This window comes from Muscardinus avellanarius (genome assembly GCF_963383645.1).
Source record: "Muscardinus avellanarius genome assembly, chromosome: 4".
NCBI lineage: Eukaryota > Metazoa > Chordata > Mammalia > Rodentia > Gliridae > Muscardinus > Muscardinus avellanarius.
This window is the reverse complement of record NC_137789.1, coordinates 1933693-2073443: the sequence shown is the minus strand read 5'-3', so window position 1 is coordinate 2073443 and position 139751 is coordinate 1933693. Positions and strand designations below refer to the sequence as shown.

The window sequence follows — 139751 nt, the reverse complement described above, 5'->3', positions numbered from 1 at the left end:
CGGAATTAGGATCACTCGCCGATGCAGCTAACTGGGAGGTGGGCAGCAGAGCGTAAGAGGCAGGAAGCTTGGTGGTGCAGAGTGGGGGGGGGGGCGGCTAACGCAGGGACATCTGGGCACCCACCTGAGGAGCCGTCCCACCAAGGGAGGCACAATCTGAGCCAGAAAACAGCCCAAAGCAGCGGAAAGCATAACTCACTGCTCCATCATTCAGACCACAAGCCACAGAAGGGAGAAAGCGCGCTCTCCCTCCCTTCAAGTAAGGGCCAGCTGACCACTGTGGCGGGAGGGGAGTCAGCACCACCACAGAAGTGACTGACCCGGGTGGGAACGACCGCAAGGGTTAAGCAGCAGGAGAGAGTATAATGAACAACGGGATATTTACACGGTCTCAAACTATCCTCCCCAAGACACTTATTAGTTAAAAATGAAAAAATGTCAGTTGGGCATGGTGGCACACCTTTGTAATCCCAGTACTCGGGAGGCTGAGAAAGGAGGATCTCAGGTTCGCATCCAACCTCAGCAACTTAATGGGACCCTGTTAGAAAATTAAAAAATCAAATAGGTCTGAGGGTGTAGCTCAGAGGTAAAATGCCCCTGGATTCAGTCTCCAATACCACAGGAGGAAAAAAATGAAAAAGCAACTTTTCATAGGAGAAACCAGGTAGACACCGCCTTTATGAGGTGAGTTGGCAGCACCTGTCACAGCACAACCAGCGCCACGAGCCTCCAGGTGCCGGCACCGAGAAGACCACACCACTTTGCCATGCTCCTGCCTAAAGTGCATGCCCGCGGAGACACCAGGAACACCCAAGAGCGGGCGTGGGGGCTCACACTTGCAATCTCAGCACTGGGAGGCTGAGACAGGAGGATCGTGGTTCGCAGTCAGCCTCAGCTACTTAGCGAGGCCATTTGCAGCTCAGTGAGACCCTGTTTCAAAATAAAGAATAAAAAATGGGGCTGGGGGTGTAGCTCAAGCAGAATGACCCTGGGTTCCATCCCCAGTACCAAAAAAGAAAAACACCACAAGAGAAAACAGGACCAGCCAACGGCCTTCAAAGAGCTCAATGTCATGAAACCACTCCAGACAGAGAGCTACTAGGAGGATAGATCCTGAAACGAACACACCTTAGGTATCTCCATGCTCAAAGGACAGGCCCGTGCCTGGAACGGGAGCATGGCCTCAAGAGCAAAAGCCATGGTGGCACTGAGATCAGCACAGACACACATTTAAAATGCTCTCAGACAGGTGTGGTGGTACACGCTTTTAATCCCAATACTGGGAGGCTGAGACAGGAGGATCACAGGTTTGAGGACAGCCTCAGCAACTTAGCAAAATTCTCAGCAACCAAACAAGATCCCATTTCAAACTAAAAAATAAAATAGAGCCAGGAGCATGGGCCAGAGTAAATATGGCCCTGGGCTCAAATTCCAGTACCATAAATACATGTATACATACATATATACAAACATACATACATACATTCATACATACATACATACATACATGTATACATACATATATACATACATACATACATACATACATTCATACATACATAAATACATATATACATACATACTTCTAAAACCAAGAGGCCCTTCCATTTAAAATAATCTATTAAGCCAGGCATGGTGGCGCACGCTTGTAATCCCAGCATTCAGGAGGCTGAGATCGGAGGATCGCTGTTCATGGACAGCCTCAGCTACTTAGTGAGGCTCTCCACAACTTAGTGAGACCCGGTTTCAAGATAAAGAATAAAAAATAGGGCAGGGAGTGCAGCTCAAAGGTAGAATGCCCCTGGGTTCCATCCCTAGTACTACAAAAATATAAATAAAATAATCTATTAAACAAGTCTCAGAGTTTAAGGAAAAATACAAACTAAAATAAAGGAATTTTTAAAAAATATTAACAAAGAAAATAGATATGAAAATTAGCATGATAAATTTAAAACAGTAATCGGAAAATTTGTAGCTAAATATTTTCATGAAAAAAGTGAAATAAATGAACCAAATTTTTAGCTTAAAAGGTTAGAAAATGAACAACAAAATTATTCAAAAATAGCTACAAGGAAGAAAATCATACAGATAAAAGCAAAAACCAATGAGGTAGAAAATAGAAAAACAACTGACCTAATTAATAAATCTAAATGCTGTTTTCTTAAAGAATACTAACAAAAAAGACAATAGCTAACTTAATCAAGAAAAGGGGGAGAAGGGAGAAGCACAGACATACAGGACGAGAAGCTAAGAGAGAGGAATAACCCCTGAGAGAAAATACGCTGAGGGGTCAGAGGACTCTGCACAGAAACCCCACAAAGTGAGTATGAGCCCAGACGACAGGCACCCTCGCAGGCAGGCGAAGGTTACAGCAAGTGGCCTGCGAAGACAGAAACCTGTCCCAACAAAAGCACTCCCGGACCACGTGCTTCTGCCAAAGAATTTGGCCAAGTATTTCCACAGAAAACAAGAGAAAATTTTCTGATTCTTCTAATGACTGTTCATAAGACACACATACAACACTAATTCCCCACACTGAATACGTTCCAAGAAAATAAGGTTCACAGCACCGCTTGTCAATGTCTTCAGGAATGCAAGGCTGGTTCAACCCTAGGAATTCTTAATGAAATAGACCTTGCAATGGACCACTCCCCAAGGCTCTCCATGGAGGCTACCGCCACATCCACAAAACTCAACACATCCCTAAGGAAAATACTCTGCTGCCTTAAAAAAATAAAATAGACACCTTTCATCCTGAAATGCGCATCTCATTTAAGAGGAAAACGTCATGAGCCATTCCCAAAGACCTGGAAGATGAGGAACCACTGTCTCTGGCACCACTTGCCCTCCTACCTCCAGGCTGCCGAATTATAACACTGACCAACACAGGGAGCCAACAGGAAGCTGCCCTCCACAGGTCAGGGCGCAGCAGGCGTGGACAACGCTACAGACTCTGTGTTAGAATCAAACCGCAGAAGACTTTGTGAAGTATCAGGATGCAAAACTGACACACAGCAACCAACGGCGTCATGCACACAGAGAGCCCGGTGGAGGACAGACAGCAGAGGAGACTCCAGTTATGAAAGCAGCAAGTAGGGCAGTGGGCCGCGGGTAAGCAAGACACGAAATGGGAAAATACTCAGAGAACTCGGAGACACTCGATCACATAGAAAACACCCCCTGTTCTGGGATGAAACAACACTCTCATAAAGACGCCCATTTTCTGTCCCACTAAAATAGCAACAAGCATTCTTACGGAGCTAGACCAGTGGATGGGAAGTCCACATGGAAAAACAAACGTATAAGAATACTGCAAACCACCAAGCAGAAAGAAAGGACTGGACAACCAGCCTTGGAACGAGCCCACAAAAAGAGGTGCCGACACGCTGCAACACGGGTGAATCCCAAAAGCATGCAAGCAGGCGGAAGCCAGACAATGACGCACGTCACACGACCCCACTTCCAAGAAGTGTCCAGAATACCCAAACCCAAGAGAAGACACGGACGCTGCCACGGGCTGGGCTGGGCTGGGGCAAGAAGCCACTGCTCACAGCAAGGGGCTTCTCTTCTGGGTGATGAGAATTTTCTGGACTTTGACAATGGCAATGGGTATGCAACTCCATAAATAGATTGAAATAACAGGAGCATACACTTGAAAGGGGTGACCTTTAGGTATGTAGATTACATTGCACTAAGGCTATTACTTAAAATGCTAGAAAGCCTCTATAACTAAGACGCTATGCATGAAAACACAAACAGACCAGTGGAGTGAGGAAGAGAGCCTAAAAATAGACCCTACGGATATGGAAATCCTGTATATGGTAAACGCTGCATCACACATCAAAGAAGGACTTTTCCTAAGTGTGTTGGGACATCTGGTTAGCCATGTGGAAAAATTAAAATTGGTCCATGCCTCACATAATAGAAGAATACACTCCAATGGACCGGAGCCATCGAAAGATGAAACATGGAACACACGGGAAAAGCCCGCGAGTCCGTGTGCAGGGAAGCTTCCTGGTAGGGTTCAAAGGCAGAGGTGGCAAAGGGACAGGGAGACACCAGAAACAAGCAAAAGGCACACACCCAGCGCTGTGAGCCGCGAACACAACCGCAGGCAGAGGAGCATCTCAGCTGCTCCCCAGGACAGGAGGCGCTCACAAGGGCTGCGGGGAAGTGGGGGGAAGGTTCGAAAATGGGCAAAAGACACGACATTTCCACGCCCACGGTGTAAAACCGGAGCTTAATCACGTGAAAAGAAGTTCAAACCCTTTCCAAACTAAAAAAAAAAAAAAAAAAAAAAAAAAAAAAAAAAAAAACAGTTCAGGGAGCAGGTGGCACTGCCGCCGCCCCCGGGAAGCAGGGATAGTCGCCTGGAATGGCACTAAGAAGACGCCGCGCAACCACAATGCATTGTTCTCTTGGACGCATCAGAGCTGATGTCTCAGGACACCCCTAAAACCTACAGGCAGACGGATAGCCCAGGCGAGATGAGGTGGGAGCCCTGGCAGTGCAGCCACACACAGGCCAGCACGCCTCAAGGTGGGCAGCGGACCTGGGTGGCACCCAGTGGGTCACAGCAGCCACACCCCCACCCAGCCGCACCCCACCAGAGGACTCCACCCCCCGGGGTGGCCCAGCACAGGGGCCGTGCCCACTGCCCAGCACAAAGGCCATTTACCTCCACCTGGGCCCCACACGTGAAGTCAAAAGCAAGTAAAGCAATCCAGAAGTGTGAGACACACAGAACAAGGAAAAGTACCAAACAGCCAGCGCAGCCAGACTCCAGACAGGCCTTTCGGGGATCAGAGTAACTACCACTGATACACCAAAGGCCCAGTGGAAACTGCAGCCCCAACACGTGGACAGTGGAGAATTTCAGCAAATTAATGGAACGATCAGAAAGAACCAAACGGAGACGCCAAAGGCGGGAAACGTGGCAAGAGAAATGAGCAGCACTGTTAAGGCGCTCGCCCGGCCGCCAGCCCACAGCAGGGTCCAGCGAGCCTGAAGATGAGCTACAGAAACCCCAAACCAAAGCACAGAGGAGGAGTGAACAGGAACAGCAAGGACCCACCGACAGCACCCAGAGTCCCCACAAAGCTGTCACCACGGGGGCGACAAGAAAGAACTCAGTAGGGCCCTCCCGAGACACAGAGGCCCTTCCACAAGCAATAAAAGACCAGGCTGCAGGCCAAATATTTGTGTTCCCAAAATCCAGGTGCTGGGTCCTCACCCCAGGATGAGGGTGTTAAGAGGTGGGCCTTTGGGAGGTGCCCAGGTCATGGGTGGCCCTGTGTCCATGAACCAGGACACGGGCCCTGGGCAAGCACCAGCCCCCTGCCATTGGTCTTGGGCTCCCAGCCTCAGATTGGGGAGAAATGGCTATCTTGTTCACAAGCCCCTCGTGGCAGCCTGGATGGACTGAGGCCATATTGTGCTACAGCCCTAAAGGAAAACAAAAAAGGAAACCCGTGTAGAAAAGTTACATTAGCCTGATGGAAAAGAGAGGTTAAAACTTTGAACCCGACACAGAAAGAGTGCAAACCACACGCCAAGAACGCCAGGGAGGAGGTGACAGCATCCACTGGCTTCCCAGGACCTGCGCCAGACAGAAGACAGCAGTGACCTCTTCCACCAGCCAGAGAATAGCGGGCCAGAGCCACGCCCAAACCGGCACTCAGGCTGGGGCAGTGTGGCGGGGAATCGCTGGCGGGGGCTCGGGAAGCAGCCGCTGACCAGAGTGACTGGTGGAAGACAGAGGGGCCTCACGGAAACACCGCACCCAGTGGGTGACCCAGGAAGGGCCGCACAGAAACACCACACCCAGTGGGTGACACCGATTCCTGCAGGCAGAGATGTCACTACCAGGAAGCTCCTACAGGCGTCCAAAGGGGAGCAGGACTAGCAGTCGTTTGCAATATAAATCATATACTTATGCCTGTAAATTCAACCACTTAGACAAAAACAACAAATTTCTTCTAAGAAACAATAAAACCAATAAAGCTCCTCCAAGAAGAAAGAGAAGACGTGGACAGTCCTATCTGGCGCACAGACACCAAACTGGCAGCTGAGCACCTTCCACTCCAGAGCAGGCCATGCCAGAGGCAGCACAGCAAGTCCTATCGCACGTGAGAAGGGGTGACGCTGGTCCTACGCCGGAGCCCTGGGTGGGGGCTGCCGGAGCAAAAATGAGATCAGAGATGGGAGTAGGGACAGGGCAGTGAGGGGGAGACGGGGCAGCGCTCCAGGTCTCGGCTGAGTCTGCCAACTAACTGGACACTACGAGTGGCTTTACCCTATGTCTGGTACCTGTTGGTAAAGCTGGTATCTCAAGGAGCAGGCAAAACGTACTGTGATGGCAGACGCCCTGGCGGGCGGGACCTGACCGAGGAGCAGGAAGGTGCCTGCTGGGCTGGCAAAGTCCGCTTCCTGGCAAAGAGGCTCCCTGGGCGTATCAGCTCTGAAAACACATCAAGCTGTATGCTTAACGGGCCATTGTCTTTACTCAAACCACGTACAAAGACAAGATGTTGAGTCTGAGCCCAGGGCCGGTGCCTGGCCTGAAATACAACAGGAGCCGCCCCTGCCCGCTCACCTAACACCCGCTATGAGCTGTTTCTGCACCACACAGGCACTGCGGACTCCGCTGGCTCTTTCCAGGCAGACAGCTGCCCCTGGTGTGTGCAGGTGGAAAATGGGCTGCCATTGGGACGGAGTTGCCAGGATGACGGGGCAACAGGAGGAAGGGGTGGGCTCAGGTGCGGCCTGGCATTGGGGATGCTAAACCACCTGCTGGAAACATGGCACCAGCCACAGGACAGGGAGCGGAGCTCAAGGGGGCCCAGGCCCGATGACACACCGGGGAGGATGCTGCTGGCCCTCGCGGCAGCCCCCACGCTGGCCTCAACGCCCAGGACCACAACAGGGCAGCTCCTCCACAACCACTGTCTGAAAGGATGAAAAGCAGAGATGGAGGAAGAAGGAGACGGCTGGGCACACGGGCACCCGCGATGCCAGCCCCAGAGCCCTGCAGCAGGTGGCCTGGAAGCAGAGTGAGGCTAAGGTGGCTTCAGAGGGTGAGAACAGAGTAGGACCCTGGGTTTGCAGAAGGCTGAGGGCCGGGCCCTGCCGCCCTCCTTTCCCAAGACGGAGCTGCTTTTCTCACAAGCCACGTGCCAGCCTGGCACCCTCCCTGCCCCACACCATGTCTCCTCCTGCAGGCAACGGCCTCCTCAGCAGTTCCTCACGGGACAGCTGGAGGCAGAGTTGACCTCACCACACCAAAGTCCTGGGACACTGCCAGGTACTCAACGCCCTGGCTGCTCGAGTGCTCCTGCTAGGCTGCCGCACCTGCTCAGCCTAGTTACCCCCTGCAGGCTGTTCCCACCCTGCTGTCCCCCAGCCCCTTTCCTGCTGGGAGCCCCTTCCTTGGTCCACAGGCTGCCTTCTCACCCTGCCCCCATGCGTCTCCCTCAGGAAGCAGGAGGGCAGGAAGCCTCCAGGTCTGGGCAGCCAGCATGTGATCCTGGCCCCAAGCTGACCACAGCTCCCTTGGGAAGCAGACCATCTGGCCTTTGAAGGTGCCACGGGGTCCAGACCTGGGCCAGGGCCATGGGAGTTGGCTCAGGCCCGACCACCTTCAAAGCACAGCTGAGTGCCCTTACAGGCCCCGTGAGGCCAGGCTCTGGCCAGCCCTGCTTCGCCAGACTGGTGGCTGGAAAAACACCCACCCGGAAGAGAGACAGCAGGCCGGCCATGACAGCTAGACTCTCCAGTGCTCCACCCACACTGCCTGAGAAACCAAGACACAGACACCAAGGACCTCTGGGCAGGGTCAGGAGGGACCCAGCAGACTACAGGTCCCTGTCGCTGTCCACCACAGAGATGGACAGAGGCCCTCACCTTCCCCAGACCATGGCTAGAGCCAGAGCTGGCCATATGGAGGCCTGAGAGCAGGAGCCAGATACAGCTACCCTCCCAGCCATGACCCGACATCTGATACGGCCACTGGGCTCCCACAGCAAAGGCACACCGGCCCGTCCACTCAGCGTTCCTCATCACTGCTGCCAAGTGCTCAGCACGACAACTTGGAAAAGCCAGGCGTGGTGGGTGTGCTTGTAACCCCAGCACCGGGAGGCTGGGACAGGAGGACCGGAGGCCACGGCTTTGGGGCAAGGCAGAGGAAACGCTGCCCCTGCCTCATGGTGGCAGGAAGCATAGAAGAAGAGAGCCGGCCGGGGGGCAGATGTGGTCCCCAAGGCCACGCCCAGCCGTCCACCTCCACCACTCCCCACCTCTGAACTCGGATGCCCTGGCAACGCATGACCTTGAGGGACATTTTGAGTTCAAACCCTAAGGGGCCCTGCTCTCTGAGAGGACCACACAGCCAGGCTCCCTCCCACATACCAGGAGGGCTCTGGCTGCGGGATGAGCTGGAGGAAGTGTGTCCCACCCAGATGTAAGCCAGCCGCCTGCAGGGCTGGGACCCAGGAAGAGGCCAGGCTGAGGCAGGGGACGGCCTGGCCAGGCTGTCAGGAGAACAGGGTGGACAGCCTCGGAGCCGGGGTGGCAGCGGTGCCCCTCGAGGTGGGAATGTGGGGAGGGAGGAAGAGGAGCAGGCCCCAAGGAGGATAGACTCATCCTATCCACAGAACACCCCGTGAGGCCAAAACCACGAAAAGAGAAGGTCTCGGTCTCCAGTTGGCACAGAGAGAAGGTCTCTGAGAGCTGCTAGTTATAAACCCTGGGAAAAAATGAAGATTAAGGTTCATTCACTGGGGCCTTGGCTTCCAAGCAAATCTCTTTAGAAGTGAATAACCGGTGAATTACAGGCCCCTGGAGAATTCTCTGCAATCTAGACAGGTCAAAACGGGGACAGATGCACCAGACAGAACTGGAAATGGCAAAGGGCGGGCAGGGAGTTCTCTGCCAAGCCTGGGGCCCTGGGCCCTTGGGCCTTGAGGAGGTGCCCTGCAAGACCCCACGCCTGTCCCCAACACACATACACGTACACACACTTCAGACTGCTGCTGCTCGACTTACCTATATTAGACAAGACCCATAGGGACCCAGGACTGGGCAGAGGCCCAAACACCAGCAGCTCCTGTCCCCTTTTCCCCGGGCAGGCCACAGTTCGGCTGGAAAGGAGATGCCCAAATTTAGGAGCACCATGGCTCAAGGACACCAGCACAGAGGGGGTTCTCCCACCTTCAGGCACTCACAGTAGACACTGTATCCCCACGGGTGACAAGAAAGGTGCATCCCCAGGGAAAGGCAGAAGGACACCACAGTACCAGGTGGGGCATGGCCCCAAGTCTCTGCAGAGAAGAGGAGGCGCGGCTGACCTGGCAGGACAGAGCTGGGGCCAGACACTATCTTCCTCGGCCTATAGGAACCTGGCAGGCTTGGCAGCAGCACCCAAGGGCCCAGCACACTGGGCAGTCTTCAGGAACTGCCTGGCTCCCCCATAGTGTGCACAGTGTGGTGTCTCAAGGCCTGACCCTTGACTCAGCAAATCAGGTCACACTCAATGAAAAAACTAAGTGACACTCGTGACTCCCTGTACCCTGGGCTGCCTGGCCAACCTTGATGCACAGAGACACCCAGACATGGCCGCAGAGATCCAAAGATGTGACTTCCTAAGAGCAGGGGCCTGCTTCCTCCCTGGGACCGCTAGATACTCACCAGGTGCCCATGTCTAACCCAGGCCCCAGCTACAACTAACAGAGATCTGTGGAGGAAGCCAGGCGAGGTCCACGCCTGCAATCCCAGTACTCGGGAAGCGGAGACAGGAGAATTACAGATTTGAGGTAAGGCTTGGAAATTTAGTAAGACCCTGTCTCAAAATTAAAAAAAAAAAAAATAGAGCTGGGGTTAGAGGTAGAATGCCCCTGGGTTCAATCCCTAGTACCAATAAAACAAACAAACAAACAAACAAACAAACAAATAAATAAATAAAGTCTCTGTGGAGGCAGGGAGGCTGGCTGGAGAGCGAGGCAAGACAACGGCCATGGAGAGCCTTGGCAGGAGGGCAGGAGCGGGAGGAGGCAGGGCCCACGGCTGCAGCCACCCTCCAGGCTGTGGGCATGCAGAGATGGCCGTGCAGACAGGCTCGCAGGAAGGCCATTACACACATGGGGAGGGCCAGTGCCAGCAGGATCAGGGCTGCCTAGGGCTGCAGAGGCAACCAGGTCTGAACCCCCACTCTGCTTTGGCCGGCATGTGACCTTAAGAAAGTCACCTCACCTCTACCAGTCTGTCCACTGGCAAACGCAGGAGGAGCAGCCTGTAGCTGCGGAGGTCTGGAAGAGACACAGGGAGAAAGGACATGCCTTCTGGCAGGGCCTGGTGCTCCAGCCTGCCTCGGAGGAGACAGGACCTGCAAGGGCAACCCCAGCGCCCACCAGCTCTGCCGTGCGCGTCCCAGAGTGTGCCCAAATTCACATGGGAGGGCTAGGCCAGGGTAAGCAGGCTGCGGCAGGGATTTGGAGGGCAACCAGGTCCAGAGGGGGCACCTTGTGGCCTTGGGGGTCCCAGGAGAGCCTGATTCTGCTTCTGCCAGAAGGACAGAGCAAGAAGGCACCATCTGCAATGTGGAGGTACCCTGCCCAGAACCAACCTGCAGGCCCGAATCCCAGACGCCCAGCCTACAGAACTGGGAGAAGTAAATGGCTCTGGTTCACAAGGCACCAAGACCGAAATGGACAACTACAGGCTGTGCCCTGGAGAAGGCATCGCATGCTGGCACGAGGTCAGCTGGAGGCCCACCCCGACCCAGGACTCCCGGGCCCAGCACAGGGTGACCAGCGAGCGTGAAGTCCAGGGCCTGGGGTGTGAAGACGAGGCAACCTGGACCACCTCTGACACCCAGGGCAGAAAGTCTGCCCGCCCCACCCAGACACACAGCTACCAGCAGATCCCAGCAGGCCCAGGCCAGTCATGGAGGGCCGAACAAGGAGCCTGGGCCCCAGGCACCCGGGAAGCAGAGGGCCGCTGCAGCAAGGCACCGAGCTCCACCCTTGCTAGCTGGGGTGGCAGGGTGGCCAGCACCCTCAGAGCCACTTCTCCAGAGCTCTCCTCGCCAGGCACCCCTCATTCAGACAAAGCAATGGCTGACGTGAAAAATGTCAGGTCGTTTCTTGCTTCACAATTTAAACCAAGATCAAGTCCACGTGCATTAAGGAGCTAAGTAGTTTAAAAATAAACACAAAATAAAGCTGGGCGTGGTGGCGCACGCTTGTAATCCCCACCCTTGGGAGGCGGAGACAGGAGGATCACGCAGGTTCGAAGCCAGCCGCGCGCGCTGGCTTAGGAGACCCTGTTTCCAAATTAAAAAAAAAAAAAAAGTAAAAAATAGGTCTGGGAGTGTAGCCTGGAGGTAGAAGGGCTTCCAGGAACCCCAGTACCACCAATAAATAAATAAATAAATAAACCCCACAAAATAAACTGTTAATGAAAAAAAATCTACCAAATGTGTAAACACACGCACACATGCACACATGTGCAAATGCATACAAACATATACATTCAAGAAAATAGATCTGGCAGCATTTTTAAAGAGTCTGTAAATCAAAACACAATATAAATCAAAATTAAAAGGCAAAAGATAAAAGTGAAAATCTATTGGCAACAGTTTATGACAAAGGTTACTATCCTGAATAGATAAAGCACTGCTATAATTTATTTTTAAAAATACCCAAACATGATATAAGCCAATGGCAGGACAAGGAACCTACCACGCAGAAGGAAGAGCTGGCAGAAGTCACGGGCAGGCCGGGCCCGGCAGGAACCCGCGTGTGCCCACCTGAAGTGGACCCCGGGGCACAGCAAGGAGGGCGGTGAGGTGGGCGACAAACTCACAACCCTACCAACAGCGTGGCAGGGGTGCCTCACCACCCCAAGACCTCCACTCTGAGGAGCCCAGACAGGAGGGAGAGAAGCTGGGAGCACTGCAGACAGATCAGGGACTACAAACCACCAGTACAGAACAAGTGGCTCACCATCCCCGTGCAGGCAGTGTGGCGGCTTCCCCTGGCATCACCGTCCCCGTGCAGGCAGTGTGGCGGCTTCACCTGGCGTCACCGTCCCTGTGCAGGCAGTGTGGCGGCTTCACCTGGCATCACATATATGGAGTCAGCATAGACACAGCACCTGCCTCTCAGCGACCCCAGGAAATTATGGGGAGCTCATGTCTGGCCCGTGGGGTGCACAGTGGAGCTGTCGTGCTGCAGAGCTGCTGGCCAGTTTCTGATAAAGATGCATCTACCTGGCCCAGCCCCCATCCCAGGCACGGGCCCAAAGAGCTGTAACACGCCTCCCCGGGAGCCCCACTCCCTGCACAGGGCAGCCTCGTCTCCACCACCACCCGAAATGCCCACAGAAGGACTGTGGCCCTTTACGTGCTTGAACACAAGCCAGCACCCAGAGCACGCTCACGTGCAGCCACAGTGGACTCACACGAGCATGGGCAGCGACGGAAGCCAGACCTCAGAGCTGGGCCGCAGGGACCGCGAGCTCCGCCCACAGGGGCGCTGGGGGGTCGCGCGACAGCCTGTGCTAGTGGACTGCTGTGTGGCCTGAGTTACAGGAAACTCTAGGGTGGGTCAAACAGCCATGCGATGACAGCGCTGGGACAGGAACAGGCATGAGGGACATCCCGGGGCGCCACGCGGAGCCCTGGAGATCTGTCCCTCGCCGAGTACTAAGGACACCCCCTCAGCACCGCAGGGGCACAGAGGCAGGGCAGAAGCACACCAGGGCGGGCATGAAGCTTCGCACACAAAGCTCCGTCTAAGAAGCCAGTCACAGGACCATGTGTTGCCAGACCCCTTTCATAAGACACGTTCAGAATTGGCAAAATCCAGAGCCAGAAAGTAGACCTGGGCTGCCGGGCACCTCAGCGGTAGGAATGGCGGACGTGCCGGCGGGTGTGGGTTTCCTGCCAGGGTGACAGAAATGTTCTGGAACTGGAGGTGGTGATGGTCACACAACGTTTCATTGTGCTAAAATTGGCACACTAAAGTGTGTACACTTGAATGGGGAGCTACGTGGCCTGTGAATTAGATCTCACAGCTGTGACACACCCAGAGGGCAGCAGCTGGTGGCACGGGGAGACTCAGCCACAGGAAGGCGGCAGCCCTGGCTCACACCCACCTGGCGCGCAGGTCCCTGCACCCAGGAGGCGCTGCGCAGGCCACCAGAGGCCTCCAAGCCCGGCCGGGTGCAACAGATCAGGAAAAATAAGGGCTAAGCGAGGCTGCTGGAGCTCTGGGGCCGAACCTGAACACGGGACAGAGCTCTTGGAGCGGGGCAGCGGCAGGGACGCCGGCACCAACCACTGCTGTGTACAAGAGCGCGGCACGGCCACACGACGTGCACCACAGCTCATTTGTTGGCAGATGGACCCAGCAGCCCAACCTGCACACAGGCCACCAGACGGCCAGGGCCAGGGCAGGGCAGATGGCCAGCAGCGGCCGCACATCCAGTTCCCACTCCCCACCTAGCCCTGTGGCATACCCCCAACAGAGAGGCCCCCACTTTGACTTAAGTCCATTTTAGGGGCAGAAGCTAACAGGTCCGATCCAGGCCACTGGGGGTCCCGTGCACCCCTCACCAGACCCCCAGGCCCAGGAGCAGCCAGTGCTGGCCCAGTCAGAGACCAGCCTGCACCCGGGGCCAGCCTGACTCCTGAAGTTCCCAGATTGCAGCCCCCTGCCTCCCCACGCCTGGAACGAGGAGCCCGCCCTCAGGCCTGTGTCTAGGGTGGCCGTGGACAGAACTGGGGCTGGGCAAGCGCTCCGTGGGATGCCCCATCTGGCCATCCAAGCTCCGCCCTAGGTGGCCACGTCTTCTCCCGCCTAAAGCCAAGGCTGGGCTGTCCGTTGGGATGTGGCTGTCAGGACACCACCACAGCCGGCCCTGACAGCTCCCTGCACACGGCTCTCAGGTCAGCCTCTCCAGGACAGGGCTGACAGTGTCCTGCACAGAAGGCCCTCACACAAGGGACGTCCTCCCAGCCACCACAGCACGTCAGGCAGAGCATCCCAGAGTCTCCTCATCTGTGCAGTGGGACAGCCACCCTACCTCAGAGGGCGGCTGGGCCAGCACAGAGGTGGCATGCCTCCGCCTCTGAGGGGTCCTGCAGTGGGTGCCCCCAGCCTGGGCCCACCCTCCTCACACACCCCAGGATATCCACACTGCTCACTCTCGCCTGCCACAGAGCGGGGAGAAGCTGACGTGGACTAATTAGCGAGTGTCTGCACTGAGTCCAGGGGAACACCTGTCTGAGGAAAGAGAAAATTGTTTCATAGCTTCTAAAATAAACACAGCCAGCAAGGCTCCCAGCAGGCGCACTGTGGGGAAGGTGGCAGGGTGGCCCACTGGTGCTTAGGCCCTAGGGACCAGTGTGAGGCAGGTCCTGGGCCCTGCAAGTCTTCTGTCCACCAGACCACACCAGAGAGAAGGGTGGCACTGTGGTCAGGCTCAGGCAGTGCCCAGCCGGCACCAGCCGGCTCCTACACCTCAGTGGGCAGCCCCAGGCCTCGTGCCTAAGGACCACGCCTGTGGCTGCAGCCAGCCCTCTGAGTGCCCAGCAGGGCCACCCATGCTGCCCCAGCTAGACTCCTGGGAAGGGAGCCCCCCAGGCACTGCAGCCCCAAGTGAGGCCTGAGACGCCTGGAAGGAGGGTACCCCCTCCTGCAGGTCTAAAGAGCCTGTAGGCCCAGCAGACCAGGAAACCAAACCCCCTGAGCTCCGTCCTGACCACTCTGCGCTGGACGCTCCGAAGTCACAGGACATTAAGGACGGGGTCGGGGCCTTTCAACCTTCGTGGTGCAATTACCTGGTACCAAGTGCAGACCTAAGCCCTTCAGACACTTTAAGTCACATCTACCCCCAACGTGACAGGTGAGAAGCAGGGTGCGGAGAGGAGACGGTGAGCCCAAGGCCAGTGGCCGACAGGAGAGGCCAGGCCTGGCTCGCAGGCAGCAACTGGAGATGCCGTGGGCTGGGACACAGGCACTGGAGGTGACAGAGCAGGGGGGCACCGCAGGCTAATCTCAGCGGGGCCTGGGATGGGCTCACGGCAAACGGCACCAGGGCAGCCAAGCAGAGCCCTAGGCAGCTGTGTCCCGTCCCAGTGCGTCTGTGCAAACACATGGCCTGACCCTGCTCCACACGCCTCCACCCCAAGGCCCCTCCCCGCCTCACCCAGCCGTGATAGACCCCACTTCTCCTGGTGGCCCCTTTGTGGGCTCACCAGACTGCGGCCCTGCCCAGCGGCCTGCCTCTCAGTAGCTCAGAAAGTGCGCAAACAAGCTCCCCAGCGAGGCCACACTTTCGTGAGATGCCCACAGTGGGGAAAGCCTGGAAAGAAAGTTCTGGAGGGGAGTTCGGGTTGTTATCCCCACATAATGGGCCCAGGGCCTTACTTCCTTTACTTTCTGGTGAGTTTTCTTTAATAAATGGGTTCTACTTCTTGGAAAGTGAGATAAGGCCCTTTAAAAAAAAAAAAAGGTGAAGGGGGTCAGGCGTGGTGCGCACGCTTGCAGTCCCAGAATTCAGGAGGCTGAGACAGAAGGATCTCAGTTTGTAGACAGCCTCAGCTGCTTGGTGAGGCCCTTCACAAGGCAGTGAGACCCTATTTCAAAAACAAAAAGACTAAAAAATGGGGCTGGGGATGTAGCTCGGAGGTAGAATGCCCCTGGGCTCCATCCCCAGTACCGAAAAAATAAATAAGATAAAATAAAAAGTGAAGGGTAAGAAATGGCCTCAAAGCCCTCTAACGCCCTCCCCTCCTCACCCTCCAGACACATGTGCACACACACGCACACACACTTTTGCACACCTCCATAGCAGCCCTGCAGCCTCTGGCACCCCCCCCCCAAGACCTGGCTCTGCCCCATGGCCCAGTGCTGCAGACCTCAAAACCCTGGCCCACCCGGGCAGGAGTGCCTTGCTCCAGCCCAGCATCGGGGCTCCTGATTGTCTTCAGAATCAGCACCAGAAGCTGCCCCCCCACCTGGGGAAGCCAGCCTGGCCCACGCTCCAGTCACTGAGAGATCTCTGCTTCCATAGACATCTTCCCCTCCCAGCCCCTGGAGGCCCAGACAGCCCGGGACCATACCTCAGGGCCTTCATCACACCTGCACCTGCCCTCTCAGTGCACCTCCCAGGACGGAGGGCTGAACCCCAGTCGGGCTCTGGTCAGCACTGACGCACGTGGCCAGGTCATCCCCATCCAGCACCCAGCGTGTCTTCCTCTGATAAAAACCTGCCGGTCCCCTGGGACAGGGGCAGGAGGGAGGGTCCTGGAGCCTATGCAGCCTTCACCGAGGGGCCTGGCCTGTCCCCTGGAGAGGAGCCCAGGGCAGAGTCCAGAACAACGCTTGGGGGTGAAGGTGAGCACACACGCAGGCAGCGGCACTTTCCGTGGGGCAGTGGGCAGGACGGTGGCCCTGGCTGCTGTCCCCTCTCACTGGTGTGCCAAATACCTAGCCACAATGGCGAGAAGACAGGCTTGCCTAGCCCAGGCGCCCACCGCTCATGTTGCATGTGGGTGACACTGAGTCAGAGCACGGCTCGTGCCCACACCCCCTCAGACGCAGCCCAGGCCTCCTCCCGGGGGCAGGCTGCTACCCACTGCTCTGACTGGGACCTGACACCCCACACACCGAGGCCACGCGCTCAGGGGCATGGTGCCAGAGTGGGGGCAGCCATGCCCAGCACCCTGCCCTCCGCACTCCCGCGTGTGCATGCACACGCATGAGCGTCTGTATGTGCGACACAGAGCCAGAGGAGGAGAAGGCCCGGCTGGGGGAGCTACAATTACATGAATCAGTGTTGTTATAGCAACTTCGACTCCACGTCAAACAGACTGCCAGCCGGGCACCCCCAGGCACCTCACAAAACGACGCTCAGAGTCAGCAGCCGAGAAGTGCCGTCGCTAACAGCACAGAAGGGCAGAGGGAAGCCGGCCACGCACAGCCTCCCTCCTCCTCCAGAGCCGCCTTTACCCTGGCCTCTGCCTTCCGGGAAGACAGGAGGCCGGGCATCTGGCCCTGCCGTGCCCACAGCCCCGCTGCCTGCATCTTCAGCCAGTCCGCCCCCTAGGAGCAGAGGGGGTGTCTGAATCATGAAGGCAGGGGACCCCTCCTCACAGCTGCCAGTACCCAGAAGCCACATGGAGCACGCAGAGCCCAAGCAGGCGAGGGCGTCTGGCTGTGGGAGGGCGTGGACAAGCGGGACACAGTGCCCGCTGGCCTGGCGCACCCTGCTCTGGAGGAGAGCCCTCACCAGGCAGCCAACTTCTCAGAAGGACGGGCACCAGGGCCTGAGCAGCGGCCATCCCTTTGTGGATCGCTCAGGCCCCAGGGAAAGAGCCCCTGCTGCCACCATTTCCCAGCCAGGATGCAGAGGCTCAGAGAGGTCAGAGCCTGCCCCCGCCGCCCAGCTGTCAGAGTCCAGGATGGGATCCAGACCCAGGGCCCTCTCCCACCAACACTGCCAAGAGTCAGCACCCGCGCTCACACACGGCCAGGAGGAAGCCCTCGGGGGCCTGCAGCCAGGCCATGCTGGAGAGAGCAGGGCCAGCCCGACAAGCCACTGCCCACGGCGACATGGGCTCTGCGCCAGGACTCCTCGGCGCTCAGCCAGCTCCTCGGTTCAGATCTGAAGCTTCACCCGGGAGGCGCTGGCACCAGCAGCCGGCCTGGCCGCGCAGCGAGCCTCCCAGCAAGGCTGCCCCGGTGGAGAAGCCCTGGCCCGCACCAGGGCCCCAGGACTGCGCTCACCCAGGGAGGTGGAAGCAACACCAAGGCTTTGCAAGAGTCTCAGAAGCTCCCCGACAACCTGGGCAACGCTGCTCCCCCCTCACGTTGGGGAAGGGGACTTCAGTGCAAAGACGGAAAGGCCAGCACATCTGCTGGGCAAACACGTGGGCTGGGGCTGTCCTGGGAGTGGGGCTTAGCACTAACAAAGCTGCCCCCCAGCAATATCTGAGCCAGCACAGTATCAGGACATCTGCCTGCGCCCTATCAGGGCCTGCGCTAACCCCGCACCTCCCAGGAACCCAAGTGTCCTCACCCTGGGAACAGCCCAGCCTGCTCTGTGCCGCCATGCCCGGGAGTGGACACTGCCAAGCAGCTTTACCCCCCAGGAGGCCCGCTCCTCTCCTGTGGCTCCTCCTAGGGGACCCAGCAACAACTTCTCTTTCCCAGACCTTGTCCCCAAGCCCATCCCGACTGCCCACCCACTGGCTGGTACTGAGTGGCAGGCAGGGCAGCGGCACAGAAACCAAGGCAGCCCTGTGCCTCTGGCCACTCACCAAAGGCCTGCAGGGAGGAGGCCCAGGTGGACGGCCCTGGCCCTCAGGCAGGATCAGAGGCACCCGGCTGGCACTGTCCACGGTGCTGAGAGCGGCGGCACTGGCTGGTCCTGCCTGGCCCTCCCCCTCCCTCGGAGCTGGCTCTAGGCTACCCACAGCCTCGAGCGCGGCCCCGCCCAGCTGGTGGCCTCCAGCATGGCAAAGACGATGGTGCGTCTCCACCGAGCGCTTCTGTGCGCAGGAACCAGGACAAGCATTTGAACCACATTAGTCTTTTTGAAATATTACGAGGCCCTGAAAGAGAGGGCACTGACAGCAAGTATAAACTGGCTCTGTGTGGCTTATGGTTTGGACGTGGGACGTGCCCAGGAACAGCCCCGGTGCTGGCAGTGTAAAAGCAGTCTGAGGGGAAGTCACGGAGTCATGAGGGCTCAATCCCATGAGTGGTGTGGCCTGGGGGCTATGTAGGTCATTCCTGCCTTCCCCGCTGTCCCCTGCAGGCCACGGGTGCCGTGGACCTTCACACACCCCGTGGATACTGCCGCCATTGCATTTTGCAGGGCCCGAGGCTCCTGCAGCCATGAGTTGATAAACCCTCTAAGACAGTCGTGTCCAGCACTTTGGTGACGGCAATGGGAAAGCTGACTGAAAATGGCAAATGAGCACACTTGTTTTCCTATTTCATCTAGAAGTCACACAAAGACAACAAGAAGGGCGCCCCAGACCAACAGAGACAAAACTAAGAACCCAAGCCAGGCTGGGTGGCACACACCTGCAATCCTAGTACTTGGGTACTTGGGAGGCAGAGACAGGAGGGTCATAGGTTCAAGGCCAGTTTCAGCAACTTAGCAAGAACCTGTTTCAATTTTTTTGTTTTTTTGGTTTTGTTTTTGTTTTTGTTTTAGAAAGGCCAGGAGTATAGCTTGGAAATAGAATGCCCCTGGGTTCAATTCCTAGGACCAAAACAAATAGCACAGACAACAATAGAAAAAAAGAAGACAAATGAGACATTATCAAAATTATAAACTTTTGTGCATCAAAGTAAAAAAACATCTCACAAAATGGGAGAAAATATTTGCAAGTCGTCTATCTTTTGAGGGCTTGATATTCAGAACATGTTTTTTTAATTCCTAAAATGCAGACAGGTGTGGTGGCGCATGCCTGCAATGCTAGTACTTGGAGGGGGCTGAGACAGGAAGATTGCAGGTTCAAGACCAGCCTCGGTAACTTAAGGAGACTCTAAGAAATCTAGTGGGAAGCTATTTCAAAACAAACAAACAAACAAAATGGCTGATGTGTAGCTAAGGTTCAATTTCCAGCACCATAAAAAAAATCCTAAAACATAAGCAAAAAAAAAAAAAATCCTATTTAAAAAGCATGGCAGCCAGGTGCCTATAAATCCCAGTCTTGAGAGGCTGAGATGGAGAATTACATGTTGGAGGCCAGCCTTAGCAACCTAGTGGGACTGTTTCAAAGGACTGGGGGTATAGCTCAGAGGTAGAAGGCCCCTGGGTCCAATCATCAGTAGAAAAAAAAAAAGTATAAAGGGAAGAAACACCAAGCAGGCCTCAGGTTTCTCCAAAGCAGCCCCGAAGTCAGAGGCGGGGGAGGAGAGGCGTCAACGAGACAACGGAAGGCCGCCAGACTGACCGCGGCTCCACACACACTCAGTGGCCCGGCCCACCATGCCCCATGGCTCCAGCGGGCCATGGATGGGCACCCAATGTGCGCACCTGGAGAGGAGGAACCTGAAGGCAGGTGGGACCCAGGAAGGAGCAGAATGCAGATAACGCAGGGCCCTGCTCGCGAGTGATGACTCAACCGATAAAAGGGGGAGGAACAGAGGAAGGGGGAGTGGGAGAATGGTTAGCTCATGGCCCCGCCAGGAAGAACTGAAGTTGGAGGATATAATTTAAGGCTGACAGTTCAATAACAGAATACAAGTAGACCCAACAGTACTGCGGCAAACACTGACAAAGGTACTATTGTTGACTAAAACTGGTAATGGGGGCAAGAACAGAAAACACATTAATTTTATAATTACTCATAGAGGTGTATTCGTTTCCTAGTGCAGCCGTATCAGATTATCACAAACTCAGCAGCTTGAGGCACACTCGGCTGCGTCGCGATCGCTGCGGGTCAGGGTTGCTGGGCTGAGCGCCTCTGGGAGGCTCTGGGAGAGCAGCTGGCATTATGGCATTGCTGGCAGAGCGCAGGGCCATGGCTGCAGGGCTGGGGTGCCTCCCTGCTGGGGGGAGGAGACCCCTTCGCGGTGCCGTGTCTCAGGGCCAGCAGTGGCTGGGCACGTCGTCCCCACTCCTGGCACCGCCTCCACTTCTCCCTGCAGGAAGTCCTTTGTGTCCAGGGCTCAAGGGATGATACTAAGCCCACATGGGCAATCCAGGATCGTCTGCCTATCTACCTCAAGGGCCATAACCGCAACCACACCCGCAACATCACGTTGCCACGTCGCAGATGCCACGGATTAGTGTGTCGTGGGGGACGGGACATATTCTGCCCATCACAAAAGATTCCTTAAGAATGGGCCCTGTGGACACGGACAGCTATAGGCGTTATAAAACGTACGTGAGATGCTACTATAGTGCCTCACGTAGACGGGGCAGACCCTCCTGAGCGTCACATGTACTAAAACAAAAACAACAAAGAAATGCAGGCCAAGAAAACAGGACCACTGAGTAAAAGATTTAAAAACTACAATCGCACAAAACAGAACAAAGATCTCTGGACTATCAAACATGCCTGAACTATTAATACAAATAAATTATTTGAACTTAACTAGAGAAAGAAAAGAAAGATTCTCAGGGTCAAACACAAAGCAAAATCCAACGTGTGTGACCCCTGAGAGACACACCTTGAGTTAAAACTGCAAGAGCTGGCAAGGTCAGGCAAGGTCAGGCAAGGTCAGGCAAGAGCAGGCAAGGTCAGGCAAGAGCAGGCAAGAGCAGGCAAGAGCAGGCAAGCACGGCCAACTGCAGCAAGCCATTGCTCGGCCTTCTAGCCAGGAGCAGGACCGAGGTGGACAGGCGCTCTGTGGTCTGAAGGGGCGCACTGCGGGAAAGCACAGCAGCCAGCACTCCCAGGAGCCCAGGGAGAAAGGCAGCGAGACCTCCACTCCTCCGGTCCACAGCAGAGCAAGAGGGTGGGGGCCATGTGAGGACCCTCATGGCCAAGACACACGACAGATGGAGAAGGCGGGTCAACTCTGCACCCTCTGCAAACCCCAAACAGAGACTCGGTGTTCTTTCCAAGCCTCAAGTGGAACAGCCAGGAAGCCTGGCTCCTCATTGGGCCATGAGAAAACCCCCAAACCCAGACCTGTGGGCAGAAACGGCCAACACTCTCCAGCCAAAGTGCAACCAAAACTCCTGTGCCTGGGAGTGTGAACCCGCTCACGAACGGCTCTCGGACCCAAAGCAAAATGCAAGTGGGACCTGCAGGACTTCTGGGCCGCAGCAACCATAAGGAGCCTGAGCTGCCTAAGCTCCGCCCTGAATTCTAAATGCCTAGGGAGAGGGATGTGAGCAAAGGGGTGGAGCACAGAGACCACACTAGAGAAGCACCTGTGCTGGGAAGGCGCACTTACCACAGGCCAAGACAGGGCCGGCGTGCTGCGCTCGCTGTGACCCCGGACTAGGAGGCCAGCGGGAGGATCGCGGTTCAAGGCCAGGCTCAGCGACTTGGTGAGGCCCTTGGCAACTCAGTGAGACCCTGTTTCAAAATAAAGAATAAAAAGTAGGGCTGGGGTATAGCTCGGAGGGAGAATGCCCTTGGGTTCCATCCCCAGACCCACAAAGAGAGAGACAGATAGACAGACAGACAGAGAGACACACACACAGAGAAAGAGAGACAGACAGACAGACAGAGAGAGACAGAGAGAGAGACAGACAGACAGAGACAGAGAAAGAGAGAGAGAGAGAGAGAGAGGGGGAGAGAGAAACAGAGAGAGACAGAGAGACAGAGACAGAGAGAGAGAGAGAGAGAGAGAGAGAGAGAGACAGAGAGAGACAGACAGATAGAGAGAGAGAGAGGGGAGAGGTACGAGGGCTTATCAGTGTTAGCTGCTACCAGAAAGTCAGCAATTGAAAAGCAGAAAACAGGATAAGTTAACTATTCAAGAAAGTGAAAAGCTGGCTCTCTGAAGAAAAATTAACACACACAAAATGTAAACCACTAGAGGACTCATCAAGAAAAGGGGAAAACCAGAGAGAAATAACCACAAATCTAAAGAAATTAAGAGTCATAAGACATCATTTACTCAAGCTGGCATGAATACCTTGACAAGCCAGATGAAAAGGTAATTTTCTAGGAAAATATAAGTTTACAAATTGATCCCAAAAAAGATTGATTGATTGATTGATTGATTTTAGTGGTACTGGGATTCCTGAAAGCCCTTTTACCTCCAGGCTACACTCCCAGACCTATTTTTATATTTTTATTTGGAAACAGGGTTTCTTAAGCTAGCGCGGCTGGCTTCGAACCTGCGTGATCCTCCTGTCTCCGCCTCCCAAGCACGGGGATTACAACCGTGTACCACCATGCCCAGCAAAAAAAAAAAAAAGGTTTAAACAAAACAATGCCCATAGGAGAAGTAATTTTAAAAAATCATAAAAGAATTTACTTCCTCAAAATGAAAACAAAACACAAAAAGCACCAGGCCCCAACAGGTTCACAGGTGATTCAATGTCATCCAATTATTCCAGAGCATGGCATAGGAATAAAAGTGTTAGATTATTATCATGAAACAAGTATAACATTGATATTTTAAAAAACTAATGAGCCGGGCGTGGTGAGCACGCTTGTAATCCTCGCACTTGGGAGTCAGAGACAGGAGGATCGCACAGGTTCAAAGCCAGCCTTGCTGGCTTAAGACACCCTGTTTCCAAATAAAAAAGTATAAAAATAGGTCTGGGAGCGTAGCCCAGAAGTAGAAGGGTTTCCAGGAACTCCAGTACCACCAAACAACAACAACAACAACAACAATGCAGTGGTATCGGCCTGTAATCCCAGTTCTTAGAAGGCTAAAACAGGAGGATTGCAGGTTGGAGGCCTGGCCCTTGGGTAGAAACTTAGTGAGATATGTTTCAAAAATACAAAGGGCTCAGGTATATCTCAGAGGTAACACCCTGGGCTCAATCCCCAATATCACACAAAGAGCAAGGCACACCTGCAACAGAATACCTCAGTCCAAGCTTCCTTATGAACAGTAAAAAAAAAAAAAAAAAAAAAAAAAAACAGGTAGACATTAGCAGAGCATCCAACAGCACCACGAAGATTACAGATCAGACCAAATGAAGTACTGACTCCATTAGGATAATTCTTCACATTAATATATCCAAGGAAAGTCATATGATCATCTCACAGTTGATCAGAAAAGTCGATGAAAAATTCAGTGATTCTTGACATTAAAAATGAGAAAAAGAGCCAGGCATGGTGGTGCACGCTTGTAATCCCAGCATTTGGGAGGCTGAGACAGGATTGAGGTTCACAGGCAGCCTCAGCTGCTACTTAGTGAGGCCCTTTGCAACTCAGTGAGGCCCTGTTTCAAAATAAAGAATAAAAAGTAGGGCTGGGGTATAGCTCGGAGGGAGAATGCCCTTGGGTTCCATTTCCAGTACTGTAAGAAAGAAAGGAAGGAAGGAAAAAAGGAAGGAAGGAAGACAAGACTCATAAAACAGAAAGTGCAGGTTATGTCTTACCATATTACCTCAACCCAAAGCCGCACTCTGTTAGCAGAGTAACACTAGAAAGAACTCTAGTAGATACTGAATTTAACCATGACAGTTTACCTCTATGCAGAAGGCTCTGGCTCACAAGATGAGACAACAGAAAGAAACTGGATACAAAATTCAGGGGAAAAAGCCGGGTGTGGTGGCGCACGCTTGTAATCCCCACACTTGGGAGGCGGAGACAGGAGGATCGCGCTGGCTTAAGAAACCCTGTTTCCAAGAATAAAGAAGTCTAAAAAAGAGGTCTGGGAGTGTAGCCCGGAGGTAGAAGGGCTTCCTGGAACCCTAGTACCACCAAAAATAAAAAGTAAAGAAACTGCCAGAAAGCGGCAGAGAGGGCACGGTGAGGAGGGCTGTGGCTGAGCTGAGCTGACGGATAGAGCCAGCGTGGGTCGGGCGTGGGCACGCGGGCTGCGCACGCTGCAGGCGGTGTCACGAACTCCTAAAGCCACTGTGGACGGCAGTTCTCCCAGAAATCAGAGCTAGTGCCGCATATGGCGCAGCAGTCCGGGACTGGGTAGAGGGCCGAGGGGACGAAGTCGGTGTGTCGGAGACCTCTGCACCCGAGTCCACGCTGGCGCCACTCACAGCAGCCAAGGCGTGGGGCGGCGTACCCACCGCGGAGGCATGGGTGGTGAACACGTGCCACCAGAATGCTATTTAGCTTTGGAAAAGGGGAAATTTTGCCATCTGTGACCACATGATGACCTTGGAAGACATCAGGTAAGTGAAATAAGCCAAGAACAGAAAGACAAATACACAGACAATATAAGTGAAAACAGGGACCGCATCCACATAGGAGTTTTTAAAAGCTGAGCTCACAGAAGCAGAGAATGGAATGGCCGCTACCATGGGGTGGGGAGCAGGGGAGGAGGGGTGTCATCCTTAAAGAAACAGGGGATATAAAACACCATGTCCCTGAATGTGCCTCCCCTGATCTCCAAAACCCAGTGATGGCCAGAATGTCCAGATACATGTTGTCTCGAAGGACACTGGCTTCCTCCTAGGCACGCTGGGAGCTGTGCACGCTTATGTTGCCGGTAGGAACTTCTTGCTCACATGTGTGCAGGGCGGGAGCTCCCTGGGATGCCGGTCATACCCGCACAAAAGCCAGCTGATGCCGAAGACGTCACGGCTTCCGCAGCCTGACATACAAGCCCTGCTCTCGGCAGCAACTTGGGCACTATGGACAGAATATGTTACCGGTCCAGCCTGCTGCCAGTAGACCAAGCTACGTAAGGGAGCGGAGGCACCGCGGAGCACCTCGAGGGACAGGCGAGCTATCTGTTCAGCCTGCAGCCCCCGGACCTTCCCCGCAAGCATCTCTCCACAAAGCCCACTGTCTCGTGAGCCGTCTCCAGGTATTTTCTTTGGTCTCTCGGAAACCTATCCCAGCTCCCTGGCACAACTGGGCTGTACGTGTAACGAGGAGAAATGCTGTCCCAGAAAAGGAGGAGTAAGTTCAGAGACCTATGGAAGGGTGCGGTGACTACATTAATGTACTGCGTTCTGCTAAATCACGAAGACGGCAGGTTCTAAGTTTTCTCTCCCTAAAAACTGGCAAGTCGGTAAGGTTCTGCATACATTATTTATCTCGATTTAGTGATTCCACAACATATACATATTAAAAACATGCTGTACACCATGAATACACATATAAGTTTTGTCAGTTAAAATATTTTTAAATGTCCTCGAACCTGTGATCCTGTCTCAGCCTCCCAAGTACTGGGATTACAGGCGTGGTCCGCCAGGCCCAGCTCCCTGAATTCATAGTATACATCCTCTTTTGGGCATAATAATAAATCATCTTCTTATTTGTAAAAAATATGTATTTTTAAAGAAAAAAACATTACTGAAGAACACAAATGAGACTACAATGTTGACAGACGCCATCACGAAGACGCCCTCCCCTACATGGGTTTATAAATGGAACCCCGTTCTACCAAGACTGGGCTTGTGTTGTTGTGTGGATGGGGGGGCCTGGGTACTAGATAGAGAAGCCAATTCAGAGTTCACACGTAAAAATAAACAACCCAGGATAGGCACAAAACTTTCTGACAAAAACGTAATGGATTCTCTGAGATACTGAAACAGCACGCACTAGAGCTACGTTATGATATGATTATAATGTACCAATAAAAGTATTAAAAATATACCACAAAGCCTTAGTAATTATAATACTAGAGGGCATAAGCAGCCAATAGAAAAGCTGACAAGAACCACACCTGGATAAAAATGGGAATTTAACACGCAAGTAAGCTAGAGGCTACAGTCAGTGAGGAAGACAGGGATTGCCCAATAATTCAGGTGGGACAACTGGGAAGTCATTCAGAAAAAGTTGAAGTCAGATCCATCCTCACTCTACACCATGACACAGACAAACTGTCAGAATGGTAGAAGTAAACCATGGAAACTAGAAGACAACACCAGTTCCTCTGCAAGCGTGAGGAAGCCCTTTCTAACTGTAACTCAAAACCGGGGGCCATGATAGAGAAAGTGATGGGTCTGACTACTTCGACCCCTTTGCCACGGTAGAGCAAGTTGGAAGGCGCAGCAGGGCTGGGAGACACCTAAGGGTGGACAATTCATAATCTCCAAAGCTCAACCACCCAGTGTTCACAAATGCACAAAGACAATGAAAGTTCAGAGAAGGAAACACAAGTGGTCTTCAGTATCTGTAATGACGCCAGACGCATTCAGATAAAGAAAACGCAGGTGTGTCCCCCGAGACCCAGACCCAGCTGTCGCGCTTGGAAACGCCCAGCGTCGGCCAGGCGGGCGTGTGGCCTCATCCTTGTCCTGGGGTGTACGTGCACGCTCCCGGGAGTGAGCTGACGGAGCACACCACACACAGAGATGTGCACCTGTGACCAGCACTTGTTCTCATACACCTAGGCCACACGGAAATGCGACCGAGGAGCAGGGTCGCCATTACGATCCAGGAAAAGACCGGAGGCACCTACGAGAGACAGCGAGCGCCGTGACGTGAGCCCCCCTGCACCAGAAAATAAGAGCACCGCACTGGGCACCCAAAGACCCTCCTTCAGGAGCAGCACCTGAGAGGGTGGGGCACGGGAAGCATGGTGCGGACACCCGTCACATGACTTGGAAAAGGAAAAGGGGGGTGTGCTGGGGAGGCTGAGACAAGAGGACCGCAAGGCCGAGGCTAGCAGTTGGTAACTTGGCGAGACCCTGCTTCAAAATAAAAAATAAAAAGGGCGAGGTGGGAGTGTAGGTCTGTGGCAGAGCACCCCTGCGTTAAATCCCCAGTACCAAAACAAAGAAAGCAAGAAAGAAACAGAGGAAATGCGAAAAGACGTATTAGCGTGCTCCTGGTGTGTACCACGAGGCTCTAGAAGGAGCTCTCAGAAGGCCAGCACGGCGTCACGGCCGGGAGCCGGGGCACGGTGACACCTGCTCCTCTTACATGGCTTTATTGCTGATCTGGATAAATATTTCAAAATACTAGAGTAGGAAGACACCGGGATAATTCAACGATGGAGCACCCGCCGGGTGGGACAGGACTCACACTAACAGAACAAATACAGACGCTCGCTCGCGGCCGCGAGGGCACTCCCCAGGGAACGACGTCCCCGGAGGTCACCTCTCCCCGGTCAGCTCTCCATCCTCTAACTCTCCTGGAAGGACAGCACAGGCAGGACACGGAGCGGACCGTGGCTGCGGCACCGAGGAGCCGGGAGGAAGCAGGCGAGGTGGCCTCGGGAGGGCCCTCGGGGGAGCCTTTTGGTGACACAGCAGGGTCCTGGTTGTCGCTGGGGGAGCCCGGAAGGATGTCCAGGAGCTTTGTTACTTCCTACAGTTAGATGTGAAGTTACAACCGCATCACAATCAAAGGTTTGATGTTTTGTTAATGACACTGCTGTTGAACTCACTACCACAGTTCTGGGCTAGCCAGGAGCAGGGCCATCTTCCACAGCCCTCTCCCGGTCAGTGAGCCACCAGAGGCCTCAACCTCTTCTTACGCAGAGGGGCTCCCAGGAAAAAAGGGAGGAAGGCCTAGGGAGGAGGCGTGGCCTGTCCAAACCCCAGTCCAGGTGGCTGGCGTGGGCACCGTGCAAGCTGGTCACCCAGGACTTCCCGTTCTCCCTCAGGGCACTGTGGCTTCCTGGCACTTACTGTCCTCTTGCGGGTGGAGTCCGTGGTTCCTTCTGGCTAGGGACTGTGAGTAGCTCTCCGCTGGAACCTTTGTTTCCAGGCTACTGACACTCGGGGGCTGTTACTGAACACAGCCTGGCCTCACAGTCATACCTCGCCCTCCAGCCACAGCCTGGCCCCATCTGGCCACCTGATCTCACTCCCTGCCCACGTGGGGGCCCTCCTGCCCAGCCAGGGCAGCACCCTCAGGCTTCCATGGGGCCACCCACTGACGCCTCTGTCCTTCACCACCTCCACACACAGGGGTCAAGGCAGCAGTCACAGGTGAGTTGGCACAGAAGTCCTGTTGGAACAGAGGAGACAGGACATGGCCGCTCCCTGCTGTGGACAGCTCTGGCCACCATCACCATCTGTAAGATGGGGTGGGGTAGACCAGTTACAGAGCTCTTCCTAGCTCCACAATCCTTTCCTCTAATACAACAGTACCCAGAAGGTGCTGGGCCTATTATGAGACATTTACCTAAACCTCCTGAACCCACAGGAGCCTGCCTCCTACAGGGACAGACCAGAGCTACTCGGGGTCAGAGGCGCTGGCAGGCAGCAGGAACAACGGGCCCGGCAATGCCAGGAGCAACTCAACCCATCCAGGGCCCAAGCTCTGGAGGGGTGACATGGGAGGGACAGGCTGTGGGGGTGTGTGTGACACAGCCGAGAGGCTTCTACTCCCAGCTCTGTTTTGCACCTGCTTTTTCTTTTTTTTTTTTTTTTTGGGGGGGGTGTATTTTTGTTTCTTGCTTTTACGGAAATAAAGATGAACCTTGTGGCACTCTACCACTGAGCTGTATCCCAGCCCTTTTGACTTCTGTACTCTGAGGCAGTCTTGCTAAGACTGGCCTTACACTTGCCGCCATTGCCCTGCCGCAGCTCCCAGCTAGCTGGGCTTACAGGTGCACGCCTTCCCACGGGTGTCTGCACCTGCTGTGAGGTCTTAGGGAAACACTGCATCTCAGGTCAAAGAGAAAATGCCCACCACTGCCCTGCTCTGAGAGGTGGCAATCAGCTGCTTAGCTCTGAAGCAAGGCACATTCCTGGGGGGGGCGGTCACTGAAGCACTGCCCACTCCCACCCACCAGCACTGCCCACTGTGTCCCTTACCAAATGCTTCTCTGTGATGCATCTGGCTGCATCCTAGCCCTGGGTACCAGACAATGGTCAGCAGGACCCTGAGGGCACACCCCCACGCCAGCTCAACCCTCTGCAAACTATACACCCCTTCTGCAAGATGGGGGAAGGGCGTTGTCCTGGGGCTGCTTCAGTCAGCATCTGCCTAAGTGAGGCACCCAGATATTGCTCCCCTCTATTTCCTGCCATGGGGGGGGGGACCGTTGGTGGGGTATCAGAAGCTAAGCAGCCAGAAGGTGAGGCTAAAAAGATGGTACTCTTCCTGTGAGCAGCCGCCTCAGACATGCTTACTGGGTGCCTGTGTATTTTCTCATGCCAGTCTGCAGACAGGACCCCTCCGGCTCTTCTGGAGAGCCGGGGAGCCTAACACAGAGACGGTGACCACAACCAGCACAAAGAGAGCCAGTCAGACATGCTATCAGCATCTTGAGCCTTCTTTCTGCTCACCCTTCCCAAGAGAGCCAGGTGCCGGAAGCCAGTACAGGTTCCAGGCCCTCAGGGCGGAGCAGGCTTCCTCAGCTCAGCGCTGAGCTGAGCCCTTTAGTAGGGCGGATGTCACCATCTGGGGCTGTTTCAGGCAGATGGCAGCCCCTCTGGACATCCAAGGACAGGCTGGGGCAGCCCTGTGAGGCCCGCAGGTCTCCGAGGCTGGAAGGACAGGGAAGGCTGAGATGCCAAGCCAGAGCCAGTCTCACATCCTGAGGACCAGGGTGACAGGCAGGACAGACACCGTGGCGCCCAGACTGGAGGCTGTGGACCAGCTGGCCACGCCTGCACAGGAAGGCTGTCCTGTACCAGAGGGAAAGAGAATGGCCACCCTCCCGGCCCCATGCCATGCTCATTAGCACCCTCATTGAGGGTGAAGCAGCAGGGGGAAGGAGGCCAGGGCCCCAGAAACAAATCCGGTGCTCATTAGCACCGCCACCAAAAGCCTGCCCTGAGAGAGCAGCCACGCCCAGGAAGGGGGCTGTTGTGCTGCGTGTTTTTAATGTTGGGGGAAATTGATTCCAGGCTTCTGCTTTAAAAATATGTCCCTTTCCAGAGACTTGGCTGGAAGGGATTGTGGATCTGGGTGGAGAGCAGCCAGAGGTGGCGGGGCAGGAGGGAGCGGCACTTTCTCCTCCTGCCAGCTCTGTGCAGCACAGACTCCTTGTGACCCTCAGTGCCCGTGACTCCATCCAGATCTCGATGCCCCACCCCCTGCAATGGCTGCCCCTCGAGCTCCACAGACCTCATCCCACCATCAGTGCTCAGCTTCCCTTGGGTTCAGCCTGTCTGCATCCCTCAGCCTGCGCCCAGGGTCAAGCTCCGGAGAGAGAAGGCAGACAGAGACAGACCCTGAGCATGGCTCCTATCCACAGCCTTGGAGGTGCCGACCTAAGGCCCAAACACGTTTCACTGGCCAGGGCCAGCCACAGCCGCCCATGTGCTCAGGCCATCCCACCTCAAGTCAAGCCTTACTGGGAAGAAACATCTTGAGACCTTTCCCCACCTCTCGTCTCCCATCAGAAATATCCACTTGCAGGCCTGGATTCCTAAGCCCTCAAACGCTGTCAGGCTCTCCTTGAGAATGTCACCTCCACGGGAAAGGGAAGGCCGGACCAAATCTCCTTAAGCATGATAACCACCATTACTGAGGATGTCCTCCAACCCACAGGGCGCCTTCGGTTTGTGAAGCTGCTTCCAGTCTGGTCCTCCCAGGACGCAGGCAGGAGTACGAGGCAGGCAGGCTGGCCTGGTCAGAGTGCCGGCCCTGGGGTCACAGCACTGGCTTCGGGTGGCGGCGGGTCCCTACCAGCCCTGTCACTTGGGGTGAGTCACTCGGCCCTAGGAAGTATGCCCATGGGTGGTTTATGAAGATCCTCCGAGACACCTGGTAGACAGCTGGCGGTCAACAGTGGAGGTACGTGCTAGCTACAGCAATGGTCCAGAGCAGGGACGATGGTCAGCCCCACTCCTAAAAGCAGGCCATGCCCTGGCTGCCAGTGCAGGGCAGACTCAGAGGCAGAGCACGGCGGCCCAGAGGGTGTCAGGGAAGAAGGGCAGCTCCCCTGCCCAGGCTGCACGACCTGACCTCCACACCCCTTCCTGTCCCATGGAAATTCTCCCCTGCACCCCTCGTAACATGTCCTCCAACGCAGAGATGGACACGATGCCGCCCATGCCCAGGGAGGTACTGATGGGCGATGGGCCGATGAGCAACGGGCCGAGGACCTCACCGCCACAGCGCCGCAAGTGCACTCACGCTGGAATGCTGCGCAAGTCGGCGCTGGGTTCCGGGCCTTCTCTCGGGGGAAATTAGAGGCAGAAAACAAGACAATCTCCCATCGATCCAGGGAAGAAAATAATAAAGGTTTATTGGGCAGGAGTACTTAGCCGGGGTCTCACAGGACCAGCATGACCGCCTGGCCCTGCTCGCTCGTTTCCAGTCTCCATGCCAGAGCCTGGGATAACGAGCAGCCCTAGAAGGCCCCGACTGCCCCAGCTGGCCCGTCGAGCCCCAAAGGGGCATACTGAGCCCGACCCAGGTGGGCTGGCCTCTGTGGGCTCTGGCCGCAGGCCCCGGGTACCAGCTGAACCAAAGCCCTGCCCCACAGGGGCACCTCTCCAGCCTTTCGGGAAGCGTCAGCATGGCTCAGCTAACCCTTCCCAGCTCAGCACCAACAACTACAGGTGCGCCAGTCCCCACGCCTGCCATAGCACTCCAGGCTGGCCCCGGTCAGCGCAGCTGCCAGGAGTCCCAACCACAGGCCCTCCCTCAGGCTCCCTCCAGTCCTGCTTGGCCACCTCAGGACTCTGTGTAGGCTCAGCAGCACCCAGAGCCTCTCCCAGGTAGCTCTCTGGCCCTACCCACAGCCACACAGGTACGGGGTCGGTGCCCTGTCTGTGCCCCTTGCTGCCCACTCTCACCGCCCACGTGTCTACCCTGTGAGGCGCACAGAGGAGTGCCCAGCAAAGCCAGGAGAGGCTGGAGGGAGCCTTCCTGCTGGCCACCAAATCTAGAGCCCACGCAAGGCCTGGCCTTAGAACATCCTCACCAGGTGCTCCTCTTCTCAGGTGAGGGCCAGGGCTGGGGCCCAGGCAGTGGCCCTGTCCAGGTGGGCAGCCCACCCCGGAAGAGAACCCACTTCTTGCTGTGGCCACAAAGCTGGTGCAAGACCTAACAGGGGACACCATGCCAGGACAAGTCCATCTCATGTGATCTGAGTTTGATGCCCAGCCAGAGCTGTCTTCACCCCAGCCTGGACTCAGCAAGTCTCAGGCAGAGAGGGGAGCCCCACGGCTGGGAGAAGGCCTAGCAGGAGGCCTCAGGGCTCTGCGGACAGCCCTGCGTGGCAGATGGGCATCAAACCAAGGCCCCAGGGCTCCCGTCCCAAGTCGGCACCCAGGCAGAGACAACCTGCCCATGAAGCCTCTGGAGAAGCCGCTCTGGGCACTTGATTTGTGCTTGTCATCAGGTCTCATCTTCTGTGCCGGAGGACTCAGCCAAGACAGCCTTCTGAGGAAGGTTCAGATGGCTCCAGTGCAGTGCTAACAGCAAGTATGATGGAGTCAGAAGAGCAAAGTTCAAAGTCAGCTCTGTCATGACCGCACACACACTTCAACAAACATCCACCAGAGGCCAGGGCTTCCCAGGCCTGGGCGGCAGCTCGCCGTGGGTGATAGCAGACAGGGAGGCTGGGAATGACTGCGGAGACTGCCCTGGGCGTCCTGGGCCAGGGCCTCAAGCTTCTCACCTAGAAACTTGAGAGAGCAAGGCTTCCCGCCTTCCCCAGTGCGCCCAGTGCAGCAGGATACAGAGCTCAAACCCCAAGGGCAATATTAACAGCAACGAACTGAAGGCCACCCGGCCCTCAGAAGCAGCACAGGCTGTGCCCTCCCACTCTGATCACTTTCTCCCCCAGTCTTCTCACCACCAGGCCCCAGTTCACACCAAATACCTAGGAGCCAGGCACGCTGGGCACGATGGCAAACGACTGTGAGGGAAGGCCTGCCTTCAGCCCACTGTGACAGCCGCTACACAGAATCACAGCTTGAGCAGCCTATGAATTACAGCTGGACTGAGCCACACAGGCCGAGTTTCACGCCTACACACAAACTCCACGGCACGGGCAGGCCCGAGTGTGTTAGAAAAGAAAGCCCGTGGCCTAGCCAGCTGTTAACGTTTGTCCCAAACACACTTCAGAACAATAAAATGCCCAACAGCCAGGCACAGTGGTGCATAACTAAGATTTAGGAATCTGAGACAGAAGGATCACAGGTTTGAGGTCATCCTGGGCAACGTAGCAAGACCTTGTTACAAAATTAAAAAAAAAAAAAAAAAGCTGCGTGTGGTGGTGTGCACTTGTAATCCCCACGCTTGGGAGGCTGAGACAGGAGGATCGCACCGGTTGGAAGCCAGCCTCAGCTACTGAGTGAAGCTCTCAGCAACTTCGTGAGACCGGTTTCCAAATACAGTATAAAAATAGGTCTGGGAGTATAGTCTGGAGGTAGAAAAGCCCCTGGGCTCTGCCCTCAGTACCACCAAAAAATAAAATAATAAAAGGGGCCGAAGGTGTGGTTCAATAGTAGAGTGCCTCAGTACCAAAAGTCAAATAAACAAAACACCCAACCACTTTGAAGGCAATCTGTGTGTCTGGGGTCCAAGTGGTGGCATCTTAGAATCTCATGGCTGAGGGATTCAGGCCAGTTTATCTCCCTGTGGCCACCCCTTCGTCTGTGAAATGGATCACAGCAGCCCCCTCCCTGCCAGGGTTCCCTAAAGCACGTCACACGACACAGAGCCTGGGCCCTGGCACGGCTGCGTGGGCTAGTATGGCTAAGGTTACCCTTGCAAAATGCCCTCCTTCCTCTCTGCCAGTCAGACTGAGCCCTGCCACCTGGCCGAGTGCAAATCTCACATCTGAGAAGACCCCCATCGCACAATAAGCCTCTCTTTGACTAGCCAGACGCGGCTATGGTCAGTCTGTGCGTCTTTTCCCCCCACCTGGAAAGCAAGTCCCTGCTCCTTGCTTGTCCCCCAAGCCCTGAACTTACTCCTGCACCTCCTCACTGCCTTCTCCTGTGCGGCTTACTCACTGGGGGTCCACTTGCTGTAGATGCTGAGCTGGCACGCAGGCACTAAGACAGCCAGAACAGGGTGTCTACGCCACAGCGGCTCATGTGCACGTGTGAGACAGACATGAAGTGCAAGGGCATTCCAAGCACACGCACACACACGAAAACCCAGAGTGAACCAGATTCAAGGACCTCTGCGGAGCTGGGGAATATGAACGAGGCCTGGAAGATGTGGCTGCAGCCCCAGGCAAAGGCCAGGTGGCCCATCTCCCCTTATCTTGATCTTCACCCACAGACAGTGGGGAGCTACAGCAGGGACCCAAGGATGGCTTGCCTTGCCCATGAGCCTGCCTGGGTCGAGGCTGTCACTCCAGTGTCTGCAGAGAACCAGACACAGGGAGTACCCGGGAAACACTGAGAGGGAGAAAGGTGACCCAGCGAGGTCAACCTCCTGCAGGAAGTCTTCGAGGACTGACCAGCCTCCTGCAGCCATCTGCCATCACAGCATGGCTCCAGATCCTGCAGTTCCCTGTGTCCATCAAGGCCCTACAGTGCGGCTTTAGTCACCAGGGGCTACCAACAAACCTCACCTGTACCTTTCCACCTATTACTATGTCCACACTGGGGGTACAGGAGGGAACAATCCTGCCTCATACACACTAACGATAACATGAAAAACAAGCAGAGAAGTGGCACTGGTCAGACACCAAGACGGACTGAGCAGGAAATAGGGAGACAGCCTTCCGGAAGGTGAGCCCGAGACAGTGAGCCCACACCTGCAGAGGGTTGGAAGCTGCCTGCAGGCCAGGGCTAAGGAGAACGAGGCCAGCCAGGTGAGGAAGAGCAGGCCAGGGATAGGGAGAACAAGGCCGGCCAGGCCAGGGCTAGGGAGGACAAGGCCGGCCAGGTGAGGAAGAGCAGGCCAGGGCTAGAGAGAACAAGGCCGGCCAGGCCAGGGCTAGGGAGAACGAGGCCGGCCAGGTGAGGAAGAGCAGGCCAGGGCTAGGGAGGACAAGGCCGGCCAGGCCAGGGCTAGGGAGAACAAGGCCGGCCAGGCCAGGGCTAGGGAGAACAAGGCCGGCCAGGTGAGGAACAGCAGGCCAGGGTTGGGAAGAACAAGGCGGGCCAGGTGAGGAAGGACAGGGTTCCTGCTGGCTGGAGTGACAGCTGGCTGGAGGAGGGGCAAGGCGAGTCCTGACCCACAAAACTTCATGGCGACTGCCAGAGACTGTCAGGGTCCCTAGCTGCATTCTGCAACCCACCAGCCACTGGTCAACTTACTAGCTACACATGGCTATCGGCTGCCATCCTGGACAGCAGAGAGCGTTTCCACAGCCGAGGGAGGAGCGAGACAGACTTGAGTCGGCCAACAACAGGTGGTCCGGGAGGACTTCTGCGGGATGGCCACCGGGAAGCCCCTGGGGGGTGTCCACTCCGGCAGCACCTAGCCGCACAACTAGGAGAAGGGGCTGCGGGGAAGTTCGAGGTCTCCAGCAGCGGCTTGGGGGCGGGGTCCGCTCCCGGAGCCGCGGGGACCAGCGCCTGCAGAGGCCAACAATTGGGCGCGGGGACGCACCGGCGCGACGAGTCCTGGAGAGTGAGCATGGGGCACAAAGCCATGCCCACCGATCGCCGGGACCGGGAGCCGCTCCAGGTCCCGCTGCCGCTCAGGGTGCCTCGCGACGTCCCGGGAGCCGGGCCCCTCCCCCTGGCACTGCAGCCCCGCCTCCGGGGACGCCTGACCTGGTCCCCCGGGCCGCCCCGCCCCGGAGCCCGCCCGGCCAGCGGGTGCCCGCCCGCCTCACCTGCCCGGCCCGGGCTCTGCGCGCTCCGCGGCCCGCGGCGGGAGGGAGGCGCGGGGCGGGCCCGGCACCCAAACATCACGTGACGACCCCGCCAGCCAATGACGCGCGGCCCACCGCCGGCCTGCGGACTGCGAGTCCCAGCGTGCCTCGCGCGGCCGGAAGCGGCGCGGACGGCAGCCGCTGCGGCCAAAAGACCTCGGCGTGAGCGCCGCCGCGGGCGCGGTCCGTGTCTCCGGGATGAGTGGACCCTGTGTGGGCGCAGGCCGCGGCTGGCAGAGCCTGCGGGGCTCGAACGAGGACATCAAGGCTGCAGGCAGTCGAAGGACCCTCGCCCCGGAGCAGCGTGCAGAGTGGGGACCCCCAGGGCCGCGCCCTCCTGCCCAGGCCGCCCTCTCCCTCCCGGGCCGCCGACCTGGGAGGAGTCAGGGCCAGGGAGTGTGTGACCCGGGGCCCGCCATGGTCACCTCTCAGCTGTTTCCCCACTGATGAAACTAGGCCTCACCCAGGGGGGAGCACGGCGCTGCTGGCCCCCTCCAACAATGAGGTTGTCCTCCTCACCTAAGCCCAGGCACGCCTGGTCATCTCCGCCTGGTCATCTCCGGGAGGGCTGTAACCCTGTAATCCCGCGTGTCACCACACGAGCAGCCTTGGGGGCTGGGCCGGGGGCCTCTGCAGCCCAGAGTGGACACAGCCCGGGCTTCCCGGAAGTTCTGGCTCCTGGCTCTTATAAGATCCTGAGCTCTTTCTGTGTGTGCAAGTGGTGTGTGCAGGTGAGTGAGCGTGTGCATGCCTGTGAGTGTGTGAATAGTGCTGTGCACAAGAACACAAACACAAGGATGTGCTTACTGACACCGTGGCACTAGTGTGCGTGCACCCCAAGAAGATAGGTGTGAACAAACTGAGCAGGAGTGGATGTGCCTCTGCCTGCACAGCATGTGAGCGTGTGTGCAAGTGTGTGACACTGACTGTGCCCAGGTGCACACATGGGGCCACTTGTGGGGGCAGGAGGGCTGAGGGGCCCCGGGGGAGGGGCGTGTACTCAGCTTCCCCTGTGCCGGGGCTGGCGCAGACCTGTACACCATGGTGTTACTCTGGCCCCCACAGACAGTGCCTGTGTCCATCTCATAGCCAGGCCACAGTTTGGGGCTTCTCCTCCCATAAAACAGCTGTAGTGCGAGGAAGGCAGGCCTGTTCCCATGGAGGCTGTGCAGGTGGGCCCTGATCTCTGTCTCAGGCCCTTGAGTAAAGGTTCACCAGGGCCAACACCTGTCTGTGCACCCGGTAGTCAGTCTTGTTAAAGGTTCACCAGGACCAACACCTCTCTGCACCGGGTGGTCAGTCTTGTTAAAGGTTCACCAGGGCCAACACCTGTCTGTGCACCAGGTGGTCAGTCTTGTTAAAGGTTCACCAGGGCCAACACCTGTCTGTGCACCAGGGCCAACACCTGTCTGTGCACCGGGTGGTCGGTCTTGTTAAAGGTTCACCAGGGCCAACACCTGTCTGTGCACCGGGTGGTCAGTCTTGTTAAAGGTTCACCAGGATCAACACCTGTCTGTGCACCGGGTGGTCAGTCTTGTTAAAGGTTCACCAGGATCAACACCTGTCTGTGCACCGGGTGGTCAGTCTTGTTAAAGGTTCACCAGGGCCAACACCTGTCTGTGCACCGGGTGGTCAGTCTTGTTAAAGGTTCACCAGGATCAACACCTGTCTGTGCACTGGGTGGCCGGTCTTGGCACAGCCAAAACTAACAGTGTGAGATGGCAACATCCACGGGTTCTTGTTCTTAACTAGTTTAGAAAAATTAGCCAGAACTATACTGCTGCAAGCTTAAGCAATTTTTATTATTACAAAGGTAGAAAAAAGGGACAGAATTTTAAAGCAGTACGTCAGAAGGATGCAGTGGAGTGCCTTGAAAATAAGACACTGGAGGCTTTGAACATAGAGCAGATTTTATAATTCATGGTCTCCTATCTTGCTTAACCAATAGTCTTTCTATCTGCTCCTGACCCTACTAGGTATGGGCCCACCCATTATCACCTGTGCAAGCCTTTTGATAAGATTATGAGGATTCACTACCTCCCATCCTGCTTGACCCAAAGCCCTTTTCCTGCCCTGATGCAGGTGTGGGCCCGCACATCATCTCCAGTGCAAGCCCAAGCCTTTGTTACCAACAAGATGTGTTAGTTAACAAAGTCAGGGGTCACATGGTATATGCCTTCTTTTAGGACCCCACTCCTTGGGGAGTTTTAGCCTATCTGCTAAAAGTTATTTATTTTGTAAACTTGTCTTTAAAATATAAAGGCCCTGGACTACAACTCTTTTGTGTAATTTTTTGTGGGGAGCGGGGGGGTCTGGGGATGGAACCCAGGGGCATTTGGCTTCTGAGCTACACCTCCTGCCCATTTTTTATTCTTTATTTTGAAACAGGGTCTCACTGAGTTACAGAGGGCCTCACGAAGTAGCTGAGGCTGTCTGCAAACCGCAATCCTCCGGTCTCAGCCTCCAAATGCTGGGATTACAAGCCTGCGACACTCCGCTCGGCTTGGTACTCACTTTTGATAACAGCAGCCTCCATTCCCTGCCTGAGTGCCTGTGCAGCACCCAGGCCCTGACTACTTTTTACATTTATAAATTAATACCAAAGCAATTTTCCAGTACCAGCACATTCCCCATCAAGCCTGGCCACCGCCTTGCTCATCCCCTGCAGGATAGGAAAGAAGGGAGGAGGTCTGGGGTGTAACTCGGGGAGAGTGCTTGCCTGGTGAGTGAAAGGACCAAGATCAGATCCCCAGCACTACAGAAGTAAAAAAGAAAGGAGAAAGAAAAAGAACCAGGGTGACTTCACAGCCTGTAATCCCAGCTGCTTCATAGGCCAAAGCAGGAGGGTGCAAGTTCAAGGCCAGCCTGGGCAACTAGCAAGACCCTGTCTCAAAATAACATTTAAATAAGATAAGATGTGCAAAGCAATGGTTTCAATCCCCAGTAACAAAAAGGGGGGGGATTAAAAAGAAGAAAGTGGGTGCTCCCCCAAGGGCACAGGCTTCCAGGAATGGGCTCTGGCCCCGCCAGGAGGAGGCACCTGGGGCCTGCAGAGGAGGGATCTTCCGTGGACAGGCTAGCAGAGGGCAGCTCAGTCTCGGCCAGAACCTTTTGGCTCCTCTCAGTTCTGAAATGAGCCCAGCTCATGCCTCAGGGGAAGGCAGGGATGATGGACCCCCCACTGGAGGCCAGGAGCTGGCTTCTGCAGACCAAGGGAGAGGTAGGAGGAGGCTGAGGCCCACAGCCTCCTTGGGGCCCAGGCTCCCCTCCACCTCTCCTCTCTGCCCCTCCGGGATGGGGTTGTCCTGTGACCTCAGTCTGGGCTCTGTCCTCTGAGGGGGAGCTTCCGGGGAGGAGCGTGGGCTGTCCTGGGCTGCTCTGGGGACTATCAGCCCCTGCAGAGGGCGCCTTGTCTGAGGGCAGAGTTGGCTTGTCCTTAGCCGACAGCCCCCTGGGTGGACCCGCCATCCCAAGCCTGGGGGCGCGGGTGGTTGTGGCCAATCAGGGTAGCTCAGAAGGAACCTGAGCATAGCACCATGAAGGCTGTCCTGAGAGGCTCGGTCAGCTCCAAGGAGCTGCGTCCCAGGCCCAGCAGCGTGGGGTTCCGGGCCCGCCAGCCTGCCCCGCCACCTGCACCCCCTCCTGCCCCTCACAGCCCACTTCGCTAACTCGTCCACAGGTTCATCTGCCAGATCTCACCGAATGTGTGACACCGCTGTGACCCCTTTGTCCCTCATGAACAGACCCCAATTCTGTTCAAGGCAGGAAGGCACCCAGTCCCAGCCAGGGCGCAAGGGAGGGGCACAGTGAGTCTCCAGGCCCTTGAGAAGGGATGGGTGTGGCCATCTCACACCCTTTCGCTTCCCTTCATGACAGCCTGGGATGTGGGCACAATGTCTGGAATACAGCAGCCATCCTGGCAGCCAGAGAGCAGTTCCAGGTGAGGGAGGGACTGCTGCCTAGCTTGTCCCCGCACACCCCTGCTGCCCACTGGGGGAGACAGGCCATGTGCTTCCTGTATGTACCTGTCTGGCTGGGTGTCACGGGTTTTCTGTACCTGAAGCAAACGACGTTCCTATGTGCATCTAAACGTTGGCCGTCACCCTGATGGGAATGTCTTCCCCTCGAGATGGCGGAATATCAAGGGCATGCCAACTCGGTGAGCATCAGCATGTGACAAGCATCTTGGTTGTGTGCTGCGTGAACACAGGAGCTGGCCCCCGGGCATGGGGCCTGCACATGACCCTCGTGTAACCGCGTCCCCACCTTTGTCTCCAGAACCGCCAGAACACCGCGATTTGCTGTTGGAGCAGAGCAGGCGGCGCTCTGGCTGCTCACGAGAGCAGGGTGGGTAGAAGGTGGACAGGTGCAGGGTGGGCTAGCAGGAGGCTGTGTTCATTATCAGGCAATGTGCTAGGACTTGGGATACTATATAATTTGATTTGCCTGCAAATAACAGAAAACCTCAAGTAACGGTGGCTTAAACATGACCAGCATTTACTTTTTTTTTTTTTTTTTTTTTTTTGCCATACTGGGATGGACCCGGGGACATTCTACCTCTAAGCTAAACCACCAGCCTGATTTTTATTCTTTCTTTTGAAACCAGGACTCACTGAGTTGCAAAGTGCCTCACTAAGAAGCTGAGGCTGTCTGCAAACCCAGATCCTCCTGTCTCAGCCTCCCAATGCTGGGATTACACGTGTGCACCACCACGCCCAGCTTCCAGCGTTTACCTTTAATGCTATGTATTCAAGTCCAGAGAAGGCAGGCTCAGTTGTGGGGACCCCGGCCCCCTTCAGCTGTCCCCATCAATCTCCACACAGGCCTCTGCCTCATGGAAGGCGCTGGCTACTGAAGATCCAGTCATCACGTCTGCTTCCCAGCCACGGGAGAGCTGAACAGTGGGGCGGCAGGCAGGCACACCAGGCAGGCACACTTCTCTGCCTTTTAAGGGTGCTCCTGGACTCTGCACACACCCCCAGTTTCCACCCCTGACAAGAACTGAGGCCCTTCTAGCTACAAGGAGGCTGAGGGTGCCTCCACCCGGCCCCCACCCAGTCACCCCTGGTGCCAGTCAGAAGGGGAGGGTGCCCAGCCAACATTAGACTGCCAGCAGCAAGCAGGGCAGCCAGGTTTGGAAGCTTACCTGTTGACCACCTTCAGGCAGGGCTCGTCAACACCCGCAGATCCCACACAAGTACACTGGAACCTAGCTGAGGCCTGTGGGAGAACTGGGGTCCAGGAGCCCCTAGCTGGCTCCCAGGTCCTGTGCTGGCTGGGTGGGACCCCTGGAGGGACTGTAGCTCCCAGATGTGGTCGTGAGCGTCATGTTGGTACTGCGACCCGACGAGCCTGCCACGTCCCTGTGGGGCCCTGCGACACCCTCATGAACACATCCTGCCTCTCCAGCTGCGGCAGGGGCCGGAGGGTCAGACGGGCCACCTGCTCCAGCCTCACTCCACCTGGCCGGATTGAGCCTGGGTCCCTGAGGAGCACGGGTGTCCTAGACGTGAGCCTGGCACCTGGCTCTTGGCTGGGGGGCTGGGAGACCTATGGGGGTCCTGTGATGGGGACAGAGAGGGTTTGGGGAGCACGGGCATGAAGGAAGGCAGGGTGGCCACACGGGGCTGCTGGGCACACTCCACAGTGAGCAGGGCACTGCTCGCCACATCCCCATCCCGTGCCAAGCAGGACAGGCCACCCTGACCAGGAGGGCATGCCGCTCGCTTCTCCTGGGTGCCGCCCGTGCCCAGAGCGGAGAAGCTCAGCGGCTGCCGGAGCCTCGGCTGAGCCGCAGGAGGGAGGAGCTGGCCAGCGCAGGTCTTGGGGACAGAGGACAGCAGGGGCAAGGCCAGGGCCCAAGGCACTGGCCACCTTGGCCTCTGAGCTCCAAATGCCCACTCCGGGGTGTACATAGGCTCAGGAGAGGGAGGGCCATCCTGTCACAGAGGCTGCTGACGATGCAGCCTGGACATGGGGCTGGCTGGGGGCCGGGGGGGCACTACAGCTACCGTCCTCCTTGGAAGGCAGCCGCAGGCGGGTGGGCTCCTCTGGGGGTCTGGGGCTCCCCCGGAGGACCGAGCAGGGCAGCCTTCCTCCTCGTACCTCAGCGCTGGGGCTTTCACCCAGGGCCTCCCACACAGGGTGGAGGACTGAAGAGCGTCTGTCTCTCAGGAGTTCACTTAGATAACGCCCGCCACCCTCGGCTTCTTCCAGGTGTGTGCAAACACCGAGTGCTATTCTTTGATGCCAAGTGCCGACTTAGGGACAGATGGCTGCCTGCCCCCCACTCTCCCCTCCCTCCAGCACAGCCTCCAGCAGAGGGCCCCCCTGCAGACCCTGCAGCCCTCCTGCCTCTGGGCAATTGGCATGCCTGCGGTCCTACTGTGTGCCTGCCTGGTGACCTGCGTGTGGGATAAATGTTGGCCTCCTGGCAGTGTCGGGTCCCCAGTGCTGTGGAGCTGATGCGGCTAGAGCCAGCGCCAGGGGGATCTCAGATGTCCATCAGCACAGGGCAGGTTTGTGGGTAGCCCTGGGACGTGTGAGCCAGCTGTGTGTGTGAGCGTGAGTGTGGTGCTGGTATCTTGAGTGGATTCGGAGCACCAACGCTAGGCCCTGGGGAGCAAGGGAGGACAGATGGGCCCCAAATAATTACCTACTGCACCCCAAGCCTGTTGTTAGAAGGTCGTATGAGAGAACATCACATTCTTCCTCAAGAATTAGAGAAATTGCTAGCAAAGATGTATTTGAGCTGGGTACTGAAGGATGAGTAGGAGTCTGCCAGGCAGGGACATATAGTACACAGATACAGGTGCGCGCATGCACACACACACACACACACACACACACACACTTTCTCTCTCAAAGTCTAAGACTTGACTTGACCATGCTGCAGTCAACCTATCTCCACCCGGGAACCCAGGACAGGCCACGCTGAGCACGTGACACCTGTCATTCACAAGCCGGAGCCCAGGCAATGGGGACAGCCAATCACATCCATCCTGGAGCAGGCAGTGGGGTGGGGGCTGGGCCATGCACCCCGATGCTCATGCCACGTCTCAAGAGGAAAAGTGAGTTGTGGTCCCCAGGCTGAGCCCACAGGCTGCTTGTGCTTTGCATCCAAACTGGGAGGAAGGGAGGGCCAGGGACCAGCTGAGGACCAGCCCACCCGCAGGGCCTCCTGTGTCTGCCCCGCTGCCTCCAACACCGCCCCCATGGGCCAGTGCCAGGGGGAGGCGTCGGGATATTGACAGTATTTGGCGATCATCACTGTATTTATAGGGCTCAAGATAAAAATAAAGTGAGGAGGAGCCGCTGAGTCACTGCTGAGTGTTCACAGTGTGGTCTCTGCCACTCTCTCTGGATGCGGAGTCTTGGGTAGGAGGGAGGAGGGGGCAGGGCAAAGGCCAGGACAGCGTGGGACCTGCTGACAGTGTCTAGGTGTCTATGGAGATGTGCCCCACCACACCTGGAGCACAGCGTCTACACCACTCCCCCAGGCCCATGCTGCTTCTCAGACCAGCTCTCTGCGACCAAGGCCTACATTAGGAATACCCGGGGCGATGGAAGCTCAGAATGTGACCAGGACCAGGGCAGGGCCCAGTGTGTGACCAGGACTAGGGCCCAGTGTTTGACCAGGAGCAGGGGTCAGTGTGTGACCAGGACCAGGGCTCAGTGTGTGACCAGGACCAGGGCTCAGTGTGTGACCAGGACTAGGGCCCAGTGTGTGACCAGGAGCAGGGCCCAGTGTGTGACCAGGATCGGGGCTCAGTGTGTGACCAGGACCGGGGCTCAGCGTGTGACCAGGATCGGGGCTCAGCGTGTGATCAGGACCGGGGCCCAGTGTGTGACCAGGACCGGGGCCCAGTGTGTGACCAGGACCGGGGCCCAGTGTGTGACCAGGACCGGGGCTCAGCGTGTGATCAGGACCGGGGCTCAGCGTGTGACCAGGATCGGGGCTCAGTGTGTGATCAGGACCGGGGCTCAGCGTGTGACCAGGATCGGGGCTCAGTGTGTGACCAGGACCGGGGCCCAGTGTGTGACCAGGATCGGGACTCAGTGTGTGATCAGGACCGGGGCTCAGCGTGTGACCAGGACCGGGGCTCAGTGTGTGATCAGGACCGGGGCTCAGCGTGTGACCAGGACCGGGGCCCAGTGTGTGACCAGGACCGGGGCTCAGCGTGTGACCAGGACCGGGGCTCAGTGTGTGATCAGGATCGGGGCTCAGTGTGTGATCAGGACCGGGGCTCAGCGTGTGACCAGGACCGGGGCTCAGTGTGTGATCAGGATCGGGGCTCAGTGTGTGATCAGGACCGGGGCTCAGTGTGTGACCAGGACCAGGGCCCAGTGTGTGACCAGGATCAGGACTCAGTGTGTGATCAGGACCAGGGCCCAGTGTGTGACCAGGACCAGGGCCCAGTATGTGACCAGGATCAGGGCCCAGTGTGTGACCAGGACCAGGGCCCAGTATGTGACCAGGATCAGGGCCCAGTGTGTGACCAGGACCAGGGCCCAGTATGTGACCAGGAGCAGGGCTCAGTGTGTGATCAGGACCAGGGCTCAGTGTGTGATCAGGACCAGGGCTCAGTGTGTGACCAGGATCGGGGTCAGTGTGTGACCAGGAGCAGGGCTCAGCGTGTGACCAGGGTCAGGGCTAGCAGAAGCCAGGGCACCCAGTGTTGCTCCCAGGCACTGTACCCTCCCTCACCCCTGAGGCTAGGCTGCCTGCCACCCAGGCTAAAGTGGGAGCTTGGACCTGCTCCGAGTGTTCTGGGGTGTGTGGTTCATGAAATGGGCATGCGTCCGTCCTCTTAGAGGTGGGAAGACTGAGGCACAGGAGGGAAATGGCTAGTGGCTGGTGATCACCTTGCAGACCTCCCCTGCTGACCTTGGATTTTCTGGGCTGCGGCAGGGCCCCGAGGAGCAGGTGTGGACTCCACAGACCACACAGCTGGCCAGGCAGAGGTGTGGCCACAGCTTCCAGCCTGTGGGGTTGCACATGGGAGGCGTGAACAAGGCTATGAGGTGGGAAACGGGGAGGGGCACCTAAAAATGGGCTGGAGAGACCTGGGAGCCCATGGCTGGAGGCAGGAAGGGTGTGCAGCAGGGCACAGGGGCCAGAGCAAAGCAGCAGAGGCCATGGAAGCCCAACCCGTGAGGAGGCCACAGTGCCCCTCTAAGCTCTAGGCCTGAGTACCAGTATCAGGGGGCAGTAGAGCTGAGCTCGGCTCATCAGCACCTTGCAGGGCCTGCCCTTGCACCCACAGGGACCCTTCCCTGGCCACATCACCAGGGCCTCCTGGTTCTGGAAGCTTCTCTGAGCCTCTGTCTTGTGGGGTGGGTAGCTTCACCGACCAACTGCCATAGAATCCCCATGGACCATGTCTAGGTCCCTTCCTCACCACCACCCTGGCTAAGGGTTTGTCTTTTTGGTTTTGGTACTAGTGATTGAACCCAGGGGCATTCTACCTGTGAGTTTAGAGCCCAGTCTTTTTTATTTATTTATTTATTTATTTATTTATTTATTTATTTATTTATTTATTTTAAACAAGGACTCACTAAATTGTTGAGGTTGGCGTTGAACCTGCAATCTTCCTGTCTCAGCCTCCCAGCTCCTGGAATCACAGGTGTGCACCACTGTGCCTGGCTCTGGCTAGGGGTTTTCTGAGTGGTGGAGCACAGCAGAAACTTACCTGGCCACACTGCTGGGTTTGCAGCAGGCCAGAGGCAGGGGAAGCCTGAGCAGAAAGCAGAGCCCTGGTCTCCTGTCCCGGCTTGAGGGGAGCCAGGGGCGGGCCCAGCCCCAGTCAGGGTCTTCAGATGGAGAGCAGGGGACTCCCTGCCACTGGAAAGACCACAGGGAGTGAGAGGGGACCCAGCCCACTTGCCGCTCCTCCATTTCAAGATGGGTGGGTGGGTGCTGGAAGAGGTTAATGCAGAAAGGAGACAGAGTCCATGTTCAAAGTATCAGGGTCCAGTTCTCAGGGGGCTGGGACAAGCAAGTTGTGCCCTCCTTGCCCACTGAGTACAGCTGTGAAACTGAGAGGTAGTGCAAGGACTAGACAAAAAGACTCAGAAAGGTCATATTAGAGCCAGGCCTGGTGGTGCATGCCTGGAAGTCTGGTACTTGGGAGGCTGAGACAGGAGGACCGTAGCAACTTAGTGAGAGCCTATTTCAAACTAAAAAATAAAATAGGGCTGGGGGGGTAGTTCAGGGACAGAATGCCCCTGGGTTCAATCCCCACTACCACAAAGGGGGGGGGGGATGCCCGATACTGAAAGAGAAGGGAAATGTTCCTGATTTTCTCTGTCGTGGCACACCCCAGCCCCCGACAGTCGGGCTGCCGTGGCCAGCGTGGTGACAGTGGCGGCGGTGGCAGCAGGGCCTATGGCACTCAGAGAGGCAAGGGAGGGACACTTCCCTGGAGCCAGGGAGCTGGGCAGAGCCAGGAGCTACACCCGCTCTCCTCGAGTTTCCTCGCTCCACTGGTCCCAGGCCAGGATACAGTCCTGGGAAGGGCTCAGCAGAGTCAGAAGATCACAGGTGGAGGCCTGGGGAACAAATGGCGTGGGGAGAATCAGAGAAGGCGCTGAGCAGGTGACCCGTGGAGCTGCTTTTGATTGCCCCAGAGCGACCGCAAGCTGAGCACCCCAGGCCCTAAACAACGCTGACACCGGAGATACCGCTTGTGGGGTAGACACTGCCCCAGCCCCAGCTCACACGCAGGACAAATCCGCCCACCTGGCCTGGAACCACAACTCACAAACACAGGTCAGAAATGGCCGCCAACACCAGGCTGGGTGGGCTGCCAAGACAAGGGTGTCCATCTCCACGCGCTTTAGACCAGAATCACAGTAACACTTCCAGGAGACAACCCCAAGTGACCCGGCATATGGAGAACTGGAAAAGGACAACTTGCACTTTGCACAGAACAAAACAAGAAGCGACTTTGAGGTGGCAAAGATGTTAGGGTTCAAAGGGCAACTAAGAGCGGCTGTCGGGAAAAGGCTCCAGCAAGTACAGGCAAACACTCTGGGGATAAGTGGACGGATAGAACGGCCGAGAGAGGGGGAGAGGGAGAGGGAGGGGGGGGGACCCAAAGGGAACTGAGAAATACGCAACCAACATAAAAATGTCTGTGATATCTGCTCAGTAGTGAAAGGAGAGCAGAAGACACAATCAGCACGCATGAAGAGTGAGCGGTTGAAAGTGTCCAACATGAACAACAGAGAAAAGACCAAAGGGGGAAAACAGCCGCTAGGACCCGTGGACAGTATCTAAAGGTCTCACGTCCGTGAAATCAGAGGCCTCGAAGGATGAGGAAAGACTGTGATGCAGAAAATGATTTTCTGAAGATATCGTGGTTGAAAACTCTCAAATTTAGTAAAATATATAAGCCTACGGATTCAAGAATACCAGCGAACCCCAAGCAGTACAACCCAAAGACATTTATTCTCAGACACATCAAAATCAAACTGCTAAAAACTAGAGACAGAAAAAAAAAATCTTGAAAGCAGACACGAAAAAAATCATGAATTATTTAAAAGGTAAAAATTATCTAAGTGACTTTATGTATCTCATCAGAAATCATGGGGCCAGATGGAAGCAGAATAATCATTTAGTACAGAAGGGAAAGAACCAACGGCCAGACTTCAGCACCCTGCGGGAACGGTCTTCAGAGTGAGGGGAGGCCCAGTATCCTCAGGTGAAGGTAAAATCGGAGCCTGCTCTACAATGCTTGTGACTTCCTGTGAGCCTATCATGAGTCTGAAATAAAAAGTTAAGGGAAAAAGGGGGCAAAAGACTTAGATACCTCACCAAAGAGGATGTTTCGGTGATGAATAAGCACGTGGAAAAAATAGCATCACCTGTCGATAAGGACACGCACATTTGAACCACAAGATGCCATCTCGTGCCTACTAGAAAGGCCAAAACAAAACCCCCTGAGCTTAGGCAGCAGGTGCCAGTGAGATTGGAGGATGGGGGTCCAGAAGTCTCATGCTCTGCTGCTGGGGAAGCAGTGTGGTCCAGCCACTCTGCAGAGGGTTGGACGATCTCTTACACAGTTAAACCACAAGACCAAGAAATCCCTTTCTGGATATTTAACCCAGTGAAGCAAAAATGTGCGTCCAGCAAACACTTGCACATTGACCTCTGTAGCATCTGTATTTATGACAGCCCCAAACTGGAATCCCCAGACGTCTGCACATGGGCGACGGGGCACGCAGATGCAGTGTGTCCACGTGGGAAGGCGGTTCTCAGCAACAGGCAGGCTCTCTCTCGCCTGAGCAAGGCGGAGGCATTTCAATGGTGCCGCGCTGCGTGAGAGGCCAGTCTCGGAAGGAGGCCTCCGCAGGAGCCCTTCCTGTGCCAGCCTCAAACAGGAGCGTCAGCACGGGAGACCCCACACGCTGAGGGAGGGGCCGGAGTCAGGGCCGTGTGGTGGTGCAAGGTGGCATTCCGTTCTACAGTCTTCTGTATCCAGACCGCGTTGACTGCCATATATAAAATCACAGGGAGGGTCGAAGGACCCCACAAGGAAGTCACATTTCTTTCTTCCTTTTTGGTAATATAAGGGATTGAACTCTGGGGTGTTCCTCCTCTGTGCTACACCCCCAGCCTTTTTTATTTTGTCTATTGAGGCAGGGTCTCCCTAAGGTGCTGAGGCTGCCCTCTAACCTGCGATCCTCCTGTCTCAACTTCCCAAGTTCTTGAATCACAGGTGTGCACCACTGCGCCCAGCCCATTTCTCCACTGCCTGAGCTGGGGCCTCAGACTCAGGGAAGACTTGGAGCCAGGGAAAGTGGAGCTCCTAGGGCTTCCGGAGGCAGCATCTGCATGGGGGCTCTGGCCTCTCCTTCGTGGTAGCTTGATGGTGCGGACGTCAGCACGGGCAGTGTGGCAGGTCTCCATCTTTCCACTTCTTCCTCGGGAGGCTCTGGTCTACTCACCCCCCCCCACCCCCTTAGATAGTTCCTGTCTGGAGGAACTGAGAGGTGGAGACAGCTGTCTGTGGCCTCTGCCCGGTGCCTCCCCCCATCTCATGGGCTGCACGGCCCCCGAGGCGGAGCTGCTCGCCTGCCTGGTGAGGATGCTGGGGCAGCAGGGGCTGAGTCCCGCCCAGGGCCACCCAAAGCCAGAGGCAGCCCGTCCAGTGCACAGCCCTGTCCTCTGCCCTCAGACTAGGCCTCCATCTCTGTCCAATCACACAGAGCCTGCAGAACCTGGGGTGGGGGCCAGCTAGGGAGGCTGGGTGGAAATGGGAAACTGAGGCAGGGGTTCCTTTAGTCCCCAGCTGGCCTCCAGCATCTGGGGCTCTGGGCAGCTTTGCACTTGCAGACAGGCTTCTGTGTCAAACTGGGCTGCGCTGAGCCTCCGGGCTGCCTCCTAGAACTTGTTAATTAAGCCACACTTGGCGCCCTGGTGGCAGGGCGTGTGAAGGGCCCCCTGGCTCCCCGAGATCTGGGCCAGGCAATGAGGGCAGGAGGCTGTGGCACCAGGTCCAGGCAGGGCAGGCTGCACGGCTGGGCAGCAGGGGCCTGACCCTCCATGCTGGCCTCCTGGGCACCAGGACCCAAGCCATCGGCTCCCGTTGTCCGCCTCCCTCCCTGCACAATCACCCAGAGCTACCATGAAAGGGGCTCCTCACCCAGACCACTCAAGCGGCCCAGCCTCCTCGGAATTTGACCCACAACCTCTAGAGTCCCTCTCTGGCCCCTGCCCTGGGTCTAACTTCCTGCTCCCACTGGGCTGTGAGTGACCGGGTAGGAGGGCGGCTGGGTCATCCCAGAGCCCACCACCCCCAGCAGCTGGCCTGGACTGGGCTTGGAGACCCAGCCCCTGCTGAGCCCTCCCCTGGAGGACAGGCCCAGACTGGAGTGGCTCAGTGCCTAGCTGTCCATACGGCCTCAGGAGTGTGACCGCAGCACGAGTGCCCGCCCGGGTCTGCTGCCCTCGCTCCTTGGGAGTAGATCCTGGGTCTTCAGGAGACTTGGCCAGTCTCCACACTGCGCAGCTTAGAACTCTCAGGTAGCACTCACACCGCCTCTGGAACGTTGAGAACACAGCATGACCTTTCCATGATCCCTGTGGCTTGCACTCCACCGCCCAGCTCCTACAGAGCCAGGAAGACTTCCCTTCCCTCCTCCCTTGGCTGCCCGGGATGCCAGGCATGCACGCTCTGTGTGCACCCTTGTATCCACATACATGCATGCATGCATACACACCCCTCAACATGTGCAACTGTGTGTGCATGCCATGTGTGTATGTGCAATACACTTATGTATACATACATGCCTGTGTGCACACATGTGGTATGCACATAGAGTCTGTGCACACATGTGACCCACACACATATAGTCTATGCACATGCATGGGACATGCACAATACAGTCCGCACATGTGTGGGCATGCACACATAAGACAGGGTGTGAAGGCCCAGCATGTGTGTGCACACATGAGGAGCGTGTACTGGTGACCTCATGTGCTGTGGACACGTGTGTGCTTACACAGGTGTGTGCCATGTGCACCCGCAGCGTACCCACTTAGGCACATAGGGTGCACATGCCAGTGAGCCCTTCTCACCTGCAGACTCACAGAGCAGAAGCCCTGGGTGGCTGGGGTGACCGGGTACCCTCCTTGCAGGACAGGGCAGCTGCGGCCAGGAGCAGAGGTCAGAGTCTGGCTTAGAGCTCCCACCCTAGCTGCGCTGGGGCTTGGGTCAGGAGCAGGGCCCCCCACGGCAGTGCAGCGCCCTAGTCTGCAAAACAGACATGGCCCCCTCTAGGCGTGCAGCAGCCCCCCTGGGATGGGTCCCCCCCTCGATTCTGGAGGCTCCCTGCTCCCACCTTCAATTTGTGGCCTAAGGCTTCTAGGTCTGGTGTTGTGTATCATGGGCAGGTCCAGATGTCCCTGGGACCATGAAGTCTCAGAGGCCTGGGTGATGGCCTGCCGGCCCTGGGAGATACCATGGGGCTCCTCCAGGGTCCCTGCGCAGCGTGGCCTCAGGGGGCTGTGTACTCTTTTCTCTAAGGAAACCCAGATTACCCTCTCGCCAGGCTGGGTCCCAGCAACCAACGTTCACGTCACCCACAAGGTCCAGACCCCTGGAGCCACCTCTGGAGCCAGGTGGGGTAAGTGCCACGCTGCAGGGGAGCGCACGTGGGGTCCCTCGGGCCGGGGCCTCCGAGGCTGGCTCCTGGCCCGGCCCTGTGGCTCCCCCTCCTCTGGGGCCAGACACAAGGTAGGGGTGGCCTTCTTTTGGGGACAACAACCTTCCCACCTTCTCAGGGCTCCAGAATGGCTGTTTCTCACGCCATCTAAACCTGGGACCAGCAGGTCGCAGGCAGCTGTGGGCACGAAGGAGGTCAGCTGGAGGGGGCGAGTTACACAAGCCGTGTGCCCCTTCATGACCCACATCGGCTGCCTGGCCCTCTCTGTGCTCAGCAGGGAGCACGTGGGGGTGTGTGCTGAGACCGGCACTCCCCCACAGGGCGCCTACGCTGGCCTCACAGGGCTCCTTGGTGGCTGGTGGGCCCCAGGCCCCATGGGCCACACCAGGCTCCTGGCAACCCTGGCCCAACACAGGGTCACCTTTCCTTCGTCAGCTCCCCTGGCCCACTGCCCAGCCTGCCTCGCCGCCAAGGGGGCCGTCACCGCCCACAGTGTGGCCCTTAGGTTATTTCTAAATGGGACTCTTCCGCCATGGGTGGGACCTGGAGGGACGTGAGGTGCCCCCACCACAAGGGCCCTCTGACTTGCATCCGCTGGACCTGGGGTTGACCTGCTCACCCCCTGGAAAGCTGGCTCGTGGGCTCCTCTCGCAGAGGCCTGTCCCCGCAGCCACACCAGCGCCAGGGCCACCCCATCCTGTGGCCTCCTGCGGCACGGCCACCTCACCTCAGCTCCAGCACCGCATTTTTTTTTTTTTTTTTTTTTTTTTTTTTTGGTATGGGAGCTAGAACCCAGGGACATTCTACCTCCGAGCTACATTCCCAGCCCTATTTTTTTAGTCTTTTTTTTTTTTAAAACAGTGTCTCAGAGAGTTGTGAAGGGCCTCGCTAAATAGTTGAGACTGTCCTTGAACAGAAGAATGCTGGGATTACAAGCATGCGCCACCCAGGCTGCAAGCTTCACTTCCGCCACGGTGGGACCTCAGAACAGCCCTGGGAAAGGACGGCGTCCCCATCCACAGGCTCTCATGGCAGTGGCCCCCATCAGCCGCGCCAGCCTCAGCACAGGGCCCTCCAGGGCTGGCAGAGCCCGCTGGCTGCACCAGACTGGGCAGGACCTGCTGCGGATTCCTCTACAGGCTACGGGCGTGCTCGGCCAGCTGGCTTGGGTTTTTGTTGGCTGTTTGTTTGTTTTTTCTCCTCTTTGCTTCTAACTCGTTTTTTTCTGCCGTCTAAATTGGCGCGGCGCAGGGAATTCACAATTCACTCTCCTAACTCCATTGCAGCACGCGCTCCTCCGCTTTCTTAATTATCTAATTTGTGATATTCCATCTCCCCACCCTTTCATCTCCCTCCGAACGCCCCGACCGGTTAAAATAAATATGTATTTTTAATTGCGAGGAGCCTAATTTAAGCTGGCAGGTCGCGTGCCGCCACTCACCGGCAAGGCCCTCCGCCCCAGCCCCAACCAGACTGTGGGGCTCGCCGGCTCCCACCGTCCCGCCTGCACTGGGCGGCTGGCCTCGTGCTCCCTTCTCTCTGGGGCTGCAGCAGCCCCCTGCCCGGGGGCAGAGACGCCCTGGCCTTGCGTCCTCTCGGCAGGGCCAGCTCTGAGGGGCAGAACGCTGTCGCAGCTGCCATCGGCCTGGTCAAGTGATGTAAACAGGCAAGGTGGTGCCGCGCTGGCCCGCAGATTCCCGCATGCCGTCCAGCGCTCGGTCCTCGCTCGGTGGGCCACTCACTTCTTCAGGGTGCTTGGCTGGATGAGAGGCGCCCTGGAGGTTTGGGAACAAGGCGTGGAGGAGGGGGCTGGGCCGGGTGTGTGGGCTGGGCTCCTCCCAAGGCCAGTGGGAATATGTACAGACAGGAAACTGCAAAGGGCAGTCCGTGCGATGCTGGCCTCGTCCTCCAGGGAGGCCTGGCTGAACTGCGGGTGCTGCCACCGCCAGCCTGCACACACGGCCCCTGCATCCTGATGGAGCATCCACAGCAGCAGTGCCCGGAAGTTCAAGGTGCACAGGCCCTCGCCGTGTGCTCCTGGGTAGGCACCTCAGAGAACCCAGGGAGCGGGGCCAGGACATGCCCTCACTCTGGGGAGAGGCTGCAGGTAAGCCTGGCCACAGAGCTGGACCCTGTTCTCAGCTTTCTACAGATGGCAGGGTGCTGAGGCTACGGGAGGCTGGGGAAGTTGAGTCCAGGACCAGCATTCAGAAACAGAAGAATGGGTAGTGTGTTCCCATGGCGGAGTACTATACGGCAGTGAAGACGAGCAAACACCAGCTGCAACATCACCAAGAACAAATTCAGCAAGCATAGTGCCGAAGACAAAGAGCAAAGCCTGAGAGAAGTGTTTCTGGGAAAGCCGTTCGCGCCTCAGGAACCAGCGAGCTAAGAGAGGCTGGCGTGGCAGGCGTGGATGCAGCAGCCAGCGGGCAGGAGGCGCAGAGCCCCCGAAGCAGGGGAGTGGCCGGCTGCCTCTTCTGCCACTCCTTACCCTGCAGCACGGTTCAAATGCGACATACACATCAAGGGAGCTGCCCTGGCCGGGCGAGGTCGCAGCTCCCCGGAAGGGGAGAGGGCTCTTGGACATCGTGGGTGCCTTGGCCGTCCGTCGAGTGCAGAGATTCGGGGCAACCCTACCCTGTAGATGGCTCAAGCCGAAATTCCCAAGGCCCCAGCATCTCTATATCAAAGCCCCCTTAACCGTCATGCCCAGAGACTCACACAAAGGATAGCCATACAAACTCACACTGTGCAGCAAACTTGCGTTTTTACAGGTGTCCCATGCCTGAGTTAAGGGAACGCGGCTCCCACGCTCCCCTCCCCACAGCGCTGCCCCCACTCCCAGCTCCCAGGAGGCGTGGCAGAGTCTCAGAAGGACCCGCCTGCAGCCATGGCTCCCTCCCTGGGAGTTCACAAGCTGCGCGGGGTGATAGCCACCGGGACCCTGCAGGCCTCGTGGGATGCAGCGGGTGAGGGTGAGCAGGACGCTGGGATGGGGGAGAAGCCAGGCACCTGACCCCCCTGGTCCTGTGGTGGAGCTGTTCCCACACCGTGTGCCAGGCTGTGAGCTCACGTGAGCACGAGTGGGGCTGGACGTGGCCTGTGCACTTTGGTGCATCTGTGTGCACAGCTGAACTGGGCTTGGTGGGAGCCGTGGATGGGGTGAACCGGGGCCAGTTGAGGACTGAGACAGGAGGGAGGAGGCGCCAGGCCCGGGCCATGTGCGAGGGCTGGGGCCGGGCTCAGAGTGAAGGTGCCGGGGTGTAAGGAGCCGCTCTGTCTGCTGACTCCACATGGGCACTCATTCAGACAGCAGCCCAGCCAGCAGACCTGGGGCCCAGCCCTGAGCTCGGCTGGGTGCAAACATGAAGGGGGACTGGGCCCTGCCCCGTTCCTCCAGGAGCCTGAAGCAAGCCAGAGGGGGTGCCTGGAGGGTCGTGCTGGGGAGCACCGTAACCACTCCCTCCTGGAGCTCCAGATGGGGAGGAATGACACCCGTGATAAGTGAGCGGGCCACCGGCCCTGGAGAGGGCCAGGAGAGCACAGCACAGACTCCCATTCTCAGCTTCCCGAGTCATCCAAACCAAACAGGTCATTCTCTGCAACACTGTCAAAAATCACTACCATCCTCAAAAGCACCACCATCACCCTAACTCTCACCACCATCACTATCACCATCACTACCAGCACCACCATCACAACCGTCATCTTCAAAGGCACCTCTACCACCACCACCATCATCATCACTAACACCACCACCGTCATCACCATAACCATCGCCTGTATCATACAGCTGCCCTGTATCATCTCCCAAAGCACCACTACCATAACCACCACCATCACCACCACCATCATCACCATAACGATCACCGTCTCCAAAACATCGCTACCACCACCACCACGACCACACTGTCACCGTCACTGCCACCCTCTTCCTCACTAGGCTCTGGACAGAGAACCTAGTAGGAAGCCCGTACCTGCAAGCCCAGGTAAGGGCAGGCGGCTGACGGCTCAGCCTACTGTGCAGCTGGTCAGGAAGATCAGGAGGGGATTCGTCACACTTGCCACCTCTGAGCCCCGGTTTCCCCACCTTTAGGAGTGACGTGCACTCCTGACCTCCCTACTCCTGAGTGTTGTTTAGGAGTAAAGTGCTGAAGATGTTTGAGGAGTTAACGTCAAAGTGTGAGCCAGCTGGTCTCCTTATCACCACGTGCGTGCGGTGGTTCCCAGCAGCCCCTCCCAGCAGCCACACATTCGCGTGGCCTTGGCCTCGGGGAAAGGGCCATGGTTCCTGGAAGATTGATGCAGCTTCTGACTGGATTGCAAATAGTATACAAATACGCATGTGGTCCTCTGTGGTCCTCTGGGGGGCTGCCCTGCACCATCCATCCATCCATCCGACTCAGAAGTGCTGAGGAGGTGGGTGGGAAGTCAGAGGAGGAGGAAGTCTTTGAAACGTCAGCACTCTACTGAGAACTCACTGTCCACCTCCTGCCCCATCTCTGTTTGGAAAGCCTCTCCAGTCCGTACAGAGAGGTCCAGGCTTCCTTCCATGGTCTCCGAGTGCTCCTCTCCCAGTGTCTCCTCCTCCATCTTAGGCCCTGGACCAGCTTCAGAGACTCATGGGAGGTGATTCTGCCCCGCAGCCCCACCCATGGTCCCAGCACACCTGACGGCCCTCCTCCCCCACAGAGTGACCCACCCCACACTGTGTAGCTGTGGATACACTGTCCCGTGGAGACACTGAGGCAGGGAAATGGAGGCGTCTCCTGGAGGGCGACGCAGTCCAGTCAGCCCAAGGGAAAGGTGTCCAAGTCAAGGGCACAGCAGGACCAGAAAGAGCCTGGAGGGGAGGCTGAGCATGAGATGGGAGAGTCTCAGGGTGAGGCAGGTAGACCAGGTCCTGTGGAGCTCTAGGAGTCGGGAGAGACGCGGTCTCCCTGGCCCCTCTGGACCCCGGGCGTGGGTGATGCTGGCCACAGAGCAGAGGCTTGAGCCAGCCTCCACAGCCGCGGACTCCACTGTCCTCCCCGGAGGGTTGGGTGTGTGCCCCTCTCTTAGAGGGGACACAGGTGGGATCCAAGCCCAGGACTCTGCCTCCTCCAGGTGCGGGGCAGCACCAGAACCAGGGGCCTGCAGCCGTCCCCACGCCAGCTTCCCTCCTGGCCTTGAGGACAGCACTAGCCAGCTGAGGAGCCTGGCCTCTACTGGGCACCCTTGGGCAAGCCATTCCCCCAGTCTGTCTATGAGGGGGACACGGGGACACTGGTGCCAGCCCACTCTACACATGGGACCGCCTCTGTGGAGGGCAGGCAGAAGCAGGTGACCACAGCTGGGCGTAGTGGTGCACTCTAGAATCCCAGTACTTGGGAGGCTGGGACAGGAGGATCGCGGCTTGCAGCCAGCCCTGGCAACTTAGTGGGGCCCTCCACAACTTGGTGAGACCCTGTTTTAAAATAAAAGAATAAAATAGGCCGGGTGTGGTGGCGCACGCTTGTAATCCCAGCATTTAGGAGGCTGAGACCGGAGGATCGTGGTTCGCAGACAGCCTCGGCTACTTAGTGAGGCCCTCCGCAACTTAGTGAGACCCTGTTTCCAAATAAAGAATAAAAAAATAGGGTAGGGGCTGTAGCTCGGAGGTCAAATGTCCCTGGGTTCCATCCCCAGACCCACCCCCCCACACACACACAAATAAGAAGAAACAGGGCAGGGGGTGTAGCTCAGAGGTCAAATGCCCCAGGTTCCATCCCCAGACCCGCAAAAATTTAAATAAATAAATAAATAAATAAAATAGGGCTGGGGGTATAGCTCAGAGGCAGAATGCCCCTGGGCTCCATCCCCAGTACCACAAAAAATAATAAAAAGGAGGTGGTGCAGGGGACTACCTCCAAGGCTCTGCTCCCAACCTCGTCTGCCGACACCCAGCAGGAGACCTCTAAGATACCCCAATCCCCTGTCCACCCAGGTGGCTCTCGAGGCCAGGAGGGCCCCCGACCTCCTCCTGGAATGTAGCTGCGCCTCTGAGACGCCCTGGTGCGGAGGCTGAGCCTTCTGCCCTCTGCCTGTCTGTGGCAGGAACAGCTGGGCACTGACTCTACTGTGGGCTCCAACCGCAGGAGGCCTGAGACACAGGCAGGACAGTGCCTGGGCGGTGGTGAGGGTCTCCCGAGGACACAGGGGCCTTGGTGTGGCCCGGCTGTGTATGTGGGTGAGCACACAGGTCAGGGGAGAGCATGGCCCGTGCCTGAGAGGGGCCAACTCATTGTCCATACCACTTGGAGCCCGCTGAGCCCCGAGTGTGAGCAGGCGAGCACGCAGACGGCCTCCAGCCTCCAGCCTCCAGCCTCCAGCGCTGTTGGCTCCCAGATCTCTGCCTGTATGTTGATTTTCACTGTGCTGTTTATTAAATATGTAATCTCCCCTACTGATTGCTGGCTTGGCATTCTGCATTCCTGGGAGCTCACTGAGCCCAGACGTAGGCCTGGAGGGAAGTCGGAGTGCTGTTTGCCCATGGTCGACTTTAGGAGCCAGGCTGGTGGTGGCAGGGTGGGGAACTGGCTGGTATGGGTAGGTGCCAGGTCAAAGAGAGGCTTGGTGATACTGTGAGGTCCCAACCTCAGGCTGTGACCAGAATGTGACAAAGATCAGGGTTCCGTTTCTGGTTAGGGATCAGCGTGCACCCAGAGTCAAAGGAGAGTCTGTGGTGAGGGACCAACATATACTCAGAGGCAGGGCTTGGGGTTTGATGGTGGATCAGTATGTAAACAGAACCAGGGCTCAGTCTTCAGTCAAAATCAGTATGCCACCGCGTCCAGGGATCAGTATGTGCGAAGTCAGGGCTCAGCCTATGATCAGGAGCCAAGACTCTGTCTGTAATCAGTATGAACAGAGTCAGGCGTGGTCTGTGGTCAGGGATCGGTGTACCAGAGAGAGAGCTCAGGCCGTTCTCAGGAATCAGAGTTCAGTCTGTGACCAGGGAGCAGGTCTGTCTGTGCTTGAGGATCAGCATGCACCCAGATCCAGGACTTAGCCTGTAATGGGAATGTATGTGCACCCAGAGTCAGAGCTCAGCGGGCCATCAGGGATCCGAGCGCCATCTGACCAGGATCAGTATGTAGCCAGGGCCAGGGCTCAGCCCGTTGTCAGGACCAGTACACGGCCGGGGACAGGGCTCAGCCCGTTGTCAGGATCAGTACGTGGCCAGGGCCAGGGCCGGGCTCCGACTGTTTCAAGGGATGGGAGCTCCTCTGGGAACTGAGTCAGGATGCTGCCAGGACGGGCGCAGACTATGGCGGTCTCTAGCGCCTCTGGCCTGTCTCTCCCTCTTACACTCTCCTCCTCCCCTTCCTGCCTCCTTGGAGGGCCCAGCCCCTGGCTGAGGGCAGGCTCTGAGGTTAAGCCTGGCCTCTGGCTGTGTGACCCTGGGCCAGTCAACATCACACCTGAGCTGCAGCCCATGGGCTTTGGCACAGGATGCTACCCTGCCCCAGCCAGCGGCTTCCTTGAGGGCAGAGAGAGGCAGGGAGCGAAGAGGGAGGGAGGTCCCATGGTCCAGCACCAGCCCGGCACAGCTGCTGAGAAAACATCCGGAGTGTGCGTCAGAGGAGCCCCCCACTCTGAAGCCAAGCTGTGGCACCTGTAGCTGGTGCCACCTCGCTTCTCCCTGACCTGCATTTCCTCTGCCTGCCGGGGGTGCTAGGAAAACCCGTTGATCGCACCTGGTTCTCCCACTGGAGAACTGTGAGATCCAGTGGTTGAAAATAGCCTGAAATCACCCCTCCCTGCTGCCCCCACCTCCCGGGGTGGGCGGGGTGGGGGATCTTGCCTAGGGCTACAGAAGCATGCGGGCTCCTTGGGAGAAGGCTGTGATCAGGGAATCCTTGGCCCCCTGGGCAGGGTCCATGCCCTGGGGGGCCCTTGTCTCTGTGTGTGTGTGTGTGTGTGTAGGGGTTGGGCTGGCCTGGCCTATGAAAGACAGCCTCCCAGACCTTGCCAGTGGCCACGAGGACTGGGTGGGAGAAGTAATTCAGACCACCTGGTCCTGGGTTTCCAAATTGGTGCTAAGGAGAGGTTCCTGCCCTCCTCTTCCTCCCTAGCAGCCTGCCTGGACCCTGGCTCAGCTGTGGCCAAGCTGTGGGTTCATCTCTCTGAGCCCTTCCCAAGGGAGCGCAGGAAAATAACTCCCGCTCAGCCCTGACCAGGGCAGGCCAGCCACGGAACGATGAGGGCTGGGCAGAGTCCAGGAGGACTGGATGCTCCCCCTCTGTGAACCCTGGTGCCTGCTGCTGGTCCCCACCCACCTTTCCTAGCCTGCAGGCTCAATCCTCAAGAAGGAAGCCTGGCCAGGCATGGTGGTGCACACCTGTAATCCCAGCTGCTCCAGAGTTTGAGGCAGGAGGATTGCAAGTTCGAGGCCAACCTCAGCAACTTTGTAGACCCTGTTTAAAAAAAAAAAAATTATTAGCTGGGAGTGATGGCGCAGCCTTGTAAGCCCAGCATTCGGGAGGCTGAGACCGGAGGATCGTGGTTTGCAGATAGCCTCAGCTACTTAGTGAGGCCCTCTGCAACTCAGTGAGACTTGGTTTCAAAATAAAGAATAAAAAATAGGGAAGAGGGTGTAGTTTGGAGGTTGAATGCCCCTGGGTTCCATCCCCAGACCCACAAAAAAAAAAAAAAAAGTACTAAATGGAGTGGGGATGTGGCTCAGTGGTAGAGTGCCCTGGGTACTGGAAGATAGAGAAACTGAGAAGCCTGGAGCCTGGGCACCCACACTCTGGCACCCAAGGGAAGCTTGTGTCCTATCTAAATCACAGGGACCTGCATCCCTCGAGCCTGGTATCCCCTATGTGACCCTCAATCTGTGAGGAGCGGGGCTGCTGCGGGATTTGGGGCAGGCTGCCCAGGCTTCTCTGGAGTCTCACCCACTGGAGGCAGAGGCACTTGGGAAGGAAAGCCAGGCGAGGGTACAGCAGAGGGCTCAGGCAGGTGCGAGGCAGAGCTTCTGAGGGTGAGCACAGCCATAGCTGGAACCCAGGATCCCGTCCCTTGGCTGCCTGGCACAGCCTCCCTACAGAATGTGAGCCGTGGGCTGGGCAGGCAGGGCAAGGGGCAGTGGGTCCAGGGAGGCCACCCTCCTATCTCTGGAGGTGAGTGGGCATGGGGGCTCATGGGCGGGACAGGGAGGAGATGGTGGCCGTCTGCGCCGTCACCCCTGTGACCCAGAGGGTCTGGAAAGGGCCAGGCCTGTGGGCTGGGCCCAGGCAGGGAGCAGTGTGGGGCTGGAAGCTGCAGTTACCTGGCCCGCACCGCTGGGCAGGCCCTCCGACCGCTCACTCCACCATTGGCCCTATTTGCCGATGCAGCCGGTGAGCACAGAGAGGACAGGCAGCTTGCCTGGGGTCACAGAGCTGGAGGGCGGAGGAGTCAGGACAAACCCAGCTGCCAGCTGTGGGACCGCCTCATTGCCTCATTCCACCTGAGGTGACCCACCCCCACCTGGTCCCTGATTGGGGGTGCAGGTCACAGGATGGCTCACCTCCTCGGTGGTCAGACCTGGGGCCACACAGCCCACACCCAGAGAGAGGAGTTGAGGCCAAGTGTAGACACCCCTGCCTGGGACCCAGGGACGGAATCCTCGGGCAAAGCCCAGCCCTGGAGCCCGTGCCTGGGCGGGATATCCTCTCAGATATATAGCAGGTACCAGCCACGTGTGGCTATTTAAAGTGAGATTAGCCGGGCGTGGTGGCGCATGCTTGTCATCCCCGCACTTGGGAGGTGGAAACGGGAGGATCACGCAGGTTCGAAGCCAGCCTTGCTGGCTTAAGAGACCCTGTTTCCAAATAAATATATAAAAATAGGTCTGGGAGTGTAGCCCGGAGGTAGAAGGGTTTCCAGGAACCCCAGAACCACAAAATAAATAAATAAATAAATAATAATAAATAAAGTCAGATTAACCCAAAGTCAGTAAAAGGAACACCTGGGCACATCACAAGTGCTCAGTAGCCACTGTAGCGAGTGGTGGCCATGGGGACAGAGCAGACACAGCATATGGCCACCCCAAGGCAGGCCATGGGCAGGGCCGTTTAGGGGCTGGCTCTGGACTTGGAGGGTGATGCCCGAGGGCCAGGCCTTCTCTGCCCTTTGCTGCCTCTGAGCCCAGGGCAGGCAGCCTGGGGGAGGGGGGAGGGGAGGCTGGGAAGGAGGGTGGATGGGGCAGGAGGAAGTCCTCTGCCTGCCTGAGAGTGGGCTGCTGGGTGAGGGCAGCGGCCTCCTCAGAACTGCCCTCACCTGGCTGGCAGCCTCGCCCAAATCCCAGGGCCACACCTGGCCTGGCTGCGGCAGGGTGGGTGGAGGCTCCGCAGAGCTTCGAGTCCTTCTCTGGGCCCAGGTGGGGGCAGGGGCCACTGGCAGAGGGATCAGGGTGGGACCCAAAGTGACTGATTTTGTGGCCAGGTGGACTGAGAGGCTTCCTGGAGGAGGAGGCTGAAGTCTCACCCTTTAGGGCCCTGTTGATGCAGAGAGCTAGGGAGCCTCTGCCCACAGCACCACTTCTGTGGCGGCCCTCAATATTCCCACTGTGTAGGTGCCTTTGGGCTGAGCCCAGGGTGGGCGGGGCCTGGGGCTCCGCTGCTGGGTGGTGGCCAGCAAGGGCCCAGTGTCCTCACTGGGAGGCTGACTGCAGTGTACTGCCCCCACAGCTAACACTGTGCCCGTGAGCTGGGCGGCCACCCCTGTGCTCACACCCCAGCACCCACCTGGCCCTCTACCTCCAGCTGGCAAAGGCCACTGAACAGCTGGAGAGGAGGGCTGTGGTGTGTGCAGGTGGGCCAGACTTGCAGCCGGCCTTCTTCCTACCTTCCTTCCCCAGGAGGCCTGGTTGTGCAGAGCCCTAACACTCCTTGGGGGTCCCTGAATACAGAAGGGCAGCCCACAGGCCAGGAGTCCAGGAGTTTGGTTATAACCTTGCTCCCCCATGGCCACAAGTAGGTCCCTCCCCTCCCTGAGGATGGGGTAGTCCTGGAGGAAAATGGCCAGAAAGAGACAGGACTCTAAGGTAGGCTTCCTGGTACCCCACTCTGGGGGCTTGCTACCCCCAGGCTTCTCTGATCCCTCCCATAAGGAGGTCTTCCAGTCTATACACAATCATGAGCCAAAGGCCTGGGTGTGTAAAAGTGACATGGGACCAGGCTCAGTGTGTGACCAGGAGCAGGGCTCAGTATGTGACCAGGGCTCAGCGTGTGACCAGGAACAGGGGTCCGTGTGTGACCAGGACCAGGGCTCAGTGTGTGACCAGGATCAGGGGTCAGTGTGTGACCAGGATCAGGGCTCAGTGTGTGACAGGATAAGGGCTCAGTGTGTGACCTGGATCGGGGCTCAGCGTGTGACCAGGACCAGGGCTCAGCATGTGACCAGGACTAGGACTCAGCATGTGATCAGGACCAGGGGTCAGTGTGTGACCAGGACTGGGGGTCAGTGTGTGACCAGGATCGGGGCTCAGCGTGTGACCCGGATTGGGGCTCAGCGATTGACCAGGACTAGGGGTCAGTGGGTGACCAGGACCAGGGGTCAGCATGTGACCAGGACCAGGGCTCAGCATGTACCAGGATCGGGGCTCAGCGTGTGACCGGAACCAGGGGTCAGTGTGTGACCAGGAGCAGGGCTCAGTGTGTAACCAGGATCAGGGCTCAGCGTGTGACCAGGACCAGGGCTCAGCGTGTAACCAGGACCAGGGTTCATCGTGTGACCAGGAGGAGGGCTCAGTGTTTGACCAGGAATGGGGCTCAGCGTGTGACCAGGACCAGGGCTCAGCGTGTGACCAGGATGAGGGCTCTGTGTGTGACCAGGACCAGGGCTCAGCGTGTGACCAGGATGAGGGCTCAGTGTGTGACCAGAACCAGGGCTCAGTGTGTGACCAGGGCTCAGCGTGTGACCAGGATCGGGGCTCAGTGTGTGACCAGGACCAGGGCTCAGCGTGTGACCAGGATGAGGGCTCAGCGTGTGACCAGAACCAGGGCCCAGTGTGTGACCAGGACCAGGGCCCAGTGTGTGACCAGGGCTCAGCGTGTGACCAGGATCGGGGCTCAGTGTGTGACCAGCGTCAAGGCTCCCAGTTGGACCATGATCAGGTATCGGTGCTCAATGTACAAGATCAGGGTTTCAGTATGTGACCAGGAGCACAGACCCACCTCTGACTAGGATCAGGGTTTCAGCCTGTGACCGGGATCAGGGCTCAGTGTAGGATGAGGGTTTGGCTTCATCCTGTGGTCAGCGTCTGTGGTCAGCGAGTTCAGTGTCAGTCAGGGGTCATGAGTCGGTCTGAAGCTGTGATTAGGGTTGGTTTGGGCGCTCAGGGCTGTGCTCCCTCTGGCTATGTGAGGGGCTCCAGGACTTGGTGCCAGCTGGACAGGGCTGGCCCAGAAGGAGTCCAGAACTCTGCATCCATCAGCTCTGAGCATCCTGGCCCTTCAGCGGGGGCCAGGCGTGGAGAGGAAAGCAGGCCAGCGTGGGGCGGTGCCTCACAAGGCCAAAGGCTAGAGTGGGTGCTGGGCACTGCTGTGTGTAAACTGGGGAAGATCTCCTGGTTTGGTTTTAAGATTCTGGGGCATCTGGGCTGAAGGCAACCTTCAAAATTACCGTGTCAAGACACTTATGAACCAAGAGGGAGACTGAAGCGCCGCAGGGTCAGTGTGACGCGTGGGGGAGCACCTGCCTCCATCCTCCGGGGCTGTCTGGGCTCTGGGTCATGAACTGGGGTGAGGGGGCCAGCGGGGAATCCCCATGCAGGGAGAGGGAAGGCAAGTCCCCAGGGCCCCCGTATGGGAGGAGAGACCACTGGCCCCAAGTGGCCCAGTGTGGGGGCCCCCAGACTTGCCCCAGAAGCCAGGGATGCCGCTACTCTCCTCCACCAGCAGAGAAGCCGGCAGAGCTCTTAGGTACTGACTCGGAGCTCAGCTCGGCTGCCTCTTGGCCTGATATCAGAGTCCCCCTGGTGGTCACTGGCTGCTACTGCAGCTAGGAGACCCAAGCAAGGGCAGCTGCAGTCAGGACATGGGGGAGGGGGCGGCATCCTGGGACACCACCTTCTGTTCCTCAATGTCAAGTGCTTGACATTGAGGAAGGAGCAAGGTAGGGTGCTGCTCAGGAGGCTGGACGGGAAGTGGGACCTCCATCTCTGCCTGGTGGTCTGGGTGTCTGCGGTCCTCCGATCCCAGGACGTACCTAGAGGTTCAGGGCACCCGCTGGCCCCGCAGGGGAACTGGCATGGATAAAGCTCTGTTTGGTGCGATGTGTGGTGTGCCCAGGTGCCCAGATGTCTAGAGTGGCCCTGCTCCCTTGAGAACAGTGCAGGGAAGTGTGGACTGAGGCTGAGGTGAGGTGCTGCCTGGGGTCTGTGATGGCTGCGGGAGGTCCATGTGGGTGGGTGGCACCCCAAGGGAGGCTGAGAGAGGCACCCAGCAGTCAGGTGTTGTTTGGGACACAGGCAGCAGCGCCACTTGGGTGCTAGGGTGGGGCTGCTGGGTGGTGCAGAGGGGCCCACGAGCCATGGAGCAGACGCTAGGGCCTCGGGGCAGGGGCATCCTGGTGGAGAGGGGCCCCGAGGAAACTGAGGTCAGTCCTCCATCCCAGGCTTGGCTTTCAGTCTAGAGGGGCCCTTGGGGCACTGGACCAAGGCCTCAGAAGCAGGACAGGGATCCGGGATGCTTTTCAGTGGGGCGAAAACAGCCCCAGGGACCTATCTCCATCCTCTGATGGAGACGAAATCCACAAGGAATGCCCCACTCTCTCCACGCCAAGAAAAATGGTGATAAAGGGAGGCTCTATCTGGTCCAGCCACAGGCGCAACGTGGCCAGGCCTCGCTCCCACATCCAGGCCCTCTCTGCTCTCAGGACACCGTCCCCTGAGAAAAGAGGACCCACGGCCTACCCTGCTCACCTCCGCCTCCTTTGTTTGCACCGGCCCACCATCATGAGTGCTTATCCACTCCGAGCCCCTCAGTTCACCAGTCCTGCTCTTCCTCCCTCTTCCCATCTACCTGCCCTGCACCCTGCGGTCCAAGGTCCCATCCAACTCCCCACCACCCATCCAGCCGCATCCTCCGGGCCCTCCACCTCGGCCCTGCCTGGCCCACCTCCCCCTCCGCCCCCCACACACCTGGACTGCCTGTGCAGCCCCTCACTTCCTTCCCTCTGTCCCTCTGCCCACCGGTCCTCTGTCCTCCTGGAAGAGGCCGAGGGCAGAGACCAACTCTCGGAGTTCCTACTGCGTGCGGCAGGAGCCGGCGTTCCCGGGTGCGCGCCTGTGTGCCTTCGCGCACACCCCTTACCCTCTCCCCTCCCCCACACCCGCCCCCCGCCCGCCCCCCCGAATGTGTGATCTGGAAGCTCTCTAATGCCTGATGTAATCCGTAATGCAGTCTCTGGCTCCCGATTCGGGATCCAGTTTCCGAGAGCGAGGGATTGGGGAGCGCCGGCAGCCGGGCGGGGGAGCAGCTCTCGCCTCTCCTCCTCCTCCCGGTCCTCGGCCTCCCCCTCCTCCCCGCGCCGCCCCGCCCCCGGCTCGGCTCGGCTCGCCCCCCCCTCAGGAAGGGGAAAAAAGGCGAGGAGAGCGGGCAGGCGAGAGGAGCGGCGGCGGCGCGGCCGGAGAGGGAGCGGCGGCGCAGGCGGCGGCGGCGCGGCGTTGGCGGCGGCCCGGCCGGGCGAGCGGAGCCGCGGCCCGCGATCGCGCCGCGTCCTGGCCGGCCCGGGCCCGCGCCCCGCACCGCCCGCAGCGCGGCATCCGACCGCTCGCGCCGGCCGCGCAGGCGGGGCGGGGGGGCGCTCCCGGGGGCGTCTGGGCCAGCCCCGGCGCGGGCCGGGGGCGGGGAGCCCCTCCGCTCGGGCGCCCGGCTGGGCCGCCGGCGACGCGGGCGCTCCGGGGGATTTGCAACTCGCCGGATCAAGTCCTCGCGGGCGGCCGCGGCTGCTGGGGAAGGTACGGCGGGGGGCTGGGGTCGCGGCGGGAGGGGCGCAGAGTGGGTGGGGGGCGAGGGGCGCCCGGACTTCCTAACTTCGCCGTTTGGGGCTCCGCAGCTCCCAGGTTTGCGCTCAGAGCTGGACCCCCACACCCAGCCCCCCCCCCCCCGCCTCCCCCGGCGGCAGCGGCAGAATTTGGCAGGTCCCCGCGCGCCCGCATTGGGCAGGCTGAGGAGGGGGCGACCCTGGACGTGGCAGAGGCTCCTCCGTGCTGCTGCTTACCCCCCCCCCATGCACACACGCATGCACACACAGCCCGGCCAGGCTGGCAGGCTAGCTGGGGAAGACACCCCCTCCTCATCACAAGCTCAGAGCCGGGCAGGCTGGGGAAGGCGTTCCCTGGTGCCCTCTCCCTGACGCTGGCCGGGGTCTAAGGGGGCCGCAGATGGCCCCGAGACCACACGCCGACCCCAGGAAACCTGAATAAGCACCCCAGGATGTCCGTCTTCCCAAATCACACGCGGAGCCCTCTGCATACGTTACAGCGACCCCAAGATCCCCCCACCCCTTGCACACGGCCGGAGGCAGGCAGAAAAGCCCCCAGGCACCCCTCACCCACCGACCCCCGGCATGAAGGTGGAGATTCCCCCGAGGCCCCCCTCCCAGTTCGGCGGAGGGCTATCCCTGGTGCCCCCAGCCATCACACACACACACACACACACACACACACACACACACACACACACACACACACACGCGATTGCCCTCGCTCCATCCCGTCTTCCTTTTCCACTCGGTCGGCGGGCGGCGCGGATAAGCCGCTCTGAACTTTGGGTCGGCTCCGCCGCGGCCGGCCCTCCCGGCTCCGCGGCCCGGCGGCGGAGGCCTGGGTCCTGGCGGTCGCGGCGCTCGCTCGCTCCAGCCGCGCGGCTGCCTCGGGGAGCGGGCGAGCGCGGCCCGGCCTCCTCCTCCGCGGGAGCGGGATGCGGCCGGGAGCCCCCGCCCCGGTCCCGGCGGCCCCGGGCAGGGCAGCCGGCGCCCCCGGCCTCGGGAGGGGGCGTCGGGGCCGGGGCGGGCGGCCGGGGGGGCTGCGCTGCGGCTGCGAGCCGGCTCCCTCCGCCTGGCTGCGGTCTCCTGCTTGGTCACTCCCAAGCAGCCCGCAGGGAGCGAAGGGCCTGCGGGCACCTCACCCTTCCCACTTTTATTTTGGGGCTTCCAAGTTTCTTGGCGCGCGCGGGCCAGACGGGCCAGGGCCGGATCACCCCTGACCCACTCCTCCCGCGGCCCCCTCCCTCGCAGCGGCCCCCCACCCCGTCCCATTCCCCCAGGACCGGGCGCAGATTCCTCAGCAGCAACTCCCGGGAGTTGGAAGCTTGAAGGCAGGAGTGTGGGCGGGGGGCGCGCGCCCCACCCCAGGGGGCCGCTGGGCACCCGAGTCGGGGGGGCGCTGCGAGGTCTGGTCTGCACTGCTGCCTCGCCCGGGGACCCAGAGAGACCCTCACAGCCCGCCCCCGTAGGCACACACACGCCCCCTCGGAGCCGAGCGCCGGGGGAGAGCGGCGGCAGCGCGGGCGGAGGCGGGGGGAGAAAAGGAGGCTGGGGTCCTCTTCTAATCCGGAAGGCAGTATCAGGTGTTCGGGGTTCCAGAGCAAAGCAACGTCTCCCAGGACCCTCAAGCCCTGAATTCTCCGCGACCCTCGCAGCCCGGGAGGCGGCGGGGGCGGGCCGGCGGAGCCGCTCCCTCCCGGACCCCGAAACTCCGCGCGCCCCGACTCGGGGTGCCGCGGGGTCTGGCTTTGAGTACCCGAGCAAGGTCAAGCCGGGAAGGAGGGGGCGGGGGCTCCTGGGCGCGCCCCCGCCCGCCGCGCGGAGCCGGGGCCTCGGCCGGGGTGCGGGCCGCCCGCGCCGGCCCCCGGAGGCGACGCCGCGGGTTCCGCGGCCCCGCGCCTCCCCCCGGCCTGCCCGCGGAGGCTTGGCGCGGCTTCGTGACTTGTTGCTCCCGGGCCCGGGGGCCCTGGAGCCCGGGCGGCGGGCCGAGGCCCCGGGGGGCGCTCCGGCGGCCGGCGCGGCTCCGCAGGCGGGCGCGGCGCTGGGGGCGGGCGCCCCGAGTTCGAGGGAGGCCTCAGATCCTGGAGCAGGGCGCCTGTCCCCGCCGCGGTCCGCGCGGGGGCGGAGAACAGGCGATCCGTCGCCGTCAGCGTCCTGCCGCACTCGCTGAGATCCGGGGCCGGCGAGAGGACGCGGCCCAACTGCAGGGCCCCTGCCCCTGCCCGCAGGCTCCAGCCCTTCCCGGGCCTCGGTGGCCGCGTCCGTAAAGTGGGGACGCGGACTGTGCCCTCGCAGCCCCTCCAGCCCCGGCCGCTCGCGCTCATGCCAAGACCCAGCGCTTGGAGTCGGCCGCACGCCTGGTCCGCCGCGTCCGGGACGGCGGGTCCGGGCAGCCCCGCCTGCGGACACAGCCGCGGGGACGGCCGCGCGGCCCGGGCACGGTGGGCGGGCGGCAGGGACCCGGGCAGCTCTGCCCTGGCGGCCTTCCGGGCCCACCGTGCCTCTGGGAGCCGGTCTGGGGGCTCGGAGCCGGCCCCCCAGGGTCGCCGCGGGGCTCCAGGCCCCGGGCGTCCGGAGCCGGGTGGCGGTGGCGGAGGGCGGAGGGCCGGGCGCGCTGCCGCGGACGGCCGAGAGAGGGCGCCCGCGCCGCGCCCGCGCCCAGCCGCCCGCCCCTTCCGTCTCCTCTGCTGCCCGCCGCGGCTCCCGCCCCATCTTGGGCAGCCCCCGGCCGCCCTCTCTCTCGTCCCTCGGCTCCGCCGCCAGGCCGGTGACGCACCTCGCGTCTCAGCCTGACTCCCCAACAGCCGTTTCTCCCCAAACTCGCCTGGCCTCGGCCCGCCGCCGTGCGCGGGCGTGAGCCTGTGTGTGTGCACGTGTACATATGTGTCAAGCGTGCACGTGCATCCGTCTGTCTGCAGGCTGCTGGCGTGCATGTGCAGGCATGCAGATTTCGCACAGGTGTGCTAGGCGGCATGCGGGTCTGTGTAAGTGCGTGACCTGATCACAGCATTTCACAGTCTGCGTGGGTGGGTGGGTGGGTGCTGTGAGCCACAGGGACCCGCAGGAGGAAGCTCTCCCAGGAGGTCTGGGAACCTGAATGTTTTGATGAACTCCCTCTGTGCCCGCAAGCCCCTCTCTCCTTGCCCTCTGAAGCACTGGCCTCGCTCCCCACAGCAGACCTGTGCTTCAGGGGTAAAAATACAGGCCCTGGGGTTCCATGTACACAGCATGTGCAGAGGCGGCGTGCACACTTGCTCTGGAAGGACACTGGTGCCGAGGCCCCCCTTCCCAGGCACTGAGGCCAGTTGGAATATTGGAGGAAGGGACCCCAGAAGTCCCCGCGGGCTGGGGGAATAGCAGATAGCTCCCACGGGAGCCTGGTGGCGTAATTCCCCAGTAGGGTTCACTAGGAAGCCAGGGCTAGAGTGAGGCCCACAGAAGGGCTGTGGCGCAGAGGGACCGCCCCGCACAGGCCCTGGGTTCCTGGGAGCAGAGGCGTAAGGAGCAGGCAGGAGCTGGGTGGAGGGCCAGGGAGGCAGGGGCTTCTCCAGGGTGGGCCCGGGTCCAGGATCCCCGAGAGCCTTGGCCTGCAGGCTGGGTCAGTGCAGACAGCCCTGCGGGTCTAGACAGGGTTGGTGACTTGGCCGGAGAGATGGCGGGCGCTCCTTTGGGCAGCCAGGTCACGGGGAGCAAGAGGCATGGTGCACGCCCAGGTGTATAGGGCCGCTCACACCCCACTGAGCTACGCAAGGGATGTGTGCACACTCAGGACAGCACGATCACACCAGCCCTGACACAACCCAAGATCCCCACAGCCCACAGACTCACATGATGCCAGCATGAGTGCCCCGCAAAGGAGAGGTGCACAGGAAAGGCCGGCAGGTCACGGCCTGAACTCTGACCCCTGAGGGCTCACTGGGGCACCCACCAGTGTACCCAGTGCCTGCGTGTACACGTCCATACATGTGGGCACAGACCACACGTTCCAGGAGACATGCTTGCAGAAGTCCTGGCATGTGGCAGGCCACTTGCTCTAAGAGTACCCCAGCTGGTAGGGCAGGGAGAGCCCTTTTCTGCCTGATCCTGGGGAGGGGGCAGGAGCGACCCCCCAGGGCAGGACTTGGCACTAGGACCCTGTAGAGGCCCGGGTTCCATCTTTTCTCTGGGACCTCTGCTGTCCTGCACGTCAGCTCCCTCCTCTGTGCTGGGAGGGTGACTCCTGCCCCAGCGTGGCAGTGAGGAGTCACAGGCCAGCCAGGGAAGGAGCCCCACACCCTGGTCTCCTTCTCTCCTTATGATCGCATTTGTGCTGTGGAGGGCAAGCCGCAAAGGGGCCCCGGCCCTCTCCCTGCAAACTCCTGCCACTTCCCTGCTGTCCTTCCAGGAGGCCGCAGTCCCCACAGCAGGGCCAGGTGTGCATTTAGCCCATGAATGGTTTGGGCTGAGGGAGGCAGATCCTGGGCACCCGAGGGCACCTGCCCCCGGGCCAGGGGCTCGGAAGGCTTTGCTGCTGGCCCTGGCCCTGGGCTGCCTTTGCGCCTGTCTGTACCACCCAGATGTGCAGACACTGGCACCACATCCACCATGTTGTCTGTCCTCGCCCTCTCGCCCATCATTAGATGGGTCCCGGGAGTGCTCACCCCCACTGCCCCACCATCCCACCCCACCTGGGCCCCGGCATCTCGATGCTAGCCACTTCCCTTGGCACCCAGCCCTGTCCTCGTGCCCTGCCAATCTCCCTGCTCCTGGGGGTCTGTGGGCATCCAGGACTTGGTGGGCTGGGGTACCGAGGAGCTCCCCTGCAGCCTCCCCATAAGGCCTGCAGTTGTGCGTACCTGCTTGGAGAAAAGCAAGCAGCAGGCCCGTCCCCATCCTCACAGCCCCCTTTGGTGACCGTGACATCCTGGCCCAGTCAGGCAGGTTCTGGACCAGGCTGATAGCAGAGAGGCCCTTGCACCTGGGGCCTGCCCCCCAGGCAGGCCACTCAGGGAGCTAAGACTCTGGCCTGGGATTGGGCGTGAGAGAAGGGGCCCTTGGGGCTTGGCAAGCTCATGCGGCGGGGCCTGGCCCTGGTGCCTGACTTGGCCTGGCTTGGATGTTGGGCACGAAGGGGCTGCGTGCAGCCCCAGGCCCATCCCTCACTCCACTCCCTCTCTACATCATGGAGGCAGGCTCCACACAGCCCCGGGCCTAGAAGCTGCCCTGTGCTTGCTGACTGGCCTCGGGTCAGCCACCTCGCTGACGCAGCCTGCCTCGCCTCTCCTGCTGGCTGCAGAGAGTGCGGGCTTCAACGCTGCAGCCCTATCAAAGACAGGACAGGAAGAGGGGCCCGCCCCGGCCCCTGCCCTCCAGAGACACTCACCTGTGTGAGGCCCAGGCCCCCGGCCTGGCGGCCCCATGGGCTTTTCTGTCTGCAGGCACACACAGACCACGCCCTCCACGGACCTGCGCACACTGGCCCCACCGCTCCACGCTTACTGACCGCTTGCTTCTGTACAGCACTGTGCAGTGTGTGCGACACTTCCTCACACACAATACCACGTGCACACAGCACTCGCAGGCTGTGCACACCAGACCAACCTGTGTACACACACTACCTTGCACACAATGCCGCGTGCGTACATCCTCAGAGTGCATACACTCACATGCTCATAACCCACACGGAACATGTCCACACACCCGTGCACACTCGCCGCTGCATAACACACCACCCATACATTCATCCATCCCCCACATGCACAGGTGAGCGTGCATACACACACTCCCTGGGCCGTGCACTGGACCTCCCTGCAGGACGCACCCCTGTCTCCCAGAGCCGCTCCTCCCATTAGCTTGGCCCAGGATGGCAGGCTCCAACTGGTTTCCGTGTAACTGCCTGCACTCGGCACTGGTGGCTGGGCCTGTGGCTCTCCAGGGAGCCTCGGTTCCCCACCTGAGTACCGGCTAGGGCTGGCAGCCTCTCCTCCTTCTTGGACAGACCGCTAGTCCTGCGGCCGTTCTGGGGCGGGCACTGGGGAGAGCAAGCTGGCGGTGGCCCAGGCTCTGTGCCAGCTCCTCCCGTCCCTCAGGGTGTCACTAGGTCCGCCACAGCCTTGCAGCCTGCCCTCTGGGATCAGCTCTTGGCCTCAGACCTGCCTGGGGCATTCTAGCACCTGAGAGCAACAGGACGGGGCCTGGTGTGGGCAGAGACACCAGAGACGGAGCCTGTGGCGCATCTCTGGGGCCTGCAGGCTGCTTGGGTGGCAGATCCTAGGCCAGGGGAGGTGCCCTGAGGCACAGACTTCTAGCCCTGGGGCCAAGGTGGAGCAGCAGCGGGGAGGGTGGAGTCACAGCCCCTCTCTCTTTGACCCTGGAGGTTCTCAGCCTCTCAGGGCCTCAGTGTCTGAGTCTGTGGCAGGTGACCATCGCCCTCCCCTCAGGGATGTGTAGAGCAGAGCGTGGGTGGCCCTGGCAGGTACCTGCTGCTGCCCTAGAGTGGGCCTCGCGTCCAGTCTTCCTCTCTGTCCTCCTGGCAGCTCGGCCTGGCTTTGGACCATATTCCCCGGGCAGTCCCTGTGCCCAGGCAGGTGGTGGACAGAGGAAGGCAGGTGCATGTAAAGCCTGCTGGCCTCCCTGGTGTCTGAGGCCAGCAGAGGGGTCAGGGGGCAATCTCTCCCAGCCCCTGCTCCTTGGCTCTGCATTGCTGTGTGAGTGTGTGTGTGAGTGTGTGTGTGTGTGTGTGTGTGTGTGAGTGTGAGTGTGTGTGTGCAGGCCTGTGCTGGACTCCTGGCCTCTCTTGAGTCTCTGTGGTCTGAGATTCCCATGTAAGTTGACCTGGGCCCACTCTGGCCCCCATAGGCGAGCACAGGGCTACCTCGGCCTCCAGTGACCAGCCGCTCACATGAGGGGGGCACGGAGCACCCCGAGGGGGAGGCTTGCCCTCCCGCCTCCCAGCCCCCTGGGAGTCCTCGGTGCCCAGGGCGCCGCCCCTCCCCCAGCTCAGCCCCAGACACAGGCGAGCACTGTTCCGCAGGACTACAGAGTGTCTTTTGTGGCTGGTGTCTGGGAATGCCATTGGTGGCCTGGGGTGGGTGGGGAGGGGACACAGGCCTGGGTCCAGGGTCGGGTCCGTTGGTGTGGACTAGGCCAGGACGAGGGGCTGCTGGGCCTTGGGGGAGAGGGTGGGGCACACCGAGACTAGAAAAGGTCCGATGAGGGGGCCCTGAGTGGGGGGGGGGGCTGAGGCACAGGCCTGATTGGAACTGGTTGATCATGGGGCAGGTGTGTGTGTGGTTTACTTGAGAGAGGATATGGTGGAGCTGGCTATGCCATGACCCAGGGCGAACCGTGCTGGGGCTCAGAATGCTGTGGCCCCAGTGTGTGCCCAGAAACAGAGTCAGGGCTCCGGAAGCTCCCAGGCCTGTACCTGGCCTGCAGTCGGCGTGCACAGAGCCTCCTCCGCCCCCCAGTGCCTCGGCTTTGTCCCCACCCAGCACGGCCTTGCTGAGCCCCATCTCCATTTCTGGGGTGCTCTGCCCTGTGTCCCTGCCCAGAGACCTGCCACTCTCCTACCCACCTGCGGGTCTGGGAGGGGGCTCTACTCACAGAGGCTGGCCAGTCTCCTTTGCACAGAAGGGGGGAGGCTGGATGCTTGGAAGGGCATCTTGGCTGCAAAGGCAGTCTGACCCTGAGGAAGGTACCTGCAGAGGCAGGGCCTGTGGGGCCAGTACCATCCTTGGCAACCAGAAGGAACAGAGGGTCATGGGCCAGAGTGACCCAGGGCTGGATACAGAGGACAGCTACCAGACAGACAGACAGACAGACAGACAGCGGTCTGGGATGGAGACAGCCACCCTTTTCCCTGGCTAGAGGGCCTGCTATGGCCTTGTAATTAAGTTGCAAGTGCCCAGCCAGAGAAGCCACAAGTGATACGCCAGCCCCCACTGGGATTGGGCCCGAGAGCCTCTTCGGGCTTGGCGCCTCGGCCCAAAAACTCTGACAGCTCCGAGCCTCAGTGGAGGCCTGGGAAGGCTGGCACGGAGACCCAGGCTGCCCCGCCTTCCCTGGCCATGATGCTCAGAGTATCTTGCAGGCTGAGCCTGAGACCAGGCACCACCAGAACAGAGTGTGGCTTTGAGAGGTGCCAAGGCCTGGAGGCCGCCTAGGCCAGCCCTCGGGGCCCCAGGCACCTCCCAACACAGGGGCCCATGTGCTGGATATGGCCAAGAAGGGGATGCTGGGTAGAGCCGGGCAGAGGGGCCCCATGTGCATGCCGCAGTAACTGTGGGGTCACCCCTGCCCGCTGGGCGTGGAGCTGGCATTTGGCTCAGTCTGGCCCTCTTTCTCTAACCCCCTGCCCACTGGGGTCTCCAAACTTGCTGTGTATGGCAAGTCCTCCCCTCCTCTGGCCTGTCTTTGGCCCACCTGTCCTCTGATGGCCCAGCATGTACCACACAGGCTGTCCTCCTGCCCCGTGGACTTGTGGAAGCATGTGTGCACATAGGGGCACACAAACACATGTTTACAGGCTTGTGCACATGGGCACACACATACATGCACGCAGGTCTGTCCCCCCACCTGGACATCTCCAGTGCTCCTCTGGGCCCACCAACAGGGTCTCCTCCTACTGTCCTTGCACGAAGGGGGCCCTATCAAAGATCAGATAGATCAGAGCCCGACCACACTCGCTGTCCTGGCCGCAGCCCCAGCATGGGCCTGGCATGGGGACACGGGGCCCAAGGAGGCTCCCTGCCTGGACCCCGCTCACTCTGCCCACTGGGGCCTGCTTTGGGGTGAGAGGCTGTGGTCGGGCTCACTGGGTGGGGATGAGCCCTCAGCTTAAGGGGCAGGCTGCTGGGGACAGAGGCTGACGTGAGAGGGTGGTGGTGCTGCTGGCCAGCGTGGGAGCCACCTGCATAGATAGCCAGCCGGGCCCAGCTCTGCCTGGTGACCCAGCTGGAGAATGCAGGGCCGGGCTGTTCCGTGGGTCTCAAACTCGCATTAGTTGGGATGGACTTCGGGCCAGTGGAGCCTCTTCCAAAGCCCAGGGTGTGGAGCAGCTCATGTCCAACATTTGTTAGAGGATGCCAGGGCCCAGGGAAGTGCCCGAGCCCTGCTGTCCCCTCCCCAGCCTGACGCCCTGGAGACACTGTGGCGTCCATGGATGGCGTGATGCTGCAGGCTCACTCCTGCATCCGGCTCTACAACGGGCATGACTGCCACAGAGGGCACAGGCGCAGCGCTGCCTGCCTTACCTTGTCCCCTCCCTGGGGCCTCCCCATCCTCAGTGTACAGACCAGAATGTCCCCTCCACATCCCCCACTCCCGCTGGCCCTGGGGCCTGTCTCTCCTGCCTCCTGCAGGCTGCTCCCTGCCTTACCCTGGCCGTCCCAGCAGGAAGCCCCAGGGCGCAGGGTGGCCCTGTGGAGGGCGACTGTAGCAGGTGTGGTCCCGCTACTGGCTTCACTGCCGCTTCTTGCCCACGGAGGGGACACTGAGGGCCTAATGCTCCTGAGGGGCCCTGATGTGGCGGCTAGCCAGGGACATGGGGCTGGATGGCCAGCCCCGGGAGGGCCTCTGGCAGCCTTGGCACCGTGAGGGCAGGGAGGCGCTCCGCTGAGGACCACTGCATCTACTTGTAGGACAGGACTGCCACTGGGAGACACAGTGTCGACCCAGGATGCACTCCACCTGCCCGTGAGCTGAGGCGAGCGCTGCTGTGTTTGCGACCCAAGCGGCCCCGTCCCCCAGGCCCACGCAGTCCACACGGTGTGGTGGACACCAGCCCCTCCTGCGCACAGGGCACGGCCAGGCTTGCTAGGCCTGCGCCAGGCTGCTCCTGTTCTCCATGGGGGGCACGGAGAATTCCCATGGGCGAGCACCCAAACCCTGGGCCCACAATGGCGGCGGCCAGCAGTGTGGCAGGAGGCCCTGCCCCTTCTTTGGGGGTCTGCACACACTCTCACTCCAAGCCTGAGGCCAGGGCTTGGGGATCTGCTAGGGCCAGGGATGACAGTCCTGACCTCCCCCCACTCTCCCTGTGGCTTCTCTGCCTGTCGGTTTGGGAGATGGTTGCCAAGAATGAGGAGGGTAATTGAGGAGGGGCAAAGGGCAGGAAAGAGAGGGCTGGAGGGCCAGGGGGCGTCAAGTAGGCCACCGGAGCCACACAGGACACTGGCGAGGCAGGCGTGGCTGCGAGGCCGGTGGCACTGCGCCCCCCTGCTCAGGCGCTGGTGGAAGGAGAGGGACCACTGGGCTCACGCCGTGTCCTCTGCCTTTTCTCTTCCAGCTGCCTCGGGTGGCCATGTGCAGGTGCCAAGGCCCTGGACTTTAGGAGCGATCCCTGTCCCCTCCAGCACCTGAGGCTGTGCGCGGCCCCCAGCCCCGCCCCCGCCCGGCCCGCTTGCCGCCGTGCCCTGGCATGTCAAGGCTTGGCGCTCGCCTGTCTGCCCAGCCCGCGGATCCCCGGCGGCCCCGCGAGCTAGGATGAGGGGCCAGGCCGCCGCCCCGGGCCCCATCTGGATCCTCGTGCCACTACTGCTGCTGCTGCTGCTGCTGGGGCGCCGGGCGCGAGCGGCCTCGGGGGCAGAGGCGGGGCCCGGGCCTGAGCCGTGCGCCACGCTGGTGCAGGGCAAGTTCTTCGGCTACTTCTCAGCGGCGGCCGTGTTTCCAGCCAACGCCTCGCGCTGCTCCTGGACCCTGCGCAACCCAGACCCTCGGCGCTACACGCTCTACATGAAAGTGGCCAAGGCTCCTGCTCCCTGCAGCGGCCCCGGCCGCGTGCGCACCTACCAGTTCGACTCCTTCCTGGAGTCCACACGCACCTACCTGGGCGTGGAGAGCTTTGACGAAGTCCTGCGGCTCTGCGACCCCTCTGCGCCCCTCGCCTTCCTGCAGGCCAGCAAGCAGTTCCTGCAGATGAGGCTGCAGCAGCCACCCCAGGAGCACAGCCTGGGGCCTCTGGGCGGACCCCCGGGGGCTGGGGATGACTTCTCCGTGGAGTACCTGGTGGTGGGCAACCGCAACCCCAGCCGGGCCGCCTGCCAGATGCTGTGCCGCTGGCTGGACGCCTGCCTGACCGGGAGTCGCAGCTCGCACCCCTGTGGTATCATGCAGACCCCCTGCTCCTGCCTGGGCGGTGAGACCGGCGAGCCTGCCTCCAGCCCCTTGGTCCCGCATGGGGACGTCTGCCTGAGGGACGGCGTGGCAGGCGGCCCGGAGAACTGCCTCACCAGCCTGACCCAGGACCGGGGCGAGCACGGCACCCCAGGTAAGTGACCGAGCCATTCAGGCCCTTCACCCAGCCGCCGTCTGGGAGGTCGCGGGCCGCCGAGGTACCATGGGTGGGCACACAAGGCTGGCATGTGGCCTTTCTTTCTCTGAGGAAGGACCAGTCCAGTGGGCCGAGGCAGTTGGGGCCCGGTGCCTGGACTGCATGGGCAGAGTGGGCGGCTGAGCATTTTAGGTGCTGCCGGGTGAGGCCTTGGGATTGAGGGCAGTGAGCGTGTGCCCACAGCGCGTCCAAGGTGCTAGGTCCAGACAGAAGTACTGTCCTGGCAGAGCGCCCTCCAGGAAGGAGAGCGTCACCAAAGGTTCTCATGTATGCTGACGTCCCAGGTGGCGACGTGGCCACTGCCGGCCACACGGCAGGCAGGGCCTCGGTGCTGCTGTCCTAGAGCACGGGGGCAGGGGGCCACTTGGATTGCGAGCTGTGCTCCAGAAGTGAGGGGGATACTACCATCGGTGCTTGGCGCACCCTGGGGCAGAGGGGGTCATCAGCAGGCGGGAGGCCCTGGGTGGGGCTCAACACTGGGAGGCAGAGCCCCGTGGCCTTGAGTTTTGGGAAAGAGGGGCAGGAGTCCCTGGAGACAGGGCAGGCAGGGGAGGGCTGTTGGGTGTGAGAGGCTAGCAGGGCTGACAACGGGCCTGGTGTTCAGGGGCGAGGCTGGGCGAGGTACTCTGTGGCAGGAGGGCCACTGTGGTGCCGGGGGAGGGGGCTCAAGGGTCACCACCCAGGGCCAGTGAAGCCTATGGACTCAGCAGAATAACCTTTCTGCAACTAGGCATACTGTGATCCCAGAACTTGGGAGGCTGAGACAGGAAGATGGAAAGACTGAGGCCTGCCTGGATAGCTTAGTGAGACGCTGTTTCAAAATAAATAAAAGTTTTATAAAGGGGTTGGGAGTGTAGCTCAGAGGTAGAATGCCCCCTGGATTCAGTCCCTAGTAACCACCATCCCACACAAACAATAACATTTTTACAGGCCTAAAACAGGCTACACAAGCTGTAAAGGAAGCCAGTTGTCCTGGAACCCAGTTTGATTCTCTGGCCAGGCCATGGATCCCAGATCAGAAGTCTCCACTAGGCTAAGAGTGCGGCCAGACAGGAGCCAGGGCCAGGAGAAGAGTGGGGGCCGAGCAGCCTCTCCAGGCCCCAGGACAGGGGCAGCCCAGGGGCGGGCCTGGTTAAGGCTGATGGCGTGTCACTGCACAGGCAGCACCATTGGTGTGCAGGGGAGCAGAGGGCCGCTTTCCTGCTGGGCAGCTGAAGGTCACCATGACCTTGACAAGGGCAGCTTCTGGGGATGGGAGTGAGCGAAGGGGAGGCTGGGGAGGATGGGGCAGAGGGCAGAGCACCCTCGGAAGAGCAGAGGAAATGGCCAATCATGGTTTGGGTTGGGAGGACACAGAGGAGCGGCCAGTGGTCACAGGCAGATCTGGCCGTGTGTCCTGCATGGCCGCCCTGGTTGTTCCACGGCTCTGAGCCTTGTTCCTTCATCTGGGAACTGCTGAATACTCTGCAGGGCTATTCCATCCGCTCGGCTGCAGTGCATCTCAGGGTCCAGCCCGCGGTCACTCCATAGGCAGGAGCCCTGTGCTGTTTAGCGGCATCATGGACGGCGACTGCCCGATGCTCGGAGCCGTGTGGCGCTTGCTGGCAGCAGCCACGGCCTTCCTGGGCTGGCCTGAGGGCTGCGTGGGAGAGAAGGGGAGGCGCTATGGGCCTGAGAGGCCTTGGTGCAAGAAGTCAGGAGCTTCACTCCTTCCCTGAGCGCCTACTATGTGCTGGCCCTGCGGCGACATCTGTGGGTATAATGACAGGGCCTCCCCATGGCGGTTGCCTGTCATTTGAGAACTGAAGGGCCCTAGGAGGGCTGGAGCAGCAGAGGGTCAGGGGCCACTGTGGCAGCACCTAGGAAGTGGCCGACAGGGCCTGGCAGGACGGCAGCAGAGGGGCAGGAGGAGGAATCACTGTGGGTGTGGAGCCAAGAGAGGCCGGGCTGGTCAGAGGAAGGCGCCCACTGAGGTGGGAGCGAGGGCTGGAGGTCAGAGTGGCCGTGCGGTGAGGTGCCCGGGGCACAGCAGGGTAGGGCGTCACACGCACAGAGCCCGGCGCCTGCGTCAAATCCCAGCCCGACCTGGCTCCCGTACGCTCCTGGGCCGATCCCACCAGCTCTCCTGTCGCCTCGGCTCCCGTCTTTAAAACAGGAAGAGTGAGATCACCTTCTTCCTAGATTGCGGGGAGGAATGGGCAGGGGCTGACGTGTGTCTAGGCAGAGGCAGCATTGACAATGAAGTACCAATGCCCCATTATTACTGGCAGGAGACTGCGGGCTGGAGCTAACACAGTTGGAGGCAGAGATATTTGGGGGTCAGGTTTGGGCAGTTAGGAGTGTGCAGATTCTGAGCAAGAATGTTTGGGCAGGGTGCTCAGAATCAAGTGTGAAGGTGTGTGTGTGCATGCATGTGTGTGTGTATATGTGTGCAGTGTATTTTGTTCCCATGCATATGCATACAGTACAGTATGTGTACACACGTTCACTTGCAAGTATGGTGTATGCACCCATGTGTGCATGCACAGTGTTCATGGCTGCACACCATACCTGTGATGTGCATGTGTGTATATAGTGCATTACATTCATGTGCATGTGTTCGGTGCAAGTGCATATGTCTACATGCAAGTATGGTGTGTGCATCCATGAGTGTGGACATGTACAGTGTGGTGCATGTACACATGTGTGCCGATGCATTTGTTTACATGTAGACACTTGCAATGCAATGTGTGTTCACATGCATGTGGATGTGGTGCGTTTCATTCACATGTAAACAGTGCAACACCATGTATGTATGCATTCCAATATAAGTATAATATTGAGTGCACCCATGTTTGTGTACATATGCATACATATGATTTGCACACATGAGTTCACATTTGCACATGCATGTGTAATGCATTCTGTTCATATGCATACACAGGCAGTGTAATGTGTGTTCACATACGAGAATGGTGTATGTGCCCATGCATGTGTTATACATGTATGGGGTTGTGTGCATGTAGGTGTACATGTGTGCACAGTGCATTGTGTCCACATGTACATGTGTACAATGCCATGTGTACACATGTTCACAACCAAGTGTGCAGTATATGCCCCTGTGTGTATGCATGTGTTGTATGCCAGGACATGCAAGTTCATGCATGTACATGTGTGTCTCCTGCAAGCATGGTAAGTGTACCGATATGTGTGCATGTGTACAGTGCACTCTGCATGTGTGCAGTTGTTTGGGTTAGTACAGATGTTCATATATCTGTGTATGCCATGTACCTATGTATGTACCTGCCTGCAGTGTGTACATGTGCATGTGTACAGTGCATTGTGTATGTGCTCAATATGTGTATCGTGCTTATATGTGTGTTGCATGAGCTTGTGTATGTGTGTACACATGGTGTGTGTGCATATGTGTGGTACATTGTGCCCGTACTTGCAAATTATGCAAACGAGTGGTGTCTGTGTGATGCTTGTGTGCATGTGTATGCAGTGTGCTACGCATATGCCTTGTCACACACTTGTGGACAAGTGTGTGCATGGTAAGCATTGTGCACCTGCATGTGTGCTGAGGGCGGGCTCTGTCTTAACAGCCATGGTGTAGAGGCTGTAGGGCAGGGACTGCAGTCTGGGGGGGACGGCGTGGCGAGCGTGGAGCAGGCCTCTGGTGTGGGGGCAGGGAGCATTGCAGGGAGCATTGCTGTTTGGGTGGGACGTGCTCACAGTTCAGACCCGGCACCATGCCACACACCAGGGCCCGTGCTTCCTAGCCCTGGGAGTGGAAGTTGGTCGTGATGGCGGCGGGCTTCCTTAGCGTTGACTTGTGCTGGGGGACGACACATGAGCCGGCGTGCTCCTGGGGGCAGTCTGTGAGCCTGGCTCCCCGTCGTGGTTGCCTGGCCCGGCCTGGCCTTGGGGGCTGCGCCCCTCCTCGGGCAGCCCCAGCCTGGCTCTCCTGGCCTAAGGGAGGCGCGCCAGGCCGGCTCTCTGCCCTTCTCCCCTTGCACCACGACTCTGTCACCTTGAAGCGTGGTTGAACTTCCTGCGCTCGCTGTGCCCATTGCTCCCAGTCCGTCTGTGCTAAGATGTGGCGCCACCCGCCAGGCGTGCGCCCGCGTGCTGGCATTCCCCCAGCGTGTGGAGCAGCCGCGGCAGGCACCGCGAGGTGAGGCAGTGGCCTGGCGCACTCAGCTTCTAAGGCGGCAAGGTCACGCAGTGGTGCCACCCGGCGAGTTCTGTGGGCCCGCGCGCGTGTGTGTGTGTGCCTGCGTGCCCAGGGACTGAGGACAGAGGCCGAGCACTCAGGAGACACAGGCAGGGCAGGCCCAGGCCACGCCTGTGAGGGCCGTGGGCGGGCCTGCGTGTGCAGGCGAGCCAGCCTGGCCTGTTTCCGCCCCCCAACCAGGCCGGTCCAAACGCCACACGGCGGCGACGTCACGCATCAGATTCCGCAAACCTTCCTCGGGCACAGCAACTGTCCCTGCCTCCCGCTTCCTCCCGGCCGCCAGGCCCACCGGCCGGCCCGCGCCACCTCCGCTCCCCGCCCCGCCCCGTCTCTCCCTCCATCTCTCTCAGCATCTTGCTGCCTCTGGTGAGATGGGCATCTCTCCCAAGGGTTGTTTTAAATATTCATGTTTTAATTAAAGGATTTTATTGCAGAAGTGACATGTAAGATAATGACAAAGCAGTGTCCTGGGGGTGGGAGCACGCGTGTGTGTGTGTGTGTGCGCGCACGCCTGTGTGGGCCTGTGTGTGTCCCTTAGTGTGTGTGTCCCTGTGTGTGTCCTGTGTCTATGTTCCTGAGTGTGTGTGTCCCTGTGTGGGCCTGTATGTGTGTTCCCTGAGTATGTAGGCCTATGTTCACCCTTTTGTGTATATCCCCGTGTGTACCCTGTGTGTGTGGGCCTGTGTGTCCTTGGATGGGAATGGCCTTTGTGTGCCCCTGTGTGTGTGTGTGTGTGTGTGTGGTCCTGTGAGTGTGGGGCCTGTGTGTACCCTGTGTGTGTCCCTGGCCAGTGTGGCTGCACACGACCAGGGTAGGAGTGGGGGCTGGGCTGGGCCCGTGTGTCAGGGTGTGGATACACACAGTGTACTCCACGCAGGCCCAGTGGGCCCTGGGGTGTGAGGGACCGAGACTGGCCTGCAGGGCTGGGGCGGACCCTCCCCTGCCCTGCCTTCAGGGCCAGTGGTCACTGCAGCTGGTAGGAGGGCCGGCTCGGGCCTGGCGTTCCCAGTGAGCCATGGCAGGAAGCCGCTGGGGTTCCCTGCAGGCCGAGGGGCAGTGAGGCGGCGGAAAGCTGACTAGAACTTGGGGGAGGACTGGGATGGAGTTGGGGGCAGGGCTCCTTGTCTAGACCATTATGGCTGCTCCGTTCACACAGGGTCAATCTGGAATAGTCTAGAAAGAAGGCTTCAGTGCCAGTTGTAGGTAACACTTGTTCCAGATGGAAGGAGCAGGACTGAGCTGCCAGGAGATGCCGGGCACAGGGCGTCATCCGGGGCTGCCACCCTCAGCACACCACCTTCCTCAGCTCGGACCCCAGAGCCCAGCCCCCCACCAGGCTTGGGGGAGGCCGAGACCTCCAGCCCCAGTTTGAGTTCCAGTTCCCAGAAAGGCGGGGAGCGGGGCTGTTGGCCATCCTGGTCAGCTGAGGCCCAGGGGCTGGCTGCAACCTGTCCCGTCCCAGGATGGCCTGAGCTTGCAGGTTTGTGAACAGGGCCCCCTCCCCAGGACAGGGAACACCTGCCAGACCAGAGACGGGAGCAAGAAGGCCATCCCCTGTGGGCATGGCCAGCCAGCCCTCAGCAAGCCTGTTTCCCTTCTGTGACTTGGGAATGGGACAGTACTTGTTCATAGGACCTGTATGAGGCTCAAAGAAGCCAGAGTCTTCCAAGGGCTCCCGAGAGGCATGGGCTCCGTGGGAGGAGTGGCCGGCCTAGCAGGGGGACTGAGGAAGGACAGTGGGGAGGCTATGCGGAGCCTGTGCTCCTCCAGTAGGGCTCTGGATCCAGTCCCACCTGACTAGGGTCCTCCGCTCAGAATCAAAGCCTGGGTGCCCCAGGACAGGACTTGGTGCTTGGAGCTGGAGCCCGGCCAGGGCGGGGGCAGGTCCCTGGATCATGCAGTGAGCCCCTGGGGTCTCAAGTGTGGTTCAGACAAGGGCTGGAGCCCACCCGCTGCCTGGTGCTGCTCAACCTGCTGGACTCGGGAGCCCTCTGCTGGAAGAGGGTGGAAGTGCAGGCTTCCCCTCCTCCAAAGGGGATCCCGGAAACAGGAGGCTGGAGGAGCTCCCCAGACTGCTCTGCCCCAGCCCTCCTGCAGGATTTGGTGAGCCCACTGCTTCCCTGCCGGGGCACCAGGATGGAAAGACCTCGGAGCCCCTCGCCGTGCACCCTCACTCCTGGGTGGCCGGCCGGCCTGGCCGCCGGTAATTGGCTCTATTCATACCCATAATGAGATGGAAATGAGGTTTCCAGACAGAGGGGGCATTGAGCCGCCAAAGAATAGAGACTTCTTTCCGGCCTGGAGGGGCAGCCCACCCTGGCCGGCCTGCTGCTCTGCTGCCCCCTTGTGGCCTTGCGCCTTGCTGCACCTGTGTATGCGGGTGCTCTGCCCTGTAGGGAGGCCCGGGAGTCCTTCCCGGGTAACTCCCACGCTGGCATGGACGCCTCTGTCCTTCACTGAGCAAACATTTATCAAGTGTTAGCTGTGTCAGGACACACATGAAAAACAAAAACGATCAAAGCAGCACCAGCGCCTTCGTGTTCTGAGCCTTCATCCTGGAGGAGCATAGCCAAGGCGTGGATCAGTGTGACTGAGATCCGGGCTCAGTGAGTTGTGGGGGATCAGGGCTCCTGTGCCAGGTCAGAGGCCAGCCGATGAGGAGGAGCAAGGCTCAGTGTGTGAGCAGGATCAGGAATTAGCATGCAACCAGGACCAGGGCTCAGTGTCTGACCAGGACCAAGACAGCCTGTGACCTGGATCAGGGCTGAGCTTGGCAGGGGACCATCCGCTGAGCCAGTGTCCCTCTCCCCAGCCTCTCCTTGTGTCCCCCCTGCCTCCCCCTTCCCCCTCCCACATCCTCACCACCTGGGTCACCAAGGTAACCAGCCCTGAAATAGTGGGTGTTTTGGCAGCTGAGGCCTAACCTGGGTCTATCCTGAACGGCTGCGCAGCAGTTGCCATGGGAACCGAGTGGCATCCTCCGATTAGCCTGGCTTGGACACCCTCTCTCTCCCACCCACTGCCAGCTTCCACATCGCCAGGCTTCCTGGTGGGGGCGGGACGGGCGGAGGGGCCAGGGCTGACCTCATTGCCAGCTTGCCTCCCTGGACCCCGGCCCCGTCTACTTTGTCTAGAGTCACAGATGGGATGGCTGCCCAGGTGAGACCCCTGAGGCGGGGGCGCCTGGACCGCAGTCAGCCCTGGCAGGTGGCCTTGGCTGGGGGCCAGGTGGGGGATGTAGAGCCAGGCTTCCTGAGCAAGGTTCCTCTGCTTGTCCCGAGTCAGCCTGTGCCTAGGCAGCCAGAGCCCTGGTCCCGGCCGCTGTGTGACCCTGAGAGGAAGCAGCGTCCGAGGAGGGTGTGGGGCCGAGTCGGGCAGCTCGGAGCCGGCCCGTCTGCCTCCTCCTAGCCGAGGGCCACGGCCTCTCTTTACCGTTCGCCTGTAAAGTGGGAGCACAAGTCGCCCCCTTATGAGAGGAGGGGCGTTCCTCCCAGGCTGGGAAGGGGCTCATGGTGTGTCCGGCTGCTGTCTCCACTAGCCACATCCGCCAGGCAGACCCGGTGCGGGGTGAGAGGGGTGGCCGCCCAAGTACCCTGCCTTTCTGGAGCCCAGGGGGCTGGAGGTTCCGTGAGGGGAGAGGCGCCTGTGTGTGGAAGATGCCACGCTGTGCACCCAGTAGGGGTAATGAGCTCTCACTTGTGATCCTCCCTGGATCTCGCCGCTTGCCCGGGCGCCCCCTGCTGGCGACGCGTGGACCATGGCCCTGCCCACACCCTTATCTGTCCAAACACTTTCTGCATATTGACGGGTCTTTCCTGGGAAGTCTGCTGTCATCTGCAGGAAGGTGCGGGAGTAGGTCCAGGGAAGTGACCCACAGGACCACCTGCCCACCCTCGGGACCTCCGTGGTCCCTGTTCTCATCCCATGAGAACTTAGATAACACTGACGCGTGACTCCTCTGACCGCCAGGGCTGACCTCCCTTGGCCAGCTGGTTCTTGGTCCCTGGAGGGCTCTCGTGCTGTCTCTCAGGCCAAATCAGGCAGTGCGGGCAGTGGTCTCGGCTCCGTAGCTGGTTGCCAGGTGGGCCCAACAGCACCACTGATAGTGTCCCTAAGCAGGTGTGAGGCCATGGTGCCCTGCGTGTGGCCGGGGAAGCCAATGGGGAACCAAAGACAGGGCAGTTGGAGAGACCCGGAAAGGAGGCCTGGACACAGTGGCCGCTACTGCAGCCCACAGAGGCAGCCTCCGCGCTCTGGCTCACACAGGCCGTGGCCCTCCCTGCCTCCTGTCCTCGCTGGCTGCCAGTTCCCCAACACCGCTACCCTGCCTGTCCTCAAGGTTCTGAAGACCAGGGCCTGCCAAAGGCTCAGAGCCTAGGGGCAGGAGGCCTGGGTATTGGGGATCACTGGGAAGGCAGTGGGGTCTTTAGGGTATGGCTGGGGGGAAGCCCCATGAAAGGGCCTGGAAGTGGCTGGGGTTAGGCAGGGGTGTGGCAGACAGTGGCCTACAGGCCTTCATCCTGGGATCCCGGCCAGGTGCTAGTCAGCTCCCTGCTGGGTCTAAGGGGGTTTGTGCTAGGCTGGGCCACGGGGGTAGGATCCTAGCAGGAGCTCTGGGGTTTGGAGAGGACTCCCAGTTCACAGCGGGTGGGACTAAGACTAAGCAATGACCAAGACTAGCCAGAAACCTACCGACAGCTGTGGGGAGGTGTGTGGGATGCACCTGGCAGCCTGGCCCCTCTGCCCTCCCTCTGCAAGCTCCCAGCCCTGCGGATAAGGCAGCCTTAGCATAGATGGGCATCGGCAGCAAGCACTTGTGGGCTGCGCTGCATTCCAGCCCCACTGGGATCACCTAGTACAGGGCTTTCTGGGAGCTGGACGGCACTAGGCCCCTTCTGGCCAGAACTGGCCCTCCTTGTGCTTTCCCATCGGCCCGCGCTCCACCGGCCTGGCGGTCACCTGGCTCTCTGGCCTCCCCCAGGTGGCTGGAAGCTGTGGTCCCTGTGGGGCGAGTGCACAAGGGACTGTGGAGGAGGCCTGCAGACCCGGACCCGCACCTGCCTGCCTGCAGCCGGCGTGGAGGGCGGTGGCTGCGAAGGGGTGCTGGAAGAGGGCCGCCTTTGCAACCGCAAGGCCTGTGGCCGTGAGTGGCAGGGGTGGGGCTTGAGTGAGGCGGGCAGGGCCGGGATGGGAGAAGGCGGGGAGGGGCCGGGGCCAGCTGGGTGGGCAAGAGGGTGGGCTTGAGGGTTGGGGGAGTGGTCGTGGGGTCTTGGAGTCTTAGGGTGGAGCCTGACCTTTCCAGGCAGGGCGGGAGGAGGGGTGGTACCTGGAGCCAGGTAGTCTAGATGTGGCTTTCTTCTCAGCTGTGGGCTTGGATCTGAGGAATGCATGCCCAAGGGCAGCTGTGCTCCCCCAACCAGGGAGCCCCTCTAGGCCAGCCTGACCCAGCCAGATGGGGGCTCCAGGGCGTATTTCTCTAATAAGGTTCTCTAATGACCGCAAGCAGAGTTTAGCTGCTTAATAAAGTTAAGTCAAGTTCTAATGAGTGCTGTTCTTTGGGTTCTTTTTCCTTGAGCTCTCCTGGGGAGAGGAGCTGGTCTCAGGAGCCCGGGGGCTCTGGGTCAAGCAGGGCATGTGGGCGGGAGGAAGCAGTAGCCACTGGAGGAGCTGTCCTGAGGGCGCCCTCTGGCCTGTGGGCCCTGTGTCCCGAGCGGGGCGGCGGGCAGGGGGCAGTTGGCACCAGGTGGCGCCCCGGGGCCAGGCAGCTCAGGTTCTGCCATGCAGCCCACTGTGGCCGAGGATAGCGGGGACCCTGGCAAGGACGCTGACCTGAGCCCATCCTGCAGCCGCGGGCCGCGCCAACTCCCGGAGCCAGTCCCTGCGGTCCACAGACGCCCGGCGACGTGAGGAGCTGGGGGACGAGCTGCAGCAGTTTGGGTTCCCGTACCCCCAGACGGGTGAGCAGGCGGGGAGGCGGGGCTGACGCGCCCCAGGCCGAGATGCAGCCAGGGAGGGAGGTTTCTTTGGGTAAACAGGCTTAGCAGTTGCTGCTAGTTACAAGTAATGACTCTGACAACGTGCCCTACTAGTCCACCTCACAGGTGTGGGGCTCTGAGCTCAGGGCCGACTGGCCTTAGGGCCACTGGCATGAGGCGAAGGGGCCTGTCCCAGGCAGGCTGCAGGGCTCAGGCCCTGTGGGGAGGGCAGGCTGGAGCAGGGTTCCTGGCTGGACGCAGCCCGTGACGCTGCGGCGTGGGCCCCCAGGGGACCCAGCAGCTGAGGAGTGGTCACCCTGGAGCGTGTGTTCCAGCACCTGCGGCGAGGGCTGGCAGACGCGCACGCGGTTCTGCGTGTCGTCCTCCTACAGCACCCAGTGCAGCGGACCCCTGCGGGAGCAGCGGATGTGCAACAACTCAGCCGTGTGCCCAGGTGTGCGGCCGCGGGGCGGGCACAGGCGGAGGCATGGCACCTTCCTGCCCCCCACAGTGCACGGGCAGGGTGGGTGTGGGCGGAGGGCACGGCATCTTCCTGTCCCCCCACAGTGCACGGCGCCTGGGACGAGTGGTCCCCCTGGAGCCTGTGCTCCAGCACCTGCGGCCGTGGCTTCCGGGACCGCACACGCACCTGCCGGCCCCCGCAGTTCGGAGGCAACCCCTGCGAGGGGCCTGAGAAGCAGACCAAGTTCTGTAACATCGCCCTGTGCCCTGGTAGGTGAGAGGGAGGGCCTGGGCGGGGTGGAGAGCCGGCCGCTGGGGCGTGGCCAGTCCCAGGAACCCAGTTTTGGCCTCCCTGACCTACCTTGGGGTGCTCAGAAGTTGGAACCTCACACTGCCCGGTGGGAAGCTGAGGTGTGAGTGGGAGGTTGTCACCTGAGTCTCCGGTGAGGTGGTGGGTGGTGGTCTGCAGTTCTCCCAAGTGAGTTGCAAGTGGGGCATGGGGCGGTGGCCCCGGGCATCCCGTGGGGCCGGGCGTGCTGTGCCGGGTGTTCACCGGCTTCCTGACTCCTTCCTCCCCCGGGCCGGGCAGTGGACGGAAACTGGAATGAGTGGTCCAGCTGGAGCGCCTGCTCCGCCAGCTGCTCCCAGGGCCGGCAGCAGCGCACCCGCGAGTGCAACGGGCCTTCCTACGGGGGTGCCGAGTGCCAAGGCCACTGGGTGGAGACGCGAGACTGCTTCCTGCAGCAGTGCCCAGGTCAGGGCCGGGCGGGCGGGCTGCCTGGGGGGCCGGCCTGCCGCCACCATTTGTGGTACTCTGCGGTGCGCTGACCAGGTTTCTCTGTGGTCTCAATTTTCATTCTCCTCGTGGCTCCTGCACTCTGTGGCCCTGTGGTCCCGTGTTCCTGCCTCCCGCTCCGGGACCTCCCTGCCCCCACCTGCTGTGCCTGTCCACTGTCCCCAGTGGACGGCAAGTGGCAGACCTGGGCATCCTGGGGCAGCTGCAGCGTCACGTGTGGGGGCGGCAGCCAGCGGCGCGAGCGAGTCTGCTCCGGGCCCTTCTTCGGGGGAGCAGCCTGCCAGGGTCCCCAGGACGAGTACCGGCAGTGTGGCACCCACCGGTGTCCCGGTGAGACCCCTCCCGCACCACGCTGGGCCCCGGAAGAGGCCAGGGGGCTGGGACAAGGAGCGACAGCAGACGCCCTCTGCGGCTCCCGGCCCCTTCCCAGACCCCCGTCACTCACAGACTCGATCCCCCCACAGAGCCACACGAGATCTGTGATGAGGATAACTTTGGGGCCGTGGTCTGGAAGGAGACTCCAGCTGGGGAGGCTGCTGCTGTCCGGTGTCCCCGCAACGCCACAGGTGAGGCTGGACTGCAGGTGTGTGGGGCTCCACATGGAGTCCCCCAGAGGTGCTCTGAGACCAGAGCCAGGAGGCCACGAGTTGCAAGTCTGGGTCACAGTGTGGGAACACCGGGGATGCCACTGTGTCCTGAGAACTCTCTCTGGGTAGTGGCTGCACCACGCCCTCCACGGGAGGTATCCCTTTGGGCCTCTGTAGTCCCTTGATGTCGCCATCAGTACCCATTGCCAGGTGAAAAACAGGCACAGAAGGCAGTGCTCTTACCTGGCCTTGCAGGGCCAGGCCAGGAAGTCTTGTGAGTGGCACGTCAGCCCCAGGACTGACAGGGTCGCAGAGTGCATGGAGGAGCAGGCGTGGCATGCCCGGCCACCTCACTCCTGTCTGACACTGTGCAGGTGGTTTCTGTGCCTGAGAAGCCAGCGGTGGCACGGAGCGTGGCCATCCTGGCCTCCTGGCATGTTCTTGCTGGCAATTTGCAAATCTGTAGAAGCAAGATTATGAAAATGAGTGTAGGAATGGTGTGCCTTTCCTGGCCTTTGTCTACGTGCGTGGCGGCCCCTGAGTGGCCCTGAGCCAGTGCCTGGGTCTGCATGGCTGCCAGTTAGGTGGCGGGGCTGCGACAGCTCCTGTTGTACCTGTGTGGGTGTGTTCTGCTGTCCCTGCTCCTCCGAGGGTTTTCCGGGAGCACTTTCTGTCACAGGGTGAGGCCTTGCCTTTGACTATTGACCCAAAGCCACAGAGCCCCCAAAGGCTGCCCAGTGTCCTGTAGATGAAGCAGAGCAGTGAGTGGTGGCTCTCCCAAGGGCTCAGGACTGGGAGGAAATCTGGCTGAACCCCTCATTCTTCCAAGGACTACACTGCCACGCAGTGGGGCCCCTGAAGGTCTGGCACCTGCTGGCCCAGCACCTGGAGCAGGTGCACAGTAGTGGCTCAGAAAGGGGTGTCGGAGAGGGGACTGGGTGGGCCTGGCCCTGCACCTGGGGGCCGAGGGTCCTGCGCAGAGTCGCTCTTGCTGGGAGCTGTGTGTGGGCCTCCTGTGCTCGGCAGTGAGCATCCACTGAGATGTGGGAGGTCTCCCCAGGCCTCATCCTGCGGCGCTGTGAGCTGGACGAGGAGGGCATCGCCTACTGGGAGCCCCCCACCTACATCCGCTGTGTCTCCATCGACTACCGGAACATCCAGATGATGGTGAGGCCATCCTCTCACGCCCCCGGGGCTGTTTCCATGCCAGGGCGGCAGGGGCCTTCCGGGCACAGGCGGGCCTGGCACCTGTCTGAGTGACCTGCAGAGGTGACAGCTCTAGCCCTCTCCACCCTCCCCAGACCCGGGAGCACCTGGCCAAGGCCCAGCGCGGGCTGCCAGGCGAGGGGGTCTCGGAGGTCATCCAGACGCTGGTGGAGATCTCCCAGGATGGGACCAGCTACAGCGGGGACCTGCTCTCCACCATCGACGTCCTGAGGAACATGACCGAGATCTTCCGAAGGGCCTACTATAGCCCCACACCCGGGGATGTGCAGGTGAGCTCCGGGAGCACCAGGGAGGGCGCCTGGGAAAGGGGCTGGGTCTGAGCCCTGACTTTGGCCGTGGTGGGCCGTGACCCTCACCTGATGGCAGATCACAGGCTGAGCCCCGATCCAGATGGCAGGCTGAGCCCTGGCCCGTCAGCAGAGCGGAGCGTGGTGCCTCATTCTCCCCCAATGGCCTTTCTTCTTTCCAGAACTTTGTCCAGATCATCAGCAACCTGCTAGCGGAGGAGAACCGCGACAAGTGGGAAGAGGCCCAGCTGGTACGGCCTGGGGCCCTGCGCCAAGCCGGGGCAGGATGGGTATGGGCATCTCTGGCACCGCCCTGGGTGCTCTGAGTGGCTGAGTGAATCCCATGATGGCCCCTTGCCAAGCACACGGCCTTGTGGAAGCTCCTTAGCTTGGTGCACCTCTGTTTTCTCCCTATGCAAAGACAGTGGCTCATCCCAGGAGGCCTGGCAGGGTGGGAGGATAGTTCATGACACGTGCCCAGAGGACAGGGGCATGAAGGGTCGGCCTCATCAGGGAAGAGCGGTGAGCTCCTGCCCTCACAGGCTGACTCGAAGCCTGCCACTGAGCTTGTCTCCAGGACAGTACCTGGCCTGAACCAGGCCCTGAGGCCCCGAGACCCTCCCCCAGCTTGGGCTGCCATGGGGCCAAGCACAGCAGCCCCTTTGGGCCTCAGTGACCTGTCCACAGAGAGAGGTCAGTGGCTCAGCTTCCTCACAGAGCTAGAAGCTAGCCAGCAGGATCCGGAAAAGCGAGAGGGAGGGAGGGAATCAGGAAGGCCATGGGAGGCCAGTCCCACAGGGTGCAGGTGCCTCCACTAGCTCCAGGCTCGTCCCTTCCCCAGATGGGCCCCAATGCCAAGGAGCTCTTCCGGCTGGTGGAGGACTTCGTGGATGTCATCGGCTTCCGCATGAAGGACTTGAGGGATGCCTACCAGGTGACGGACAACCTGGGTAAGCTGGGCCAAGCTCTGCCAGCCTCCCCCTGCCCCGCAGCGGGCCCTGGCCTCTGGTTCCTCATCTGCACCACGAGGGAGTGGCCAGGCCACCCCCGCAGTCCTCCTGGGCTGGTGTCTGGCTCAGCTCCGGGCTTCCCGTGGTCTCCTGAGACTCGAGGACTGGAGCTCCTGGAGGGAATCCCGAACCAGGCAAGGGCCTGGAGACCCAGGAGCCCGCCCCCAGCCAGCCTCTTGCCTGCACCCCTGGGGCCTGGGGCTCAACTCTCCCGGTCAGCTCCGCACCCTCTGTGTGCAGCCAGCCCCTTCTCTGCCCTCCGAGCCCAGAGCATCTCCTCGGGCCTGAACTTCCCCAGCTCCGTGCCACTGGCTGAGCCTCAGTTTTCTCTGTTTCCAAAATGACATAATAAGATGTGCCTGGGATCAGGAAGTGGCTGGTGCCGGTCTCACAAATACTGTGGTCCAAAGCCCTGAAACGCCCCTTAGAGGCCGCATTCCCCACCCTCCCTGCCAGGTCCACACCTCCCGGCCCTGGCGGGTGACTAGGAAGGAGCACTGGCCCCACCGTCACGCAGGACCAAGGAAGATTTCCCCCTCCCTGTGGGGACAGTTGACCTCTGGGGGTGTGCCTGAGATTGGCAGTGCTTGGTTAGCGCTCACACTCTGGGGCCATCTTTGTGGCGGCAGACACAGCTGCCCGGGGCCCCTGGCAGTCCCTGGCGCTGGCGTGGGTTTCTGCCTTGGGAGCTCAGGATGCAGAGCTCAGTCATCTGTGGGCGCCGCAGAGGCTGGCTGCCGGCCACATCTCACGGGGAGGCCAGGCCCAAGCGCTGTAGGAGGCCTGGCCAGCGAGGTCAGCACAGCTGCAGCCCAGGGCCCTGAGAGGCGGAGGCTTTGTGGCCACATGGGGATGTGCTCCCTGCCCTCCTGCCCTGGTACCACACCATGGCCAGCTCCTAGGGACCCAGCATGGCCTACTTGCTCCCAGGAGCTGACGGCAGACCAGGGCTGGCCCTTAGTCATTGTGGGTGGTCCTTGTTACCTGGGCACCTGGTAGCACTGTGCCCATCTAAGCCCGCACTCCCCATTTCCCTGCACACCCCACAAGCCACACACCACATGCAGCCCACAAGGCCTTCGCAGTGAACCCATGGCAACTTCACCCACTCACCTAGACACCTATGCACCCATAACTTCACACACTCAGCCTCTCCACCCATCTCCTGAGCCCCTTGGGCCTGGGACTGTCTTACCAGTCCCTTCTCCCTCCTGCTCCCCCAAGACCCCGACACCCCTGAAAGGCTGGCTTCCTCCCACAGCCCTGGAACCCAGGGCTGGAGGGGGCCAGGGCCTCGTGCCTCCTTGGGCCTCCTCCAGATCATTCTCCCCATCCCTGCTTCATGTTCAAGCAGATCCTGCCTACTCCTTATCCTGACTTCTCCCTAGGGTCCTGGGTGTTCTGAGCCCCTTGTCACACTGTGGATCTTGGGGTTTCAGTGTCCACCCATGCCTTCCCAGACAGGCCTGCTGCGGTCAGCACGCCTCTCCAGCAGTCCCCCAAGGTCCCGGCCCCAGGCAGGCCCTGCTGAGGTTAGCATGGCCTCCCCAGCTCAGTGTCTAGCCTCCCTCGAGTGCTCCATCACCGAGCACCTGCGTCCCCCAGTCACCAGCCCCCACCCCCACCCTCAGGGGCCCGGGACCTGCCTGCCACCCCGACCTGCATCCTCTGCGTGAGACACCTGCACATTCTGTCCCATCTCTGAGTGTGCCACCGCCCTGGCCCATCCAGCCCTTTATTTCTCAGGGTCCCATGTCTGTCCAGGCCTCACACCTGCCTGGCCCTGAGAACTAAAAGCCCCCAGCAGGGGACATGCCCGGGCCTGAACCTGTGCCCTGCCATGGCCCCAACTGTGCCCATTCACTCTCCATCTACCCGAGCACACCCCTCCGTCTCTCCATCCTGGGTCCACCTTTTACCCTCTCTGCGCCCCACCTGCCAGGTGCTCCTTAGCCGGACACACAGCCTCTGCTCTCTGCCCGGGTCAGCACTGACGCCAACCGTGCAGGCCCTGTGGTCAGTTCTTGGCGCCCCACGACACCCGGGCAGCTTTGGCCACCTCCCTCCTTCACTTCCTCCTCCCACGCCTCCCGTAGCCGCCCCAGGCCGCACTGCCCTCTGCACTGGCCTTCCTCTTCCCACCGCCCTCAGGTGGGCCGGGGCCGGCCCCCGCCTTTCTTTCTGCCACCTGCTCGCCCTGTCTGAGGTCTCCCTCTCCTTCACCGTGCTCAGGCCAGGGGCCCAGCATCTACCTGCAGCCAGGACCTCCCAACTCCAGATCCAGCGGCCCCTGCCACCCACCCTAAAGTGCCCGGGCTGGGGCTGCTGGTCACACTGCCCCCGCCAGGCCAGAGCCTCAATGGCTCCCCTCCCTCAGCCTGGGTCTTCCCCTCTGCCCACTGCTAGGATGGCACCTTCTTTCAGAAGGTCATCACGAGTGCCCTTGTCCCTCTCCCCTCCCAAGTAGGGTCGCCCCATGCACTGGTCTCGCCCCTGCACCCTGCCTAGACTGTGCCTCCTCCCCCTCCCTCGGCAGGGAAGACTTCCCACCCCTGGGTCTTGCTTCTCCTTCCCCATGGCTCCTGAGGGGCCTGTGTGGCCACAGCTACTCAACATGCAGCGTGCCGCTAGCTAGGGCCTCCGCCTCCACTCCTCCACGAAGCACCCAGCGGGGGCCAGCGTGCGGGTGCTGATACTAGGAGCCAGCTGTCCCTGTCCCCAGGGGTCCCTGTGGGAAGGACCCCGGTCTCCAGAGGTGACCTCCCAGTACAGAGTGCAGAGCTGGGGCTCCTGCTGAGCTGAGCCGGGCCAGGCGAGGCCAGGGCACAGACAGAACCCCCTGCCCGGCCGCTGGGCTGGGTGGTCAGGGGCAGCCTCTGGGGGACAGGCCCCAGAGCTCTTGACAGCCGCCAGAGGCTCCAGGGGAGACCCCACCTGTCCACGTCTGTGCAAGTGGCCCCAGGATGTGGGCAGTGTCTGTCCGAGGGTAGGCTTGGCAGGGTCACCAAGGTGCCACCTTTCTGAGAAGGGACCCGTCTGTCCCCAGCCCCATCCTCCTGGGCCTGTGTGGTGGTGGTGTAGAGGAGGCAGGAGCGCCTCTGGGGCATGAGCTCTGAGGCCAAGAGCTGGACCGGGCAATGTTCTTGAAGGAAAGTGTGGCCAAGGCCAGCGGGCCCCAGAGGCCGGCAGAGATTGGAGGGCTGCCGACCAGCGGCCCCCATTGCGGCTGCGCTTCCCAGACTCCTCCACCCCAAGCCTGTAGCCCCTCCCTTGCCCAGACCCCACCCTGTGGAGTCCAAGCCCCTGTGACCTCCAGGAAGCGGAGGGGCAGGAAGCTTCTCCACTGTGGCCAGCCCTGTGAGTGGCTCTCTTGCAGCCCTCTGTCACACGGGCCAGGAGGCAGCTGACCAGCTCCCCAGGCAGGAGGGGGGTGACGAGGTGGGCTCGCGGGTCCCTCCTGAACTCACCTTTGACCCCACCGCCTGTGCAAGTGGGGTCCAGGCCTGGGTCCCCCATGGATCTGACTTCACGAGCAGGGCCTGCTCTCAGGAGGCTCTGGCCACACCATCTGCCCTTCACTGTCCCCTCTGTGACCTCTGGGAGTAGGGTCATGCGTGTATCTGGGGGTGGCGCAGGCAAAAACCTAGGCTGGTGACCCCTGGCCCCCTGAGCCCAGGTACCCCTGGGCGTTGTCTGCCGCGGCCGAGGCTCCGGGCCACGCAGTCCCTCTCTTCTCACCCCTTGCCTGTCCCCAGTCCTCAGCATCCACAAGCTCCCAGCTAGCAGCGCCACAGACATCAGCTTCCCCATGAAGGGCTGGCGGGCCACGGGTGACTGGGCCAAGGTGCCAGAGGACAGAGTCACGGTGTCCAGGAGCGTGTTCTCCACGGGGCTGGCAGGTGAGGCGCCCTCCGCGGTTCCTTGGGGGCCCAGCTCACCCCCTGAAGTGACGGGTGCACTCCTCTTACTCCTGGTGTGTCCGGAGACCGTACCCTCCAGGAACCATCCCTGCCTTCCCCGGGGTGGACAGGCTGAGTGAGCGGCAGGCAGGCCAGCTCCCTGAGGGGACAAGGACTTGGGTCCCCAGGGAGAGACGTGTCCCGCTGGCCCTGGAGACCCAGGGGTGATGGGGAGGGGCCCAGCTCTGCCTCCCCATCTGGGACCCAGGCGGTGGCTGGCTCCTGCAGCAGCGCTGTGTGGGGGTGTCCAGCCTCCCCGCCGCAGGGCCGTGAGTGTGACCCGCAGAGAGCGTGTGCAGGACAGCTGGGGTTCCTGGTTGGGTGACAGTGTGCTCCCTTCCAGAGGCTGACGACTCATCCGTGTATGTGGTCGGCACCGTGCTCTACCGAAACCTGGGCAGCTTCCTGGCCCTGCAGAGGTGGGCCCCCGGGCAGGCGGGGTGGGTGAGGAAGGTAAGGGCCGGGTGGGCAGGAGGGCGTCCAGGTGGCAGGAGCGCTGGGCCATGGGTGGGGCTGGACGAGAGACCGAGGGGCGGGCCTGGAGAGGCCGGGAGACCGTGGGCTCCTCCACTGGCCCTGATGCCCCACTGCCTTGGACTTTCCCAGAAACACGACTGTCCTGAACTCCAAGGTCATCTCGGTGACTGTGAAGCCCCCGCCTCGCTCCCTGCTCACGCCCCTGGAGATCGAGTTTGCCCACATGTACAATGTAAGTGCCTCCTCCTGTGCACGCCCGTGTGTGAGTGACTCCTCCCACCCCATCCCGTGCAGTGGTCATACTCCCTCAACTTGGGCCTCAGACCAGCCCCACGAGAAAGCGGCTTCCATCTCTGCTGTAGGCAGGGAAACTGAGCCTGGGGAGGCGCGGCAACTTGCCCTGGGTCCTGTAGCGGGTTGATCTGGGTGCTAAAATTTGACCCACATCTGGCCACTCCACCCAGGTTCCCTCTGAGCCAGGGAGCTGCCCTGTGCCTCAGTCCCTGGTGACGGGGCCATCCTCGGGCTCCTGTCTCCCTGGGCGGCCCCTTCCCACTCAGTGTCAGGGTGCCCATGGGGGCTGGGGAGAGTGAGAGGCACCCTCTGCTGGAGGCCAAGCAGCCTGCCAGGCCCACTGTGCAGGGCCTCTGTTACTCCAGTGCCAAGAGCAGCATCCCAGAGCATTCTGGGACAAGCCCTGAATCCCAGGCCACTGCTGCTGTGGAACCCCAGGCAGGCCCTGGCCTCCCAGGGTCACGTTTAGGGTCACTGGCCAGGAAAGAGCAGGCAGCTATGAGTTCAGGAGACCACAGGTCTCAGGGTGGAGCCAGCCTGAACAGCCCTGGGCCAGTCCTGTCTGCTCTGGGCCTGTTTCATCTCTGTGAAGTGCATTCTTGGAGACACCACACAGGCAGGGCGTCTAACACCCGGTGTGGACGGGGCAGGATCCTCGGGGGAAGCAGGTGGCCCTGACTCTCTTGCCCTTCTCTCCCAGGGCACCACCAACCAGACCTGTATCCTGTGGGACGAGGCGGATGTGTAAGTTCTGGGCCTGGTGGCCTCGGGGCCAGTGGGATTGGGGGGTAGCTTGCCCAGCGGGGAGGCTCAGGTTTGAGGCTGGGCTGCACCTGTCCATTTGTGTCCTGCTGCCTAGAGTCTGGGCCTGGAGCTGGCTGAGTCTCCCTACCCTCTGGGGGAAGTGCACAGCTCAGACCAGAGAGACAGGGAGGTCCTGCCCTGTACCCAGAGCAGAGAGTGTTGGGTGTGGTGAGGATGGCAGGGCACCAGGCACTGAGAAATGGACCAGGGCAACCTGGGAGAGCCTGAGGCTCCAGACAGTCAGATGGCCAGGCCCGGGTGTCCTCAGAGGTGTCGGATGGCCCCTGGCCCTGTGCTCAGATCCTATCAAGGGCTCAGGAGGCACCAGCCCTCTCAGCCTCTGAGGCAGCCAAGATCATTTTTCCCAGGTCTGGCGTGACCAGGATGAAAAATGTGGTCACAGTGTGTGTGTGGAGGGATGTAGTCAGAAAGAAGTGTGTACAAGGCCTATACTACAAGAGGCCGGGAGGCTCGGGGTCTCAGGAGCCCGAGCAGAGAGCTGGGGTGGTCCTGACAGGCTGGGCCAGGTGGGGCTAGCCATGGAGTCTGGTGTGCCTTGCGGACAGTGTGGTCAGGGAACTGGATGTTGAGGCTACCTCCCCTTGTCCTGGCCCCCTGCACCCTAGGCTGGGTGGCATGTGTCCTGGGTAGCAGGGAAGGCCTGCCTGGCAGAGGGGACAGCTGGTCTGGCAGAGAGAGGAAGGGCCTCCGGAAGAGACACAGCTGGAGTGCCAGGAAGGAGTTTGAGGAGCATGGGGGCTGGGAGTTGGTGGACAGGATGGGTCCTGGTCCTGGGCTACAGCAGGTCCAGGTGGTGGGATGGGCTGCTGTGAGGGCCAGGCGCTATTGGGAGATAAGACAGACACTCTGCTGCCTGCTGCCCTCCACCCCACAGAGACTCCTGATCAAGGGTGAGGCCCCCTCTGTGAGATTCCGGCCCTCAGATCCCCCGTCCCCAGCGAGGAGGGCCAGTGAAGTAGTGACAGGTCAGCGTGAAATGTTGAGTCACGCCTGTGCCAAGAAGTGGAGCCAGAGGGCTGGTGGTGGGGTGCGTCTGGGGCCAGCATCATGCCAGGCGGTGCAGCCAGGGCAGAGCCCGCAGCAGGGTACGTGAGGCCCTCCAACTCCTCTGACATTCCCTGCGGCGGCTGGGGACTGGGCCAGCATGCCCCACAGCCCCCGGAGACTGCTCCCTGGAGTTGGTTGCTGTCTGTAGCTTTCTTTGGGATTTTCAAGGGGCATAAGCTCTTTGTACAGAAGTGGGTATCGGAAAAAGATGGGGGAAGCACAAGAAACCGTGGGGCCACGGTGCAGTGTCGGGGGTTGTGCAGTTTCAGGGGGTGGGGTGGGGTGGTGTGGCAGCTGCAGGTGGGTCCCTTCTCCCCTGTGCAGTTGACACCCAGCCCAGGCATCCTCTCCTGGGCCTGCTCCCTGCAGCAGCTCCAGCTCCCAGGGTACCTGGCTTACCACCCAGCCCTTGTGGGTGCCAACGGAGCTTCCTGCCTTCTACTCCTGTGAATACCAATGCCACCAGTGTCCTCAGACAGCTCCGCCCACACTTCTCTTTTTTCTTTTTTCTTTTTCTTTTTTTTTTGGTGGCACTGGGGATGGAACCCTTCTACTTCCGGGCTACGCTCCCAGACCTATTTTATATTTTATTTAGAAACAGGGTCTCTTAAGCCAGCGCAGCTGGCTTCGAGCCTGTACAGTCCTCCTGTCTCCGCCTCCCAAGCACGGGGATTACAAGCATGCGCCAGCCCACCATGCCCAGGCATGCCCACACTTCTGCTGGTGCCCAGCTCAGCTGGGGTCACTGTTGTGACCCATGGTGGCCGAGGAGGTCGTGCTGGGTGGCCTTGGGCAAGTCCTGCCCCAGGAACCTCAGCTTCCTGTCGTGTGGCTCGACAGGCATGCTTTGGGAAGAGTGGGCAGCGAGGTCCTCAGGTGGCCCTTCCAGTGGCGGAGGTGAGGATGCTCGTGACACGCTCGCCGAGGTCGGGACCTCAGCGGTAACAGGAAGGTGCTAGTCTGGGCGAGTGGTCTTTTCTGAGCAGAGCCTGGGTGTCAGTGTCCCATAACCCTCTGCTGGGTCCTGACCCAGCCCAGGGGCCAGGTCACTTCTTACCTCTGTTCTGAGGAGCCCGGGGGCCTGCGGTCCAGCTGGAGGTTTGGTGGCAAGAGATATCTGCTGCTGATGGTGCAGCCGAGTCTGGGGGCCAGAGGGGGCAGAGCGACCTGCACCTTCCTCCTGGCCCCGCCTCGCTTGGCTCCAGGGCAGTGGCTCTCCCCACCACAGCTGGTGGGCCAGGGCTCTCTCTGGGAACCGAGGGGCAGGTGGCCCCCTGTTGACTGGAGTGGCCAGGCCAGGGCTCTGGGCTTGCTTTCCCAGTGTGCCTGGTTTGGGTCTGTGCTGGTGTGGCCGGTGTTCCAGTGTGCTCAGGTGAGAAGGTCTGGGAGGACTTCTGTGTGTGGAGTGGGGTGGGGTAAGAGGAAGGGAGGAGAGCCATCTGTGACTATCCGCTGACGAGCAGTGACCTCTCAAATCCACACTGTGACTTATACCTGAACGCTGGTCCTGCTCGCAAATAGAGCCCAGATTCAAACTCAGACCAGTCCTTGGCCCTGGTCACATGCTGAGCCTTGACCTTGTAATAACTGAGTGCTGATCCTGACTGTACTCCGAGCCCTGACACTGGGCACATGCTGACCCCAAGTCTTATGACAGGCTTAGCTCTGATGCTGGCCACACACTGAGCCCTGTACCCAGCCCCATGCTAAGTCCTGACCCCATCACACACTGAGCCCTGATCCCTGCCCCATGCTGACCCTGACCCTGGTCACCCACTGAGCCCTGAACCCAGCCCCATGCTGAGTCCTGACCCTGATCACACACTGAGCCCCGATCCCGGCCCCATGCTGTGTCCTGAACCTGGTCATGCACTGAGCCCCATCCTGGCCCTATTCTGGGTCCTGACCCTGATGACACACTGAGCCCTATCCCGGCCCCATGCTGGGTTCTGAACCTCATGCACTGAGCCCTGATCCCAGCCCCATTCTGGGTCCTGACCCTGATGACACACTGAGCCCTATCCCGGCCCCATGCTGGGTTCTGAACCTCACGCACTGAGCCCTGATCGCAGCTCCATACTGGGTCCTGACCCTGGTCATGTGCTGATCCCTGGTCCTGGCTCCTGCTGAGCCCTGACTCTGGTCACAGGCTGACCTGTGACCTCATGCCTGGTCCTGATTCTGATGATAACATACTGAGTCCTGAACCTGGTCACCCACTCAGCCCTGATCCCGGCCCCATGCTGGGCCCTGACCCTGGACACCCACTGAGCCCTGATCCCTGCCCCATGCTGGGCCCTGGCCCTGGTCACCCACTGAGCCCTGATCCCTGCCCCATGCTGACCCTGACCCTGGTCACCCACTGAGCCCTGATACCTTCCCCATGCTGACCCTGACCCTGGTCACCCACTGAGCCCTGATCCCTGCCCCACGCTGAGCCCTGACCCTGGTCACCCACTGAGCCCTGATCCCTGCCCCATGCTGACCCTGACCCTGGTCACCCACTGAGCCCTGATCCCTGCCCCATGCTGACCCTGACCCTGGTCACCCACTGAGCCCTGATCTCTGCCTCATGCTGGGTCCTGAGCCTGATCACACACTGAGCCCTGATCCCTGCCCCACGCTGAGCCCTGACCCTGGTCACCCACTGAGCCCTGATCCCTGCCCCATGCTGACCCTGACCCTGGTCACCCACTGAGCCCTGATCCCTGCCCCATGCTGACCCTGACCCTGGTCACCCACTGAGCCCTGATCTCTGCCCCACGCTGGGTCCTGACCCTGGTCACCCACTGAGCCCTGATCCCTGCCCCACGCTGAGCCCTGACCCTGGTCACCCACTGAGCCCTGATACCTGCCCCATGCTGACCCTGACCCTGGTCACCCACTGAGCCCTGATCCCTGCCCCATGCTGACCCTGACCCTGTCACCCACTGAGCCCTGATCTCTGCCCCACGCTGGGTCCTGACCCTGGTCACCCACTGAGCCCTGATCCCTGCCCCATGCTGGGTCCTGAGCCTGATCACGCACTGAGCCATGATCCCTGCCCCATGCTGACCCTGACCCTGGTCACCCACTGAGCCCTGATCCCTGCCCCATGCTGACCCTGACCCTGGTCACCCACTGAGCCCTGATCTCTGCCCCATGCTGACCCTGACTTTGGTCATAGGCTGAGCCCTGCTCCCTGTTGCAGCTGGAGTGACTTGCACCTGTTCCCATGTATTATGTATGTGTCACGTGCCTACAGGACCACCTCCTCTTCCAGCCACATGCAACAGTTGACAGGGACACTCCTCCTCTTGGAAAGAATGCACCAGAAGCTTCCGCCCACAGTGCAGGCCCCGGCCTGCCTCACACTGAGCTGTCCTCACACAGCTGCACACGGCTCAGCAGCTATACGCAAGGGATCTGCCCACGCTCCGCAAACATGGGGTCCAGAGCCTGGAGCCCTGCGCCCCACCCAGTGTCACGTGACCAGATCCCACCCTCCAAGTGCAAGGACCCTGGATCGCTGGTCCTGAGCCCCACCTGGCAGCACAGCCCAAGGCTCCTGCTCCCCACCCCCACTCCAGCCTGCATAGCAACAGCAAGGGCCTGGGGGGAGATGGGGAGCAAAGGGGGCCTTGCAGAGTTCCCCAAAGTCCAAGCCAGATAAGGCCATCCCTGCGATAGCACGCCCTGTACAGTCCCTCAACCATGGCACCGCTACCGTAGGCACACGGGGCGAGTCTGTGCCCAGAACCTCAGAACTGGGCGCTGCCTACTGTGGATAAGTAACGGCACATGGGCAAGGCACGGCTGGCTGCAGAGGCCGGGCAGGCAGGACAGTGGCTGCCTGGGGGTGGGGGCGCTGGTGGGGCAGGCTCAGGTGCTTGGGGGCCTGGGGAGTGAGCAGAGAGCAGGCTAGCAGCCGGGAGGGCGGGCAGGTGGATCATGGGCAAGCTGGCAAAAGAAGGGAGAGGGTGGGGCCAGGAGGATGGGCGTCCACAGAGTCCCGATCACCACAGACAGGGAGGCTGCCACAGCAGAAAGCTGCCGGTGTGACCGTCGTGGGGGCTGGGACTCTGGAACTGGGCATGGGCAGGGCTCTGCTCCCTTGAAGGGGCTCCCCTTATCTCTCCCCTCTCCGAGGGGTTTTCAGCAGACCTGGGCTGCCCGCCTTGTGGCTGCCCTGCTGTGATCCCCCTCCTCCATTTTAGCAGGGCCTTCTCCCTCTGCGTCTCCATGTCCTCCCATCTTCCAGTGAGGCCCCAGCCCCCAAAACCAGTGACCCCCAAGTCCAGTATGTTTTCATCTCAATTACACTGGCAAAGACCGCCCCCAATAAGGTCACGCTAGCAGGCCTGGGGCTTAGGAGGTGGGCGCATGTTCCGGGGACACTGCCAGCCTGCTGGGAATGAGAGGTGGGTGGGTGGTCGGCAGGTGCCTGGAGCTGGCAGCTGAGTACACCTAGGGATCCGGCCCCTGGTGCTGAAGGGACAGCTCCCTGGGTACCCAGCCTGGGAGGAGCCCCAATTATTTGGCGGTCTTTTGAAATTCCCTTTAAAAACAAACAAACAAACAAACAAAAATTATACAGAACACGAAGGTCAGAGCTGGCAACACCCTGAGGCCATCTGCCCTCCTCTTGAAGAGCAGTCCACTGAGGCCCAGCGTGAGGACATTCACAGGCCAGACGCTGAGCCCCTCCTTGGCTCCAGCCATCCTGGGCTGTCTTGCCAGACACGCCTCCTGGGAGGGCTCTGGGGAGCGCCGGCTCCCCCTGCTCCTGCACACACATCAGCTCTAAGGCTCTGACAGGTCCTGCAGCAGGCTCCGGCTCAACGGGCCTGGGAGATCCCCCTTCCTGGACTCTTGGCACTCTTCTTCTGCCTGACACATGCCGCCTTGGACCTGGCCAGCAGTGCAGACTGGGAAGGGCTGGCTAAGGGTGTGGGCTTGAGGAGGGATGGTTTCTTCCACTCTCTCTGGAGCTTGACCCCAGCCAGGCCCTGCTAGGTCTGCCCTGGGTGTCCTGTTCATTCTGTTAGCGCTCTTTACAGCTGAGGAGGCTGTTCCAAGTGCCACTGACAAGCCCAGGCTCCCACACAGACAGACGCCCATCCCTGCCTGTCAGGGCCCTCCCAGGGCACCCTGTCCCTTTAAGAGCTGCCCCCTCCTCCACTGTCCTGGTTCCCTAGGAGAGGGCGGTGGGGGCAAGCGGAAGGCAGACTTGGCAGGGTCCCCAAGTGGCTGTGGCTGTCAGCCGGTTCCCAGCCCAATATCTCCCAGGCCGGCTGGTTGCTGATGGGGGAAGGGGACAGGGTGGGGGATGGGCCCTGCACAGAGGCCCCTTTGGCAACTTGGGAAAGGCCTCCGGCCCTCACCATGATGAGCCAGGGTGTGGGAGGGAGGTTGTGCTTGGCTCTTGTGGGCCACTGGTGGGGGCTGGGAGGGGCTGGCGCCTCGCAGAGGCGAACCCACCCTGGGCTGGCATCTGCCTGCAGCCTGGCCTCAGCCCTAGGGCCGCCCGGAGCCTGGCCCTCTGCTGGATCCCAGGCAGCAGGGGCCGGCCGAGGCCTGCTGTGGGCTCTCGCACAGTTTCCGGGCTGTGGAGGGGCTTGTAGCAGGGGGGACAGTGGAGGGGACTGGCAGGGTCACGAGGTCTCGCCCAGGGACCAGCCCCCCAGCCTTAGATTGGGGTGGGGCCACGAGAAGTCCTGCACCGGGGGAAGGCCCAGCTCTGTGGCTGGCCCCAGGCTGCCCCTCGCTGGCCTGCATGGCCCCTCTGTCCCTGCCCCGGCCGCCCCTCCACAGGCCCATAGTCCCTACAGCCCTGCCCTGCCCCTTCCCTGGGGAGGCCCAGGTCTCAGTGCACCCATGGGTCAGCACAGTCCCATTTGCACCAGAGGGCTGGGCCGGGTCTTGGGGATGCACTCCGCGTCCTCCTAGGCAAAGTTCGTCCCAGGAATCGGGGAGCACCTGTTGGATAGTAGTGGGATTGCTCACCCTCTGAGGACAGCAGGTCATCTCGCTCACTCATTGCCTGGACACTGTACCACAGTGGCAAGGCCCCCTCCCAGCTTCCCCACTCAAAGGAGCCCAGCAGGGTGCCTGGCCCTGCTGAGCCTGCGCGGAGGCTGCAGCACTGAGCTTGGAGGCCCAGGACTGCTGCAGGTCACCATACTGCCTACCAGTGGTCCTGTGTCCAAGCACTCAGGTCTCTGAGGCCTGACCCCTTCTGCCCGGGAGACCTCAGCTGTACCCATGCGAGCTCAGGCCTCGGTTTACTAGACTTTACAAAGGGATAGGAGAAGTGCCCCCTCCAGGACGACTGCACTCGCCCTCCCCTGTCCAGACAGGTGGCACCAGCCTCGCCTGGTAGCCAGCCAGCCAGACTGCCTGCTGCACCACCGTGGCTGCCCTCTGCGCTGCCCGCCCGCTACACCTGCCTCTCCCTCCTCTGTCCACCCCTCTCCCCTGCTGCTCCCTCCCTAATCCCCTCTGCTTTCTCCTCCAGGAAGGCTCTGGCCAGGTGCCCGGCCCATGGCCCCTTGTAGTGCTGGAGGAGGCGGGGCAGGGCGGCGGCCTGTGTGACCGCCCTGGTCTGGGAGCCGCCTGCCCCCGCTGCTGGGCCCTTGCCCACATGGTGCCTGTCCACCCCGGCTGCCAGCAGGGACTGAGGTTCAGAGCATCACTCCAGGCAGCGTCTGGCCAGCACTGGGGGAGCTCGCGGGAAGGAGGAGCAGGCCCCAGTGCTGGTCTGTTCCTTACCCCATGGCCATGGCGAGCCCTGGCTTCTGCACCTGTCAAATGGAGAAGCTATGAGGGATGAATGCCATGCTGGTGTTAAGGTGCTGGAGCCCAGAAAGGTGTCAGGCTGTGAGGGCTGTCTAGGGACACCTCGGGAAGATGGGAGCTAGGCTGGCTGCGGGCAGGGAGCTACAGTCCACTCAGAAGGCCTGAGGCCTGCGCAAAGGCCCAGGTTGAGGGCCGCGGGAGCTGCAGCGTGTGGTCGGGGAGCAAAACACAGCAGGCGGGGAGGCCTGGGCACCTGGCAGCCCCTCACCCACACCCACGCCTCTCTTAGATGCAGAGAAGGGTGCTCCTTGCCCTTGGTGGTGACCAGGCAGTAGGGTCAGGGTGAGGCGTGGGAGACAGCTGACTCCTGGCCACCTGCTGGCTGCCAGGCCATCTGATGCCAGCTCCTTGACCCGCCAGCCCTGCCATGCACCCACAGGGGATGCTGGGGCGGGAGGGGCCCTGCCTGCTTTGGCCTCACGACATGGTCATGGTCCTGACCTTCCTCGTGGCCCCTTGGCACCCTCCAGCTCCCTCGCCTGCAGACCGCTCAACCCAGCGTCCTTGCAGGAGCAAGACAAGGCAGGGGAGGTGCCGTGCGCCACCTGCCCCCGCTGGGCAGAAGTCTCAGGCAGAGCACCCCCAGGCTCGGCGGTGGGAGAAGAGGGGTGGCGACTCCCGGTTCCCACACATCCAAGGGCTGACTTGGAATGTGGGCAGGCAGGATGTGGGGTCGGCACAGGCAGGACTTCCATACTGGTAGGAGGCCAGTGACGGGGTGTCCGTTTTCCTTTCTTGGCTTTGGCGGGAGGCACCCTCTGGTAGGGATGGTGGTGTGACTTGTAACTTGTGACGATGGGGTCTTTGGAGCTGGGTGCACCGGGTGATGCCTGGAGGTGGATGGTGGGGCAGTAGGCAGCAGTGGAGGTGTGCCCGCTGAGTGCAAACGACCATGTTCTGGGGTAGGTGGGATGGATCCACTGCAGCTTACCCAGACAGGCTGCCATGGAAGCCCCCATCCAGAGCTGAGGCCGGTGGCAGCCAGGGCCCTGGTTCTGAGGAGGTGACGGTGTGGTGATAATGGTGGGTGTGGTGTGGCCATGGGTGACCATGAAAGCACAGTCTTGTGACAGAGCTGTGGTGACAGCGGTGGCACCGGTTGTGCTGTCGATGGTGATGGTGACAGCATCAGCAGCCTCCGTGCTGTCGGCAGTGGGGGAGGTGGTGATGGTTGTGCATTTGCTGCTGCTGATGGTGTTGGTAGTGAGGAGGGTAGCAAGTGGTATTGACAGTGGTGCCGCTAGTGGCAGTGGTGCTCTTGGTAACATAATAATCTCAGTGTTGATGAGCATCAGATGGTGGTGATGGCCTGTGGGTGGTGGGAATGGTGGGGATGTGGTGGTACCAGCACTATCGATGGTGACAGTGGGGATGGGTAGTAGTGACTTTGTTATCTATATTAGAAGTGTTGCAGTTGATCAGGTGATTACTGATGATGGTGGCTTGGAAGGCAGTGCTATTTATGATGGGGTTTGTGTTGGTATCGGTGATGTTATTGGTAGTGGTGATTCTGACAGTGATGGTGATGGTGGTGCTAGTGTTAGCAATATCATGGTGAGCATAGCAGTGATGGGGGTATTAGTAATGTCATGGTGGCATGAATGGGGATGGTAATATTGTGGTGATAACGTGGTGGTGTTCACGGTTGTATTGTGGTGTGGTGATATAATGGTTGTTATGATGGTGATGGTGACATTAGTAGTGGTAATGAGGTAGTCGTGGTTGTGTTGGTGGTAATGGTGATGGTGGTGGTGCTGGTAATGTAGTGGCGGTGATAGTGGTGATGACGGTGTTGGTGTTGGTAATGCAGTGGTGGTTATGGTGGTGCTGGTGATGTAATGGTGGTGTTGGTAATGTACTCGTGGTGGTTATTGACAATGTAATGGTGGTCATGGTGGTGGTATTAGTAATGAAATGGTTGATGGTATTGGTACTATAATAGTGGTTATGGTGGTGTTGGTGTTGGATATTAATTGTGATGGTATTGGTGATATAATGGTGGTTTTGGTAATGTGCTAGTGGTGGTTATAATGTACTAATGGTGATTGTGATAGTGTTGGTAATGCAGGTGTGGTTATGGTTGCATTGATAATGTAATGGAGGTATTGGTGGTTGATACGTAATGATGGTGGTATTCCTAATGTGATGGTGATAATGGTGGTGTTATTAGTAATGTAATGATGATGATGGTGTTGGTGTTGGCAATGTAATGGTGGTGATGGTGGTAGTGATGTGATGGTGTTGATGTTGGTGTTGGTAATGTAATAATGGTGATAGTGTTGGTTATGTGATGGTGATTATCATGGTGATGGTGGTGGTATTGGTAATGTGATGGTGATAGTATTAGTAGTAATGTAATGGTGGCTATGGTGGTGGTGGTAACATATGGTGCTGGTGGTTGTACTGGTAATGAGATGGTGCTGATAGTAGTAATGTTGATGATGGTGGAGTTGATAGTGTAATGGTGGTGATGGTGTTGGTGTTGGTAATATTACGGTGGTGGTGGTGGTGGTAATGTAATGGTGGTGATGGTGGTGTTGGTAATGTAATGATGGTGGTGGTGGTAGAGGTAATGTAATGGTGGAATGTAATGGTGGTAATGGTGGTGTTGGTAATGTAATGATGTTGGTTATGTAATGGTGATGGTGGTGGTAATGTAATGGTGGTGATAATGGTGTTGGTAATGGTGTTGGTAATGCATTGGTGATGGTGGTGGTGGTGGTAATGCAGTGGTGATGGTGATTATATTGGTAATGAGATGGTGGTGATAGTAGTAATGTAATGTTGATGGTGGTAGAGTTGGTAATGTGATGGTGGTGATGGCAGTAATATAATGTTGGTGATGTTGGTATTGGCATGGGTAATGCAATGGTAGTGTTAGTCATGTGGTGGTGGTGGTGGTGGTGGTATTGGTAACGTAATGGTGATGTTGGTGGGTTGGTAACATGGTGATAGTGGTAATGTGGTGGTAGTGACAGTTATGGTGGCGGTGGAGATTGCTCTGTTGACGTCCTTGATGCGGTCGGGAGTGTTTCAGTGGTAGCTCTGAGAGGGCAGGCAGGCTGTGGTAGCATGAGATGTTTGAGGCATGCTCAGCTCTGAGCGGAGTTTGCAGCCTCGTACCCTGTGGGAAGCAGGGCCCACCCATGGTGCGTTTAAGGAGCCAGAGCGCAGCAGACATGCAGATACCAGCCAGGTGGTGGGAGGGCTTTGGGAGAGCAGAGGAGGCTCAGGAGCACACGCAGACTGGGAGCAGGCTGGGTAGAGACGAGGCTGGACCGACCGTGACAGCAGTGAGGTTTGGATCTGCAGAGCCAGGGGTGACACGCAGGGCGGTGACCCAGGGCGGAGAGCTGCTCACGGAGTGAGTAAACACACTGGCCCCTGACCCCCACTGGGTCCCAGGGGCTGGGGCATGAGGGACCTAGGTGTCTGGCAGCTACCCTCTCTTGGCAGGGGCGGGCACCAGGCAGGTGGGCCAGGTGCAGGCAGAGTCTTCCGGGCCACAAGCTGGGCTTTGGAGCTGGCAAGCAGCCGACTGATGGAGGGGGCCAGGTCACTGTTGCTGAGCTGGGAGCCCAGTCACCCCTCCCCCAGGAGGCTTGCTGCAGTGGACACACAGCCCTGGCCCTTGGTGCCCAAAGAGCTGGCTCAGGAGAAGAGCTGTCGGCCCCGGGCTGGGGCTGACGTGGGGAGGCCTGGCCCAGAGCAGCCGGCGCCAGGAAGGAGTGGGGAGATTGGCATCGGCGCGGTGGGGATGGAGGAGCCCTGAAGGCTTGGCTGCAGACCTGGTGCCGAGTGAGGCTCAGCCCCAGCCAGAGCCGCCCGAGCGCTGGGCCCACAGGAAGGACAGCCGCACCGCCGACGCGTGGGCCTCGCCTGGCAGCCAGAGCTTGGCCCTGGGGCAGGCAGGTGTCCAAACCCCAGCCTGGCAGGTCAGAGACGAGGCTGCGCTCAGGTCCTGAGCTGGAGGGCCGGGGCCAGATGGGGCCAAGCCCCTGGGACTTCTAGACTGGAGGGGGAGGTCAGGGAGGCTTCCTGGGCAGGGGCAGGGGGGCCGAAGCAGCGAAGACCCAGGCTGGGAGGAAGGAGAGGTCCTGTATGCACCAGGCCATTAGGGGCTCTCCCTAGGCTGGCATGTGTGGGCAGGGCCGCCAGGACCAAGGGGTCCACTGGGCGGCAAGGTGGGGCTCGCTCAGCAAAGCAGGACTAGCGCAGCTATCTAGGCGGGCTTCCTGGAGGCGGCACTGCCAGCCTCCATCTGGGCTTACATTAGGCAGGGCAAGAGGCCGAGTGGGCTGGCTGCAGGGCCATGGGAGGAAGACAGCTCTCCAAGAATGCTGAAGGCCAGGCTGAGAGGTTTGGGGGCCCTGGGAGGCCCTCGCCACTCGCAGAGGCTCCATTCCTGCCGCCTGCCCGGCACCTGAGATTCCACTGGGGCGCTGCGTGCCCACTGCTGGCTTCTTTCTGCTGTGTGGGAGGGCACCCTATGAGTCATTCACACTGGAGTGTGAATTAGCCCATCAAATCCAAGGGGACCCTGACAGTGCGCAGTCCCATAATAGCACTCGCTTTGTGGGCCGGCGGGAGGATCACGATGTGGTGAGGCCCGGGCTCTCAGCACCCGAGCCACTGCCCCTGACGTCCGTGGGCACGCGGGCCTGGCCTTTGCTGTCTACCCAGCAGGTGCTGGTCAGAGCCCGAGCCTTCTGCCCAGGGAGCAGCCGAGCTCCGAGAGCCCGGGAAGGAGTTTGGCCCAGGGTGGAGGCCAGGCCTCGCTGCCCACTTCCTCCTGCAGCTGGAGTGGGCGGCCAGGTCCCAGAAGAGCAGGGTGCCCGGGCCGAGCTGCAGTGTGGTCCCCTTGAGGCCTCCCACCGACGCCAGGCCCTGCGGATGTGCCTGGGGGACTGCCCACTGGCTCGCTGGCCACATGCTGAGCCTCCCTGGGACGCGGGGCGAAGCGGGGGGCGGGTGGGCGAGCTCAGGGCCTGCCCTGGGAGCTGAAATGAGCCGCATGGCTTAGGGCTGAGCCAGGAGCGGGGCCCCTCGTGGATGTGGGTGGGATGCAGCGAGCTGGGGATCCCAGGCAGGTGGGGTGGGAGGGGACGTTGGGCCAGTGCCTGGGGTAGTGCGGCCTTTGATCTGAGTGAGGGGCGAGCCCTGGGAGGGCTTGGGGCCTAGGGTGGGTGAGGGGGTTGGATGGAGGACAGCAGGTTAGGGGCTGGGGCCCGGGCTGTGGGAGCTGGAACCAGCAGTTGGCCCACAGGGTTTCCTGTGGGAGGGTGTGGGGGGGTCTCAGCCTGAAAAATGGGCTGGTGGTGGTGGGCTGTGGGCTGTGGGGCAGAAGAGGCGGGAGGCTGGGTTTCTGGGTGGCCAGCGCTGGCTGCGGGTGGAGGAAAAACATCCGTCTGCTTGTGGGCAGAGAGTGGTCAGCCTGGGGTCACTCAGAGGGGCAGTGGGCAGGACCGGAAGCCGTCCCTGGGCTTGCTGATGCTGTGGCATTGGTGATCTTGGGAGGCCCCTGCGGTGGGGCCACTTGTGACTTGCAGAGGGTGGACAGTGTCCAGACCTTTCCTGGGCTCTGTCGCAGAGGCCTGGGTCCCCAAGTCCTCCCACTCAGCCAGGGAAGGGCTGCTGCTCTGATCCAGGCCTCTCTCTTCCGCTCCTGGCAGGGAGTCATGGCCCAAGTCCTCTTGCCCTGGGCTCATCGGGAGCAGGTGCACCTGGCCCAGATTCCCTAGGCCTGGGCTCAGGAGGGGGCACCTGGCTCCATGACCCAGATAGTCCAAGTTTCTGTAGCTCAGACAAGAGGTGGCAAATGGCCCCCCACGTGCGGGTGCAGCCGCTGCGTGCACGAGGAGGGAATGACCCTCCCCTGTTGCAGAAATGGGAACAGGTGCCTGTGCTGCAGAAAGGGTTTGAGGCAGAGGAAGGACGGATGCCCAGCTGTTGTGAATAGGGATCTGCGTGTTAGAAGACGCTGTCCAGAGGTCTTGTTGGAGGGAGGGCTGAGGAATGCCGACCTTTTCCAGGTGGATGTGTGTTTGGCAGGCATAGGAGGGTCCTTGAGCTGAGACTAGCCTTCCACCCATCCTGCTGCAGGTTGGTCCTCAGCTGAGGCCCAGTGCCGCGAGGAGGGCTCGGGTCATTCTTCAGAGTCCTTCACTGACCACGCTCTTCCTGGCTCTGCTGGGCCTGGGACAGGCCGTCCTTCTCTCCTGATTCCAGGTTACCCTTGCAGGCCCCGCTCAGATCCACATTCGGTCAGGGTTTGGATGCCATGTGCCCAGGAGCGGGGGAGGCAGGTAGACAGAACCTGGAATCTAGGCGCTACTGCTGTCTTGCTGTGTGGCCTCGGACGCCTGCGTCTCTCAGAGCCTCGGTGTCTATCTACAAAGCTGACCTGAAGGTTGTTGCAGAGAATAGATGAGAAAGTGTGCAGAGAGCCGAGCACCAGCGGAAGCTATTATTACTGGGTGTAAAAGGGGCATGGAGGGGCCCTGCCCGGAGCTGCGCAGGCGGCAGACGCTCCCCTGCCCCATATCACGGGCCTGCTAGAGCGGTGGGAGGCCGAGGCTGGGCACCTGCTGGACGGTCCTGCAGAGTGGCCAGCCACTGCCTGTCTCCTGGATCAGGGGCAGTGCTTCCTCTAGCCTCTGTGGCTACAGGATGGGTAGCAATGGGGGGTCTCCCAGGCGCTGGCTGGTGGCTGGCGGCATGGCACCCTGTGGTCCACCAGGCTGTGGGCCTGACCAGCCCGGCTCCCCTCCAAGTCTTTGAACAAGTGTGCAGCTGTTGACACAGAGCAGGGGGATAGCCTGAGTCTGGGGTGTGCACCACAAAGTGGATTTGAACCCAGCCCTGCCGGCTGGAGCCCCACTCGTGAGAGCAGCTACCCAGCCAACACCATGGGTGGGTCGTTTGGCCGCCCACAGAACTCGCACACAGAGTCATCCTGGAGCACGGGTGCTCCCGGTCTGCCGTGGGGCCATGGCGGCTCGGGACCGCTGCGCCACCCCAGGAACAGGGCGTGAGAGTCAGCCAGGGCTGGAGGCTACATCAGACAGAGGGGTGAGGGCCGTGCCCAGCCCAGCCGTATGCAGCCTGGGAGAACCTCCAGTAGGGGTGCCAGGTCTGGGGTGCCACTCAGCGCACCAGGGCTTTCCAGGGACTCGAGTCCCTGTTCCTTCTGGACCCCAGGTCCTGCCCATTCTGTGGTCAGCAGGACCTGGACTCTTCTCACCAAGAGGGCCTAGGGGTTTCTGCCCTGGGATTGAACTCTGGCACACCCTGTGCTGCGCTGCAGGGCCACGGGCTGGAGGTGGGACCTCTGAGCAGGCTAATCCCTTAGCCTCCATCCCAGTGCCAGGGTCCTGGGGTCAGTGCTGTGGCTGCCCCTGGGGCCTGTGAGGTCCGGCTGGGCCGAGCCCCAAAGGCTCAGAGGCAGCCCTGGGAGCCACAGAACTTGCAGGTCCAGACTCTTCTATGGCTCATGTCCACTTGTCCACTTCCTCTGGAAAGAGAGGGTCCTCAGATGGAGGAGCCCAGGGCCTCCAGACCCCTTCCCATGGACCAAGGGCATGGGGTTTCGCACTGCGTTTCGGGTGGGCAGACAGGCCAAAGAGGGTAGTGGTTCCCAGGGCCATGCTGCTCATCCTGGCCCCTGGAGCCCAAGGCCCGCGCCTCCCTCAGGCTTCCCCCCAGCCTGGCCTTCCCTGGTACCCGAGGCCACAGTGTGGTCCTTAGGAGCAAGTCATGGGAGGAGAGGCACGGAGAAAGCACCGCTTGTGTCTTGGACCTCGGGGAGGAGGGGTCCACCCACCTACCCAGTGCGTGTCCCTTCTCCCGGGCCTGGATCTCAGCAATCCTGCCGCCAATTCCCTGGGCTGCTAAAAACAGACTAGGACACATGGTGGCGTGACCCAGAGCCCACGGCCGCACTCAGGGCTCTCAGACGCCCGGATCCACCATCCACAGGCATGCACCGCAGCACGGCCTGTGCAGAGGTTGGCCACCCCTGAGGACACTGAGGCGCGGGGGCGGGGGTCACTTCCCCAGGGGGTGCAGCCGTGTGGCTCCTGCGTGTGGCAGCTGGACAAAGCAGAGCCCCCCGTGCACGGAGCATGCGCCTCTGGCTCTGAGCTTTGGAGTCCCCTTGTGCAGTGCAGGCTGGAGGAGGCCTCCTGAGGCTGGGAATCCTGTCGCCCCCTCCTGGCTGGGGTGGGTGGGAACTCAGTGTAAAGGGCCTGGGGCTGGTGGTGGGGAGACCCTCATGCAGAAAGAGGACCCTAGGCTTGTCATTGGAAGTCCTGGGGCCTGGGGGTGGGGGGGGGTGAAGCCTTGCTCCGTGGGTCTTGGGTGCAGAAGGCTCCCAGCAGTAGCCCTGGCGAGGTCAGATCCTGGAATCCTCCAGGATCTTCGGATCTTCATGCTCACCTGGTGGGGCCCTGAGTCCTTGGAGCAGGACAGGGACTGGCCCCAGAGGCCCTCCCTGGCACTTTCTTCAAAGCAGGCCATGCTCAGGGTCAGTGGCTGAGAGCTGGATGCTCGGAAGTCCTGGACAGAGGGCCAGGGCTGCTGGACAGAGGGCCAGGCCGGCAGTCTGGAAGGCTGGGGAGTGTGGCTCTGGGACAGCAGAGGGGGAGGAAGGAGGGACCTGCCAGCAGTTGGTTCCTGGTGCACAAGGACCTAGCAAGTCTTTTGCTGAAATGACAGCTGGGCTCTGCGGGGCCTAGAAACAGCAGGAGGGGCCTGGGTGGGACCAGAGGGAAGTTTCCAGCTGCCTCCCTGGGGAGAGAAGAGCTTCGGAGAGCAGGGGACCTGGCCTGGGGAGGTGGATGGATGCCCGGTGGAGCAGTCCCAAGGTCACCAGTTCCAGCCCAGCGGAGCCAGGGCTGTGGCTGGGGAGTCAGAATCCGCAGGCTGCTGCTCCCGGCGCCCCCGTTGCCTGTGCGCCCCGCCCGGGCTCGGGGCGCCACTCCCCTGGGCTCGCGGGCCGGCGGGGGCGCGGGGCCTCCCGGGCGCGGGGCCAGCTCCCCGCCCTCCCCGGCGCGCCCGCGCCCCGCGCTCCCGCGGGCTGCTCTCGGCTCTCGGGCGCGCGGCGGGCGGGCGGGCGGGCGGGCGCAGAGGCGGCCATGGGCGCCGGGGCGCCGGGGCCTGGCAGCGGGGCGGGCGCAGGGGAGGGCGGCGGGCCGGATCGGCCGCCGGCCGCCGCTGACGCTGCCTGTCTCCCCGTGTCCCGCCGCCCCCAGACCCTCCTCCTCCGCCCCCCCGCAGCTCGGGCCCTGGTCGTGGCGGGGCTGCCGCACGGTGCCCCTCGACGCCCTCCGGACGCGCTGCCTCTGTGACCGACTCTCCACCTTCGCCATCTTAGCCCAGCTCAGCGCCGACGCGGTGAGACCCCGCGGGCACTGGCGGGAGGAGGGACGGGAGGAGGGAGGAGGGAGGAGGGAGGAGGAGGAGGGGCGGCGGGCGGGGGCGCGGACTGTCGCGTCGGTGGCAGCAGCAGCGGAGGCAGGTGGGGAGGGCGCCCCAGCCTTCCCAGCCTCGGGATCGCTGCGCCCAGCAGCCACCATGGCCTTCAATAGGGTGAGTGGGAGCCGGCTGTGGAGTTGGGGATCCCGTCCGGAAGTGGCGGAGGGGTGGGTCTGCCTTCACTCTCCTCTCCTCAGAGGCCTGGGACCTTGGAGAGGGCCGGTCCTCGGTCCTCAGGAGAGGAAGGACCACCTGTCCTGGGGTGCCCAGGGCTGGCAGGAGGAGCTGCCTGCTGGGCTCCTTTTCTAGGAATCCTGCTGCACCCACCCCGAGTGCAGCCTGGCTGGCGGAGGTGGCTGTGCCCGGCCAGGCTCTGGGGGCGGTGAGGCTGCTGGGCCTGGCCCAAGTCCCCAGGCAGGCCCTCCATCTCAGGGCCTCCTTTATGTTCCTGTGATCGTGGGGGCTACTGGTTCCTATGGAGACTGCATCTGGGGCAGCCTGAGGGCTGGGGCCCTGGGTGCGGGGCCAGCCCACAGTGGCTGGAGGGCTTCACCCCTAGAGCCCACCAAGCTGCACCTCACCCCAGAAGCCCCTTGCAGGTCACTGGGCCAGGCTGCCCACCAAGGAGAGGAGGGGCCCTGGGCGCTCTCCTACGGCTTCTAACCCAGACCTGCTGCAAGGTCTGGGGTGGTAGCGTGGAGGATGGCTAGGGGGGAACTCGGCTTTGCTGGGCAAAGCTCACCCCTCACAAAAACCATGTTCCTGTGGCAGACAGCTCCAGGCTCCCAGAACATCTGGCCACTGCTTTTATCTTAAGAAACCCAGCGGGGCTTCCCCAGGTCAGAGGCAAACAGAGTTCATAGGTCAGTGCCACTGAACTTCACTGACAGGCAGAGAAACTGAGGCCTGGGGAGGGGCTTGCTCAAGGTCTCGGTGAGTCTGGGCTGGACAGGCAGGGTACGTATTCTTGGCCCTGACCCTGGGGAGCCCTCTGGGCAGGCCGGCTGGGGTTGGGTCTGTGGCAGGGCAGGGGCTGCCCTGAAGGTCCCCTGGGAGAGGTGGCTTTCTGTGCAAATGGCCTTGGGGTGAAGGTGGCGGGCTGCCACTGCATGACCTAACCCTGGGCCCCTGAGTCTGGTCCAGGCAGCATGGGGCCAGCATGATCTCCAGTAGCCGCTCTTCTGTCCCTAGGGTGTGTGCCCAGGGTCCGGGCGGGGAATCAGGGTGGGGGACTGTGTCCCTGCATTCCTTCCTTCCCAGGCCTGGGCAGCAGATTAGTGTCGGACACAGGCTTGTCCTCGCATGCAGTGACCCGGGCTGGCCCTCAGGGCCTCGGCTTCCCTGTAGTGGAGAGGACCCTGCGTCCTCCGGGCTGGCGGTGGGCAGTGGTTCTGTTGACGTCTGCTCGCACCAGGGCGAGGGAGGGCTGCGGAGGGCCTTCTGGGCAAGGCTGGTCTGTGCTGGGTTTCTTCGGGGGAGAGGGCGGTTGGGACGCTGAGCCTGCTTGTTGGGGGGCCGTGGCTCCCTTTGTTGGGCTTCTAGACCAGGGTCCTGGTCAGGAAGGTGGTGCGGGCTGGTGTGCTGGGCCACCCTGTACCCATATCCCAGCCAGAGCGGCAGAGGCGTGAGAACTGCAGCGGCCATAGAGCTGGCCTCAGGGTCGGCAGCAGGCTGCCTCCTCCCGAGCCTCAGCTTCCCCATCTGTGAGATGGGGCCGTGGGTTCTGCCTCACTTGGGACTTCCCAGAGCAAACTCCCAAGCTCCATCTGGGCTCCTGATGCCCAGCTGCGCTCAAAGGGGACTGCCCAGAAGAACCGAGAGCCCCTCCTCTTCCCTCCCCTCCCGGCTGCCCCTCAGCACCGGCCCCTGGAGGGCGAGCTTGGCCCCAGATGCTGAGCATTGGTGTGGGGGACTGCGGGGGCGCAGGAGCTAGCAGGGGGAAGGCTGGGGTGCTTGGGGTCCTCCTGGCTAGGTTCTGGGGAGTGCACCGGGAGGAGGTATGGCACAGGGTCCTGGAGAAGTGAGAGCCCTGGGGGGTGGGGGGTGAGCGAGGCCAGGGCTGCTGAGGCCAAGGGCACAGGTGTGGGCTCTGGCAAGGCTGGTCACGGGGAGGCCATGGCAGGGGAGCGAGGCTGGCAGTGGGGCGGCCGCAGGTAGACCCGCTGGCCGGCAGGGTGGGGCTGCGGGAAAGGCAGTTGCCTCCCCTGGGGAGCATGGCGGGTGGATGGATTGCAACAGGGAGTTGGATCTGGGTGGGCCGACCCAGACCCGGTGCCATTCTGGGCACAGGGTGGCCTCGAGGGACTGCTGCACCTGTGTGTGAGAGGTGGCGCCCGCCTCGGAGCCGTGGCGGGACCCTGCTAGGTGGTGTATCTGTGGCGCTGACACAGCTGGGCGCGTAGTAAACCGTCTGTCAAGGAGCCTTGTTGGTGCTGCCCGCGTGGCACTCCTGTGACTGTGCTTAGGTTGGGGCCAGGACAGAGTGAGCAGCGCTCAGCATCGGGGCTCGGACGCGGCCGGCGTAGCACTTAGCCCGTGGCTGCAGTCGAGGGTCAGGGTGTGCCCTGGGGGAGGAGGGGCCAGGGCACAGTCTGACTCCAGTCAGGGGTTAATTTTGTGGGCAGTGGGAGCCATAGCCGGTGTCGGAGAAGAGACAGGAGGCAGGCACTGCAGGGTAGACGTCAACCTGGACCTAAGGTGTGTGGAGGGTTGGAGATGGTTGGGAGGAGGGAGTTCCCGTGGTGGGAACCGGCAGTAACTGTATAAAGAGGAAAGTGACAGGTGGTTGGGGGCCACCGGGAGCCAGGAGAGGTCAGGGCAAGGCGATAGGCTGGGGGGCCAGGGTGCTGGTCAGATGGAATGCGCAGGGAGGGCCTCTGTGAGGTGGTGACTTCTCTGCGAAGAAGGGCCAGCCATGTGGAGGTCAGAGGAAGGACATCAAGCAGCAGGGTGGCCTGTGCAAAGGCCCTGGGGCAGCACTGAGCTTAGCATGGGAGCAAGTCTCCAACAGGGGCCAGCCTGGCCCTGTGTCCCCACTGTGGGAGTCAGGACCAGTCTCATCCTTGGGGTCTGCAGCTGGTCCTTCCAGACGAGGCCTGGAGTTCTCCAGTACCCCTGCCCCTGGGCTTTCGCCTGTCCCCTCCCCACATCACCCAGAGCTGGGTGAGGGCTGTCCAGAGTGACCGATGCCAGGCTGGTGAGCGGGTATGCTCACAGCTGCAGTCACAACAAGGACACACAAGGCAGATGGCCACAGAGGCCGGGGCTGGAGCCACCTGCTCAGCCCGTGACCTGCCGGCGCTGCCCGCCCCCACAGGTCCCTGTCCACCTGACCTCCCATCCTGGGCCCCCCGAGTTTGGAGCCCAGGTAGGCCTCCTCAGGCCTCACTGGGGCTGGAGCAGCCAGCCGTGAGGTGCTCACAGGGCAGGCACCGTGTCCCCGCTGCACTCTGGCCCAGTCCAGCACCCAAGGCCCGAGTTTTTGAGATGAGCAGCCAGCAGCGGGGCAGGCCGGTGCTGTGAGCTCAGGCAGAGGGGCGGGCGGCCGGGCAGCCGGGCGGCCTGCAAGGCAGAAGCCGCCTGACGTGGTGTGTGAGGCTCGGCCTCACCTGCCCATGGGATGTCCCTGCCCCGGCCTGTGGCAGTGAGGGCCGCTCCCAGGGAACCTGGCAGGGGACGGGTGGCTCTGGGATTAGCCAGTGAGTTCAGAGCTAACTGGCCCTAGAGCCAGGCCCTGGCCCCCACCCCAGGCCCCAGGCTCTATGCAGAAACAGATTTGTGATGACCCAGGCCCGGCCGCCATGGAGCACTAGCCACTAGCCGCATGGTGGCCTTGGCAGTGCTGGGATGGGACCCAAGGCCTTCTACCTCTGAGCTGCACCCCCAGCCCTTTTTTTATTCTTTATTTTGAAACAGGGTCTCACTGAGTTGCAGAGGGCCTCACTAAGGAGCTGAGGCTGTCCTCTAAAGGCGATCCTCCGGTCTCAGCCTCCCAGATGCTGGGATGACCACGCCCGGCCTGGCTTCCTCCTTTTTTCTGGGTGTCGCTTCCCACCTTCATCCGGGGCCAGTGACTTTGAGGGGCCTCCGTGCCGATGCCCATGGGGGCCAGGGAGAGGGCTTCGGAGGAGGCAGTGTGTGCTCAGGAAGAGCATTTCAGGCCTGGGAGTTCCTGCGCGTGCGCGCTCGTGAGTGTGCGCGTGTGTGTGCGCTTGGGGAGCGGGCTGCAGCGGCTTGGCAGAGCAGCCAGGTGGGGGTAGGCGGAGCAGATCCTGGGGCTGAGGGCACCTCGGGAGGCGCCATCCCGGTGAGAGCGGCCACCTGGGTCGTCGGGAGCCTCTGGGTTGGGGGTCTCCCCGGCAGCGCGTTGTCAGGCAGGGGCTCTGACAGCTGTGTAGCTTACTGGAGAGTCCGACTTGGAGTGGGGGCCGGCCAGGGTGGAGAAATGGCTCCTGCCCAGGCCCGCTTTCCCAGCCAGCTCCCCACCTACTCTGGCCCCCTTCCCGGAGCGCAGGGCGCGGGGCTGCAGAGCTCTCTAATGCCTCCTCCTTGGTAGCGGGCGCAGGATGGCTTGGGGAGGGACGGGCTCTGCCATCGCCTGGGCGGGCACGGCCCTGTCTGGGCGGGACCAGCCTGCGTCTCCAGTCTGTGCTGGGCATGCGGTGGGCAGTGGTGAGCAGGGGTGGCCCGGCCTCCTGGGGGTTGAGCTAAGAATGGCCGAGGCCCCAGACACGTGAGGGGGCTGTGTTCCAGGCGGAGGGACGCAGTAGTGCAGAGATCCCGAGATGGGGACAGGCAGAGCACTCGGCCACCTTTGCAGGGAGTCAGGGGGACTCTGAGCTGGGCAAAGAGGGAACTGCCGAGATCCAGAGGTAAACTGAGGCACCTGCCGGAGCAGTGGAAAAGAAGTAAAGGCTTAACGGGGGCTGTGGAAGGAGTCTGGGAGGCTGGGTCTGGAGGGGGAGTGGAGTTGGAGGTGCTGCTGATTGAATGCCCAGTTGCATGCAGCTGCAGCTGCTGAGGGCAGGCCCTGGGAGCTGGTAGGGCAAGCTGAGAGCTGTCTACAGCGCTGGGCCGGGCCTGCGCCTCCCGACCCCACCTGCAAGGCGGGGACGAAGCCGCTCTGGAATCGGGGTGTGGAGGGGTTATTGCTGGGCTTGTACATGACTATGGTTGTGCCAGGTGGGCATGGGGGCAAGCGCTCCCCTCCAGGCACAGCATGGCTGGGGCTAACGCTGCGGTCTCTTCCGGCCCCCAGAACATGGAGAAGGCAATCGTGCCATCCGTGACGCTCATCGTGGGCTGCGGCGTGTCCTCCCTCACCCTGCTCATGCTGGTCATCATCTACGTGTCCGTGTGGAGGTGGGTGCCCACCCTGGGGTGCCGGCCATGGGGCGGGGGTCCCAGAGCCCTCCACCCCAGCCTTCTAACCTTCCCAGTGACCTGTGGCACCCAACGCTGTCACCACAGACAGCACCCGGCCTCCATCTCTGCCACCAAGCCCAACCCCTGCTGGCCCCTCACCGCACACCGGCCCTCCCCACACCCTACGTACAGTCGCTCTAGGTTCTGACCTGCCACTGCCACCTGGTGGACAGGGTAGACACACCTTTCCAGCTGGACCTGGACCACACGGGTCTCAGTTGTTGCTGGATACACGCTGCACACAGGGCACCCGGCCCATGGCCACCCGGTGTCCTGTGAGCCCTGTGAGGACCTGCAAAGCCACAGCTCCCTGTGGCCAGGGCCCAGCCTCAGGGCTTCCCACCCTCCCTGCTCCTTCCCCCAAGGCCCCTGGTGGGCTGGGGAGGTGCATGGAAGGAGAACTTATGCCCAGGCCCGGGAGGACTCTGTAAGTGATGGTGCAGGCTCGGCCAGAGCGTCGAGCCAAGTGGCCGCAGGTGTGCGAGCGTGTGTCCCTGCCTACAGGGGTGTGGCTGCGGGTTGTGCCAGCTGGGCGGCCAGTCCCCCTGCCCCTGTGCATCCGGCTCCCACTGCGCGTTTGGAGCAAGGAGGGTAAGCTCAAGGTCGCTGGCAGGCAACCGCCTGCAGGGCCGAGCTGGCACTCCCAGTGTGGCTAACGGGTGTGCAGCCCCTGCGCCTGGCCACGCTGGCAGTGAGATGTCAGCCAATAATTGGAACCGACAGCCTGGCCAGTGCCCAAGGTCGGGCAGCAAGAGGTCACTGTGAGCTGGTGGGGGAGGGGTGGTAGGCACTCTCTTGGTGGCTGGGTTGCAGATGCCCTCCATTTTCCTGCCCATGGACAGAGCATCCAGGGATCCTGTGATTGATAGGGGCCATGGCTATTCTCCCCACAGCCAGCTCCTCCCCTAGAGACTGGGCTCCCAGAATATCTTGGGGCTGAGGCTTGAAGGCTCTGAACTCCAGCTCTGACTTGCTGAGGTTTGGCACTTACCAATTTCAAAGCACCTCCCTCAACAGGTGCTACTGGCCATGGCAGCATGCCGTGAGCTGCAGGCAGCTCTGGTGGGCCCTGTGGGGAAGTGGCAACCCAGACAGGAAACATGGCCTGTCCGAGGTCAGACAGCACGTCAAGTCTGTGTCAAGGACCCTAGATTCTGCCATGTGCCCTCTCCTCTCCTCCTGATTGGTGGTGGTGCTGATGGTGATGGTCATGATGGTGGTGCTGATGGTGATGGTCATGATGGTGGTGGTGATGGTGATGGTATAGGAGTTGTGGTGATGGTGATGCTGGTGCTGGTGATACTGATGATGATGATGGTGGTGATGATAGTGATGGTACTGGTGGTGGTGACTATGGTTGTCATGGTGATGATGGTGATGGTATAGGAGTAGTGATAATGGTGCTGGTGGTGCTGGTGCTGGTGGTAGTGATGATAATGGTGATGATAGTCTTGGTGCTAGTGGTAATGATGGTGGTGACCATGGTTTTCATGGTGATGATGATGATGGTGATGATGATGATAATGGTGGTGATAGTGATGGTAATGATGGTGCTGGTGATGATAGTGATGATGATGATAATGATGATAGTGGTGGTTGTCATGGTGATGATGGTGGTGATAGTGATGGTAATGATGATAGTGATAGTGACGGTTGTCATGGTGATGATGATGGTGGTGATAGTGGTGGTTGTCATGGTGATGATGATGGTGGTGGTGATAGTGATGGTGATGATGGTGCTGGTGCTGGTGACAACTGTGATGGTGGTGGAGATGGGGAGGTAGCAGTGACTGCAAGGAGGAAGTAGCCGCAGTCCAGTAAGTCATATGACCTCATCTTGTGAAGATGAGGCCCTCTTGGGTGCTAGCCTCATCTTTGTGGCTTCCTGCCTGACCTCTCCCACAGGTACATCCGCTCAGAGCGGTCCGTCATCCTCATCAACTTCTGCCTGTCCATCATCTCTTCCAACGCCCTCATTCTCATCGGGCAGACCCAGACCCGCAACAAGGTAGGTGTCCTCTTGCCCTGCCCGGCACATCCCAGCGTCTTCAGGTAGGGTAGAGGTGGCTACCCAGCATGAGCCCCACCCTGGCCAGCCTTGAGTCCGGAGGCTCAGAGTGGGGCTCCTCAGCCTGCCCTCCCAGAGTACCCATGCCTGCTCTCCACCCCTGGTCTCCATGGCCATCCCACTAAGCACGTCTGGCTCAGGCCTGGGTGGGGCGTGTCCTTCCTCAGGGGCCGCCCTCACGTAGGGGCAGAGGTATCACAGTGCACCTGAGGGGAGGCCTGGCATTGGGCACTGCTGTGTGTGAAGCGGAAGCGCACAGCCACGGCAGGTTTCTCTGACTTGCTGTGGGTCCTTGGGGTGGGTTGTACCCTCTCTGGGTCCTGGGCTCACCACTTGCTGGACGGAGGCTTGATCTGGGGCTTTTGAGTAGGCTCTTGGGTTGCCATTTGGAGGAAGCTGAAGAGGAGGACGTCTGCCCCTGGTAGTCTGTGGGCAGGGTCATAGAACACCCCCTGGGGGCCTGCAGCCTCCACGCTCTTCTCAGGGTGGGGACCAGGTCACCTCTCAGCGGCTTCCTGCCTGAAACGCCACACTGGGGGTTTACGGGGTGGGTGAGGCATGGCGCGCACCCAGCCCTCACCGCCCCCCGCCCGCCAGGTGGTGTGCACGCTGGTAGCGGCCTTCCTGCACTTCTTCTTCCTCTCTTCCTTCTGCTGGGTGCTCACCGAGGCCTGGCAGTCCTACATGGCCGTGACCGGCCGCCTCCGGAGCCGGCTCATCCGCAAGCGCTTCCTCTGCCTGGGCTGGGGTGAGCACGCGCGGGGCAGGCTCTGCGGCGGCGTGGCCGACGGGCTGCCCTCCTCCCGGGGCCCTGCTGCTGCTTTCTGCCTCTGCAGCCCCCCTTACCCCCTGGGCTTCTCTCTTCTGGGCCTCTATCCTTTCAATGGGCCGCTAGAGAAAACACTGTTCCCCAGTTCACGCTGACGATGAGGTCAGGAGTCGTTTCTGTGCTCACATTCTGTTACTAAAAGCGATGTCTGGCTTATCTGAGACCCAGATGTAGCTGGGTATCCTGTGTTTATGTGCTCACCTGGCAGCCCTGCCCCCAGTCCTGCTGGGCCATGTCCTCTCCACCTCTCACACTCTGGGGGCTTCAGAGGCATGCCCCTTCCGCCCCCGGGCAGGGCTCCTGGGGGCCCGGCTCAGGATGCTGTCTCTGTCCTCCAGGGCTCCCTGCGCTGGTCGTGGCCATATCTGTGGGATTCACCAAGGCCAAGGGGTACAGCACCATGAACTAGTGAGTTGGAAAGGTGGGGATGGGATAGCCCACATGGCTCCCCAAAACCTTCCACAGCCTTGGGAGGCTGGGGCCGCCTTGCCCTCCACCCCGCCAGGCCAGATGCCTGCTCAGTGCGGCTCCAGGATGGTGGCCCTGGGTTGGGGCCGAGCCTGAGGGCAGCCCCCTTTCCCCTGCCAGCCAGCAGGCGGGGGATTGAGAGAAACGGGGCTGGGGCCCATCGGGGCCTCCCGCTTCCTCACTGGGCAGCCTGGATGCTGCTGGTCCCTGGGCTTTAGCATCTCCGTCTGCACAAGAGCTGCTGAGGACCCCAGGTTGTTCACAGTAGGTACACCCCACACATGCCCCTGGAACGGAGTAGGGTAGGGCTCCTCGCACAGACAACACCCATGAAGCCCCAGAGGGGCATCTGGGAAGGAACCCCAGGGACGGGGGAGAGGGAGTGTGGTGCTCATGACTGGCTTGGGCTCAGGCCTGCCAGGCCAGGGGCATGCGCATGGAGCCAGTTGGCCAGGCCTTGGGGCCTCTGGCATCATGTTGAGAAAAGAGAGTTTTTAGTCCCCCAAGAGAGGATCCAGGAAGGTCCCAGTCCCGCAGAGGGAGCGTCAGGGGACAGGGGACATCAGTCCTCCTTTACCTCCCCGTCCTGGGCCCTGCTATGTGGTTCCACACAGGCTTGTACTGGGCCCTTTTCCCACCTGTAAGTGGTGGTGGGACAGCAGCCTGGGGCTTCCAAGGATTCCAGAGCAAAGTGCATAACATGTATTCAGGGGGTGCTTAACAAATGCCGCTACTTTCTGGTGCATGCCCCTCCCGCCTGAGAAGGCGGACGTCCGTGCTTTGCCCACCCATTGTGTAAAGGGGGGTGGGCGCTGATGGTCTGTCTCCTCCCCAGCTGCTGGCTCTCCCTGGAGGGGGGACTGCTGTATGCCTTCGTGGGACCAGCTGCTGCCGTTGTGCTGGTATTGACCCTGGCCCACTCCTCCCATGCCAGGCTGGGCCCTTGGCCCCTGACCCCAGCTTCCTCACTGGCCCCACAGCTCCTACCTGCCCTCAGGGTGTGGGGTGCAGGTCAGCCTTCTTGTCCCTGTGAGCACAGCTGCTGGTCACTGGGCACCGGCAGTACCCCATCAAGAGGTCTGTGCGGGTTTGACCAGTGAGTGATGGGTGGGTGGGACGGAGGGATGAGCCCGTGGGCCAGGCTGGGCCAGTCCCTCCACACTTGGCCAGGGCCAGGCTCCCTGCACGGGAGCCCATAGCGCCTTCCCTCAGTGGTCCTTGGGTTTCCTGTTCATCCCTTCCCTCACTGAGGAGTGTAACCGTGGCCTGGGGCCTGGAGCTGTTGCCCAGGTTACACGTGAGCTGCCCGTTGCCTGCCTCTCAGGGCTGATGGGCGGTGGGAATCCAGATTGTAGGCCCATCCCGGGGTTGGGCATGCTCCATCTCCTGCCCTCATCTCCCATCCCCACTGCTTAGAGGGCTCAGCCCAGACTGACCTGGCTCACAGGTAGACCGTGGGCCCCTGGGTGGCTGACCCTGCAGGGCCTGGATCGGGATGCTGGGGTATCAGTGGAGACAGTTGACAGCACCCATGGGTGGTCCCAGGCCCTCCATAGAGCCCTGGCTGCCGGAATCCTCCTGGTGGGAGGTGGGAGAGGCCAGGCGCGGGGCGGACAGTGCCTCTTCATGGCGGCAGCAGGGTTGGCAAGCTCAGATGCTTGTTGGCAGGCACTGGGGCCTGGAGAGGGGGCTATAAAGCAGGGCCCACCCCTGTTGTGATTGGACCAGGCAGAGTTGCTGCTGGCTAGTAACTGGGGCAGGCCCTTCCCACTCCTCTCTGCTCTGCCAGGACGCCACTTCACCCCCAGACAGCCAAACAGCCAAACAGCCATTTGGCCTTGTTTCCAGGGAATGTTCCGTTCAAGGCACCATCGGGCAAGGCCCATGTGTGGACTTGAGTTCGCAGAGCTATGGGGACAGTGCCAGCCACCCTGGGCCTGTGTGTGGAGTCCCATGGCCTCCTTCTGCAGAGTGGGAACCCCAGCGGGCTCAGGGACCCTCTTGCAATGAGATGTGGAGTGAGGCATGAGTTGGGTCTTGTCTCCCACCCCAACAGAGAAGGCCAGAGTAAGGAAGAGACCTTCAGGTCCCCGGGGTGTCGTGGCTCCTGTAGACACTCTAGGAATTGCTTCAGTCTTGGGTGGGCGCTGGGATAACAGCAGGGGAGATGCACCTGAGACCCAAGAGCCTCCCGGGATGCAGGGGACAGCAGAAGCTGCTAGGGGGGTTGAGGGTCAGAGAGAGGGATCCCCAAGCTAGGCCAGTGAGGGTATCCCTGACCCTGGGGCGGTGAGCTCCCTATTGCTGGGGGCCTGGGTGGGACAGGGCAGCGTGTGCGCAGTGCATAGAGGAGGGGCTCTGTGTGGGCTGCCTCTAGCTGGCTTGAGGTCACCGAGGCCCTTGTCCCGGCTGCGTGGGTGCCTGGTGGCAGAAGCCCTGACAGTGACCCTTGGAGGGCCGAGGGGCACCATGGGTGTGACCACTGCTGGCCAACACACGTCAGCCCACACCTTGGCTCTCTGCCCGGCAGGTGAACATGGTGATTGGGATCCTGGTGTTCAACAAGCTGGTGTCCAAAGACGGCATCACAGACAAGAAGCTGAAGGAGAGGGCAGGGTAGGCGCCACACCCACCTTGGCTTGGAGGAACCCGAGCCCGACCCCCTGAGCCCCCTGCAGATGGCCATGCCCCGTGGCTCAGTCTGACACTGCAGGGCTGGGGGCCCGGCGCAGGTGGGGAAACTGAGGCCCGGGACGAAAAGGCCTGCTCAGGCCACAGCCAGTCCCTGGCTCTGTGGCTCATTTTCTCCATCTGTACGACAGGGTGGGCCCCGTGGAGTCCCCAGGAACAGTGGCACGGACTGCTCCCAAAGACACCCCTCTGCTGGGCTCGGGGAAGGCACCCCAGGGCAGAGGATCAGGCTCCCCAGCACCCTGCCCGCCACAAGGTCCACTGTGTGACCCTGAGGCGGCACCTCGCCTTCTGGGCAGCTGGCCCTGACCTCGTGGGCCTTCACCCTGGGGCGGGTGGCTCTGGGGACAGCAGGCCACAGTCCTCCCACAGGGCTCACGGCCCCCTCCGTGTGGAATAGCACCCTGCAGTGCAGGGGTGCCGGGGTGCAGGCTCTGACTCCAGGGACGGAGGCCCTGCCCCACTTGCAGCCCCTCCCCCTCTGTGTCCTGCTGCATTGTGGGTCCCGCCCCGCCTCCCTCTGTGCCAGTCCTGCTTGCTGTCTCTCTGTCTCTGTCTCCCCGTGGCTCCTCCTACTCGTTCTGGGGCACAGAGTGGCAGCTTTCCCTGTGGGTGCGTGGCGGGCTCTGTCCTGGCTGGTGGGACTGACCTGGAGCCCGGTGTTCGGTGGGAGGGCCTGGCCCCGGGCCTCTGCAGAGCCTCAGCCCCCACCACACACTCCCGGGCAACAGCCACACTCCGCAGGCCCCGGGGCGCACACGCAGGTGAGCCCCGCGTGCCACAACTCCGCGAATGGAGATGCAGCTGCGGTGCCGAGCGCCCTCCCCGCCGGCCCGCGTGGCTTGTGCTTACAGTACAGATGGAGGCGGTTCTGCCTTGTGTTCCCATCTTACAGCTGAGTAAACCAAGTTGGGGGGTGTGAGTACTGGGGGGCTGGGTCAGAGGCCAGCGGAGTCATCTGGCCAATTCTTGGCCCTCCCACATAGACGGGGAATGCCCACCTGCTGGCCTCTGCGCACATGAACCCCTCACACACAGGTGCACGTGTGCCTGGAAACACCCACACGACTGTGGGAGGCCACTGCCCAGGTCACTGCCCAGACTGATGGTCCACCCTGTCCATCCACCCGACTGCCCGGCCCTGGACTGGGCTGGCAGGTGGGCCCCTTCCCCTCCCACCCTGGCTCAGCACGTGTGCGTTCAGCCAGGCACGCCTGCACTTCCTCAGGGAGCTTCCCGCCTGTGCAATTTGAGGCAGGGTGTGCTTTCAGCCAGTTGAGGACAGCGCCAGGACCTGGGTACCAGCGGGTGCCCGCTCCTCGTCCCAGGCCTGGGTGCGCTAGGCGGCCCAGCGTCTCTGGGGCTGTTTGGTTGGTCTGCTCTTCTCTTTTGCCCCGTTGGTTCCCATGAGAACGTGTTTGCTTTTGTTTCAGCCTTTTGGTTTCACTTGCAGTCAGCTGCCCCAGGCCGCCCTCGGGTGCGCCCTCAAATGTGCCGAGTGTGGAGTCCTCTCTGCGGCCGACGCCACCTCCGACGCCGCCAGTAACGCCATGTTAGTGCCCCGTCCCGGGCGGGGCTGCCTCTTCTGGTCTCATTTGTTTGTTTATGTTCTTTCACTTCTTCCGTTTCTGCCAACTCCTCCGGGTTTCCTAGGCCGCCCCATCCTCTGTACGGCTCTGTTCCGCCCCGCTCTTCCACGCTCCGGGGCCCTGGGCCTGCGTGCTACACCCAGACAGGAGGAGGGAGAGGGCCAGGCTGGTGCTGGCAGGGCGGGAGTGGCCTCGAGGCCAGGGTGCCGTCTGGTCACCCCCAAATGTGTGGCTGCCCCCCACCCAGGACAAAGCCCCTGGCCTGCCTGGGAGACCCCCTCCCTCCAGGGGCAGAGGGAGCAGGGTTGTGAGAGCATGTAACGGGCAGTGGGACCTGCGAGCTGTATGTGAGTGAGCATGCAAATGTGCGAGTGCACACCTGTGTGTAAGAGTGCCTGAGGAGGGAGGTGCACACAGCATGCAAGTGTGCGTGTGATGGCTGGTGTGTGTACACAGCGCATGAGTGCGCACATGTGTGGTGTGCAGGCATCCCAGTGTATGTGTGTGAGAGTGGCTGGGTCTGCACAGCATGCAGGTGTATGCACGTGGGTATGTAGGATTCCGCAACTAGAACCATCAAAGCTGTGTGAGTGTGCATTGTGAGTGTGTAAGCACATAAGTTCGTGTGTGTGTAAAAGTGGAAGCATGCACGCAGTGCAAGGGTTCACGTGTGTGTAGGTGCATCTGTTTAAGTGACAGTGTACACAGACCTGGGTGTGGAGTGAATTTACATGTGAGCATATGCAAATGTGGGCAGCTGTAGACATGTGCATGTGGAGACACGTATGCATACTGGCATGTTCATGCGTGTAACAGGAATATGACGATATATGCAGATGGGTGTGGGGAAGAACGTATGAGCAGGTAGGTGTGCGTGTGCGTGTGAGATGACTGCATAGGGATATATAAGTGCACGTGTGTGAATGGTGGTGTGTATACCAGTGTGGGCACGCGTGTGTGCACATGCACGTGTGAGGTGGCAAGAGGCAGCTCTGTTGGGGACTGTGGCCGGTGCACTGGGGCGGCGTGGCAGGTGGACAGGCTCTCGGCTGCAGGCTTTGGGCTTCCCAGCCCCGGCGGTGGCCGTTCGGGCCTCTGGCTCCCAAGGTCCCAGGGATGCCCAGGCCTCAAGCCCCCGGCTTACTCCTGTTTGCTCTCTGAGCTGGGCACTGCAGGCCCACTCCAGGGCCGCGCCGTGGAGCTGCAGGAGCTGGTTACAGAGCTGGGCAGCGAGGCCCAGCCTGCGAGGCTGGGTGCCCTGGCACAGGCAGTGACACGTCTTTGGGGTTAGCAGCCAGCCTGGGTGCCCCCCAAGGCAGGGGCTGTGGGAAGAGTGGAGGACCTTTGGGGTCCGCAGCAGGTCGGTGGGGGCCACCCCGGGCCTTGGGCACGGCTCCCGCCCACACTGCAGGCATCTGACTCCAGGCAAGAGGCTGCGGCTCCTGTCCCTCTCTGAGGCCTTTCTGAGCTCTGTACCGCCTTCTGTAGAAGTCTTTCCGAAAAGGCTGCAGAGGCTCCGGAGTAGTTTATGCGTCCCCAAGCTGCAGGCCATATGCCAAGCCTCAGAGTGAGGCTGTGAGTGTCAGACCTGGAGGCTGGCTCCTGTGGGGGGGGGCAGGGAAGGTGACTGGGGACCCAGCATCTGCAGGTGGGCGAGGCTCTGCTTCCCTCGCCCAGACACAGGTGAGGTGGGTAGTCCAGGGTCCTGGCTCAAAAACAGCTGAAAGGGGAGTGAGGGTCTCCAGCCACCTCGGTAGTGGGAAATTGGCCTGAGCAGGGAGGGTCCTGCCCAGGAGAGTGAGCTGTCTGGTGGAAGTGTGAGTACTGGTGGGCAGCCGGCTTCCAGACCAGCCTTGAGGAGAATAGTGAGCAGACAATGCTGCCCCAACCGGGGTTGGCTGGGCAGGGGCTGGCCAGGCCCTGGACATGAGGACCCGGGGGTGGGCTCGGTGCGTGACTCCGCAGGACCAGGGGAAGGCTGCAGTCATCTGGGTCGGGCTCACGTAAGGCCTAGCTCTGGAGCCCACACTGTACCTGGGGATGGGAGGGCTGGGGCCTCAGGTCACCCAGCACTGGCCTGAGCCAGAGGCTAGACGGCCAGGGAGCTGTCCCCCTCCTGGGCACCCTTGTGTGATGGGGCTGGGCAGGCGGCTGCCCAGGGAGGACAGTGTCCCTGGGAAAGGAGGAGGGCCTGAAGCAGGAGGAGGATCTCGGGAGACGAGGTGAGGCCGGAGGACCCCTCTGCCATGAGGCCCCTCAGTGCTGGGGGTGGGGCAGGGCTGCCTGCTCGGCCTGGCTAAGGCCCCGCTGACCTGGGGGTCCTTTACCTGTCTGGCCTCAGCTAGACCCTTAGCCTCTCCACCAGCCCGGCTGCCCCTGACCCCACCCCCAAACTCCCTCCCTGTTTGGCCCTCCCTCTTCTGCCTGCTCCTTTCGGGGGTGGGGGGGACAGAGGGTGACTCCTGAGGGAGGAGGGGAGCCCCAGGCCTGGTGATGGCAGCGGCTCCGGCGGCCTGTGGACTACACAGGCAGGCACCGGCCTGGGCAAAGCTTCCCAGAGTGCCTGGCAGCGGACTACAGGCTGCAGCCGTCCCTGGGAGTACCGCGGTGCCAGGGTCGGGCTGAGGGTGAGCCCACCAACTCCTGCACATCCCACAGCCCTGAGGCCGCATGGCGGCCCTGAGCAGCAGAGGCTCAGGGTGGCCACATGCAGTTGAGGTTGAGAGGGGACCCGGGCCACCCAACTCAGTGCTGCGGGAGGGCTAGGGGCAGGACGGGCGCAGCCTGTGGCCCGTAGGGAGGAGCAGACCCCACCGTCTCTGTCCCTGTCTGTCTTAGTCTGTTCTCTGACCCTCTGGCCTTGTCCGACTGTCCGTCTGTGTCTCCCTCAGTTTCTGGCCCTTCCCTTCTCTGAGTTCCTGACACCCCCCCCCCCATGTGCGCCTGGCCGAAGCCCCTTCCCAGCCCTCTAGCCCCCGCCCCTGGCCCAGGGCCTCCTTGCCCCACGGAGCTCCCATCTCAGGTCCTCTCTGCCACCCTAGACAGTCAGGAAGCCGGACTCTCCACAGAGCTGCACCCTCAGGATGCCTCCGCTCCCTGGTCCCTCAAGCCCTTGGGTCTGGGTGGTTCTGGGCTGGGACCCGGGAGGGTCTCCGGAGAGGGCAAGGGAGCGTGGGGAGGAGCGAGGGAGACGCCTGCTGCCCTGCCTGGCTGGGGTCGGCTGACGCCCTCCGTCCCCAGGGCCTCCCTGTGGAGCTCCTGCGTGGTACTGCCGCTGCTGGCGCTGACCTGGATGTCGGCCGTGCTCGCTGTCACCGACCGCCGCTCCGCCCTCTTCCAGATCCTCTTCGCCGTCTTTGACTCACTGGAAGGCTTCGTCATCGTGATGGTGCACTGTATCCTCCGCAGAGAGGTGGGTGGCGTGTGCCCGCTCCCCCCTGCCTCATAGGAGGGTCCCAAGAGGCCCGCTCCCGCGGCCCTGAGGCTCCTGTAGGCTGGGGTGCTGGGCAGGACAGGGCCCACTCGCCTTTGCCGGAGCCCGTGGCACCACCCTCCCTGCACCCAGCCGGGCTGCCGAGGCGAGCTGGTGGGTAGGACAGCTCTTCCCTGGGACACCCACTGCCTGGGGTCGCAGGTGACCAAGGCACAGGGCCCTCCCTGCGGGACCCACCTAGGAGAGAGTTAGTGTTTGTTTTCTGGACCTTTCCAGAAGGTGTCGAGCCTGGGTTCCATGGTCTGTTGGCTGGGGGAAGCGATGAAGGTGACCTTTCCCCATCTCAGGGATGCTGGAGAACAAGCCCTTAGATGTGGCTGCAGGAGAGGAGGGCCCTTCGCTCCACTGCTCCTTGGGACCCTCTAGAGAGTGCCAAGGGACTTTTCAAAAGCCCAGCAGCCAGGACAAGGGGGCAGCACTGGAGGCCGACTGAGAGTGAGAGGTCATGACCTCAGCTGATAGGCTAGCCTTAATCAGCAGGGGCAATGGGGATCCTGGACACCGCTGGCCCAGGCCACGGAGGCCCAGGGAGCCTGTGGAGAGGGACCCCACCCTGGGCCTCGTGAGAGCAGAGGGGAGTGTCCCCTCGATGTGAGGGCTGGGTGGCTGCCCCATCTGGGGCCTCACTGGACGGAGGGGCCCTGGAGGTGGGGTCCAACTGAAGGCAGGCGGGAACTGTGGGTTACCCGTGGGCCAGCTCAGCCCCTGCCCACTCCTTGAGAGAGATGCGGCTGCCCCTCCCCTGTGCTCTGACCCCCACCCCCGAGAAAGGAGGAGGGCCAGAAGCTCTGACACCCAGTCCTCCGGATGCTCCTGCCCTGAGCCCTCCACCTGCTGAGTACAGCCATGAGGTCTCTGCTGTAGGCAGTGCCGCAGTGGAGGAGAGCTGCGGCAGAGGGACCACCACAGCTGGGCAGACACAGCCACCCCCACCACCTGCAGCCGGCTGCCCCTGCTCTGTGGCGCCTGGCCTGGACCTGGGAATTGGTTCGCGCCCTTGACTTACCACCCTGCCAGCAGGGGGGCTCCCGCCTACAAATGGGGACTCCAGCCCTGCCCAGACCACAGGCTGCCTGATGATCAGAGTCACCTCGGCCCTGCCTGCCTGGCTCTGGAGAAACTAGAACCACATCTGGCCAGGAAGGAGCATCCCAGAGGACAGCAGCGTGTGGAGCCCGCAGTCCGGGCACAGCCACCGAGCTTGACAGAGCAGCAGAGGTTCCCACCCAGTAGGAAAGGGAGGTGGAGAGCAAGGCGCCCAGAGGAAGCAGGGGGCACCCCAGCGCCAGAGGAGGCTGCGGGCCTGTCTGGGAGGGCAGGGTGGCCCAGCGGAGCCAGCCTGGGAGTCAGGCCTGCACGAAGCCGAGGACATTAGGAACGTGTGCTGGGGTAGGGGGCTCCTGCCTCCACAGTGTCCGGGCCTGAGGACACTGAGCTACACAGGGTTCTGCCTGCTTCTCCAGCAGCCCCCCTCCCGCCCCAGACTCCCAGCCCCTGCCTGTGGCTTGGCGACTCACTGTTGACCCCCAGTGCCTAAACCTGGGAGTGCACAGTTGCTGTGGGCTCCTGTGTCCTCCTGGCGCTGAGACCCCTGGGTGCTCATCTCCACCTCCTTCGGAGGGTCTGCTATGATGGCAGGCTGCATGTCTTAGGACCCCCATCACAGGTGCCTGCCCACACGCCCTCTCTCCCCAGGTCCAGGATGCTGTGAAGTGCCGTGTGGTGGACCGCCAGGAGGAGGGCAACGGGGACTCGGGGGGCTCCTTCCAGAACGGCCATGCCCAGCTCATGGTAGGACTGGGCGCAGGGGACACAGGCATCCCACCTGGGCACCTGCAGGTCCTCCCTGTGCCCAGCAGCACCAGGCTGCAGAAGCCTCCTTAGAGGAGCTCCAGTTTCAGCTGGGGAGACTTGAGGCTTGCCAAGGTGAAACCCCTCATTCAGACCAGCAAGGGCTGCTCTGGGAAGGGCTGAGTTGACAAGTGTGGATGGGGCTGCGGTCCAGCTACACACAGGGTCCTGCCTGCCTCGCTCTCGCCGGCCCCTACATTTGCCTGCACCCAGGACTGCACAGGCACACTAAGGCTTCCCACACCCTCGCTTCAGCACCTGACCCCCAGCTCTGCGCCCCAGGGCTCAGCTACAACCTGGGTCATTGTCCCATCCGCAGTTGCCAGCCCCTGCACTGGTCCCCAGGCACTGGCTCACACATTTGGGGGCTCAGGCAAGATGGAACCCAGACCCCTCCTCAGCCCTGGCCTCGTCTTAAGCAGGCCTCTTGGTCCTTCACACTGGGCTCCCTGCCCATCTGGCACCACCAAGGCCCACCCAGGCACCCAGCCCCAGGGGCAGGGTGAGGTCCTGAGGGGGCCCAGCACCTCCAGGCCCCATGTCTCCATCTGAAGAGAGGCAGGTATCAGGCCCTACAGACATTTTGTCACTTGAGGACACATCTCCCCTCCCCCAGCTTCTCCTAGCTGGCCTCTGACCTCTTCCAGCCAACCTGCCTCCCATATTTACAGGGAAGGAAGTTTGAGATTCGGGGCTGGACTGTCCCCTGGAGCCCTGTGGTGTCTAGATGGGCACAGGCTGTGGGCAGGCCAGGTCCCCACTCCTGCCTCCCCTCGTTGCTCTGGAGCTGCGGTGGGGGGACCAGTCCACTGCTCAGGGGAAAGCTGTGCTAGTGGTACCCGCACCTGCATCTGCACCTCGCCCTGCTGGACCCTGGCTCTTGCCCCCTGCACGGGCCAGCAGAAGGATGTGGGCAGAGAAGGTGCTGGAGGCCCTGGGGACCGCTCCTGAGGCCTGGGTCAGCAGAGGCTGCAGCAGTCTGCACCAGCATGGAGAGAGAACACCCATGGGTGCCTGCACACACCCAATTCACACCCACAAACACATGTACACATGATCCCCAAATGCAGAAAAAGCCCACACGCAAATACATATATGCCCAAACACACGCATACATGTGAACATGCATGCTCATTCTCACAAATGCACTCCCTTGCAGTCAGCCCACAGACACACATATACACAAACATCCCCCAACACTGTGCCTCACACGTATACACCCATGCACACGTGCATGCATGAATGAGCACACACGGAAGCACAGCCACACACGTGCGGGGACGTGGACCACGGGCAAGGACTGGGCTCGCACATCAGCACACTGGCATCCTGAGCCCGGCACCCCTTGGTGCTCACACGCACGTGTACACGCACAGGCGCCCCCCAGGGGCGGCTCTGGCCTCTCTCGTGCCGCTGGCCCACCCCACCACGCGCTCACCACCTGCCCCCTCTGTCTTACAGACCGACTTCGAGAAGGACGTGGATCTGGCCTGTAGATCAGGTGAGCACCTGACAGGTGAGAGCGACAGGTGGCCAGGCCGGCCGCCTGCTCCTTTCTCTTTACCCCAGCATCTGTGTGTGCATCGTCTGTCCTCATTCCGTGCCTGCCGCCCTCCGGGCCCAGCCTGGCACTGGCCTTGGCCCCAGCACACTCCCAGAGGCTGCTGGGGCGCCACCGGGGGGCCCTGAGGCCCCGCTTGTAGCCAGGACCAGCCCATCCTCCTGTGTCCTCCCTGACGTCCCCCTCCCTCCTCACGGGCCTTGACACCACTCACCCCCCCGGCTGCCCCCGCGCACCTCGTCCTGTGTTGTCCTCATACGAGCCTGGGAGGGGCAAGCTGAGCTTTCAGACTGGGGGAGAGTGGGGACAAGGGCCCGCTGCTGAGGAAGCCCCGCCCCAGGGCCTGCTTCCTCTCCAGCGGTGTCCTGTGTGCCAGGCGCCTGGAGCAGTGGCCGGCTTTCACGTCTCTCTGCTATGGAGGGGCCACCTGGCCGAACTCTGGCCAGTGGTTCAGGTATTGTAGGGGTACCCTCTCTAGAGATAGCCATGGTGTAGGGGCTGGGACAACCCTAGGTAAGGAATGCCAGCTGCTGCCAGGTGGCCCCAGGAGGGCTCCTAGAGGAGGTGGCTCAGAGCTGGACAGAAAGTTTCTCCTGCCCCACAGCTCCCTGAGACAACCCCAAGGCTTGGCATTGGGCTCAGCTTACCCCTGTGTGGGTGCACACCAACCTCCCTGGGTGTCCTCTAGGTGGTGCTGAGGGTGCCCAGAATGGGGACCTGCTCAGTGGTGGAGGCCTACGGCTGGGAAAGGTGGGGGAGGCATTGGAGCCCATGCACGGCACTGGATACCCGCTCTGCTACCTGGGGACAACGGGTAGACACGTGGGAGGCGGATCCCCCGGTCTTTGGGGCAGGATGGCCTGGCCCTGGGGGAGGGCTTGCAGGCTGATGAGAAGATGGCTGGTCCAGGGGAGGGGCGGGTGGAACATAGCAAAGCACGGCATACAGAGGAGAGGAGAAGGTGCCCAGGTGGAGGGAGGCCCGAGAAGCCCTGAGCATCTTAGGGAAATGTGACTGGAGAGTGGGTGGTGCTGGCCTGGTAGCTAGGAGGTTGTGGGCACCACCACGGGGTCGGGAGCAGCTGACAGGCATGCAGGAGCCTCTCTGCCCACCGGCCAGCATGTGTGGTGCGTGGGGCCGTGTCTGGCCCTTTGGAGATTGAAACTGCTGGAGAGGTGGGGTAGGCACAGCTGGTGGGCCAGCTTTCGTTCTTGGCTGGCCAGTGGAGGCTGGGTCAGAGGTCAGGATAGGAGGCGGCGTCAGTGGGCCCAGTTCAGAGATCAGGCAGCCCAGGCAGATGACCAGGACCAGGAGCCCTTGGGAGGGTGCGCACCAGGCACAGGCTTGTGGGCTGCCAGGCATGGCAAGGCAGGAGGGGCCTGTTCGAAGAGCGGGGCCTGGGTGCCCGGAATCCTGTGATTGAGCACTGGGGGTCGGGCACAGCCTCCCCACACTCAGAGTGCAAGCACACTAGAGGCCCCTCTGCCTGCCACATGGGGGTGAGGGGTGGGGGTCCCTGTGCTCCTCCCTTGCCCTTCTCCGTGGCTCGGGAGGCACTGTGTGGGGGTGACATCCATGTGTCTTCTTGGGCGTGGGCACTTGTTTGCAGGTGTAACCCCGTGACATCACTGGCCTGGATAAGGGCGAGGTCCCTAGGTTGCCAGCAGGCTGGCCCCAGGGGCCACCAGCACTGCCAGGCCGGGCCTTACCTGTCCGGGCCATTCTGCGTCACCCTGACCCCTCCTCTTCCCTGCCGCGTCTCCCCCGGCCCCCACAGTGCTGAACAAGGACATCGCAGCCTGCCGCACCGCCACCATCACGGGCACGCTCAAGCGGCCGTCCTTGCCTGAGGAGGAGAAGCTGAAACTGGCCCACGCCAAGGGGCCGCCATCCACTTTCAACAGCCTGCCCGCCAACGTGTCTAAGCTGCACCTGCACGGCTCGCCCCGCTACCCCGGCGGGCCTCTGCCCGACTTCCCCAACCACTCCCTGACCCTCAAGAAGGACAAGGCGCCCAAGTCCTCCTTCATCGGCGATGGGGACATTTTCAAGAAGCTGGACTCAGAGCTGAGCCGGGCCCAGGAGAAGGCTCTGGACACGAGCTACGTGATCCTGCCCACAGCCACGGCCACGCTGCGGCCCAAGCCCAAGGAGGAGCCCAAGTACAGCATAAACATCGACCAGATGCCCCAGACCCGCCTCATCCACCTCAGCATGGCGCCCGACGCCGGCTTCCCCACCCGCAGCCCGCCCACCCATGAGCCCCCTGGCAGCGGGCCCACTGAGGCACCCCCTGCCCAGCCCCCGCCACCCCCACCGCCACCCCCCCCACCACCCCAACAGCCCTTGCCCCCACCACCCACCCTGGAGCCTGCGCCTCCCAGCCTGGGGGACACAGGGGAGCCTGCGGCCCATGCGGGACCCAGCTCAGGGGCTGGGGCCAAGACGGAGAACGTGGCCACCTTGTCCGTGAGCTCCCTGGAGGTGAGGGCCAGTGACCCTGAGCCTGGCAGCGAGGGATTGTGGAGAGCTGGGTGGGGGCTGAGTCAGGGTATCCCAGGCCAGCTAGCAGCCAGGGAAACAGTCCTTTGCGGCACGGGCTGGCCCAGGCTGCCTGTGCCCCTGGGGCAACCTGGCCCATGAAGTAGCTTCCCTTAGCTGGTGCTAAAAATGGTCTCTGGCTACATGGCCCCTTCCTGGTCAGCTGGGTGGTCTCACCAGTTTCAGAAGGGCCCAGGCCCACAGCCTGGACTTGCCTGGCCAGACACGCCCCAGCTGGGGCACTGAGTGCAGCTGGGAGAGGAGCAGGGCTCGCCCAGCACTGAGCAGCTGGCACTGCCTGGGGAGAAGGGTGCCTCTCAGACACCACCAGCCTGTCACTGCCGGAAGTTTCCCCTTGGACCTAACATCCCCCTCGATCCCGAACCCCTAGTGGGACCCAGTATCTCCAGGGAAAGGGCAGCCTACCCTGGAGCCTGGGTCCTCCAGGTGCACCCTCATCCCCTGGTCTCCTGGACCATGACAGCAGGGCGGCCTAGTCTCCTCACGCCCAGGCAAGGAGCACCTCGGACTCGCAGTCCGGGAGGTCTTAGAGAAATGCTAACAAATACGCACAAACCCCTTCTCCCCACAGCGACGGAAGTCACGGTATGCAGAACTGGACTTTGAGGTGGGTGCTGGTGACCCCCGCCCCAACACTTGGCCTGGCCACCTTGCCAGGCAGCTCAGCCATTTGACAGACAGGGGGGGTGGTGAGAGCCGAGGGAGGGGTGGAGGCCCCAGAGCCTCAGGCCTCCTCCCAGGAGCTGGCCTGCGCAGGGCTGAGGCAGGGCGGGACGCTGCACCCTTCCCTCGGCTCAGGACTTGGTGCCCTCTCTGCCTGCAGAAGATCATGCATACCCGCAAGCGGCACCAGGACATGTTCCAGGACCTGAACCGGAAGCTGCAGCACGCAGCTGAGAAAGAGAAGGAGGCCCTGGGCCCAGACAGCAAGGTTTGGAAGCAGGGCGGGCAGAGCTGCCTGGAGCTCGGGCTGCCCCCATCCCCTGCCTGTGCCCGCCTTCACTGCAGGGTCCTGCAGGAAGAGACCTGCTGGGTGCATGCTGCTCCTCCCAGGTTGGGGGCCCCTAAGGCCCCCCTCCCGATGGGGTCTGCCGTCTCTTCCCCTTCCCTGTCTTTACCATTGCCTCTTGTCCTGCCCGCCTGCCCTGCACCGCCGGCCTCACAGCCAGAAAAGCAGCAGACGCCCAACAAGCGGCCCTGGGAGAGCCTGCGGAAGGCCCACGGGACACCGGCCTGGGTGAAGAAGGAGCTGGAGCCCCTGCCGCCCTCGCCGCTGGAGCTGCGGAGTGTGGAGTGGGAGAAGGCGGGCGCCACCATCCCACTGGTGGGCCAGGACATCATTGACCTCCAGACCGAGGTCTGAGCAGGCGGCCGCCGGGCCAGGAGGAGGGATGCTGCTCCGCCCGCTGCAGCTGCAGGATGGGCACAGACCACAGACCGCTCACTCGGCAAGCCAGGCCGCACCCCGGCCGCGGGCGCACAGATGTGGCCAGGCAGAGGGCCCGCGGTGCTGGGACCAGAGCCAGACACAGGACAGGAGGTGGCGTGGCCCGGCAGGCACAGGGCTCCAGAGGCCAGAAGGGGCCTCGGACTCTGCCCTCCAGGACCAGCCCCGGCGGCGGACGGCTGCGGCCAGCGGGCAGGCCTGGTTGGGCCCGCGGCCCCAGGAAGCCCACCTGAGCCACCACTGCAGAGGACCAGCCTGTGGCCCGCTGGCCTGGCTCCGTTTTTTAGACACCCCCACCCCTTGGGAAGCAGCCAGACCCCACTCCCTTCCAGGGCCCTGGGCCCCTCCCAGAGCCAGGCAGCGAGCACAGCCCTGCCCTGAGGCCCCCAGGGCCGGGACTAAGCCCACTCCGGGAAGAAGCAGGGTGGGGAATCTATTTTTTCTCTCCTTTTCTTTTCTTCAATAAAAAGAATTAAAAACCCAGCCCTCTGTGTGTAGCCTTCCTCTGCAGCCGCCTGGTGCAGCCCCCTCCAGCCATGGG

The 139751-nt window shown here is 60.9% G+C and overlaps 1 protein-coding gene across 3 annotated transcripts; it reads left to right on the top strand.

The window, feature by feature from the left end:
- Positions 1 to 76907: 76907 nt before the first annotated feature.
- On the top strand, positions 76908 to 139126 carry ADGRB1 (adhesion G protein-coupled receptor B1; the record flags this gene model as incomplete). Of its 3 annotated transcripts, none has more annotated exons than XM_080695262.1 (30): positions 76908 to 77691; positions 86952 to 87113; positions 87817 to 87927; positions 88235 to 88399; positions 88513 to 88677; positions 88997 to 89161; positions 89369 to 89533; positions 89668 to 89769; positions 90851 to 90957; positions 91092 to 91286; positions 91487 to 91555; positions 92146 to 92254; positions 96070 to 96213; positions 96617 to 96692; positions 96880 to 96982; positions 97745 to 97788; positions 115005 to 115146; positions 120485 to 120588; positions 122557 to 122659; positions 123317 to 123467; positions 123887 to 123938; positions 124852 to 124918; positions 126547 to 126632; positions 131537 to 131708; positions 133485 to 133580; positions 135102 to 135141; positions 136979 to 137685; positions 138335 to 138370; positions 138587 to 138694; positions 138929 to 139126. In XM_080695262.1, 30 exons carry the CDS (start codon positions 76908 to 76910, stop codon positions 139124 to 139126), a joined length of 4728 nt encoding a protein of 1575 aa, XP_080551388.1. The 3 variants fall into 3 exon arrangements, with proteins under 3 accessions (XP_080551388.1, XP_080551387.1, XP_080551386.1); XM_080695261.1 differs by having other exon boundaries at positions 123887 to 123956; XM_080695260.1 differs by having other exon boundaries at positions 123887 to 123956; positions 135102 to 135156.
- Positions 139127 to 139751: the final 625 nt, after the last annotated feature.